This window comes from Myxocyprinus asiaticus, chromosome 48 (genome assembly GCF_019703515.2).
Source record: "Myxocyprinus asiaticus isolate MX2 ecotype Aquarium Trade chromosome 48, UBuf_Myxa_2, whole genome shotgun sequence".
Classification (NCBI taxonomy): Eukaryota; Metazoa; Chordata; class Actinopteri; order Cypriniformes; family Catostomidae; genus Myxocyprinus; species Myxocyprinus asiaticus.
Genome location: NC_059391.1, coordinates 8,808,309 through 8,952,487, shown reverse-complemented (window position 1 = coordinate 8,952,487; position 144,179 = coordinate 8,808,309). Strand labels below are relative to the sequence as shown.

Here is a 144,179-nt window from a genome sequence, read left to right as displayed (position 1 = left end):
GGCTATGAGCCCATTCTACCCGTGGGGTAGCGGCTTCTTGGGCCCTGGCCAGAGGTGCCTCTCTAACAGACATTTGCAGAGCAGAGGGCTGGGCAACACCCAACACCTTTGCAAGGTTCTACAACCTCCGGGTGGAACCAGTTTCGTCCCAGGTAGTGACACGCAACACAAGCGGATAAGCCCGGGATAGCCGGCCGGGTGTATCGCTTGCACATAGCGCCTTCCACCTCCTTTTGAGCTGAAGACGTGTGCCGTTAATTCCCAGTAGTGTTCAAAAAATATGTTCCCTGGTTGACTTCCTCCGAGCCCTGTGGCAGTCGAGTTTTCGGAGAGACTCACTGCCGGCCCAGTACACGCGCTAACTAAGAGCCCTGTTCTGGGGTAGGTGCTCCGCATGTGGTGGTTCCCTGTAAGGCTAAACCCCATGCGATCTATATCTTCTGCTAGTTCGTTTCCCTGCTGGCAAACTGCGTCTTCCTTGGGCAGAGCCCCTCTGCCCCAGTCTCCATGTTTGTAGTAACTCCTCCCCCATTGGGCAGGATCTACCTTGAAGGCTCTCCACATGGTTGGAAAGACCATGTGACGTATTTTTCCACTTAAAAATACCCCCCCCTCTCTTGGGTCGAGGTGTGGTCTCCGCGGTGTCCTCCCCTTGGGAGGGACACCCCCCGACTAGACCTGGCGGCCCAGTCGGATAATCCCACGAGAGGCCACGACTGGTTTAAGCCTGTCTCTATCTTTGGGTAGTCGACTTGTCCCCAAAAAGGGCCGTTCGACACTCATAACTGTGTTGGGGGAGGTTACGTGTCGACCTAGTGTGCTGGCTATGAGGCACACAGCAAGTCTGCCCACCACACACCGCCAGTTCACGTAACACCGTTCAGCCTTGTGGCGTTTTGTATAGGGACCCCTAGTGTCACTACATCGACACCAACGTCGAGTGAGTGACAGATAGGGAATGTCATGGTTACTGGTGTAACCTCCATTCCCTGATGGATGGAACGAGACGTTGGTCCCTCCTGCCACAACGCTGAACTACCCGCTGAAATGGCCGGACCTTATATCGGCTCCTCAGCGTAAAACCTGAATGAGTGGTTGCATACCAGCTCCTTTTATACCCGTATGTCCGGGGGAGTGGCATGCAAATACCACTCGCCAATTTTCATTGGCCTTTTATCAAAGACCAGAGGTGTCTCGGGCTCCCAAGAGTGACCCCTAGTGTCACTACATCGACACCAACGTCTCGTTCTCTCCATCAGGGAACGGAGGTTACACCAGTAACCATGACGTTTTAAGGAAGTATACAAAAACATGTGTACTTGTGCTCTGAGAGATATACTCATTTCAGCTTACAAGGAACAAAATGTATTGAAAATCATAATTTCCTTCACTTTGGGAAGTAATAGCACACCTCTCCTTAACCAGCTGCAAGATCTGAGGTATCATGTCCGTTGCATAAATGGGAACAAGTTACACAACAAAGTTTAATACTTAGGGTTAGGAGTTTGTTCAAATCCCTAATCCTAAGTATGAGCAATATTAATAATACAACAGCATTTAAGTGCCAAGTAAAAAGTAAATAAATAAATAAAATTTCCTATCAAGAAGATATCAAGAATGAAGTCATAGCATTATGTGAATAACGTTGTAACGTTTTAGGAATAATCTAATAATATTTCTAGTAAGAGAATAAAGTCATAAAGCTTCAAGAATAAAGTTGTAGCACTATGAGAATTAAGTTGTAATATTTTGAGAATAAAGTCATAGCTTTATGAGATTATATTAAGAAAGTCTCAGCATTATGGAATTAAAGTTGTGACATTATGAGAATAAAATAGTAAAGAAAGTAACATTAAAATGATGTCGTGGACAACAACTAATTTAACTAAATCCTCTACATCCATTTTTTCCATTAATGAAGTTCTGCCTAGGTGGTTTATTACTATTATAATTACACCTTTTCTCATAATATTGTGATTTTAAATGCAACGACTTAAATCTCATAATGCTACGACTTTATTTTCAAAACATAACTACTTTAATCTCGTTATGCTTCAACTTTATTCTTGTAATTTTGACTTTATTCTCAAAATATTATAACTTTATTCCAGAAATCTATGGGGTTTTTTTTATTTTTTTATTATTATTATTATTATTTTACTTTAGCACTAAAATGCTGTTGTATAATAGTGTTGCTTGCCCAAGTTATGTTAAAATTATTCAGACATTCACACATCCAATGATTTACACTGGGGTGGCACTGTCATTGATCGGACACTGGATATGGGACCCAAATCTGATTTGAGTTGATTGTTCACACTGCTCAGTAAAACAAATCAGGGCTGCGCTTCCCAGAAGTACTGCAAGCTTAAGTTAATTGTAGAGACCATTGGCACCAATGGTTTCTACAATCTACTTAGCTTACGATGCTTTTGGGAAATGCAGCCCAGATCTGTATCAAATATAGAGCAGTGATTCCCAACTGGGGTACCGGTACCCCAGGGGGTACGTAAGCATGTTCCAGGAGGTACATGAAAATAATTGGATTTTGCTATCTTGAACTAATAAAACAAAATCCATCCGTCCATCCATCTTCTGTAGCCGCTTGTGCTAGGCAGGGTTGCGGTATAAAGCAAAATGTCTTAAAATATAGATTTTCTAATTAATTGCAACTCAATCTTCATTTGAACAATCTCTATATTCATTCTTAAAATCCCAAGATCGATCTTTTAATATGCCAATTTAAGAGAGATCCTTCCACTGCACGCTGAATTATGTTTGACTCGTTTCGTTATGTGTCCAAAGACAAGATCCATTTGTTATCCACAATGTGTCTTTTAATATCTTGTCTGTTCTTAACAGTTAGTTGTTGATAAAAAACAATAAAAGAAACACTTAATTATAATAAAGAACCCGTGCCACTCCAATCTCGGTAATATTTGCTCAATCAAAACAAAACACGGAACCGCCACTAATATAGATCTATATCTCTGGGAGCTCTCGGTTTTATTGAAGCATTTGTTTTAGCATTTGTTCTATTAGTGTACATTCTTGTAAAAAATACAGATTGTGCACATAAGCAATAAACATGTAGGCCTAATCAGTGGCAGTTCAAGCTTGTATGGCGCCCTATGCGAAACCCGCTTCAACACGCCCCCAAAGTTGTTGATGGGGAGGGGGTTGATTGTATGATGCCTTGGGCAAAACCCACTTCTAACACAATGTTAGTGTGAGCGGCAGGGTAACTTAAACTCCAGTTTCATTTCTTTTAACATGCTTCAAAAAGGGGCGACTATTAGCTTATTAACTTAGCTACACAATTTGTTAGCTTTTGGCCTGGGGCGTATCAATTGATAATTTTTTCCTAGGGTTCAAAGCTTCTGCAACTGTAGGTTGTACCTGTTTACTGCCTTTCGCTGCACATCCCTGCCATTCGCCATGAAAAACCAAAGTAATCGGGGTAAAGGCCTGAACCATTTAGAAATGAGCATGACAAAGAGTATAAACTGTACAAGTTCAGAAATAGCATGTTTATATTATCTTGCCATATAAAAAGTCTTACTCTCTCACCTCTGCAATTGTGTGTATGTACGCATATTGAGCTTAAGAGTAAATTTGGGCTAAGTTTGATGGTCACTTAACTGCATCTGTCATTACAACCTCAAATGCATTAGACGACACACAACACCAATAACAACAACCCCCCCCCCCCCCCGCCCCCCCCCCCCCCCCCACACCACCACCACCACCACCACAGCAATCACATGGTCTTTCTTGTTCTTACAATGGGAATGGGAGCAATGCTGCCCCATTTGTACAGGCCAATGAATCAATCACAGACATCTGCAAAGCACAGAGGGATTATTGATGTCTGATTCTTAAATGCCAAATGCTTCCTCATGCCATTGAACACCACTGATATCACTCTATTAGAGAGAGATAACAGGAGAGAGATTGAGCTTTCTCACCATACTCATCTCTCTGCTGTCTCACTCTCACTTTCTCTCCCTCTTAGTGCTGTTGGTGGAAATGCTTAGCTGAGTGCTTGGAAGAAGAAATCCAGGAAGATGGTATCTACCTACTTGAGCCATTCAAGTACAAGCGGGATTTGAAAGCAATGAGCGTTAAGTAAGAGACTGTGCATAACACTGATTTTACCACAGTTATGGGGTGTTGCTAGGGGTGCATTCAAATCCCTATACCAAAGTATGAGTAAGAGAAATTGTGAGGCTTACTCCTCAGACTCCTTCTCATCTTGTTCCGCTGGTGAAACCCTACATTGTTACAGGAAGTCCAATAAACTATATCACAATTGTATGCACAGCACACCAGCTGGTCTCATCTCAACAATGAACTGCCTGACCCTTGTTTCTCCACTCACTCATGGGTGGGTTGTCAAAATGCCAGTGACCACTGGGTAAATCCTGCAGTAAAGAGAGGTTATAGGTCATGCCATGACCAATAAACAGCGAGCAGAGAGTGGCATTGCTTAGAAGTAACAGAGCTAAATGGAGACTGACCTCAGACCTTGTTGCACGAGGACACAACAGAATGTCTGCACACAGACTGGACAAATCAATTTACAAGATAATGAGAGGAACGGGAGAAGATAAAAAAACAGTTGTTCTTTGGCAATCCTTTGCTTAGTTTACGCCCAACTAAAGTGATCAAAATTATAAATGCATCAGTATGGAAGAATAAGTCTACATTATAAATACGATTCACAATTTACACAGTAAACACACTATACTTTACAATAAAGACAAAATTAGAAGAATAAACATTATTGATAAGAAACAGTACAATACGCACAGTGTGCACTACTATTGCACATACAATCAATTATTATATTGAACATGCATTTTGCACTATATAGCACTGTATTAATAGTCCATAAATGGTGTATTTGTATAGACAGCTTGTAAGGTTTTGAGAAATGTGTGAAACTTGATTTTGATGTATTGGATCTTGTTCAAAGCCTATAATGATTTTACCAGGGATATAAAAGTAAAATCTGACTTAGATATATCTAGAACACCTTGTTAATGAGATACCGCTGACTCACAGCCAAAGCAAAAAATGGCACAGATCATTTATGCTTGAGCATTATTTTTAATATCAGTGATACCTCTGGGACAAAGAGGGAGAGAAACAAAGAAAGAAAGAGAATTTCCTCGCTATGCATGAAAAATTGCTTCCCTCCTAATCCGCTTTGTTAAGCTTTTTGGGGGGAAACTCCGGCCTCAAAATACACCATTGTGACTCTGTAGGAGGCACTTTCCATTAAACTGGGGTCCCGTTACTTTTTTAAAGCAATTAGACTAGAGGCATAAATCACATGTTATTTTGAAGTGGGAACTGTTAGATATTCAAACTATTGTATAACATGATTAGCATATCTTGATAAGAAGGTAGTTAAACATCAAATGTCTGTCCCCCCTCATGATGGCCCATGTTCTTAAACCCAGATGCAAAAGTTTCTACCTCAAAACAGACATTCCAAAACATCCCATAATACCCTCACATAAAATATATTATATTAAAAGAAACTTTGCTAGGCTTTTGATGTAACACCACCATCAGAACTAAAGCCACGCTTTGAAGCTATGGTGGTGAGGTTTTGCAAGATGATGTCTGTTTACCTGAAGCACCTAGGAAAGGTAACTCAATGTCACTCATTCAAAATTCAATGTCTTTGGGTGGTAGAGCCTGCTTGACTCTGTGTGGGGATCAAACTCACCTCTTCATGGACTCCTCTAGTTCTTTAACAAACACATGATGCTACTAGCAGTGTTACTTAATTGATGGTTTATACACAGGATTTCAGAGTAGACCCCAACAGTTCTTTAACTGAAATGACAGAGAAAATGAAAGAGAGTACAAGGAGGAGAGACAATGGGATGGAGGAAAAATGAGGAAAAAATTACTAGAGAGAAATAAAAAGGTGAAAGAGAGTGAGGGATGGAGAGAGAGTCAATTAGAAAAAGTCAATTGGGGATGGCTTAGAAATGTTAATATGTTTGAAACCACAGAAATTACTGTAGTATCAGATAAACCATATGATGCTCTATTTACACAGAAATTGCTCCATGCTTTAAAAATGAATACATGAAGATCCATACGTAAAAAAACAACAACATATTTTTGGCATATACTGTACTTGGCATATTTTTGGCATCTACGTACAGAAGGAAAAGTATACATGTACTTTATTTTTTTACAAAATAATGTTAAACTACAGCGTATATACAGAGTATATTTTTTAAAACTTGAAATTAATTTCTGTAAGCAAGATAAGCGAGATAAGGTTGAGTGCAAAGAAAATGTAATTAAATAGTATAAAAAAAATAAAAAAAAAAAACAGTGACTTATCTTGAGAAAATTGACACCTTCAAGAACTTAACTGGACTAAGAGAAAGAACAGAGCAAAACAAAGCAAAAAACAAAACAAAACACAGAACAAAACAAAACAAAGAAAAACAATGTGAAAAGAAACAAATCTCAGAAAAACATAGCAATGCAAAACAAAACAAAAAAACAACAACAAAATGACGCAAAATAAAACAGAAAAACAAAACAACAAAATGACGCTGTGGAGATGGGGGCGTGGACGAGCGACGTTCTGTGGAGAGCGAGGCCGGGAGAGGAAAGTGGTAAGGATTGACACCTAAGGGAAATTATCTCTATCAGCTGTTTTGTGTTGCAGTAAGAGCTGGAGATAGATATAAGGGCAGTCCAGAACGCTGGCAAGGAGAGAGAGCTGAGCTTGAAGCTGTGTGTGTGTGTGTGTGTGTTTGTGTGTGTTTTTGCTGAAAAGCAAACCGTGTGTGTTAAAGCAAGTGAATAAAAACTTGGATCGTTTATCCGGCTCCCGCTTCCTCCTTCCTACCTGAGCAAGTGACTTGCTACAGATGCAAAATAAAACAGAATAACAAAACAAAATACCAAAAAACAACAAAGCAAAACAAAATAAAACAAAATGACGCAAAATAAAACACAGAAAAACAAAACTAAACAAAAAACTAAACAGAAATCTACAGTACATCTCAACAAAATAAGACTGGGTTTAAACTTTAAAGGCATGACAAAAGACAAGCCAAACATAATGATGGGCAGTAGCTTTGCTACAAATAGTGAAGCTATTAGCTTAACAACATTTCTGAGTAGCGAGGTGGTAGCTTCGCTAGTTTTTAAATCAAGTAGCTTTTCAGTTGCAAAGCTATATTTTTTATTAGGTAGCGGCATAGCTTTGACAAAAGCTACACCACTACATCATGCGTGCACCTGCTGTTTACTATCGCCAGTTTTGAATTAGAACTAAAGATGTAAGTTTTTTACAATGAATTGGTCAAATTTAATAGCAAAGTGGTCTGAATCAGTTCGCGATTCAGTCTGAATGACTCAAAGCTCGCGCTGCTGAATCATTTGGTGCACACTCTCATTTGGCAACATGCTCACGGAATATTTAAAAATATGGATGTAAAGGGGTTATAGGGAAAGGAGGAGGTGAGAACTGGCTTGACAACATAAATAATAGTTTAATAATAAACTTAAACAAAAACACACAAACATAAACACATGCAGGGTAGCTGCCCATAGTTCTCTCTCTCTCTCGAATGGCCGTCCCCGGTCGCCTTTATCCCTCACTCGCCTCATCAGGCTGATTGGGGTCCGGGCGTGCGTCATTCCGGCCCGGCCCGCCCTCCTCCAGGCCACAGTGGAAAATAAAGATAACGCTGGTTGCAATGGATTTAAAATCAAAGGATACCAAACATGCAAATGCATCCTGTCGTTTGCCAGTGATGAAGAAGGTCTTTATTAAGTTCAACACGTGTGCAGCTTGTGAGCGACAACAGCAGGTAAAGACATTTTACCACAAATAGACTATCAAAACATTCAGTAGCCTACACGAAAACACATCAAAAAAGGTCCATGGTATTACCATGTTTTTTGGACATCCAGCATTACCTGGGGGCACCATGTTAAAGCAATGGTATATGAATAAGTTAATCATATAGTAACTTACCATAGCAGTACCATGGTATTCTTTGAAGTACTTTGAAGCACCATGTTAATACAGAATGATACATTAATATGATAATTGTATCTCAAAGTACCATTGTATTACAATCTGATACCATCATATATCACATCGTTATTGCCCAGATGTGCTCACACACACAAGAAATTTGGCCTCTGATCATAAGCTTCTAGTAAAGAAATACAACAGCTAGAAACAGAATTACAGGATAAGATGAATAGTTTGTGTACAATAGTTTGTGTGGCTTAGATAAGCATCATGTGAAGTCTTTTAAATGCTTTGTCTGTGACAGTATGCATCTGGTTGGGGGGGGGGGGGGGGGGTAGCTTAAATGTAGCAAGCTACTTTTGGTGTGTAGCTTGTATTATAACTTGCTACTTTCTCTTAAGTGTAGCTGTTAGCTTAGCTTAACAAATTTTTTTGTTGAGTAGTTAGTAGCTTAGCTTGCTACATTTTTTGAGTAGCTTGCCCAACACTGACCAAACATGAGGGCCAAAATACACTAACATTGATTAACAAACAGAAAAACACAATAAGGAAGCTCATTAACATATAGATGTCTTCAAGGTACTGAACAAAAATTTAATTCCAAGGCACAGAGAGAGGGTGGAAATATTCATGTAAAACTAAATTATGACTGTTTTTGGTGCAAGAAACCTTGACTAACATCATAAGTGGACTTTGGGGAGACAATAAAATGCTACAAAAGTGTATAATAAGACCCCATTAAGTGCGCTGCTGCAGAATGCTCGTAGTGAGAATTCACCAGCAGAGCACCGTCATTAGTCTATCTGCTAGAACATGCCACCAGGGCAATATCTGTCTGCTCACAACCCAATTAAAGCTCTCTGTATGTTTCTCACTCCCAGAGGCCTGCTTGGCAGATGGCACAACCCATCAATGGGCACAGCTGCTGCCCAGACCCTAACAAGCCTGGCATTAGTGCGCATATTACTGAGATCAGGGTGCTCGAGACCCTCATCTCTACCTCATTCGGTCCTGTCAACCATAATTATTACTGGCCGGCTAGTCTCCAAATACACATTGGCTCATTTAGAAATTTAACTAGGTCTATTTTTGTGTATATCTAATCAGATGAGTTTTGCACATACAGTTATAGAAAAGAGTATGACAGCAGAATCAGGCCTTGGCAACCTTGGTAACCAGGGAATTAGAAACTCCATCCAGAGTGCTCCCCACAAAGCACACTGAACAATCCTGATCCAGACACATTCATACACACGTTCTGGATTGCTCACGATGTCAATTGTGAAGCAACTGTGCCGCCATATTGCTATGCCCAATCGTTCCAATGTCCCTATTGACTTAATAGAAAATCATCTCATTTCAGCAAGTAAACATTAATCATCCAATCACCGATTTAATATCTAAATCTGCATGTACTGTACATCCCTACAACGCAAATGTCCTACACTGGGATTTTTCCTGTTTCTTGAAAGCCTGAGCAAGTTAAGTGTATCTATATCAAACAGTATCCACCTCTATCAAACTTCATCGGCGAACAGATCAGCTGAATTTAAGTTCACTGAAACTGAGGTAAGATACAAACAGACATTTTCAGACTTATTTATTGTGAGCATCGAAGTGTTTGTTCAGAGATACTTGTTTTAAGTTTTCATCAAAAAGTGCCTTTTTCTCGCGGTCACTTGAATAAGCCGGTGTTCTGACAATCTGTGCTACCTGCTCAGGATGTGCTACCATCAGTAAAAACAGTTATATTTAAAGATAAAACATGGGTAGCACATGTCGGGAGGCATGGGAGAACCTGTCGGTATGTACTACAACAGCATGAAATGTGTTAAAAACCTAGATAGCACACCTTGTCAGGCAGATAATACCTACAAGGATGCGCTACCAGCATAACTATCAGATAGTGTGATATGGTGTGACGCTGTACTAATGCTGCATTCCATTTAACTTGGAAAGTCCAATTTTCTAAATTCCAAGTAGGAAAAGTGCAGTGGAACGCCACTTGAAGTCAGAATTCCAACTGGGAAACTCGTGTGGAAATGTTCAACTCCGACTTCTCCGAGATGCAGGTGTGTGACGTCACACAATCCAGGAAGGCACCCAGCAAGATATACAAAATAAGCGATAAACATTCACTTTTATTAAATAATATCGATAAATGAATCAAAGTTCCTACATTACATGATATTAAAGCTTGTTTAACAAACGTTAGCAGAGTAGCAGGTGTTCAAAACATGGTAAATGATACTATCGTTTGATAATTGTACACCTGTAGCACAAATGCTAGTGTTGCAGGTTGTTTATGAATTGGGTTGATAGGAAACATCTCTGGTGACTGTCAAACACCTGCTAAACTAACGAAGCATTACAGATTTGTTTCCTTAAACGTCATCTTCCGAGCATCTGGCAATGGAATGCATTTATGGTTGGAGATCGGAGATATCAAGTAGGAATATCCCACATCTGACTTGAATGGAACCCAGCACAAGCTCTAAACCTACCCCTAACCCCAACCCTAAAACTGTGCAAATATAGCGTTGGTAGCACATCCTGATAGGTAGCATATATTTTCAGGACACTGGCATGCAGAGAGTGAGAGAGACACGCAAAGCAAAGGTGGTTAAAATTAGGCGGATGCTCTGATATTGCGTTCCGCATATATCTTCTCCCACGTAGCAAATAATATCCAGAATGAGCAAATTAAACATTGAATAGGGCCTGGGTAGCTCAGCGAGTATTGACGCTGACTACCACCCCTGGAGTCGCGAGATCGAATCCAGGTTGTGCTGAGTGACTCCAGCCAGGTCTCTTAAGCAACCAAATTGGCCCAGTTGCTAGGGAGGGTAGAGTCACATGGGGTAACCTCCTCGTGGTCGCGATTAGGGGTTCTCGTCTCTCAATGGGGCACATGGTGAGTTGTGCATGGATCGTAGAGTGTAGCATGAGCCTCCACATGCTGTCAGTCTCTGCAGTGTCATGCACAACGAGCCACGTGAAAAGATGCATGGATTGATGATCTCAGAAGCAGAGGCAACTGAGACTTGTCCTCCGCCACCAGGACTGAGGTGAGTAACCGCGCCACCATGAGGACCTACTAAGTTGTGGGAATTGCGCATCCCAAATTGGGAGAAATGGGGATAAAATAAAAACAAATTATATAAAAAAAAAAAAATTAAAAAAAAAAAAAATATATATATATATATATATATATATATATATATATATATATATATATTAAACATTAAACATTAAAATCTGATTGTCACTAGAGGGTGAAATGTGACTGTTGTATCAGGAAATCAGAGACGGTGAAATGTGACTTTTTCACCAGTCAGTCATTGATGCTCTATTAGAGTTTGGGCATACAAACATGGCCACTCGAACACTTCAGGTGGCTTCACCTCCTGCTGGCAGTTTACTGTTGTGACAGCAATCCAGTTCTATATATATATCATTGGTACACACACACTCTTCCTGTCAGCCCAGTTTTGAGCGTCTCTATACTTTGTTGTTTAAAGGGATAGTTCATCCATCAATTAAAATTCTGTCATCATTTAGTGCTGTTCAAACACATTTGACTTTGTTTATAGTAGTAGTAGTAGTAGTAGTAGTAGTAGTAGTAGTAAAAAATGGACTGGTGGACTGGTTCAGGAACTGCTACAAGAAGAGAGGCTTTAGCAACAATATCCAAAGCCTATTCCCTCAAGCCATCTGTGCCTGCATCTGAGCCCGGACTGACGGCCTTCACACTTACTGAGTGTGAAATTAGCATGTGTGTGTACTGTTTGTCTGTGTGTATGTGCAAAACACTGGGGGTGGGGGGAGTTTAATTAAATCTGTGTGTCATCTGTGTGTTCTCAGTTGTGTTACGAGTGTGTGTTGCGTCACTGTGGAAGGCACAGGTGTTAGGGTCGACCCTCAATGATCTGGGAAGCGAACAGCCTGCAGTCGATGGGACTCCAATCTGTGGTGGCCCTCCTCTCTGTGTTAATTAACCTTCACCCCTGGAACATCATTCTCTGGTTTCATGGTGAGTTTTTCACATCAACAAATGTTTTTAATTGACTATTGAACTTCACTCAGCTGCCTGCTCTGTCTGACCATTTAGATCTGACCTCTGGCTTTGTGACCTCTCTGACATCTGTCTTTGGTGGGGAATTAATCATGGGATATGTTCAGAATGGAACACTAGAAATCCAGATACAGTACACTATTTTTATTCATTCCCTTCAGCAGTGCCATATCCCTGAGTGCAGAATGATAACATGTCACTTTAATCTCATTTTACTCCCATTGTGATGCTGCACGTTATGAGACCGTGAAGCACATCATGTCTAAAATCCTTTCTGTTTTCCTGACTAAAGCCTTTCTCTTCTTTATCCTGCCCTTTCCCATTTTATCCTGGATTTAAGGAGGGAAACCATGATACAAACAATTATCAAATATGTCTAATTTATAATAAAAAAAAAAAAAAAAAAATAGATTCAGAGTACATAGAAATGGATTATAGTGAATGTAAGACACTTTGAAGGGCATCCCTAACTGGAGCATGTTGAATACTTTCATCCTTCAAACAAGGAAAAAAATAAAAATAAATGAATATTGAAACCTGTCATTTATGCAATGGGGAATAACTGTACATAAGGGCCTGATGGGAAAAGTGTGCTGAAGAGGCCATTATTAGCAATAGAAGAGAAAATAATAAAGGTGATGAAATGTTGTTCAGGGCAGCTGGTTTGGAGGGAGTTTGGCAAAGGTTCCAAAGGGCATCACTTTTGTTACAGGGTGCAGAATTGCATTCATACTTCTCATTTATGATTTTAAAAACATTATAAAGTTTGATTTGTTTTAGATTTGTGGTTAAGGCCAAGAAAAATGAGTTCAACATTCTTCGTGCATATCGCCACCTACTTGGCAGGGAGGAGAATTTATAGTATAAAAGGACTTCAATATTGATCTGTTTCTCACCCACACTTCTCATTTCGCTTCTGAAGACATGGATTTAACCACTGGAGTCGTATGTATGACTTTTCTGCTGCCTTTATGTCCTTTTTGGAACTTTAATATTCTGGTCACCATTCACTTGCATTGTATGGACCTACAGAGCTGAAATATTCTTCTAAAAATCTTCATTTGTGTTCAGAAAAAAAGAAATTCATACACATCTGGGGTGGCATGAGGGTGAGTATATGATGAGAGAATTTTCATTTTTGGGTCAGCTTTTCCTTTGACTTGTACTGAACCCAGAATATTCCTTTAAAGACAATCTTATTGCTCTGCAGACATTTCTCTGTAGTCAAAAGTTGAAGACATTTAAAAACCAGATATTTATAAACAAATTACTGCTTTCAACTGCTCTTTTGGACACCAATTTGAATCTTTCAACCAACCAGCAAATTGCACATACAAGATTTTGGGATATTAAAGGTAGCGAAGGCTAAACCTATCCCAGATAGCACATGTACCTCTCAGAGATGTCTGTTTTTGATCTTTTCATCTAGAAATCATCACAATTTAATTAACATCTACTAAACATCTTAAAAAGGTCAGATTTACAAACATTCTAAATCATAAATGTCTTAAAGGCATCTGCTGTAAGCTTAATTCACAACTGAGACATACTTACAGTACGTCTTATAGACATATTGCAGATGAGCAAATGTAAAAAATAAATAAATAAATAAAGTCTTCCAGATGTAAACACACATCAAAATATCAGGGATGCTGCCTTCAAAAACTGACCAGATGAAGGCATCTTAGTTTACAGCATGTGATGCAAACATCAGCTTTGGACATACAATGATGCATTCCTGCCTCTGTATACAGCTTGCAAAGGCAGCATTTTTCAGCTTTCAGATGCAGGCCAAGAGAAGACTAAGACTCCGGAGAGCCCCAGCTCTGCCATCAGCTCATCTGTCAGTATCTCCAGCAGATTTCTATTAGGAGTTACCATTAGCCCCCTGAGTTCAGCCTTTCACTACAGGAGTAAGTGAGTGCCAGTGAGAAGTCATGTCAAAACAACATAGAAGTCTCCAGAAAGACTGTGTTGTTAACTTGTATTAGCAGCACATTCTAGAAGAACAGAGTGGGATGTGAGCGTGCAGGGTAATATGCTAAAATTGTATCAACATTTTCAGGCTAAATTAATTCAGAATTGTTGTTTTTTCTCTCTCTCTCTCTCTCTCTCTCTCTCTCTCTCTTTCAGATCAACTGCTGTCATGGTAGAGCAACAGTTTAAATAGAATCATGCCGAGCAAATTAAACCATCAATATGTTCATAGCTAGTTACTTGAATATCTTCAAAACATCCGGGTTAATGGCAGACATTTGAACTCTATCGCCCCCTTGAGTACTGAAGTTTATTACCGCCACAGTAACCCAGGAACGCATGTTAAGGTACTGCTGTTTTAAAATTAACCGTGCTGAAAAAAAGACCCACTTTATATTAGGTGTCTTTAATGACTATGTACTTAAGTTTTTGATACAATGTACTTATTATGTACATACATGTTGTACCTGCATGTAATTACATCTGTAGTTACACTGTTTTTTTTTTTCTACCCAATTTGGAATGCCCAATTCCCAATGAACTCTAAGTCCTCGTGATGGCATAGTGAGACCATCAACCCGCGCATCTTATCACATGGCTTGTTGAGCACGTTACCGCGGAGACATAGCGCGTGTGGAGGCTTCATGCCATCCACCGTGGCATCCATGCACAACTCACCACATGCCCCACCGAGAGTGAAACACATTATAGCGACCACGAGGTTACCCCATGTGACTCTACCCACCCTAGCAACCGGGCCAATTTGGTTATTTAGGAGACCTGGCTGGAGTCACTCAACACACCCTGGGATTCAAACTCACGACTCCAGGGGTGGTAGTCAGCGTCTTTACTCACTGAGCTACCCAGGCCCCCCTGTAGTTACACTGTTAACTGTACCGCTAAACCTAACCCTAGTACCACCCCTTACCCTAAACCCTAATTCTCTTCTTAAACCTACCTGAACCAAGTGTGAATCATGTGAGAATTTTGCACAACATCATGTAGTTACACAAGAAATACATTGTATTGTATGTATTTTAATGTTAGTACTATAGTAGTTAAAGAAACCTAATATAAAGTGGGACAAACAATAAAAATTTGAATGGTTTCCACTTCAAATACCATTACGAACCATCAGTTGAACAATTACAACCATTACCAAATGTTTTTTGCAGTGTGTTTTTGGCCATATTCTATTAGGTTCGTATTGGTTTCCATTACAGATATGTATTGGTCCCTACTGGGGAACACTAGACATAACATACCACCAATAGAAGCCATTACCAGTAGCGGCCAAAAGGGACCATTAGAGTTTCGATTAAAACAACACAATTCCAACTGCAACCATTAAAACCATCAGAATGTCAGTGAGGGATTTTTTTTTTTTTTTTTCAGCAGGAACATTTAAAAAAAAAAATATTATGTTGTTTAACATTCCAACATATCACCCAGTACAGTTTCACTGGCAAAAAAAGTTTTATAGTCAAGTGATACTGTATGTGAAGACTGGAAATCAGTTCAACTGAATTGTTAAAAAGAATCAGTTCAAAAGAAGGATTTGTACACAAGTCAATAATCAGAACCCAATGAAACACTCAAAAGTATTTAATTACCAAATTATTCTACAACTCATGAGACACACTTTAGCATAGAACCACACACACACACACAGACACACAAACAGTAGTTGTCCCCTGATAAATGTTGAAGTAGCAGCAGGGGACTTTTGAAAGTGCCTAGAGTTGTGGTTCCCTTTCTTTCTTTCTCCCTGTCGCACAGCTGGAAATCCATTAAATACAAACACGAAAGGCTTGGAGGATATGATAGTGAAAAAGGACCACAAATAAAGCTCCCTAAAATTGTCAGCGTGACTCACATCCTGCAGTTTTTGGCTATGTAAAGAGTCATTGCCACTTTCAGTACTGTTTTTGGTTTTGCACTGCTTCACAGTTCATGAACCCACTCTGAATTTTTTGCTTAGCATCTGGGAAGACAAGGTGAATGTAGCTTTATGTATGCTGTGGCTAAAGTACTGTGGCTAAATAAAATAAAATAAAAAATAGTTGCTTTTTTAAAAAAGACCAAAAAGCAACTACTTGGTCACGTAAAATAAAATAAAATAAAATCTCCCAATAACCTTTTAAAAAAACAGATTTTTTTATTTTGTGAGAACTGTAACTTATGGACAATATATTTTTGATAAGGTGTCAGCAGAGGCACAACATTATGCTGAAACCATATACTAACCAAAACTACCGAACAATAACTAGGAATAACCATGTTTATTGGACATTTACCATAGTAATACCCTGGTATTTTTTAAATAACAGGTATTCTTTGTATTTGTAATGGTATTCTTTGTTTTTGGTCATGCTTAAGGTATTGGGCAAAAAAAATTTTGGGATATGTCACCATGGTAACACCATGGTTATATTGACATGTATCACAGCAGTACCAAAGCCCTTCTGATATGTAAGTGTGGTGGTGGGGGCGTGGTTGAGCACCGGCTTGTGAATGGAGAGCGAAATCTGGAGATGAGAACAGTAAGGATCTTCACCTGGCAATGATTGTCTCTAACAGCTGTTTTTCATTGCAGTGAGAGTGGAGACGGGTTTTAAGAGCGAGCCAGACTCCAGTGAAGAGAGAGAGAGCTGAGCTTCCAGCGTGTGGATGAACCAGAAACGTTCTGCTGAAAAGCAAACATTGAGTGTGTGTTAAATACTGAAAAGTATAAAATAAAATTACCTTTTGAGTTGGATTTCACAGTCTCCCTGCACCCCATCACGAACTTTGTTACAGTAAGCCTACAAGATTAGTATAGATTAGTGTAATGCTGCTGTTCCATAGACATTCTATGGCGGTACATGGACAAAGAGACATGTCTTCAACATGTTTTACACTAAACAGTTCATTTGGAGTGAACGAAGTGTGGAGTTTACTATGGTAAAATTGCTGTTTCAAGAGAAGTCTCAGACGATTTTACGACTGGAAGGTTTCAGTTTCCGGCTCTCTCCATTCATTTGTATAGCATCAGCAAATTGTCGTAACATGCTAGTTGACCGTAACAGCCATTACGCTCTCTCCAGTGATAGAACCGCGAAGGTTGTTATCTCAGTACTATAAGATCTCTGGCAGTATTTTTTGTTTTTGTTTTTTTGGATGCATACCACGCTAGAACCATGGTCTTCTTTGGAGTGCTTTGGAGTACAATGTAAAAAGTACATGACTACAATATCATTCAGTACCATGGTTTTTCTTACCAAACTTACCATGCAACCTTTTTTTGTGAGGTTAGAAAATAATCTTTACCCTTGTTTATTTCAGTTATTTTCCTATAAGTAACAGCTGGGTTTTATGGCAAATAGCTTTAAAAACCTTTAAGTGGCTAACATGGAAGTTGTGCTCTAAATTCTTTCTTCCATGTCTTGTTTCACACATATGTTTGCCTCCAAATAAATATGTCCAATGTCCAGTCTTCCATCTGTGTTGCTCTGTTCTAATTGGCTCTTGTGGCCTCAGGTTTCTCCTCTTGCCCAGGTGTTATAGTGTACATGGGTGAAGATGAGCTGAATTTGAAGCTAATTGGTGTTAATGCACAATCTTCTATACAATGCAGCAGACAGACACAGCCAAAGGGCTCTCTGGGCTGAGGGAACATAAACATCATGGGTCAAGGGTACAAGGCCAAACAAAATTTATAGATGTATATGGTATATCGTGTAAAAACTGTGGCTCTGTTCTACCAAAACATTGTAAAACATTTGATTTGATTTGATTTGATTTGATTTTAGCTATAGACGTACATGTGACATTTGAAAACTCTCTTTACCCTGTGTATGCATCCCCATAGCAACATACACAGGCCTCTCTTCATGTAGGAACAGCTGGGGAGTAGTCCTGCTTTTCTCTAGGGGGTATGGGGGAGGTAAGGCTGACAGTTTGCCTATAGTAATGAGCCAATCAGTTCAGAGGGCAAGAGGTGGGGCAGCGTGGGTGTGTGAATGGACTCTTGATTGTGACTGACAATATTACTAGAGGATATACATATGGCTAGTAGACATTTAAGCATGTAACATTTAAAGACCTGCCTCATGGGGTCTACTGTGTTGAGCATCTCAATGCCCAGTTATTACTTTTGCTTGTAGAATAATTGAATTATGATGTTTTATCCATACTGACAGGCGTCAGTGTAATATAAACAAAAAATGACTGAGTACACCTTTAAATGTAAGACAGAATGTAGAATACAATGATACAGCAGTTCAAGATGACACAGTATTCACAGGACATTACTACAGTAAATACAGTGCACATCCTGACAGTATACACAAGTGCAATATGACAATAAATACAGCATGCACCGGACATATTTTTGATATTGGTTACAGTTTTTTTTATTTATCTTTACATTTTATATAATCAGCCAGGTCAGTTATGAACATATTCATATTTTCCAGGTCAGTAGAGGTCCATATGGGGTCAGTGACTACATCTTGTAAACAAGCCTTGCTTGTAAAGTGACTGTTAGTTGGATGAGGTGCAAGTAAATATGACAGCTGCTAGACAGACCGTGAGAATATAAACATGACAAATGTTAGACAGTTCGTGAGTATGGAAAAGAGCAGTCTGGGCAGGTTAATGTACAGTAGGTGTAATAAAGTGGCTAGAGTGATGGACACTTAATCACTGGTTATTATAAAGGTACAGGTCAAAGGTGAGCAGCGGGCAACAGGGTACAGAAAGAAGCCGGCAGATCTAGATTGGGCAAAGAGTCTATAGCTTTCTGAAAATGATGATCTACATACTGTGCACTTACACTATATATTATACACCCAGCCAAACAGTGTATGAATTTTGAGGGATAGTAACATCTAAATCAGAATGCAAACATTTTTGCATTTGCCATTTTTCAGCTGAAGGAAGTGACGTTTCAAACGCATGTGATGTGTTGCCAGAGACATTATAGAATGAGACATGTCTCTCTTATGAATGGGAGAAATCATAACACAAAATATGGCGACTGTAAGAATGAAAGTCCTGCCTTACAGCTAAAAGACCCAATCACCTCTTTGACTGAGACATCGTCTGTCTGTTAACTTGAGAATTTGCATACGCATTAGCTAGGGCAGCCTGGGTGATTTGAGCTAAAGAAGCACAGTTTATGATGCCATTGTTGACAGATTTTATTGCTGATTTTAAATGCAATTCAAATGTGATTTGAATGGAATCTTGACCAGGTATTTTGAAGATTTCGGTCATTCCAACCCGGTTTCATGACAAGTAACAGTAACAGATGGCAAAATTGTACAGGTTGGCTTGTACAAAAACCCTACAGTAAATTGTACGAGTTGGCTTGTACAGTACTAACCCTAACCATGATTTTAATAGGAAAATAACTTTTATGCACCATGGAAGAACGAAAACATTGGAATTTCAGAATGAGACAAGGGAAACATATGACAGGTTATTGACATACTGTATATCAGTTATATTTATTGTGTAAAAAATATTGAATGAGTAGCCTAATTTGTTCACTGACTTTCTTTTCTTAAAAGGAGAGTTCACCCAAAAAATTCTCTCATCATTTACTCACCCTCATGCCATCCCAGATGTGTATGACTTTCTTTCTTCTGCAAAACACAAATTATGATTTTTAGAAGAATATCTCAGCTCTGTAGGTCCTTACAATGCAAATGAATGTTTGCCAGAATTTTGATGCTGCAAAAATCATACAAATGCATCATAATAGTAATCCATACTACTCCTGCATTTTAATCCATATCTTCAGAAGGGATATGATACATATGGGTGAGAAACAGATTAATATTTAAGTATTAAATATTTAATGATTATATTTAAATATTTAATGATTTTCCCTGCCCAGTAGGGGGCGATATTCATGCAGAATGCAAATCACCAAAAACACAAGAAGAATATGGAAGTGAACAATGGAGATTGACTGAAGATCAATCAATCGCTTCTAAAGACATTGATTTAAACACTGGAGCCTTATGGATTACTTTTATGTTGATTTATGTGATTTTTTTGAGCTTCAGAATTTTGTCACCCATTCACTTACATTGTATGGACCAAAAGAGCTGAGAAATTCTTCTAAAAATCATAATTTGTGCTCTGCAGAAGAAAGAAAGTCATACACATCTGATAGCATAACGGTGAGTAAATGATGAGAGAATTAAAATTTTTGGGTGAACTATCACTTTAAATTAAAGTGTTGGACAAGAGGCTAGCAAAAATTTGACACCTTTATTCTATCAATTTGAAATTCTGTTGATTGGTTAGTCTCTTATATACAGGTGCATCTCAATAAATTTGAATGTCGTGGAAAAGTTCATTTATTTCAGTAATTCAACTCAAATTGTGAAACTCGTGTATTAAATAAATTCAATGCACAAAGACTGAAGTAGTTTAAGTCTTTGGTTCTTTTAATTGTGATGATTTTGGCTCACATTTAACAAAAACCCACCAATTCACTATCTCAAAAAATTAGAATACATCATAAGACCAATAAAAAAACATTTTTAGTGAATTGTTGGCCTTCTGGAAAGTATGTTCATTTACTGTATATGTACTCAATACTTGGTAGGGGCTCCTTTTGCTTTAATTACTGCCTCAATTCGGCATGACATGGAGGTGATCAGTTTGTGGCACTGCTGAGGTGGTATGGAAGCCCAGGTTTCTTTGACAGTGGCCTTCAGCTCATCTGAATTTTTTGGTCTCATGTTTCTCATTTTCCTCTTGACAATATCCCATAGATTCTCTATGGGGTTCAGGTCTGGTGAGTTTGCTGGCCAGTCAAGCACACCAACACCATGGTCATTTAACCAACTTTTGGTGCTTTTGGCAGTGTGGGCAGGTGCCAAATCCTGCTGGAAAATGAAATCAGCATCTTTAAAAAGCTGGTCAGCAGAAGGAAGCATGAAGTGCTCCAAAATTTCTTGGTAAACGGGTGCAGTGACTTTGGTTTTCAAAAAACACAATGGACCAACACCATCAGATGACATTGCACCCCAAATCATCACAGACTGTGGAAACTTAACACTGGACTTCAAGCAACTTGGGCTATGAGCTTCTCCACCCTTCCTCCAGACTCTAGGACCTTGGTTTCCAAATGAAATACAAAACTTGCTCTCATCTGAAAAGAGGACTTTGGACCACTGGGCAACAGTCCAGTTTCTCCTTCTCCTTAGCCCAGGTAAGATGCCTCTGATGTTGTCTGTGGTTCAGGAGTGGCTTAACAAGAGGAATACGACAACTGTAGTCAAATTCCTTGACATGTCTGTGTGTGGTTGATGCCTTGACCCCAGCCTCAGTCCATTCCTTGTGAAGTTCACCCAAATTCTTGAATCGATTTTGCTTGACAATCCTCATAAGGCTGCGGTTCTCTCGGTTGGTTGTGCATCTTTTTCTTCCACACTTTTTCCTTCCACTCAACTTTCTGTTTACATGCTTGGATACAGCACTCTGTGAACAGCCAGCTTCTTTGGCAATGAATGTTTGTGGCTTACCCTCCTTGTGAAGGGTGTCAATGATTGTCTTCTGGACAACTGTCAGGTCAGCAGTCTTCCCCATGATTGTGTAGCCTAGTGAACCAAACTGAGAGACCATTTTGAAGGCTCAGGAAACCTTTGCAGGTGTTTTGAGTTGATTAGCTGATTGGCATGTCACCATATTCTAATTTTTTGAGATAGTGAATTGGTGGGTTTTTGTAAAATGTGAGCCAAAATCATCACAATTAAAAGAACCAAAGACTTAAACTACTTCAGTCTGTGTGCATTGAATTTATTTAATACACGAGTTTCACAATTTGAGTTGAATTACTGAAATAAATGAACTTTTCCACGACATTCTAATTTATTGAGATGCACCTGTAAATAAAAGTGATTCCTTTTCATATGAGCCAAGTTGTACAGTATCTTGTGACTTCTCCATCTCGTACTAATTATCATGAGTTATCATGAGATTATGTTGATCTTTCCCCATTCAAGTAGATAGAAGCTTTGCTTGTATCAATAGAAAATGGATGCCTGGAGGTGCTACAAATATGGCTGCCGAGTGAACTGACCTGCCTTAAGGTATTTTGGTGTTGCCGCTAGTTTTAACATGTTAGCCAACCTCAGTTCAACACTTATATCTTAAATAAAGTACATATTTACACAGTGTGGGGTGATGGTAAAGCATTGAACTCACATTTGCAATGTGCTGTCTTCACAGAAGTTTCGCTAGTTCCAATATGTGGTTTCTGGAAGTAAAAGTCCCATTTATTTTCTCCATAAGGGTGAACATTTTTAACGATCACTTATAAACGATCACTTATAAACCTTAAAAGACAGACCTACCATGAGCTCCGAGGTTGTTGATTGATGGTATTCTGTTGAAGCCATCAGTCCACATCAATTCATGTTTATTTAAAAAAAAAAAAAAAATACTGGAATTTCTGGTGAAGAACTACACTACCCATTATCCTGATGGGAAGTAATCCACCAATCAAAGAATCGTGGTTGACAAAGTGCGGCAAACAAGCCCTGCAGCGACCGCCCATTTCCAGTGAATGATGCAATCGAGTCAGTCTCACTACACTCTCCAACTACTTATATATATATACTTGTAAATATAAAATCCAACTAAATTGTTTCTTTACTTATAATCAACAACATAAAATCAATAGTTTTATATTTCCCCTTAGTTTTTAATTAGATTACATAATTTACAGTGCTTAATGGGATTGTAATTCATTCCGTCATGATGTTAAGTACACAGTCTTTTACGTTTGTCTTTTTGTCAGATTTTCAAATACTATTTTGCTACAAAACAAAGTTTGTAATGGTGTGATTCACCTTGGATGTGGTTGGTTTAGTTTATACTTCCTGAAACAATACGGCTAAAAAAGTGGATGGGCACAGTTGCCCTCTTTTTGCTTCGTCAGGCCAGAATCATGGCCCGGTAACCGCGCCCCTTCCGTTACATAACAACTGCACTTTCACCACAATTCAAAATGCAGTATTAAAGCAAAATGCTACTGCAACACTCTTACCAGAACATATTTTGCAAATGTTATAGGGATTTGAAATGGTAAAGATTACAGAATTGGCTCCATGTTAAAACCAAACACACCCATAAGTTTGAAAATGTGAGAGGCATCTTAAAGTAACATAATATGATGACAACTTTGCCCTTCCCAGATCACATAATAAATTCCTCTGACTGAACAAAGTGTTTAATCCTGTAAGAGCTCATTTAGATAAGGACGGCTAGAGTGTCCTGTGAGTTGTAGCCTATCACCTGTTCTCGTAACAGCTGTCAGATTAGCAGCAGGTAAACATTTACACCACTAAAGCACTAAACTCATCACACAGAGCTGCTTTAGCATCCTACACCAGTCAAGGGTAATGGGTAACATCTTGTTGCTGTCATTGTTAGACTGACTGTTTTATATTACTTTAAATAGCAATTCAATCATATCCAGATGTTTACATTTTCAGCTATGCTCACTAAGACATTTTAACACACACTGACACACAATAACTTGCATAAACACCATCAATACTTGAGGTATGTTCACTTCTTTATGATTTTTAGCTAAAGTAATTTCTGCACCACTTGCATCATCAAATGTAAATGCTAAAATAATGACTGTTTTCAAGCAGGTTTCCTGAACAATCCCCGTTTTCAATTGGTTGTTTAAACAGATCCCACCCCAAACTTAGGCCATTGGTTGAGTCAATGTTGAGGTGTTGGGTAACCAAATCATTAATTCTCTGTTTAATTATTTTGCACTGACACTCTGTCATGGGCTCTGCTCAGGAGCTGGTCTTAGAACATGAGATCTTGTACCCACCTGCTGGCTTCTTGCCCCATGCTGAGAGTGCCAATTGGCAGTGCTGGGCATGTGAAACAGACAGCAGATGGAAGCCGAACAGAGGTCAGTCCAGCAGCGAGACACTCCAACGAGGTTCATTCAGGCAGGTGATTTCTAGACCCCTTCTCATTATCATTTTAGGGTTATAGAGTTTACATTTCAGCTAACACACTCCAGGTATCTGAATGGGTAAGGACATCAGAGGTTATACTTACTGGATAGACACACACATTTCAAAGCTTACAGGAATGTTCCTATATTCCTTCAAAACAAGTTAAACTCAATTATCAGCATTTGGATCATATTGTTGATTTCCACAAGAAAATAATTTTGACTTGTCTCTCCTTCCCTTGTAAGTGCCTGAACTGAAGCCACGACTGCCATAAAAAAAGAAAAAGAAAAAACTTTTTTTTTTTTTTTTTTTTTTGTGGTAATCAACATTGAGCCACACAAATTCTGTTAATTAAGCTTAACTTCAGAAGTTAAAGTCAGAAGTTTACATACACCTTAGCCAAATACACTCAAACTCAGTTTTTCACAATTCCTGACATTTAATCACAGAAAACATTCCCTGTCTTAGGTCAGTTAGGATCACTACTTTATTTTAAGAATGTGAAATGTCAGAATAATAGTAGAGAGAATGATTTATTTCAGCCTTTATTTCTTTCATCACATTCCCAGTGGGTCAGAAGTTTACATACACTTTGTTACTATTTGGTAGCATTGCCTTTAAATTGTTTAACTTGGGTCAAACGTTTTGGGTAGCCACGAGCATCTCACAATAAGTTGCTGGAATTTTGGCCCATTCCTCCAGACAGAACTGGTGTAACTGAGTCAGGTTTGTTGGCCTCCTTGCTCACACATGCTTTTTCAGTTCTGCCCACAAATTAAGATTGAGGTCAGGGCTTTGTGATGGCCACTCCAATACCTTGACTTTGTTGTCCTTAAGCCATTTTGCCACAACTTTGGCGGTATGCTTGGGGTCATTTTCCATTTGGAAGACCCATTTGCGACCGAGCTTTAACTTCATGGCTGATGTCTTGAGATGTTGCTTCAATGTATGCACATCATTTTCTTCCTCATGATGTCATCTATTTTGTGAATTGCACCAGTACCTTCTGCAGCAAAGCACCCCCGCAACATGATGCTGCCAATCCCTATGCATCACAGTTGGGATGGTGCTCTTTGGCTTGCAGGCCTCACCCTTTTTCCTCCAAACATAACAATGGTCATTATGGCCAAAAAGTTACATTTTTGTTTCATCGGACCAGAGGAAATTTCTCCAAAAAGTAAGATCTTTGTCCCCATGTGCACTTGCAAACTGTAGTCTGGCTTTTTTATGGCTGTTTTGGAGCACTGGCTTCTTCCTTGCCGAGTAACCTTTCAGGTTATGTCGATATAGGACTTGTTTTACTGTGGATATAGATACTTGTCTACCTGTTTCCTCCAGCATCTTCACAAGGTCTTTTGCTGTGTTTCAGGGATTGATTTGCACTTTTCACACCAAACTACATTCACCTTTAGGAGACAGAATGTGTCTCCTTCCTGAGCGGTATGATGGCTGCGTGGTCCCATGGTGTATATACTTGCGTACTATTGTTTGTACAGATGAACATGGTACCTTCAGGAGTTTGGAAATTGCTCCCAAGGATGAACCAGACTTGTGGAGGTCTGATTTATTTTGATTTTCCCATGATGTCAAGCAAAGAGGCACTGAGTTTGAAGGTAGGCCTTAAAATACATCCACAGGTACACCTACAATTGACTCCAATTAGCCTATCACAAGCTAATTGGCTAATTGCCTAAAGGCTTGACATCATTTTCTGGAATTTTCCAAGCTGCTTAAAGGCACAGTTAACTTAGTGAATGCAAACTTCTGACCCACTTGAACTGTGATATAGTCAATTCAAGTGAAACAATCTGTCTGTAAACAATTGTTGGAAAAAGTACTTGTGTCATGCACAAAGTAGATGTATTAAACAACTTGCCAAAACTATAGTTTGCTAATATTAAATCTGTGGAGTGGTTAAAAAAGTTTTAATGACTTCAACCTAAGTGTATGTAAACTTCTGACTTCTACTGTATATTGAGCCCATAATATTCTTTAAAAGCTGAAGTGTGCAATTTCTTTAATACAAGCATCATCAAACGGAATTCTCTGAAAGAAATAATCACTCAGTGTGCAATCTCTTGAATGCACACTCAGTTTTCAATCAGATTCCAGAAAATTGACTTATAGTTGACTGAGCATATTAATCTGGGATACGAGAAAGAATCTTAACAGCAAAAAGATTTTAAAGCTTTAATGTGCTTCCTCTAAATATGGTGCAAAATGGGGCCTGAAACTCTTAAAAATTAAATCAAAATTCATTCTTTTTCAACAAAGTATCATTGAAAGGAAAACTCCTAACTCTAAACTAAACTAAATTGTATACATTATGTGCTGTTTTATTTTCTATTTGTTCTATATGAGGCTCAAATATTTTCGGAACCTGTTAACAAAAATGTCTGACTTACAATTTCGAAAGTACTTTTACAATTTCTTACAATAACTTTGGAAACAAAGTTGCATGGTTGAGTTAAATGAATGTAGTCAGTATTACTATTTGTATAAAAATTAAGAAAATTAAGTGACTATTTACTTGTCTTCCAGGGATGTAATAGAAGGGTCCAAGAAAGGTTACTTCCTGGGTGTCACAATTTTATGGAATGTTACATTTTTAAATAGGGTGTTATACAGTAACAGGCAAAATGTGGGACACAACTAAATATCGTGTTTTTGGTCATTTTATTCAGTTACAATCAGAACAATATTTAAAAAAAAAAAAAAAAAAAGTTTCAACAGTGAATATCAAATCAACAGACTGTAAAAATTATAACACTGTTGTATGATTTTAATTGTTGGATACAATAATTTTGCTAGATTTACTGGGGGTACTGATGTTTTGGAGATATTGATTGCTTATCGATAACCAAGCATCCTCATAATCTTATCAAAGAGCCCTGTGGTACATTAGTGAATGTTAGTAATTTTGACTCGTGTTTAACATTAAACTCATTTTGATAGAGTTGCTTGTCAATTTACAAAATGAATGTGACTTAGAGACCAGAAATATTCTGTTCACATCCAGTTATTATCAGTACCGTAATAAGAGGATGAAAATCAAATTACACATGACCATTGATAAAAAGGTAATGGTAAATAATGAAAATAAGGCTACCAGTCAACAGCTTACAGTTACAGAATGGTGCATTGATCCTGCTACAAAATAGAAAAATAAAAAAGGTAATTCTGTCTCAGTACATCTCAAAATTCTGACTTTATTTCTCACAATTGTGACATATCTCACAACTGTGGCTTCATATCATGCAATTGCGAGTTAAGTCAAATTTGCGAGATATAAAACCAACATTGTGAGATACACTAGCAATTGTGAGAACTAAACTCAGAATTGTTATTTTGTCTCGCAAATGTGACTCTATTCTCTCAATTCTGAGTTATAATGTATGGTGCATTGATCCTGCTACAGAAAGAACAGAACAATAATAAAAGGAAATTCTGTCTACCTCTCACAACTGTGACTTTATATCTTGAAAATTGCAGCTTTATATCATGCAACTGTGAGTTAAGTCAAATTTGTGGCCTATAAATTTGAAATAGTGAGATATACATAGACGCAATTGCGAGAAATAACATTGCAATTGCAAGAAATAAAATAAAAATTGCTAAATATAAGGCAAAATTGTGAGATATAATCATTTTGTGACTATTCGCGACTTTATTTCTCACAAGTGCGACTTTATAACCCAGAATGGCAAGATATAAAGTCGTACTTGTGAAAAATGAAGTTGCAATAGAGAGTTATAAAGTTGCATTTTAAAGATATAAAGTCTCAATTGCAGGAAATAAAATAAAAATTGCACGATATAGTTGCAATTGCAAGAAATAAACTCAGAATTGGTAGTTTGTTTAGCAACTGTGACTATTTGCAACTTATTTCTCACAAGTGCGACTTTATAACCTAGAATTGCAAGATATAAAGTCGCACTTTTGAGAAATGAAGTTGCAATTGTGATATATAAAGTTGCATTTGCGAGATATAAAGATGAAAATGTGAGATATAAAGTCAAAATTGCAAGATATAAAATAAAAATTGCGAGATATGGTCACAATTATGAGATATAACGTTGAAATTGCAAGAAATAAAGTTGCAATTGTGAGATGTAAACTTATATCACAAAGTCGCAATAGCAAATTTATTTCCAAATTGTGAGAAATAAAGTCACAATTCAGGATATAAAGTCAAAATTTTCTCTTTTATTTTTTTTAATACCATGGCAGGATCTGACTTCCATAATAAAACGATGACGTTAGGAAACTGAAAATGGAGTAGTGTGGATGTGGCCTGATATTAATTAGAGCATAAAGTTTCAGGTCACATTATGCCTTTCAAAACACAACACTATACCCGCAGGCAAATACACTTGGGCTACTCCAACACAAAAGAAATGTGAACCCAAAAGTTCCAGCTGACATCCATCTCATCTCATCTATCCAGTGTAATTTTATTAAATGTGCAGTGTTTGTTTCCTAAGGAACAAATGCATTTAAATGATATGCATCCACAAACACATCCCATTACCTTTTGAACTAGAAGTGTATAGTAAACCAGACTGCTGCTGTTACAACTGATTAAACCAGCAATATTTCAGAGAAGCAAAGAAGCAGCAATAAAGTGGATCCCTCTAGTGGATATTGTATCTATTAAACTTGAATTTACTGCGTGAGGGGAACGAAAACAACCATTCATTTAGCCATATCATAAAATTGTTATGAAGCCAGAGAAACTCAATTTACATTTAGAAGACCTTTAACAAACATGGATTCACTTATTTATTGACAATATTACATGTAATCAATGACACCGCACAATCAAACGTTATAATTTCATAAATAACTTGAGGATAACAGATAGGTTGCAGTCTTGGATTATCTCAAGTGGTGAACACCATACGAAACATCATACATGTTTATGAACATCATGTTAATACAAATTCACACATTTAAGAAAATTATTTACTATGCCGATGTGAAACCCCCGACAAAAACAGTGTGCAAACCTCCTGATGTCGTTTAACAGTGACCATGTTATTCACTGGGGTTCTGGATCACAATCAACAGGTATTCTTTATCTGGAAGAATGGGGAAAAGGTGAAAGTGTTTGACAGCAAGCTCGATAAGAGGGGTCTGATAATATGGTGACCTACCTGGCGCCACCATGATCTCGTGTTTCTTGGATCTGATGCGCAGGAATGTCAGGTCATTCTGGGGGTCAATGTCTCTCACTGTACTTCTGGCTTTTATAGTCAGTTGATGCAGCAGTCCGGCATACAGCACAGTGGTGGAGTTGTCTAGTGTAGTTCTGATGGGAATACCTAACAATAAAAGAGCAAACAAACCAGATCATGGTCGAATACACTGATATACACTGGCGGCCAAAAGTTGGGAATAATGTACAGATTTAGCTGTTTTGGAAGGAAATTGGTACTTTAATTCACCAAAGTGGCATTCAACTGATCATGAAGTATAGTCAGGACATTACTGATGTAAAAAACAGCACCATCACTATTTGATAAAAGTAATTTTTGATCAAATCTAGACAGGCCCCATTTCCAGCAGCCATCACTCCAACACCTTATCCTTGAGTAATCATGCTAAATTGCTAATTTGGTACTAGAAAATCACTTGCCATTATATAAAACACAGTTGAAAGCTATTTGGGTCGTTAAATGAAGCTTAACATTGTCTTTGTGTTTGTTTTTGAGTTGCCATAGTATGCAATAGACTGGCATGTCTTAAGGTCAATATTTGGTCAAAAATTGCACAAAAAAAAACAAAAAACAGCTTTCTCTAGAAACTCATCAGTGAATCATTGTTTTGAGGAATGAAGGCTATACAACGTTTGAAATTGCAGATTTCATACAAAGGTGTACACTACAATCTTCAAAGACAAATGACAACTGGCTCTAACAAGGACAGAAAGAGATGTGGAAGGCCAGATGTACAACTAAACAAGAAGATAAGTACATCAGAGTCTCTAGTTTGAGAAATAGATGCCTCACATGTCCTCAGCTGACAGCTTCATTGAATTCTACCTGCTCAACATCAGTTTCATGTACAACAGTAAAGAGAAGACTCAGGGGTGCAGGCCTTATGGGAAGAATTGCAAAGAAAAAGCCACTTTTGAACAGAAAAGCAAAAAGAAAAGGTTAGAGTGGGCAAAGAAACACAGACATTGGACAACAGATAATTGGAAAAGAGTGTTATGGATCTGAACCCCATTGAGCTTTTGTGTGATCAGCTAGACTGTAAGATGTGTGAGAAGTGTCCGACAAGACAGCCACATCTATGGCAAGTGCTACAGGAAGTGTGGGGTGAAATGTCACCTGAGTATCTGGACAAACTGACAACTAGAATGCCAAGGATCTGCAAAGCTGTCATTGCTGCAACTCTTTGAAGTAATTTAAGTAGTTTTTCAAATTGTAATAGTACAATTTCACATTATTAATGTCCTGACTATACACTGCGATCAGCTGAATGCCACTTTGGTGAATAAAATTACCCATTTCTTTCCATAAGAGCAAAAATCTGTACAAATCTGTGCCACCAGTGTAGAACTGATTGACCTTTAGTCATATGAATATATGGTATGGTAAAAATCATTCAATCAAATACAATACAATACAATACAATCACCACATTTTGCATTAACCATCGTTTGTGGTGTTTATATTAAGATGATATTACAGGTAAAATCATGGATGACTCCTCATTACCATAACTATGGTTTCTATAAAACAAACTATTGTGTTTCTAATGAAAACACATTTAGATACTACATCCTGTCTTTTCTTAAAAATTATTTACAATGAATCTACATCCAAAAAAAACTCCAGTTACAGTTACTATAGTAAAAACATAGTACTGTAACGGTTACTTGCCTTCTCCATTAACGACGATTGTGCCAATAACACCCTTATGGCTCTGAATTCTCTTTAAAGTGTCTTCGACTTCAGCCTGGACAAAGTAAAACTGTCATAATTATAACATCGATCGATATTTTTCAACGTAAACTTCAAGAAAAACAACATGAAGTTACCATGTCTTCTACTTCTTTCGTTTGTTCTTCTCGTTGCTATGGAAACTGGAGTATATATATATATATATATATATATATATATATATATATATATATATATATATATATATATATATATATATATTAACAATGGCAAGTTTTACAAAAGTTGTTTTGTTATTATATTGTTTCTACGAATGTTTGTGAATTGTGATGATCACCTCAGCAAGCGGCAAATTGTAGAAAGACTTGCCTGTTTTGTCTTGTGGTAGGTGTTACTTTTCTCAGCGCTGACGAGGATAGACCAATTACTGTCGATAGTGGTTGCAGGGTACGTCAATCATTTTACTAGATTAAGGTAGTGCCCTAAAGCACAAGGCGTTTGAAAAGAGTTGAAAAATTATTAAAAAATAAATAAATAAAATAAAAATAAAAAAAACCCGGCCAAGATTATTATTATTTTTGAAGAAACTGATGTAATGTTGAAGTGTATTACAATTGATAATGATAAAAATTATTTATTTGTGATTTAATTATTTTTATGGCTCGTTATAAACATAAAGTTAAATGGGCTGAAAAAATATCTGTATTTTAACCATTTAAAATGTAAATTCAAACATATTTGGAAACGATATCTAAAAGTGAAAACATGAAAGCAATACGAACTGTGCAACTGTTTACTGTGTACAACATTTTTCTATAGCGTTATTTTTGTTGCTTCACTTTCATATATTTTTCCCCTATATCCCTGACATGTTTTTAAATATATATATATATAATAATGTTTTTAAAATTGTAATTTGTAGCCTACTTTTGTTTGTTCAATTTGAATTGTTCTAAATAAAAATAAATAAATAAAATAAAAATAAAAAAAGTCATTTTACAGCTGGTCGATTTTTTTTTTAATATACAAAACAACATCAACAAATGTAGACGCAAATGAACACATTTTAATAGACAATGTTGTCCAGTGAGACTAGAGGGAAAAAATCCTGCAATTTCATTGAGTTTGGTTTTCAAGCCAGCGAGTTTCAGAATGTATTAGACTGTAATTTATTTAGTGACAAATTATCACACAATGATATTTAAATTAACAAAACCTTTGCATTGCTCTGGTGTTGTATTCTTTCTCGGATCAGATGATGGATCAATCACAATGGTCTGACCGTCTATTGAATCAGAATTTAATATATTATACTGATTAAAATATTTAAGAGATCCAATTCATTTGGGAAAAAATGAAGGCGTAAGGAGACCACATTTATCATTTATTTGGACTTTCTTCTCGTTGCAGTTACACATATTTGACCAGCAGATGTCTTTATTATGCACTGTTGCGAGAGTTTCCAAAGACTCTCCGAAAATATTCTGATTTATTATCATTTTTTAATTACAAAGTGATGTTTTTGTAGCCGCTGGTTTTACATCAAAACAATTTAGCACTGATGCGGACCTGCAAGACTTCCGCAAGTAATTACGTATTTTTTATTATTATTCATTCGATGCCATTAGAACAAGAGGTATTTGTAGTCACACAATTACTGTTGCCAGACAAAATACTTTCACATACATTGCATTTTCAGCAAAGCACAGCCCTGCACCCCCTAGATTCGGCCCTGACATAAAATGTTTTGGCTGTTCCAATTAAAATACCCGTGAGGGGAGAAATTATGTTTAAAATTGATTTAAGACCATGCAAGTAAACTTGTTTATGTAATTTAGGTATGTAAGTAGTTTTAGCAATATTATAGTTATAAATAGATAAAAGGGGCACCTAATTTGGTATATCAATATTACAAGAAACGTAGAATAAAAAAAAAAAAAAAAGAAACAAAGAGACAACAACAAAGCAGGGTACAACCAGGGGATACATTAAATAAAGACATCAAATTGATGACACATTTCACAGCTTTCTTATTTTACAAGTTCAATATTATGGCAAGCCGATTTATCTTTAAATATTCCCAGCGTTATTCCACATAATTGCATTTTTACTAGTAAGAATTTAATTAGAGAGCTATGCAGTTCAATTCTCACTAGTAATTAATCATTAACAGAGCTCTCTAACTGAATTTTTACAAGTAAAAATGTTAATTAAAGAGCTCTACAATTGCATTCTTACTAGTAAAAACTTTTATTCATGAGATGCAAAGCAGAGGCAGTTACATCCATTTCCCTTTTCAAATCCCACCTGAGGTAGGCTAAATTTCAAAATAAAGGCCATGCGTGGTGTGGTTAATATATTATTAGATTATTTAAAATTTTTTAAGCTTATTTAGCAAACATTTTAATTGCATCCAACAAGAATAAACACAGATGAACAAGGGTATGTGTTTATTCATTATTTAGTATCTTGAAACTTTCCTTCCAAGCTGGGAAGATCTGAACGCAGAGGAGTGACCATGAGCGCATAGCGCCCTCATGTGGCCTTATAGCAATCTAATTGAAAATATTGCATGTTACCAAATGTTTGAAACATCCAGGAAATTATAATTTTCACTGTGTGCAGTCTTCTGAGTTAATAATATTGTCTCCTCAGTAAATGAGTGAAAAATGAAATCAATTGCCATTAAGCTGAGTTAATGACAAAATAAAAATAATCTTTATGATTACATCTGCCTAATCATAACAATATGTTAACAGAATCATTTTAATCAATCAATGACTTTCTAAAAGCTTTAGAGCATGAAACAAAAGATTTTTGGAATGGGGGAAAGTGCAAACTGGTGTCTCCTACTTGATTTCTTTCTTGCTCACTCGCTCCCTCTCCACACATGCTCTCTTCAGCTTGTCAGTCCTCCTGTGATGGATCATGGGCAATATACCATCGGCGAGTGTACACTGGATGTCCACATGAAATCACAGTGCATTGAGGGTAAGAATCAGTTAACATACCGTACAGTATGTAGTAAATGAATTAGGACACCACTACAAAATCGCCAACACAAATAAAAATGCACATATAAGTGGATAGGGGCAATTTCGAAAACAGCACCAGTTTACATAATAGAATTGGTAATGATTTTAATCTAATAATTTTAATACATTTACTGTATAATAATATACTCATACATTTTCTCTCTCTCCCTTCAAACCCCCTACCCCACCCGAAGACCCCTCAAAAGTGTAATTCACATCCTGGTTTTCACAACAGAAATTATATTGTTAGTAATAATATACATTTCCTGCCTGACAATTTATACAAGGCAGATGAATATGAATATGCATGAAGCTTGATTACCATAATGAGATAGCACTAAACAGAAAGCTCTACAATTCAATTCTTACTAGTAACAGCCGCTATTGTAGAGCTCTGCAATTACTCTCTTACTTGTAAGAATGCAATAAAAGAGCTCTACAATATCATTCTTACTAGTAAAAATTCAATTATAGAGCTCTGTAATTGCATTCTTACCAGTAAACATTCAGATAGAGAGCTCTCTAATTAGTATTCTTACTACTAAAAACTCAGTTAGAGAGCTCTGTAACTGAAAATCTCACTAGTAAAAATTCAATTATAGAGCTCTGTAATTGAAAATATCACTAGTAAAAACTCAATTAGAGGGCTCTGTAATTGAAAATCTCACTAGTAAAAACTCAATTATAGAGCTCTGTAATTGAAAATATCACTAGTAAAAATTCAATTAGAGGGCTCTGTAACTGAAAATCTCACTAGTAAAAACTCAATTATAGAGCTCTGTAATTGAAAATCTCACTAGTAAAAATTCAATTAGAGGGCTCTGTAATTGAAAATCTCACTAGTAAAAATTCAATTAGAGGGCTCTGTAATTGAAAATCTCACTAGTAAAAATTCAATTAGAGGGCTCTGTAATTGAAAATCTCACTAGTAAAAATTCAATTAGAGGGCTCTGTAATTGAAAATCTCACTAGTAAAAACTAAATTAGAGAGCTCTGTAATTGAAAATCTCACTAGTAAAAACTAAATTAGAGAGCTCTGTAATTGAAAATCTCACTAGTAAAAACTCAGTTAGAGAGCTCTGTAATTGGAATTCTTACTAGTAAAAATGCAATTATGACGAGTAACGCTGGGAACATTAAAAGATAATTTGGCTTTCCATACAATATTGTTTTACAGTATTGTCGGACTTCTGTTTTAAAGATTAAAAACAGCGGTTTGTTCTTCTCGTTCTCGTACTTAGATATTAAAAAACGAATTACTACAGCTGTGAGGGGGTTTCTATTACAGCTGCTGAGAGTGTGACAGTAAATTTGACATCTCCCATCTGACTGTCTTAATCCACCCCTCTTTATTTTTTCCTCTTCTGGAAAGTCATTCAAATGTAATAGTGGATTTTTTTTCTTTTGGTCTTGGAGCAAATGGGTAAGTGAAAATAATATTTGCTGTGATCTCACATTCACTCCCATTCACCGCTGTCAAAGTTTACAATGCAATCGTTCACTTCTGCATTCCAAAACCCGGAGTGTGAAAAAGGTCTATTACGTCAAAGCGTGCAGCGCGATGGTGTCACGTGATTTCGTCACGCAAATACGCCTGATCACGTAGGGAGCTCAGCGCACTATCTAGAAGAGCACCTCAGGTATGACAGCTGTTGTGCGGTGATAATGTAATGTTGCTGCGGATGGCGGTGTGTGCCAGGCTCTGTGGAGTGGGTCAGTCGCTGCGGTGCAGGCGGCGGCAGAGGCACAGCCAGGCGGATCAGGAGAGCGACCCTGAGATGGACATGGACGTGGAAGAGGAGGAGCGGGTCGTGGGCAAAATGAAAGACGACCCCGATGGCAGCAGCTGTCACAAGACCTGCGGTGCGGGGCCTAGCGGAGCCGGTGGTGGTAGTGGGGTCACTGGGTACGGTTGTGAGGACTCGGGCTCGGCATGCGCGGGGCCACCGCGTCCGCAGTCACTGCTGGATTTGCCCCCGGAGCTCTTAGTTGAGATCTTCGCTTCTTTACCCGGCACGGCGCTGCCCAATCTGGCGCTGGTGTGCAAAAAATTCAGGCAGATCCTGAACACAGAAACAATCTGGAGAAGGAGATGTACGGAGGGTAATGTGTTTCATTATCGGATCATATACCGTATATAACATACATTTGCACGTACGGACATGTTAGATTTGTATTTAGAAGGTAAGCGGCCTTGAACAGCTTGAACAAGTCTTAATAAAGCGCCGTAATACGTCATACGCGTGATCAGAGGTGATTCTAGTGACTCTGGGGGCCCTAGGCAAAAAAAACAAAAAAACAAAACAAAAGCGGGCCCTTCTGAATATATAACAAACACCTTTTTTGTAATGAACACCATTTATTTTCCAAAAATAACTGGAACATATAAAACAGAACATTTGAAGTAAGCTATATTCAAAGTGCACTCAGGACTCCTTTTTCACTATTTCACAGCACACATAATTACTTGACACTTAGCCATAGTACAGGTCATCTGCTATTATTAAAGAGATCTGACTGCCATCTGTTGTTGTGGTGATGCCACTAGGGAGTGGTGTGGCATCTTTCTCTTTATGAGGTGTTGATGTGATGGAAGTACCTGCTGTTGTGGTACTGCTGATGGCACTGCTGGTTGGGTGAAGATCTTCTTCATCATGAGCAGAGAAGGAGGCTGCACTGGAAGTCCATGGAACTGCTAAATAATTAATGTAAATAATTGTATAAATTCAGATATCAGTAAATAATTCTATACATTCAGATATCAGATAAATTTAGCTTGAATATGCTCATTATAACACACAGAACTAGGTAAAATAATGTTTGAGAGAAGGCCATATTGATATCAGTAATACCACATTGTGATACATTGAATTCACATTCAATATGTGCTTATCTGGGGTGTTGTAAAGACTTCGGTAATGCTCTTAGAGAGAGAAAAATGCTCTTAGAGAGAGAAAAAGCATGGAGCATTTAAGGTACTATCTTTCACTTTTACTGAAGCCTCGCAATGACAAAAAGACAAGCGCTTACTCGCTTTAATGGATATGTGTGTCTTTATTACATGTTTATGTCCGTAACTCTCATTTTGATTTTACATGTCAGATGTGTACTCCTTATATAACTTAAGGAATTACTCTTACTGTAAAATGTATATCATAAAACTGTGGTGAAATATCAAATCTGGAGATTACACCTTTTTTCTTTTTCTTTTTTCTTTTTACAGAAAATTGTGTTTATTTTTTAGAAAAATGAAAATGATAAATTCTCACGAGAATTAAGCTCTTAAAGTTTAAATAATAAGAGTTTCTAACTTTCTCTATAAGATCACAAACAAACAAACCTTCAAAAATAGTTGGCTACAGTCAGGCTGATCCATCGCAGGACAAGCAATAAAAGTGAATGCAACATGTTTTCCCGATTAACATTTTTTATTGATTCTAACACATGAAACAGAAAAGCAAAAAAAAAAAAAAATGCACAGAATCAACTTTTAACCCCCATTATTCCCCCTCCACCTCCCAATCCCCAACCCCACCATAACCCCCAACAAACATCCCTGGGGTCAAAGCCAAATCACACACACACAAAAAAAAAACAAATATATATAAATAAAATAATAATAATAATCACACACATTCAAACTATAAATCCCTCTCCACTGCCCCTCCCCGAGAGCCCTCCAAAAATGTCAGATAGCTGCCCCACTTCATATCAAACACCCTCAGGTTGCCCAGCCTTCTATCTGACATCTCTTCAAATGCTGCCACCCTGACCATCTCCGTGCACCACTCCCGAAATGAGGGCGCACCAGCCAACTTTCATCCCCTCAGAACGATCTGTCTACCGATCATGACACTGGTCAGGACCCAACTTTCCATGTGTTTATTCCCTATATTGATGATTGCCCCATCGCCCAAAATACAGAGCCTGGGGCAAAATGAAATTTTAGTGCCCAATACGTCACACACAAAACTCCGAACCTTCAACCAAAATTCTTGGATCTTAACACGCCACCAAAAAAATTTGGGTTTGTGTCTCCATCTTCTGATTGGCATCGCCAGCAGGTGGGTGTGTCTTTAAGACCAAGCCTATACAATCTAGAGGAGGTCAAATAGAATCAATGTAAAATCTTGAATTGCATAAGGTGCACCCTTGTGTCTCTAGATGCAGACTTGATGTTTTTAGAATCCTAGCCCACACTCCCTCCTCCAATACCAAGTTTAAATCTTTCTCACATAATCTCTTGATATAAGCTCCATCCCCCAGACTCTGAATTAGCAGGGAGTAATACACTGATGCCTCATGACCTTTTCCAAAAGCAATAATCACCTCTCCCAGAGTATCTGCCACTTTAGGTGGGTGTATGCTACTCCCAAAAATAGTACAGAGCAGGTGGTGCAGCTGTAAATACCTAAAGAACTGAGATCTGAGAATCCCAAAATGTTGAACCATATTTTCAAAGGATCTCAACACTCCACTCTCATATAGGTCACCGAGCGTATTAACCTCCTTCACAATGCACTCTGACCAGCAGAAAGGGGACTTATTAATACATAATTTTGGGTTCAGCCATATGCTTGAGGCAACATTTAAATAAATGTACGAATTAAACACTCTGGACACTTTTGTCCATACCGAGTGCAAATGTGAGATAACGGGGTGTAGTTTAACTTCACCGGTGAGTTTAATAGAAAGGCTTTGCAATGGCGAAATAGGGGGAAGAACTTTCTGTTCATTACAAAACCAGGGAGGGGCTCTCTCAGGTGGAAGTGACCAATGAGCCAAATGTCTGAGACCGAATGCATAATAATAAAACAAAATCTTGAGTAGGCCTAGCCCACCTTTGTCATTCGGCCAATGCAACTTATTGAAATGAAATCTGGGATGTTTACCATTTCAAATGAAGGACTTCGCTATGCTATCAAATTGCTTGAAATAAGAGAACATCTACAGGGAGAGACTGTAGCAGGTAGTTGAATTTTGGAATACAATTCATTTTAATAACATTAACCTTCCCAATCATAGATAAATGTAATGAAGCCCACCTGCCCACATCGCTCGAAAACCTTTTTATTAAAGGGTCAAAATTAACTAACTAAATCACACAAATTTGCTGGGAATAAAATACCCAAATACTTAATGCCCTGTTTGGGCCACTGGAAGGCGCCCGGCTGAAAAGCCGTTACTGGGCAGTATGCTGTCAGAGACAAAGCTTCGGATTTAGACCAATTAACTCTGTATCCCGAGAACTTCGAAAAGTAATTAATAAGGAGGCAAGGCATAAATCTAGTAGGGTCGGAAACAAGTGATAAAATATCATCTGCGTAAAGCAAAAGCTTATGAGCCTCACCTCCCACCACCACCCCTGGAAACTCATCCTCCTTTCTTATCGTGGCTGCTAACAGTTCCATGGCAAGACAGAACAATAATGGGGAAAGAGGGCAACCCTGCCGGGTGCCCCTATCCAGAGTAAAATAATCGGAAATTAATCCATTAGTTTGTACCTCTGCTACCGGGTGTCTATAAAGTAACTTAATCCAACCAATAAAAGTATTCCCGAACCCGAACATTTCCAAAATCTTAAAAAGATAATCCCATTCTACCATATCAAATGCCTTTTCTGCGTCAAGTGAGATGGCAGCGACCGGAGTCTGATCATTTGCCATCTATATGTATAAAAGATGTCATAACTTTACTTAAACGATTAGCCAAAAGTTTTGACTATTTTAACATCTAGCTGGATCAGGGAAATTGGACGGTAACACTTCGCTTGGATCTTTGTCCTTTTAAGCTACAGACTGATCCAGGCTTGTGTCATGGTTGGCGGAAGCTTTCCATTCTTTAATGATTCCATATAAACTTCTAGCAAAAGTGGAGCCAATTCTGTAGCATAAGATCTAAAAAACTCAGCGGCAAAGCCATCTGGCCCCGGAGCCTTGCCTGTACGCAATGCCTTAATTACCTCGCCAAGCTCTTCCAAGTTTATTTCAGAATCAAGAGAATTTTTTTGCTCAGCCGTCAGTTTAGGAAGTTCTAATGGTTCCACAAAGTTTCTAATATCCTCATCAGTAGACGAAGATGTGGAACTATAGATAATGCTCTTTAAAAGCATTATTAATATCAATGGCTGAGGTAAATATTTCACCACCAGCAGATTTCACTGAGGGAATGGTAGAAAAACACTCTCTCTGTTTTATATATCTAGCCAGCAGTTTTCCTGCCTTGTCCCCCAACTAAATTGTCTTGCCCTGAATAGCCAAAACTCCACCTTCTGCAACAAAATAGTATTATATCTGTATTTCAATCGGGTCAATTCTCTGAGGCCATCAGACGACATTCGGCGCTTCAGCTCTGCCTCGGCACTTTTAATATTCCCTTCCAACTCCACGAGTTTTCATGCTTTGGATTTTTTGGGTGAATGAGGCATACTGTATGATCTGGCCCCTAAGAACCGCCTTAAGTGCCTCCCAAGCCATGACCACAGAGGATACTGAGGACCAGTGGGTCTCCATATAAACACTGATTTCAGCCTTTAACATTTGTTGGAACTCAGGATTTTGCAAAAGGGATACATTAAAGCGGCAACTATATGATTTCCTTTTCTCCATATGTGGCAACACCTCAAAACTTACCAGGGTGTGATCTGAGACTAAAATGTTTCCAATTGAGCAATCAACAACAGATGAAATGAGGGACTTATATATAAATCTATTCTAGAATAAATGTTATGGACTGATGAATAAAATTGAAATTCCAGCTAGTAAGAATGTAATTGTAGAGCTCTTTAATTTAATTACAGAACTCTGCAATTACATTCTTACTAGTAAGAATTGCAATTAAAGAGCTCTGCAATTACATTCTTACTAGTAAAAAATCAATTGTAGGTCTCTTTAATTTTATATTTTATTTTATATTAATTTAATTTGTAGAGCTCTGCATTTGCATTATTACTAGTAGAAATGCAAATAGAGAGCTCTGAAATTGCATTCTTACTAGTAACAATGTCATTACAGAGCTCTTTAATTGGAATTCTTACTAGTAGAAAATATATTGTAGAGCTCTCTAATTGAAATATTACTAGTACAAATACAATTACGAGTAACGCTGGATGCATTACAAGCAAAATTGCTTTGCTATAAGATTTAACTAGTAGGTCGTAAGCTCTCCATAAAGTAATGCGTATTCGCATAAAATGACGTTTACCTGTATTTATCCAATAAACAGCCTTCAAATTTGTACACAGAAGTGTTAAAAAGCTGGGAATTTCAGTTTGATATTGTTATGGTTGATGTTCAAACCTTGTTTGCTCATGTAACTGTCAGCTAGAATAAATTATATCCCCATTAAAATACGATATGTAATAGAAGTAGATTTGATAAATAGTATATTTGCCCTGTGTAAATAACAGTATATAAAAACTGTATCTAAAATTAATAATGGGCAATAAATATATACTAATACACAGGCTGGAAAAATTGCACCATGTGCACCAAATCAAAATAAAAAAATCAAATCACTTTTATTGTCACACAACCATATACACAAGTGCAATAGTTTGTGAAATTCTTGGGTGCAGTTCCGAGCAACATAGTAGTCGTGACAGTGATGAGATGTATACCAATTTACAATAAACGTCAGATTTACAACACAATTTAAAATCTAATATACACATAATTACACATAACACAATATACAAATAATAACATGCAATGTACAGTATACAATACACACAATATAGAATACACATTATACATTAAAAAAGTATATATAGTATATATAAAATGTACAGTAGGTTGGATTGTTCTGTATTGACATTCAGGCTGTCGGTTGATAGTAAGTTGCCAGTGTGTTGTTAAGAGAGAATATTATATAATAATAATATAATTTATGACAGTCAATCATAAACTGAGATGTGAGTTATAAGAGTAATAAAGTGCAGTGCTGATGTATTTTGATCTTGGGAGATCAAGAGTTCAAAAGTCTGATTGCTTGGGGGAAGAAGCTGTCATTAAGTCGGCTGGTGCGGGTCCTGATGCTGCGATACCGCCTGATGGTAGCAGTGAGAACAGCCCATGGACCGGGTGGCTGCAGTCTCTGATGATCCTCCGAGCTTTTTTCACACACCGCCTGGTATATATGTCCTGGAGGGAGGGAAGCTCACCTCCGATAATGTGTCTGGCAGTTCGCACCACCCTTTGCAGTGCTTTGCGGTTGTGGGCGGTGATATTGCCGTACCAGGCGGAGATGCAGCCAGTCAGAATGCTCTCTACAGTGCAGGTGTAGAACCGTGTGAGGATGTGGCGGTTCATTCCAAACTTCCTCAGCCGTCTCAGGAAGAAGAGGCGCTGATGAGCCTTCTTCACAACGGCTTCAGTGTGGATGGAACAAGTGAGTTCCTCAGTGATGTGGACACCCAGGAACTTGAAGCTGCTGACTCTCTCCACTGGTGCTCCATTGATGGTGATGGGACTGTGTTCTCTATCTCTTCTCCTGAAGTCCACCACAAGCTCCTTTGTCTTACTGATGTTGAGGGAGAGGTTGTGCTCCTGGCACCAGTGTGTCAGAGTGTGCATCTCCTCTCTGTAGGCTGTTTCATCATTGTCAGTGATCAGACCTACCACCGTCGTATCATCAGCAAACTTAATGATGGCATTGGAGCTGTGTGTTGCCACACAGTCATGTGTGTACAGGGAATACAGGAGTGCGCTGAGAACACAGCCCTGCGGGGCTCCTGTGTTGAGGGTCAGTGATGAGGAGATGTTGCTGCCCATTCTAACCACATGGCGTCTGCTTGACAGGAAGTCCAGGATCCAGCTGCACAGCGAGCTGTTTAAGCCCAGAGCCCGGAGTTTCTCATCAAGCTTGGAGGGCACTATGGTGTTGAATGCTGAGCTGTAGTCTACAAACAACATTCTCACATAAGTGTTCTTTTTTTCCAGGTGGGAGAGAGCAGTGTGTATTGTAGATGCAATGGCATCATCAGTGGAGCGGTTGTTGCGGTAAGCAAACTGCAATGGGTCTGGTGATGGAGGCAGCACAGAGCAGATGTAATCTCTGATTAGTCTCTCAAAGCATTTGCTGATGATGGGGGTCAGAGCAACAGGACACCAGTCATTTAAACAAGTGATTTTGGATTGTTTTGGAACAGGCACAATGGTGGACGTTTTAAAGCATGTGGGGACTACAGACAAAGAGAGGGAAAGGTTGAAAATGTCCGTAAAAACACCAGACATTTGGTTCGCACATGCTCTGTTGACGCGGCCCAGAATGCCGTCTGGACCCGCGGCTTTGCGGATATTCACCCGTCGGAAGGATCGGGTTACATCCACTACAGAGACGGAGAGTGAACTAACCTCTGTAGCTTCGGCCGCGAGAGCTCTCTCCGCGAGGGCGGTGTTATTTCCCTCGAAATGAGCATAAAAAGTATTTAGCTCATCCAGGAGAGAGGCAGTGGTGTTCACGGCAGAGTTTTTATTCCCTTTAAAGTCCGTGATGATATTAATTCCCTGCCACATGCTTCTAGAGTTGGTGGTGTTGAACTGTTCTTCAATCATGTTCCTGTACTGACGTTTTGCTGTTCTGATAGCAAACAGAACAGGGCATAACTGGCTTGTTTATGCTCCTCCGCATTCCCGGAATTAAAAGCGCAGGTCCACGCATCAAGTGCTGCGCGAACATCGCTATTAATCCAAGGTTTCTGGTTCGGGTAGATCCGTATTGTTCTGGTCGGAACAACGTCCTCTATGCACTTTCTGATGAAACACGTTACGCTATCAGCATAAAGCTCGATGTCATCATCAGAGGCAGACCGGAACATCTCCCAGTCCGCTTGATCAAAACAATCTTGTAGCGTAGGGTCTGATTGGTCCGACCAGCACTGGATCGTTCTGAGGGTGGGTGCTTCTTGTTTCAGTTTCTGCCTGTAAGCGGGCAGAAGCAGAATGGAAGAGTGGTCCGATTTGCCAAATGGTGGGCGGGGGAGGGATTTGTAGCCGTCCCGGAAGGGAGAGTAGCAATGGTCCAAAACCCGGTCCCCTTGTGTGTTAAAACTAATGTGTTGGTGGTATTTTGGTGCGACTGATTTGAAACTGGCTTTATTAAAGTCCCCGGTCACAATGAACGCGGCCTCAGGGTGCACGGTTTCCTGCTTGCTTATAATCCCATACAGTTTCCTGAGTGCTCAGTCTGTGTCAGCTTGTGGCGGGATGTACACAGCAGTGATAATGACCGCTGTGAATTCCCTCGGTAGCCAGAATGGTCGACACAGAAGCATGAGAAATTCCAGATCAGGAGAGCAGAAAGACTTGATAAAATGTACGTTCCTCTGATCACACCAAAATTTGTTGATCGTAAAACATACACCACCACCTCTGCTTTTACCTGAGAGGTCTTTCGCTCTGTCTGCTCGGTGCACGGTGAACCCCGCGGGTTCAATGGCTGAATCTGGAATCTCAGCAGACATCCAAGTTTCCGTAAGGCAGATAATGCAGCAGTCCCTCGTCTCTCGTTGGAAAGAGATCCGAGCTCTCAGCTCGCAGAGCTTGTTGTCCAGAGACTGAACATTTGCCAGTAGAATACTGGGTAGCGGGGGTCGATTTGCACGATGTTTTACTCTGATGAGAACGCCGGCTCTGTTTCCCCTTTTCCTTTTGCGTTTACGCAGCCGGGCTGCCCAGACAAAGGGTTCCGCTGGTGTGTTTGTAAACAGCGGGTCGGCATTGAGGAATTTGAAGTCCGGTTTACGGTGTGTAATTGCAGAACCAATGTCCAAAAGTGTTTGTCTGTCGTAGACAATAAGGCAGACAACATCCAAGACAAAAAACATAAGAACTGTAAACAAAACAAACAAAACACTACAATGTTGTGTCGGAGCTCGCAACGCAGCAGCCATACTCGGCGCCATCTTGAAGAGCCTCTATGAAGTACGTTTTTTTATATAATGTTCTCTCTTGTAAATGTAAATAAGTGTAAATGTCAACATCATCATATATGTCTAAAGGATTGAAGCCTGTCACGCAAAACATGAGCACACTGATGTCATTTAATATCACTCTGCTTTTTTATTCCAACCATTACTCATGGTTGGAGGCTGCCATAAATATATAGTTACGTTCTACCTAAGTTTAATGGTGCAACTCTCAAGTATTTAGTCGTGAGTAAATTGTGACTTAGTGCTCATTTACGCCACAACTAAGCTAAGTTGTAACTTACGTATAGCTGGTGCAACCGGCCACTGGTCTATAGGGTTAGCAATACACATAGGCTAGAGCACATCAATACTAGTGTCTTTCAATACAAGATTGAGGTAAGTTCTGAATTTACCGACCACATGTGCTGTCGCGTGCATTTGTTTACCACAGCTGTTAGCACTGAGCTGTGTAACCTATTACTTTTAACTTTTTACAGTATAAATGTTAATTAACAAAGGAAAATATGTGGGATGCTGTACCTGGCTGCTGGTGAAGATGTTGAGTTAGAGGAAAAGTTTACCCAAAAATGAAAATTCTCATCATTTACTCACCCTCATGCAATCCCAGATGTGTATGACTTTCCTTTTTCTGCAGAACACAAATTAAGATTTTTAGAAGAATATTTCAGCTCTGTACATCCATACAATGCAAGTGAATGGGTGCCAAAATGTTGAATCTCCAAAAATCACATAAAGGCAGTTAAAAGTGACTCTAGTGGTTAAATCCATATTTTATGAAGCAATATGAAAGGTGTGGGTGAGAAACAGATCAATATTTAAGTAAATTTGTGATAGAAATTCTTCCTGCCCAGTATGCATAAAGAATGTGAATCACCAAAAACACAAGAAGAACAATGTGATAGTTAAAGTGGAGGCTGACTGAGCAGGGAGGAGAATTTATAGTAAAATTGGACTTAAATATTGATCTGTTTCTCACCCACACCTATCAGATCGCTTCTGGAGACATTGATTTAACCACTGGAGTCATATAGATTACTTTTATGCTGACTTGTGTTATTTTTGGAGCATCAAAATTTGGCACCCATTCACTTGCATCGTATGGACCAAAAGAGCGGAGAAATTCTTCTAAAAATCTTCATTTGTGTTCTGCAGAAGAAAGAAAGTCACACACACTTGGGATGGCATCAGGGTGATTAAGCGATGAGAGATTTTTCATTTTTGGATGAACTATCCCTTTAACATATTGGAAGTGTGTCTTTTTTGTGAGGAAAGTACTCAACACAAAGTTTTGGCTGTTGTTTGAACAAAGAGATATCGCTTTTCAATGGTTGTGCATAATTACTTATTTCCGACTATATAATTAAGCTATATTATTAAGTGTGACTGCGCCAAACTGAGTGATCAAACCGTCTTCACCTGTGCAAAGCAACATTCAGGCTCATCCTCCTCCCCTTCCACTAAATGTTGATGTTTAAAAATGAGCAGAGCTCATTCTGTCACTACATGAATTAATTCTACAAGACTGGATTAGAATACACCAGCATCATGTAAATGCAATTTCATGACGATCACATTTGTAACACAATAGCTCACTCCTGATAACCATTTTATAACTTTATTTTCTGTGTAGAGAGCAGCACTTTCTGCAGCTGAAACACTGCTGGTGTAAAAGCACACGCTGTTTGCAGTGAAATTGTCGTGACACACTGCTTCGATTCGGCTCACGTACTGCTTCGGCGTGCAGTGTAAAACAGGTGTCAAAACCTAGTGTGCCACCTACATAGGCAACAATTTTTGGCGTGATAGACTAGCGCATATTACAAAGGATGTCTAGGTAGGCAGCTCGTTAGAGTTTGGGACACAGCCGTTATGTTTTGGTGAAGGTTTCTGGTGAAGAAATTGTAGCCTACTTGTCATATTTAACCACAAATCAATACTAAAATATTAAACTATATTTTACATAAGGAAAATGAAGCGTACATTTAGGATCATTAAGATTTTTTTGCATTGTTGTGTGACATTATTTTCTGATCACTTGAGCTAATTTTACCCCCAATTTACATTACTGTAACAGTCATTTTGTACTGCATTGATTTTTCCTTTTTAAATGCAGTAATTTAAAAAATGTTTCACATTGAGGTAATGAGAATATCATAATTACTATCTTCGTATTGTGGTAGTGAGTCATTTTTAGTGACCCTTTGAGGTCACTGTAATTTTTTTCTTATCTCAGTTCTTGTGCTGAAAACCCTAATAAGTTGACTCTACTCAATTGATTGAGTCAACTTGATCCCTCAATTAAACTGAGTAATGGCGTCTACAAAACCTTTTTAATTAAGATTACTCGACCCTCTACGGACATGAATCGCCATTGGCTAGTAAATTTTAGTTTTTACTCGCCAGACTTTTAACAACATGTAAGCGTAATGCAACTGAAAACCGAGAAGGGGGCAACATATATAATCTACAGTATGTAGTCAAATATTATACACACACACTGGCGGCCAAAAGTTTGGAATAATGTACAGATTTTGCTGTTTCGGAAGGAAATTGGTATTTTAATTCACCAAAGTGGCATTCAACTGATCTGTCACAGATTGGATGGCCCTCTTCTTCGCAGCACCCATTATGCCCAACAGGTAAAGGGCTCTGCAGAGTGAGCATCCTGCAAAGCCCCTACAGCCTACTTCAGTTGGCTCACAGTGTGTCCTCCAGCCTCCGGCCCGGCACGTCTCCTCCAGTTCCTGGTATTTTGCGCGCTTCCTCTCGTTGGCCTCTTCAATGCACTCTTCACAGGTGTTTCAGCATGACCATTTGCTTGTTGGACTCAGAGATGATGATCATGTCTGTCCGGAGTGATGTTGATACGATGTGCTCAGGAAACTTTAGCTGCTTACCCAGATCGACTTTGAACTGCCAGTCAGAGGCTGTGTGGAGGAGACCTGACCTTGACTTTGTTTGTAGATGGGGTTTCTTACCAGCTTTGATGAAGGTGATGGACTTCTTTGGGGCATGATTGTGTTTGCCGGTGGCCAATGGAAGCGGCAATGCTCTCTGCAACTGCCTTGAGCACCTGGTCGTGGCACCAATGATAGCGACCTTCCCCAAGGGCTTTTGGGCAGCTGCTGAGGAGATGCTCCAGAGAACCCCTTCCAGGACAATGAGGGCAGGAGGGTGTCTCACTTTTTACCCAGATGTGAAGGTTGGGTGTCATAAACCGTCTGAACAAGGAACCGGACACGATGGAAGTCTGCCAGCATGATGTTAGCCCAGGTAATCCTGTGTTGCAGTATGCTTTCCCACCTTGTTCATGCCCCCTGCTGCCGGAGCCCCACCATCCTGCTTGCATCTTCCATCACGCCTGCTCGGAATTCTTCCTGGATTAAAAATTGTTGCTCTTTGCCTTTGGTCTTTCTGACCTGCCTCTTTGGAAAGTATCCCAAACCCATTCTGCCTGTTGCCACTGTCCCCACCAGAGCCCTTTGCCTCAGACGTGACTCTGCCACCTCCTCTTCTTCCTCCACTCTCCATTTTCTGCCAGTTCTCACCTCAATACCAGCCGATGACACTTTGTGGTCACTGGAGTCCCTCTACTGCAGAGCTTCTCTTGTTCGTGACACCATACTTATACAATTACAATAATTATATTAGAAAAATAATAATTTAAGTGTTACATATCAAAACTACTATTAAGATGAAGGCACAAGCATATTTGTTAAATTATTTAATATTTACAGTGTTTTCTGAAGTTAAAATATTTTACAATGTATGATTGTGCGTTTTAAATATTTATGTATTTACACATTTATTACACTTACTACATTACTACATTTTGTAACATGTTTGTTTATATGCACTTTTGCGATTTACATTGAGTTTACATTGATAATGTATAGCAAGCACCAAATTGGTACTGTCTCTTTAAGAGAAGTGTTTACGGTTGAATAAGCGCAGTGCACATTAACGAGAGAGAAGTTGCACGGTTGTTTTTCCCTCATCCGTGCAATGTATGATTAGAAATACTTTTTATCTTTTTGATCACCAACTGACTGTAAATAACAAAGGATATTAAAACATGAAATATGACATGAAATGTGCCTGGATCTCGTCTTTGGAATCAAAATACATGGAATGAAGCAAAGGAAACTTTTACTTGTATAATGTGTATGACTACATTAAGCTGTAGACAAACAGTGCAGGGAAAAGTTTAACCAAAATCAGAGATGACGTCGTTAAATGCAATGTCAGTGGCATTTTACGGCTGAACTAAAGTGATGGAGACAGCACGATTACGACAGATCTGGACCCACTGCAGCAAAATAAGTTTAATTTCCTTCAGAGTGCGCACTCACAAGACACAACACGCTGTTAAAGACGAGGCTGAATCCGGTTGGTTAATCGCTGGCTTCTCTTATTCGGTAAAAGGATCGCAGCGCTCAAGTTCCTCTTCAGCTCTACACAACTCAATCTCTGCCGAGTAAAATCTGAATATTTACTCGCCAGTTGCTAATAAAATACATATTTAATCACGTAGCACAAAATTTGGTTGCACATGCGAGTGATTTACTCGCAGTTACTGTATTTGTTGAAGGACCCACTTCTCAGCCGGTAAAACAGTACATAATTTTAGGTATGCATGCGAGTAGTATGAATAGAATTCAGACATACTTCAACCAAATATATGACCGTAACACATTCAAAGAATGAGGAAGTGGGAGACGGTGAATCCAACTCAAAGGTAAATATATTAATAACAAAAACACGTTCACTTGAATACGCAACGGCGTAGCTTCAGAAAAGCCACTCAACATGTTCTCTCATTGAAATGGCAGCAGCCAACACACACATCTTATCAACTGTGTTCTCTCTCTCACTCTTGAGGTCTGGCCCCTTTTTATTTCCCCCGTCACTGCGAACATAGAAACCGCAATTAACAGCAATTCATCTCAGGTGAAAACCCTTACCGCTTCCTCTCTCCTCAGACAAACGCTCGACCACGCCCTCGCCTCCACAATGACGTAAGAACAACAACAGCGGAAATAATCAGCTCTGGTTTTGTAAAACAAGCACCATTTAAACACGATGAACAGCTTTCTTTGTATATATTTCGCTTACAGAGGCATCCGATTCGCGATTCTTTTAAATCCAGCGTCGTAAACGTGACGTCGTGTCATCTCCAGAGGGATAATGGGTTTGTAAAGTGTCCAGTCGATCCACACTCACCATATAGAGTAGGACATCCGGGCATTTCTCGCTTACTGCATCATGAATACTGAGGATTCTAACATACTATTCCATTGGCATACTGTTTTTGGCATACTATATAGTAGGGAATTATGTATGGATATTCGGACGCAGTGAGTGTTAACAGGCTCCAACTTGACCAAAGAGAACACAGATCACCCTAATGGTGACATCACACAAAACAACTATTTGCAGGGGCCTGGGTAGCTCAATGGTAAAATACGCTGGCTACCACCTCCTGGAGTTCGCTAGTTCGAATCCCAGGGTGTGCTGAGTGACTCCAGCCAGGTCTCCTAAGCAACCAAATTGGCCCAGTTGCTAGGGAGGGTAGAGTCAAATGGGGTAACCTCCTCGTGGTCGCTATAATGTGGTTCGCTCTCGGTGGGGCGCGTGGTGAGTTGAGCGCGGATGCCGCGGTGGATGGCGTGAAGCGTCCACACGCGCTATGTCTCCGTGGCAACGTGCTCAACAAGCCACGTGATAAGATGCGCGGGTTGACGATCTCAGACGCAGAGGCAACTGAGATTCGTCCTCCGCCGCCCGGACTGAGGCGAATCACTACGCGACCACGAGGACTTAAAAAGCACACTGGAAATTGGGCATTCCAAATTGGGTGAAAAAGGGAAAAAAAATTATAATATTTGCCACAAAACAACATATATAATATCACAAAAGGGCTAAAATCTCTGAATTCTTAAATACAGCTATTTAAATATTTTAATCTAGCCAAAATCATTTTTAATTAATTGGCTAATTTAATAAAAAAAAAAAATAGTGGCTCGAGAAGTAATTTAAACTTCTGGTTGAATAGAATAGAATAGAAATAATAGAAATATAATCTTTGAAATAGCAAGATTATAATTATAAAATGGATAGATACTATTGTCTGTGTGCACTAGTTTATATTGTTGATGTGGCTGTATTCATAATGTTAATCAGCTTTAAACACAAAAGAACATATTGCATTCTATCAGTGCTGAAGTGAAACTTACTAAATAGCCCAGTAAGCTAGATTTTTTTAAACTGTGTTGTATAGTTGCATTTTGTCATTAGTTGTTGTCTTCTTGCAGAATTCGGTATGAAGGATGACCTACGGAAGATGGAGATTGTGGGTATGTCAAGCCGAGAGCTATATGTCAAACGTAAGTAATTCCACTGTAACCTCAACAGTTACTTTCCTTGTCAGTCACTCTGACTTTTTAATGTATAAACATATACACGTTAAAGCATTTAATTATATTCATTCCAAGCCTTAGTCTTCATGCAGAATGTTTTTAAAAAGTACTCTCTTCATCTTTGCCAACAAATCAATACATAACCATCTAGACATTGGTCTCTGTTTAAATGCCGTTTAGACTTTGCAACCCAACAAACAGATCTGTTTGGTAGTTCAATGTCATCACTTCACCACCATTAAAGATCATTCACATCATTTGTCACATGCTCATGATGCTTTCTACATTCATATGAACTCTCCATGACACTTTATGGTCAATTACACCCACCTTGTTTAGTTTGTCTTGTATGTAAAGGAAATTAGGTGTTCACATTGCTGGTTTAAACCTTGGTATCTCAACAGGTTAAAACAGGGGTCGGCAAACTTTTTAACATGAAGCGCCATTTTTAATTTTCCAGTCCACCATAAATCATGTATGCTAGTTTGAAAAACATTGATAGCAGTAATTTCTCATTTATATAAAAAAATTACAATTATATCAGAGCAAACAGAATTGTGGGTTATCATCCGCTTAACCACAGACCAGTTTAACTGCACGACCCACTGAGAGTATTATGCTGTCTAAATTGATCAAAAGGGTTTGTCTTCCCATTCAGCTCATAACTAAATATAAAAAGCTATTTGACTTTTAGAGCTGGGTATTGATACAGATTTCCAGATTCGATTCCTATCCACAAGCTCTCGATTCGATTCCGAATTCGATTCAGTATTGATTCATATGGGTATATTTCTGTTACAATGTCGATTCTGCTTACATTTGAAAGAGTCTCTCCCAGCTAATGCTGTTAATTATACAGGGGACCTTCTAACTAGCTACATTATGAAAAAAATTGATTTGACTAATTATATTTTATTAGTTTTTCATTATTTTGGTCACATTGTAGCTTTTTAAAAATGAACAAATCCATGTATTCAATCAATAAATATTAGATTTTATTGAATATATTATATTTTGTTACATGTTTATTGTTTACATGCATAATTAGTACTTTTTACAAGTGTTTATTTACATATGTTGAACACGTGTGAAATATCGGTACTGTCTCTTTAAGAAAACCAGCATTTCTTTAAAGATCATCTGTAAATGAGCACATATTAATGAGAGAGACTTGAATGGCTTCTTTTCCTCATCCGTGCTATGCATGATTAGAACTAAATGTTTATTTGTGTTGATTGCGTGGATCTCTTCTTTGAACACATACTGAAAGAGTCAAACTTTGGACACTCACTAAGTAAAGAGTCAAACCAAACTTTTACTTAACACACAATAAAAGTTTCAAAATATTCAACCACTGATGAGTAAAATCCGAACATTTACCAGCCAGTGGCAAATCATAGACATTTTTAGTCGCATAGTGTGAAAATTGGTTGCAAATGTGAGTGATTTGCTCTCATTTTAATGGAAGGTTGCGCATCGAGTAAAAGATTGATCTTGGGATTTATGAATCGATATCATTTAAATGAAGTTTCCTATGCAACAGAAAATCAATATTCCTCTCTCCCACTATTGCTTTCAAGGTTCCTGTCCCCCCTGGGTTAAATCATCCCACCTCAGGGAACAACTTTGGCTAACATTATGAAAAGGTTATAAACACATGTTGTTTAAATAATGTTAATGGAATATCCATACAGGTATATGACATTATTAAGATTCAATAATTCAACATTATTAGTTCTCAGAATGTTAGGAGAAAAGTTGTTAGGACAATATTGTTTGTACTCCCATAAAATATATTTTGTTCCTTTTTTTCCCTAAGAGTGAAAATTGATAATTAAGCAAATTATGTTTTCTGGAGGTTTTCACGTTCTAAGAAATGTTGTGCTAACGTTTAAATGACGTTCAACTCTCAACTCGCATTAAGAAAACAGAACATTTTAATGTTCCTGCAACTACAAATGTATTGTTTGGAAAACATTTTAAGAACATACATTTTAGCTGGGATGCACGATTGATGTTAGTTTCTTCTGAAGTGTCCTGGTATGTAGTTAAACACAGTCAAATCTAATTTCCACACTATGTTTCTCCAAATGAGCACAAGGAATAGGGGTGGGTAAAAATATTGTTTTTCCGATGCATCGCAATCTTCATTTGAACGGTCTCGATATCGATTCTTAAATCCTAAGATCGATCTTTTAATCTATGCGCAACACTCCACTAAAATGAGAGGAAATCACTCGCATTTGCAACCAAATTTCACGCTATGTGACTAAAGTGAATATATTTGACAACTGGCTGGTAAATGTTTACATTTCACTCACCAGTAATTGTGTAGTTTAGTCGTGAAGTGTTCATCAGAGAGATCCTTTCACTGCGTGTTGAGAGTAAAAGTTGTTCCGTGTAATGTGTGTCAAAGACGAGATCCACGCAACCCATTTGTCATTGAATACAGTCTCTTTTAATACCCTTTCTGTTCTTTACAGAAAACAACTACAAAAAATCATGCATCGCACAGATGAGGTAAAGCCATTCGAGTCCTCTCTAGTTAACGTGCACTCATTTAAAGGCGCTGTTTACAGAAATGCCGGGGGGTTTTTTTGTTAAAGAGACAGTACTGGTTTTAGCAAGTGTTCGACAAATCAGTGTAAATACTTGTAAATAGTACAAATTATGCAATTTAACAATAAATATGTAATGAAAACAATATATGAAATATAATATCTTATTTTTTATTGAATACATTTATTTGTTCATTTTTAAAAAGCCAAAATGTGACCAAAATGATAAAATATAATTAGTAAAATTTATATTTTCCTAATGTACCGAGTTCAAATGTCCCTTGTATAATTAACATCATTAGCTGGGAGATAATTTATTTTATATGTAAGCAAAAGGGACATTATATCTGAAATAAACCCATATGAATTGATTGAATTGAATCGAAATCAAGAGCTTGTGAACTGGAATCAAACTGAATCAGGGAATCTGTATCAATACCCAGCCCTAACGCGGAATGATATTTAATAGTTTTCATTTTATGAAAATCATTATTTTCATTATTATATGCACTAATATACCAATTCATGATAATAAATGGTAAGATTGACCTACATACTGTATATTTTTACTAAAACATTTTACTATATAAAAAAAGCCTCATTGAGATCTTGGTGAACATTTTTGAGAGATTAAGTAAAAGAATCGTTGAATAAGAGTTTTCAGTCGATTCATTGAAACACACAGCTAAAACCGATTTACACAAATGAATCAAACTTAACAACTCTTTTGCCATTTTTGTTACTGTTTTTTTTTTTTTTTCATTTGACGCAACTCCTGTTCCCGAATCGCAAGACAAGGAAGGATCCTTAATCTATTAGTCTAATGACAGTCTCTTTGGAACATTTAATGGCCCAATAAAAAGCGTCTTAAAATCATTGTGATACTCACGATCTTGCTTAATTTTACATTGCAGCCAAAATCATCACAAATATGTCAGGAATTTGATGTATCGCCCAGCCCTTGCTAACACACACAGTGTCCACCTCATATGTGTTCAGCTATTCTACTCTTTTGCCTCTCTTCTCTTCCTGTGGCATACTCACCCACGTACCTCTCCAGGTGTGAACCCGCAGGTGAAGTCGGGACGCTTTATGAAGCTCCTCCCTGATTATGAGCATATGGACTATCGGGACGTGTACACACACTGTATGTACTGGCCGTGTTTGAAGGCTTTGTAGTGGTGGAAACACATCACTGCCTGCGAAAGGTGTTGGTTGAAGGTGGTCTTTGCTGCTGATCTGAGAGTGTTTCACTTAAAAGAGGTCATATCGTGAGGAATAAAAGTTTCCTTCATCTTGTGAGATAAGAGTCCATTATACTATGAAAACACTGTAACGTTCGGAACTCAAAACTTCCTCTCCAGTCCAAAAAGAGCACTTTGATAAGCAAGATGTCAGCAAGATATTAACACACAGCCGTCCATGTTTACATGTCAACAAAACCTTTTTGGTTTCCTGCAAATTGGTAATGAAAAACAAAATTATGACATTACTAACGTTATAAGTGGACCTCAAGGAAACAAATTAAATAATAAAGAAATGTATGATATGAGCATTTTAATATAATGGATAAAGGCAGAATGAAGAATAGTACTACATCTACTATGCACTAAAAGTGCATACTGTACTTCGCTGGTGATGGAAAAGTACAGTACATACTTTTGAATATAAATTAAGACATTTTTGCAATTTGACTTCCCCATTATAAAAAAAATTGCGTCTTGATACTACAGACCCCTTTAGCTAAATTACATTATTCATTCACATATCTAGCTAACTTAACTACCTTAATGGAATGTTCCATGTTCAATACTCTATTAAGCTCTATTTACAGCATTTGTGACATGCTGTAAATTACCACAGAAAAAAATGATGACTTTTCCCTCAAGTTGTAAAAACAAGCAAAAATCGTGTTTACAGTAATGCACTTAGCCTACCACATAAGTCTATATGTGGTAAGACATTGCACTATAATAAACATCAAAGTACTTTGTTTCAATGCCACTAGCTTACTGATCTTGTCTGTGCAAAGTTATATCCAGCTGTTCAACTCCTGTCATGACCATGCAAAGTCAGTAAACCCGTATCACTAACTTTTGAATAGCATGCACAGGGACTTTTAACATAGAGCCTAGAACAATAGTCTCATCACTTAAAGGATGATTTAGACAATTTTATATCTTTGCACATTTTTGCTTTTAAACGCTCCGGAATGCCTTGCCCCGTAGACGTCCAAGTACTTTACTGTAAAAACATTTTTGGTTTGTATTAACAAATTGAGGGACAAGTCAAAATTATTTTCTATGGTTATTTTGAACCCAAAACATTCCTTTAAGTGTCAATCCCATGTTGCATAGTTCTACTATGCACTAAAAGTACTTCGCTGCAGCTTCGCTGCTGATGGGAAAGTACATACTTTTGAATATGTAGTAAGACAGTTCGCCACTATGAGACTTGCTACCAAAAATTGTGTCAAACAAAACATCATACCTTCGTTACATGATTCATTCATTCAGCTTAATTCAATACCTTTAAATTCATTATTACTTGACTTTTTGTTTTATACATTTGAAAACTGCAGTGACATATATCAGTTTTGGCCTCACATTTCTTGCCTGGAAAAAGTTGAAAGAGGACATCTTCTGTTGCCTGTGGGGTTGTGGGCAATATGATCCTAAAAAGAACTCCAAGTCTCATAGAGTGACCAATAATATAACTACATTTTTGCTAACTGTTTTTACACTAATGAATCAAAACATTATGACCACTCACAGGTGAAGCGAATAACATTGATCATCTAACAAGGGCACATGTCAAGGTATGGGTAGATTAGATGGTAAACGAACAATCAGTTCTCGTAGTCAACATGTTGAATGCAGGAGTAAAGACCTGAGTGAATTTGACAGGGGCCAAATTGTCATGGCCAGACGACTGGGTCAGAGCATCTCTGAATCGCCAAGGCTTGTGGGGTGTTCCCAGTCAGCAGAGGTGAGTACTTACTGACTTGGTCCGAGGAGGGACAAACCACAATCCTACATCAGGGTGTTGGGCAGCCAAAGCTCATCGATGCGCGAGGGCAATGAAGGCTATCCCATCTGGTCCAAACCGACAGAAGGTCTACTGTGGCACAAGTCACTTTTTAATCCACACAAATTTTAATGATGCTTACGGAAGGAATGTGTCACAACACACAGTGCATCGCACCCTGCTACGTATGGGGCTGTGTAGCTGCAGACCAGTCAGAGTGCCCATGATGACCCCTGTCCACTTTCGAAAGCGTCAACAATGGGCACGCGAGCGTCAGAACTGGACCTTGGAGCAGTGGAAGAAGGTCGCCTGGTCCTATGAGTCTGGTTTATTTTTACATCACATGGACGGCTGTGTACGTGTGCACTGTTTACCTGGGGAAGTGATGGCACCAGGATGCACTGTGGAAAGATGACAAGGCGGTGGAGGGATTATAATGCTCTGGGCAGTGTTCTGCTGGAAAATCCTAGGTCCGTCCATTCATGTGGACATCAATTTGACATGTGCCAGATACCTAAACATCGTTGCAGACCAGGTACACCCGTTTATGGCAATGATATTCCCTGATGGCAGTGGTCTCTTTAAGCAGGATAATGCACCCTGCCACACTGCATACATTGTTGAAGAATGGTTTGAGGAACATTATAAAGAGTTCAAGGTGTTGCTCTGGCCTCCAAATTCCCCAGATCTCAATCCGATTGGGCATCTGTGGGATGTGCTAGACCAACAAGTCCGATCCATGGCGGTTCCACCTCTCAACTTAATGGACTTGAAGAATCTGCTGCTAATGTCTTGGTGCCAGATACCACAGGACACCTTCAAGGGTCTTGTAGAGTCCATGCTTCGGCGGGTCGGCGCTGTCTTGGCAGCACGTGGGGGACCAAAAACATATTAGGCAGGTGGTCATAATGCTTTGGCTCATCAGTGTATGTGCCATATTCTAAGTTTTGCCACAGTTTCCTGGTGAAATGAACATTAGAGGAGCTACAACAGCTGTGCGTTTTATTCACTTTCACACAAATCTCGACTACAACAGCTGATTATGGCTTTATAACATATATATACACACACACACTTAATTTTGGCTCTATTACTCACACACTATGTTATGATATCAAAACACTTTTACTCTAATTCATCATTTGAAAAATGACACATTTTAATGCTTGTATTACAGACCCACCTACATTTACAGACTTATTTCAATGTGATTAGCTTGCGCTGTAGCTCACCTGATAGATTGTTGGACTTTAAGGCCGTGGTTCAAGCCCAGCCAAGCACACAACCTGACACGTGAGACGAAAGTGTCATATAAGTGACGAGAAATTACGTGGTTGCTTCAGAAAATTTGCTTTTCATGTCCCATTTGCTTTTAGGATACTAGTCATTAGGTTTAGGTTAAAGTTTTAGGTTAGAGAGGTATAGTTTACTCATGAACACCTCCATCTAACATTCACCTAATAAAACCTTATCTGATTACGACACTATTTCACTCACTTTTGGCGCCCCCCGCTGGACATTTTACTGAGAAACGTGTAATAAAGCACATAATTTCATTTTGGGTTGCAGTTGTGATTTGAATTTGGCAGGATAGAGAGAAACTGATCTGAAAGCAGCACAAGGCCAACTTCTGTCAAGCTCTGTGCACGCCTGGGTGTGCTGCATGCGTGTGTGATAGACACAGGATGGCAAGGGGTGCAAAAGATTGCAGCTACTCTACGCTAACATAAACTGACTGTGTGAGATCATTTATGTTTAATTATAACAGCTCCTATTGGCAGATGAATTACAGGGGACACAGCTATATTTACAAATCAAGCAAGAGTACATATGATCCTCCTAACTCCCAGAATTATTATTTTGTTCATAATATAAGTTGTTGCATGGCAAATAAGTAGCATATACTCACACACTCAACATGCATTCATGTATTCATGCACCATGCAGCCAAATGTCCTTGTGTTCTCATTCCATCTAACATTTCTTCTGGGCTGATGTTATGCATGCTATCTGCTGCTTTGTGACATTAAATCTGTATGTTTTAAACTTGTTGTCCAGTGCTACATCCATATAGACACATCCTTGGTCTCTGGCAGCCTGACATAGGGCCCTATGGAGGACTACTGAATGTGGTGGTAAGATCCTGCATTATCAACAAAAAACTTAACTGTAACTATGGGTAAATCCCAATTTTTGGCAAGTAAAATTGTTAATATTTGACTTTAATATTATAATATTTTGGTTGTTTCACCATTTTTTCTGCTTTGCTCTAATCATTTCAGGCTGATGGGCTATTCATTATAGGCTGGATGTATTTACCTCCCCATGATCCCCGTGTTGAGGACCCCATGCGCAGACGGCCTCTTTTCCGCATTCATATGTGGGAGAAAAATAAAGCTACAGTAGAATGTATGTATGGCCATAAGGGCCCTCATAAAGGAGACATTCAGGTAAATGCACTGAACATATTATTAAAAACCTCCGGTCATATTATAGTGTACATAACTACCATAACCACTCTCTATCTGATGTGAAAGTTTGAATGCACAAAGCATCTGTTTTAAAGCTGCACTGCGGAAGATTTTTGCTGAATAATTAACAAAATTCCATTATTGAGCGAGTACATACAAAATCCTTGTTCAAAACCCTGTCCTTGCCTAATTTACTACGGTAAGCCGACAATAAAGAATTAAGTGTTGACGGGGTCAGATTTGGTGTGATATAAGCGTATGTCATTCATCCTTGCATGTTTCTTCACTTTCTGCAGTGACAGTACAACAGTCTGGAATGGATGTTTTACTGTTAACTGTTTGACTAAGTTGTTTACTTGCTATGATGCATGGATATGTTTTCTGGTAGGGTTGTTGAAGCTTATATCTTGTTGTCATGCGTTACTGAATTGAACGGCACTCGGGGGATATTGTGATTACAGATCGCAAAGTGTTAAATAGGCTAAGTTTCATTTTATTACATTGCTGCAGTTTAGGGGTTCCTAAACTAAGGGTGTGTGCCACTGTTTTGTCATTTCCTTTACTCCAGTCACAGAAATGCACAAGCTGTTGTCACTTTACATTGCCCTTTTAGCAGATAGCCTCGGGTAAAAGACTGCTATTATAGGTAAAAGTTACTACAAGATAGTCCCACTGGAATGTATACTCATCTCAAGTTGTTAATAATGCACGATTACATAGCCCAGTAATGTAAATTTTTTGATTTTTTTGTGATTTAAATGTTTTATTGATTTATACATTAAACAAAGAAAAGCAAAAATTATATACACAGAATCAATATTTAACCCCCACTATTACCCCTCCACCTCCCAATACCCAACCCCTCCCTGACCCTCAACAAACATTCCTGTGGTCACATATGAGTATATACAAAAAATATATATATATCTATATATTAATCACACACATTAACAACTACACCTCTCTCTCCACTGCCCCTACCCGAGAGCCCTCCAAAAACGGCAAATATTTGCCCCATTTCCCCACAAACGAAACGAAAAATTCCCTGGTCATCTAGATGACCCTTCTTCAAAAGTTCAAATGAAGTTAAAGCTCCTTCCCCCAGACGCTGAATTAGTCTGCCACTTTAGGGGGGGTGTATGCTACTCCCAAAAATAGTACAGAGCAGGTGGCGCAGCTGTAAATACTTAAAGAACTGAGATCTGGGAATCCCAAAATGTTGAACCGAATTTACAAAGGATCTCAACACTCCACTCTTATATAGGTCACCGAGTGTAGTAACCCCCCCTCACAATCCTCTGACCAGCAGAAAGGGGACTTATTAATACATAATTTTGGGTTCAGCCATATGCTCGAGGCAACATTTATGTAAATGTCTGAATTAACACTCTGGACACTTTTGTCCATACTGAGTGCCAATGTGAGATAACAGGGTGTAACTTCTCTGGTTAGTTTGATAGAAAGGCTATGCAATGGCGAAATAGGGTCAAGAACTTCCTGTTCAATACAAAACCACGGAGGGGCTCTCTCAGGTGGAAGCAACCAATGAGCCAAATGTCTGAGACCGAATGCATAATAATAAAACAAAATCTTGGGTAGGCCTATCCCACCTTTGTCAATCGGCCTATGCAGCTTACTGAAATGTAATCTGAGACATTTACCATTCCAAATGAAGGACTTCACTATGCTATCAAATTGCTTTAAATAAGAGAGGGGGACATGTATAGGGAGAGTTGGTTGAATTTTGGAATACAATTCATTTTAATAACACTAACTTTCCCAATCATAGATAAATTTAATGAAGCCCACCTGCCCACATCGCTCAAACCTTTTTATTAAAGGGTCAAAATTAACTCTAACTAAATCACACAAATTTGCTGGGAATAAAATACCCAAATATTTAATACCCTGTTTGGGCCCTGGAAGGCGCCAGGCTGAAAAGCCATTATCGGGCAGTACGCTGTCAGAAACAAAGCTTCAGATTTAGACAAATTAACTCTGTATCCCGAGAACTTAGAAAAGGAATTAATAATTCTGTGGAGGCAAGGCATAGATCTAGTAGGTTTGGAGACGAATAATAAAATATCATCTGTGTAAAGCTAAAGCTTATGCGCCACACCTCCCGCAACTACCCCTGGAAAATCATCCTCCTTATCGCAGCTGCTATAACAGTAATGGGGAAAGAGGGCAACCCTGCCGGGTGCCCCTATCCAGAGTAAAATAATCTGAAATTAATCCATTCATTTGTACCGCCGCTACCGGATGTCTATAAAGTAACTTAATCCAACCAATAAAAGTATTTCCAAAATCTTAATATGATAATCCCATTCTACCATATCAAACACCTTTTCGCCGTAAAGTGAGATTGCAGCGACTGGAGTCTAATCATTCGCCACCGTCCACATGATATAGATGAAATGCCTAATGTTATCAGAAGAGCTACGGCCCCGAATAAACACCACCTGATCTATATGTATAAGAGATGTCATAACTTAATCGGTTAGCCAAAATTTTGGACAATATTTTAACGTCTAGCTGGATCAGGGAAATTGGACGGTAATTCTTACACTCACTTGGATCTTTGTCCTTTTTAAGAATCAGACTGATCCGGGCTTGCGTCACAGTTGGTGGAAGTTTTCCATTCTTTAATGATTCCGTATAAACTTCTAGCAAAAGTGGAGCCAGTTCTGTAGCATAAGATCTAAAAACGCAGCGGCAAAGCCATCTGGCCCAGGAGCCTTGCTTGTAGGCAAGGCCTTAATTACCTCACCAAACTCCTCCAAGATTATCTCAGAATCAAGAGAATTTTTTGCTCAGCCATTAGTTTAGGAAGTTCTAATGGTTCCACAAAGTTTCTAATATCCTCATCAGTAGACGAAGACATGGAACTATAGAGATCAAGATAGAATTCTTTAAAAGCATTATTAATATCAATGGCTGAGGTAACAGCACATTTCACTGAGGGAATGGTAGAAAAAGACTCTTTCTGTTTTATATATCTAGCCAGAAATTTTCCTGCCTTGTCCCCCGACTCAAAATATGACTGTCTTGCCCTGAATAGCCAAAACTCCACCTTCTGCGACAAAATAGTATTATATCTGTATTTCTATTGGGTCTGTTCTCTGAGGCCATCAGATGACATTCGGCGCTTCAGCTCTGCCTTGGCACTTTTAATATTCCCTTCCAACTCCACGAGTTCTCGTGCTTTGGATTTTTTGGTGAATGAGGTATACTGTATGATCCGGCCCCTAAGAACCGCTTTAAGTGCCTCCCAAGCCACGCCCACAGAGGACACTGAGGACCAGTTGTTCTCCATATAAACATTGATTTCAGCCTTTAACATTTGTTGGAATTCAGGATTTTGCAAAAGGCGCCAACGAGATGATTTACTTTTCTCCATATGTGGCAACACCTCTAAACTCACCAGGGCGTGATCTGAGACTAAAATGTTTCCAACTGAGCAATCAAGTACAGATGAAATGAGGGACTTAGATATAAAAAAAAAATCTGTTCTAGAATAATATAGACAAATTTATAGTCCCTACCAGATGGGTTCAGTTGTCTCCAAATATCTGTAAGACCAAGATTTTTACACATCCTGTGAAGCGTCAATGTTGCTCTAGAGGGCTTACACACTTTTGCTTCACTATGATCAAGAACTGAGTCCATCAAAAGTCTCCTTCCAATATTATACCATGAGGAGTGCCAGCGGCTTGCAACATCCCTTCAAGATCTATAAAAAAGCCCTGATTATCAACGTTAGGTGCGTAAATATTAGCCAAAATAAGACTTTGCCCCTGAATTTCTGCTAAAATAATAATGACTCTTCCTAATTTATCTTTAATCTGTTTGAAATATTTGAATTGTAGATGCTTGCTTATCAGTGTAATGACTCCCTTGCTCTTACTTGAGCCAGCACTAAAGAAAACATGTCCACTTCCCAAATTGTTCAGCGTCCTGCGGGGAAAGATGTGTTTCTTGAAGAAACACTATATCATATTTCTTACGCTTAAGGAGAGAGACAATACACTCATTTTAACATCTGACATTTTGACATATTAGAAAAAATAGATTGTGTCAAAAACAAAATTATAAAGACCACATTCCAACATTAGTGCAACAATTAAACCCCAAACGTCCCCCCAAACTAAACAAACAGAAAAAAGAAAAACATGCGCATTAACCCGTGCACGACAGTGCCAACTGGCGTCCATCCCTCTAAACTCAAACAGTCCACGTACTTCTACGAGAGCCCCCGCAACAACTTTGCCATCGGATTGCTCATGTTGGCAAATCTTGCTCAAGTGTTTCTGTACAAATTTTGTGAGACAGACTTACATGGCAAAAGATAATCTATAAAACAAACTCCAGTCAATAGGCAGAATAAACACAAAGAGCATGCAGATTCATCCATAAAACTGTCCTGAAGGTGTGTTACTCTACAAAATAAACTCCAGCCGCTAGGCGGAACCAGCGCAAAAAAGTGTGCAGATTCATCAAACAGTCAAACAAATGTTCAGTGAGCCGGTCCACTCGGCTGCAACATGAGTGCAAACAAGATGACTTACTCCATTGACTTTATGAAGGACATCGCTTGCTGTGGGCTTGTGAATGTTTTATGGCCATCCTTAGCATCTATTCTCAATTTGGCTGGGAATATCAGTGCAAAAGCGACCTTCCATTGATGTAAATGTTTCTTGCATTCCTTGAATCGATCACGTTTCTCTCTTGCCGAATTCGCAAAGACTGGGAACAAGAAAATGCTGTTGTTCTTCCAAGAAAGCCTTCCTTTACTCCTCGCGTAACACAAGATCTTTATCGCATGATCTCAGAAATTTGGCCAGAATTGTTCGGGGCCTGTCGGGCCTGCTTTGTCTTGCATTATGCCTGCATTCATATTCCAACTGTTGATCATGGTCCTTTTCTAGCTGATGACCAAGGTGTACTAGTTCCTCTACAGTTGAAACACATCCAGGTAGTTGACTTGTAAGATAAGGTCTGATGTTCTTAAGGATCATCTTTGCTATGTCAGCCTCTGTTAGGGTCGGCTTCCACCTGATGCAAAGTGTTCTGTAGGAAAAAGCTAAATCCCTGATTGATTCTTTCTCTCCTTGTTGTCGTGTTCAATCCCGCTCCACCAATTCATCCTCATAGTCTTCAGAAAGAAATGCAGATGGAAAGGATTATTAAAATTCATTCCATGAACTTACATGCAACCTGGCTACCTCCCACCAGTCACGAGCTGTACCATGTAGCACTGTTTGGAAAGTTGCAAGTATTTCCACATTAGACAAAGGATGCAGAGCGAGAAAATATAAGCCAAAGGGTCTGGGTCATCATTAGATCTTCCATAGGTAGTTAACATCCATTTGATGTGGTCAGTCTTTATTGTGGCAGTAGGACAAGGCTTGGGTAAAGCTGTTGAAGATGTAGAGGTTTGAATATTAATAGTTGGTGTTGGATGTGATTAGGGATTTTCAGATGATTTAGGTGTGCTGACCCCCATATACATTTGTGGAGCACTGATTTCTATACCTTGATTTTCCTGTTTTTCCAGGTCTGTTTTCAATTGGCATACTGTTGAATGATGTTTCTCCAAGACTTCAAAACACTGGGTTAAACGTGTATAGAATTGGGTTTCAATCTTTTTTTTTTTTTAGCTTTGTTGAATAGATTTTATGTCTTGTTGCATCTCTGCTTGAAGTTGCTCGACCATGAACCGGATTTCAGACAGTAAATTCAATTAATTGGCTTTTAGTTCCTCTGAAACGATAGTTTTTATTGCTTTCATCATATGATCCACTCCCATTTCATCACTTTACTTTTTTGTTTCGAGAACAGAGTGAATATACAGATGATTTTCCTCAATTTCTTCCATACACTCTTTATGTTGCTTTTTTGAGGTGACTTGATTCTGTTTCACTTGTTCCGTAAGTTCAGTAAGAACCTTCTCATGAGTTTCCAGCAATTTATAGATTTTGGACCAATTATCTTGAGTGCTGAGAGCAAGTTGTCCTAAATCCCTTCCAGGGGTAGGGAGTTCAAATGGTAGGGGACAAGGAGACAGTGACATAGATGAAGTCGAGACATGCACAGGTTCAATTTCCACTATACTGACATATCTTGGTAGAGACTGAAACTGCACATTTTATCTGTGTTTATATTTAAACCACAGTTTATCCATCCCTGGATTTGGACTGGAGTATGCATTTGGGGAGAGCTTGTGTTGCAAAAGAGGTTGGAACATTGTCTCCATATCCTCTTCTTTGAAATTGTAATGGAGTATGAAAAAATTGTCGGAACTCCCACGTGCTGTTGTACACCAGCATCATGAGACCAAACAGGAGTTTGAATATCTGGAGCCTCTGGCTCTTGAACATTTGGGGAAGAGTTTCCATGAATGGACGTGACTCCAATCGAAGTCATGTCCATTCATGGAAACTCTTCCCCAAAGAGTGGGACAGTGAGTGTGTTACTGTTGTGGGTACATGTTAAAAGAGGAAGGAAGAGAAAATCACAGCGCAGTTTATAAAACAATATACATCAATTGTAGGTGCACATTACATGTATAGGTGCACAACATCTGAGGAGCACCAAAAACTGTGTTTACATAAAACCCAGCAGAAATGCAAGATATACGATTATTTCACCAGCATAGCAGGTATGCAACCAAAATCACACAATTAAATGCAACCTCTAACAGGTTAAGATGAATTTTCAATGAAAATTCATTCAGGATATCCCTTTAATAAATAAACAACCATCATATGCTAAATAAACAGAAATAGGGAGACAGAAGAAGAAAATCACAGTCATTTTAGCGCGGGAGTGAAAAAAAAAGTGTGGCCACTCACAGACGCGGAAAACTCGGGAAAACATGGGGTAAATAATATAATAATCCGTAATAACAGCAGGGATACTGAGATCAAAGCAAAAATAAGGGAGGTAATTCCAGACCAGCTCGTTGACCTCAAAGTCCTTTGATCGTCCCACAGATCCACGTAAGCAAGGAGAAATGAATTCACAGGCAGGATCCCTTTGGTAGATGAACACACCGCTTTCCCAGGGCGTTTTTTTTTTTGTTTGTTTGTTTTCTTAACTTTTTCTTATTCACAACATTTGTATTCCCCTTCAAAAGTTCCGCATTCACGCCAACCACTTCCTTTTTTTCTCTCTTTGCCTTCCCATATCCTACTTCCTCTTTTCTTTCTCTCTCTCTCTTGCGGATGCCCTCTTAAAGAGTCAGTGCAAGACAGCGCATTCTGCTACGAAGACTCACTACACTTTACAGTTTTATTGTGAGCTGTGCGTAGCATTACAGTTTACTTGCATTGTTCACTGAGGCTGTAGATAGTAATATAAAAATAACGAAGTGTCGTATCAGCCAGATCATGAGTTTCATCACTTAAAGTTGGGATATATGTAGTACAATACATTAATGTGTGGTGGATAAAATACTTGAATAATAATATTAAAATATGTAAATCCTCAAAGCAAGTAATATCTTGGTTAATCGAACAACATAATATCGAAGTGAAAATATGACTCCAGCCCTGCTGGTGAATATCTCCGTGTGATCACAGGCAAAGTCTAGGTAAACTCAAGCCATGAGATGCCGAAACACAACTGATGCAAAATGTTCCTCTGCAAGTTATTTGCAATTTTAGGTTTCAAAAACATGTGTCGCTAGAGAGCCTAAAGGTCTGTAGTGCAGCTTTAAAGATCAATATTGTTTTGACATTAGTGAGGCATTTCTTTTTTCCAGAATTACACTTGAACCTGTATTGCATTGAATGGGTGTTATATACAGTTAGAAATACAATTACAGTGTATAGTAATTGATCATTTATTGATTTTCTTGAACTATGGTAAAGGTTGCAACAATTTCACATAAGACTGAAAATGTTTTTTACTAGACTGTGAAGCTGGATGAATTTTCCACCAAATGCAACCAGACAGATCACCATCGTATGCCTGGAGGAAGGCAAGAGGTAGGAAACTGGCCTTGATTAAAAAGCTTTAGTGGTATAGGACATGGGTTTCAGTTCCTCATAGATGGCAATGTTGCGTTTCAGCAATGCTTGGGTGTAGATTGAGCCCCAGATGTTTGTGTGTGTGTTTACATCGGTAGGAGTTCAGAACATGGTTGGAGGAGGAATGGGGAAGAACATTAGAGGACATTTTCCATGAGCACATGCAGGAATTGATCCTCATGAAGTTTATTTACACCAGCCAGTATGAGTAAGTCTTCTACATGATCGTTATCCCTTCGATCAATTAAGCTTGCATGACCTTTGAATGGTAAAGAAAATGGCCTATCCAAGCCATGTATTCCTAATTAGTGTTACTGTAACTAATATAAACTGTATATTATTTTCTTGATGCCAACCAAGCCAGTTCTCACTCAAAATTTTCTGTTGAGCAAAGATGAGAATATGGTTTCATTCTGCTAATTATTTTTCCAATTACACAAGTAACAGAACTGTTTCATGTGTTTTAATTCTATTTTCTTGGTTTCAGTAATTGCCTCACATACCGGCGGATATATCTGCCCCCGTGCCTCCCTTCAGACCTCATACAGCCTGGCCTCTTTAAAGGGACGTATGGCAGTCATGGCCTGGAGATTATAATGCTGAGCTTCCATGGCTCCAAGGCCAAAGCTACCAAACTTACTGTAAATTACCAGTTTTGATGCTTAGTAGAGTTCAGCTGTAATCATTTGACAAATTTAAATGTTTTTTTCTACAACTCTAAAAGACAGATTTGTAATTCAGGGCTTGACATTAAGCAGTCATTAATTGACCTTCGGACAAGTAAATTGGTCATTCACTTTTCAGAATAAAAAAGTTTCTTGTCCAGAGAGAAAAATTACTAAAATTACAAGAGATGTCCAACGTAATAGTATACTTGTCCAAGCAACTCGATTATAACCCCAGATTATTTACTCGGGGGTCAAAAATGTTAAAGTATGTAGCCTACATTATGGCCTTCACTTGTTACCCAGCAAACGTGATACAGTTATGTCATACTGTGTATAAACATTTTTGTTAAATAGGCTATATAATGACAATGAAATTCCTGTCAACATTACTTGCCCTAAAGTCTCTGTATTTCTCTCTTCTGTGGAATACAAAAGGAGATGTTAGGCAGAATGTGTCTCAATCACCATTCACGATCATTTAATCTTTTTTTATTTCTCCATACAATGAAATTGTATGATGACTGAAACTAACATTCTACCTAATATCTCCTATTGAGTTCCACGGAAGTAAGAAAGTCATAGGCATACAAGTTTGCTACAACACAAAGGTGATTAAGTGATGACAGAATTTTCACTTTTGAGTGAACTATTGCTCAATAGTCAGTCAATACTCAGTAGTTACATTAAAAAGTTCCGTTTCATGTTGACAAAATGCATTAAAAATATTAACAGATGAAACTGTAATATTTATATTGAAGACCGATAATATATTTTCATATTATATGTATTATTAATATAACAGTGTTTATATCTGGCTTACAGAGACATGGCACAATGCCATTCTCTTGTCGAAATAACAGGTTTATCGATCTATAACATCTTAAAGGAATAGTTCACCCAAAAGTGAAAATTCTCTCATCATTTACTCACCCTCATGCCATCCCAGATGTGTATGACTTTCTTTCTTCTGCAGAACACAAATGAAGATTTTTAGATGTATATCTCAGCTCTGTAGGTCCATACAAGGCAACCGGATGGTGATCAAAACTTTAATACGCTGTCTACACCGGACGCGAGTGACATGTTGCGACACATCAAAAGCAATAGAACCCCATTATAATCAGTGATGCTGTCTACACTGGAAGCATCCATTGCGCCATCAATAAATGTGTGTCGTGTTCCATTTTGTGCTACTACACAAATTAAACGGTTAAGAATGTTCGTGTCGACACATCCGGTGTAGACAGCCTCAAGCCGTTGCGTCGCACCCCGTCAACTGACGCACCTGGTGTAGTCAGAGTGTTAAGCTCCAAAAAGCACAGATAATCGTAGCAAAAGTAATCCATTCGTCTCCAGTGGTTAAATATAAGTCTTCTAAAGCAAAATGATCTCTTTGGGTGAGAAACAGATCAATATTTACAGTAAGTCCTTTTCATTATAACTGTTTACATCCGGTTGCTCTCCAATGCACGTCCATGAGGGGAATCAGTTCACACTGCCTCTCATGTGACGTAAGCGTGCTGGCATGTTCACGCGAGAACTGATGAGATACAACTAGAGGTGCAGCTTGATTGGTTTACAAGAGAACGCTGCTCACAAGCTTCATTGATTTTGCTTTCATTTGAACATGCCAGCGCGTTTATGTCACACGAGAGGCAGCGTGAACTGATTCCCCTCACAGACGTGCATTGGAGAGCAACCGGAAGTAAACAATTATAATGAAAAGGACTTAAATATTAATCTGTTTCTCATCCAAAGTAATCGTTTTGCTTTAAAAGACATTAATTAAACCACTGGTGTCAAATTGATTACTTTTACTAAGACTTAAAGCTTTTTGGAGCTTTAAAGTTTTGAACACCATTCACCTGCATTGGACGGACCTACAGAGCTGAAATATTCTTCTAAAAATCTTCATTTGTTGTCAGCAGAAGAAAGGAAGGCATGAGAATTTTCAATTTTGGATGAACTACCCCTTTATCTTTAGAAAATCTGCGACAAAACACGCTTCCTCACTGCGCGCGCTCATGTTAAAGTGCCCTTCAAGTGGAGTCGGAAATATCGTAATTACGAGTTCCGAGCACATGAACGATAAAGCGAAGTTGTACCTACAAGTGGGAAGCAGTCCTAGATGATACACAAGTTGCCGAGATGGGACGTTGGAAGGGGCGTGTCAACAGGAAAGATGATGGAAGCGAATGATTTTGCAAAAACATTTAAACTTCTGTACTTTATTTTAATTATATTCATTTGTTATATATGACAGTTAAATAATAACTAATGGTAGAGAGATAGAGGGACACGAAAGAGCTGATTTAGGGTACTTACATACTAGGGAAAGCTCAGACAGAGCGTTTGCCGCATGGGAGTGCGAAAGGTCGGTTTGGAAGGCGTGTACCACAAAGGGTAGAGGCGGTCACGGATAAAGATGGCTTTGTAAAATATTTTTTTTGACGATGTACCGGTAAACACCGAAACCCTTCTACAGGCTCTCTCCCCACAATTACTATCTTTTTAGTCTGACAGAGAAAGATAATAGAGGACAAGGAGTGAAAACACTGCATGTTTGAGTTTGTCTGCCATGTTTTTTAGGTTTCACAGCGCAACTATTCCCACCTCTCCGAGATTCCCATTGGTCAACGGATGCATACTCCAGAGTGCGTTGCAGCAAAAGTTAAAATGTTTTCAACTTCGGTCCCATGACGGAGCTTCGCTATCGGAAACCCTTGCTTTTTCCCTCTCTGTCCTTCCGACGCACCATCCCCTTTTAAATCAGTGCGCAGCGTTTACTCTAATGTGTACCCTTATTCACGCAGATTCTGGAATTACAGTTTGATACAAAAATAATAATATTGATTTGATTTGATTAAATGTTTAAGTGAAAACAATTTAGTGGAAATTTCCCGCATTATGAATGTGGAACATGCGAATTTCGGGCCTTTTATTTTGTAACTTTTTTAATCAGTGATACAGGCCTAGGCTACATCACAAATATAGCCTGTTATTTTTTCATAATTGACGTTTTAATAAGTCTACTTGTCCAAGCAGGAAAGTTCTCTTTCACTTGCCCCTTCAAAAATCCACTTGTCCAGGACAAGCATTAATGTCGATCCCTGTAACTAAAGTAAAAGAAAAGTGACAGTGTATTCCATTAAAATTATACATCTTCTATACAAACACTACAAATGTGATGGGGCCATCTGTCCCTGACCACCTCCAAATGTGGTTTGAGTGATCGGATCACATTGCCTATTTACATCTGAACTTTTGACTGTTCATCTCACTTTTGTGTTCCGTTTTGGCTGATCATTTCCTCACTTCTGTGTTTGGTTTTTGGCTGATCATTTCCTCATTTCTGTCTTTGGTTGATCATTTTCTAATTTCTGTGTTTGGTTTTGATCATTTCCAAACACAGAAGTGAGGAAATGATCAGTTAAAACCAAACACAGAAGTGAGGAAATTATCAGCCAAAAGCCAAACACAGAAGTGATGAAATTATCAGCCAAAACCAAACACGGAAGTGAGGAAAAGATCAGCCAAAACCAAACACAGAAATGAGGAAATTATCAGCCAAAACCAAACACGGAAGTGAGGAAAAGATCAGCCAAAAGCCAAACACAGAAGTGATGAAATTATCAGCCAAAACCAAACACGGAAGTGAGGAAAAGATCAGCCAAAACCAAACACAGAAGTGAGGAAATTATCAGCCAAAAGCCAAACACAGAAGTGAGGAAATTATCAGCCAAAAGCCAAACACAGAAGTGAGGAAATGATCAGCCAAAAGCCAAACACAGAAGTGATGAAATTATCAGCCAAAGCCAAACACAGAAGTGAGAAAATGATCAGCCAAAAGCCAAACACATAAAAGAGGCAATGATCAGCCAAAAGCCTTTCTGTGTTTGGTTTTGGCTGATCATTTCCTCATTTCTGTGTTTGGTTTTGGCTGATCATTTCCTCATTTCTGTGTTTGGTTTTGGCTGATCATTTCCTCATTTCTGTGTTTGGTTTTGGCTGATATTTTCCTAATTTCTGTGTTTGGGTTTAACTGATAATTTCCTCACGTCTCTGTTTGGTTTTGGCTGATCATTTCCTCACTTCTGTGTTTGGTTTTGACTGATCATTTCCTCACTTCTGTGTTTGGTTTTAACTGATCATTTCCTCACTTCTGTGCTTGGTTTTGGCTGATCTTTTCCTCACTTCTGTGTTTGGCTTTTGGCTGATAATTTCCTCACTTCTGTGTTTGGTTTTAACTGATCATTTCCTCACTTCTGTGTTTGGTTTTGGCTGATCTTTTCCTCACTTCTGTGTATGGTTTTGGCTGATATTTTCCTTATTTCTGTGTTTGGATTTGACTGATCATTTCCTCACTTCTGTGTTTGGTTGTAACTGATAATTTCCTGTTTTCTATGTTTGGTTTTGGTTGATCATTTCCTCAATTCTGTGTTTAGTTGTAACTGATAATTTCCTCACTTCTGCGTTTTGGTTTTGTCTGATCATTTCCTCACTTCTGTTTATTTTTTGGCTGTTCACATCCCTTTTGGGTTTGGTTTTGGCTGTTCATCTCCTTCAGTGTTCTGTTTTGCCTGTTCATCATCTGTCTTCTGTTCTTTTTTGGCTATTCACCCGTTCCTTACATCTTTCTCTTTTAGGGTGATCCCAATGTCCCAGCAGGCCAGTTGACAGTAGAAATAGACCTGAACCGTCCTGTGCATCTGCCTGACCTGGAGCAGCAGAGGAACATGGAAGAACTGTCTCGCCTGGTGCTGGGGGAGCATGAGGAGGCCCATAGGGGCTCGCAGGCCCGGGATGCCCCATCAGAAGGTTCAGAAGCAGGCCCTTCTCAGGGGGCAGAGGGCTCAGATGTAGCTCCCCCTACTGGAGCAGAGGGTGTTGAGCCTGGAGCTGGTGCCTGCAGTGCACCATCTGAAGTGCAACCTTTTGTGCTGCCTCTGGGAGTCATGGCCCGCAATGAAGTGTACCCTCGCACCTGTAAGATGTGGTAAGTGTCCTATTGCTATAATTTTGTAATAAAGCAATTTACACCGATCAGACACAACATTAAAACCACCTGCCTAATATTGTGTAGGTCCCCCTCGTGCCACCAAAACTGCGCCAACCTGCATCACAGAATAGCATTCTGAGATATTTTTCTTCTCACCACAATTGTACAAAGCGGTTATCTGAGTTACTGTAGACTTTGTCAGTTCGAACCAGTCTGGCCATTCTCTGTTGACCTCTCTCATCAACAAGGCATTTCCATCCGCAGAACTGCAGCTCACTGGATGTTGTTTGCTTTTGGCACCATTCGGAGTAAATTCAAGAGACTGTTGTGTGTGAAAATCCCAGGAGATCAGCAGTTACAGAAATACTCAAACCAGCCCGTCTGGCACCAACAATCATCCATGCGATTATCTAATCAGCCAATTGTATGGCAGCAGGGCAGTGCATAAAATCATGCATATACAGGTCAGGAGCTTCAGTTAATGTTCACATTAACCATCAGAATGAGGGAAAAAATGTGTTCTCAGTGATTTGGACCGTGGCATGATTGTTGGTGCCAGATGGGCTGGTTTGTGTATTTCTGTAACTGCTGATCTCCTGGGATTTTCATGCACAACAGTCTCTAGAATTTACTCCGAATGGTGCCAAAACAAAAAACATCCAGCGAGGGACAGTTCTGTGGACAAAATGCCTTGTTGATGAGAGAGGTCAACAGAGAATGGCCAGACTGGTTCAAACTGACAATGTCTACGGTAACTCAGATAACCGCTCTGTACAATTGTGGTGAGAAGAATAGCATCTCAGAATGCTATTCTGAGATGTGGGTTGGTGCTGTTTTGGCAGCATGAGGGGGACATACACAATATTAGGCAGGTGGTTTTAATGTTGTGGCTGATCGGTGAATCTTAATACCTTCACAAATAAAATTCATATTTGTGTCTAAGGAAAAGGATATATCTTAGATCCTGTAACTGGTCACCATTTCCATTTATCAGCATTTTGAATTACCTTTTTGCCTTCGCTGGTTAATTTTAATTGGTCATGTGGAGTTACAAATTAATTTGTAAATATTTAAACATTCTTTGTAGACTCACAATTAAAAATGATAAAAGAGTGATGAAAAAGACAGTTTAAAATAGTTTTAGGTGGATTATATAGCACATCACACTACAGGACAGGATGTCAGCTACCCATATACGTTAGAGATCTATTACAAATTGTGTTTTGTTTTTTTTAATGATAATGCAAAAGTTTTACTGGAGAATTATATACCATAGGTGCTGTATATGTATGCTTAGATAAATTACATTTTAAATAAAAAATTAAGTAAATGTAATTTAACTTATATATATAAATTAATCTGGATTTTCTTTATACATTACAGTTTTTATGGGACAGGCTTGATCGCCGGCCATGGTTTTACGAGTCCAGAGCGCACGCCGGGTCTGTTCGTTCTGTTTGATGATGACCGTTTCGGCTTCATCTGGCTGGAGCTTAAGTCATTCAGTCTGTATAGCCGACTGACAGACCAGCTATCCCACGCACAGGCCCCCAGCATGGAGCGCTTCGAGTCCATGCTCTGCAACATGCAGTCCTGGACATCCTGATAGCAACCTCACTCTATTGTACTCCACTGTTCTCATCAGGCGCACACTCTGGGATTCAGATTACTGTTGATGCACACATACACACATTAGGGATGGGCATTTTAGTCACTTTGTGTACTTGAGTCCTCAGAAAATAGATTAAGTGGCATCTCTCTGCTCTTCATGCAGATTACCTAATTATCTAAACTTTAAAGTTAAAATTTCAATTGAAGGAAAAGTTACTGAGCCAAGTTAATGAAACCATTAGCATTGATTGCCATTAGGATTGATTTTTTTGTAATACATAACCAATTATGAAATCAAAAAATGAGACTGTTTTTGACACGTTTGCGTAGAATTAAAAATTCAGTAAAAAGTCTTCTTACGCATGATCTTGATCGATAATTTTTTAATGAGTATTTGAGTACTTGTGCCCATCCCTAACACACTTTCACACACACTCCTGCTTGCATCAGCACAGGTATATTTACAGTGGCATGCCCATACAGGTTGTATTATATTAAGCCTTTCTTATCAGCTTTTTAATTAATTTATTTTTGTAACCTCAAAATGGTGAAGACAATGACATGAAAATTCACCCATGTACTCTGGAGAAAGTTGAGCGTGCCTCCGAGTCATTAGCGAGATATTTGATCCGAGACTTCTATACAAAATTTGGTGGTTTTGTACTTTAGACATAATTTAGATCCAAGTTTGCAGCGTTTGTCCTCAACATGGCTTGCAGTTACTGGAAAAACGGTCTGCATTCAGGATCGAACTGAGATTGCGTTTTAGATTCCAATTCAATTCCTAATTTTGAATTAAATTTGAGTTTAGGCAGCAAACAGGATCATATTAATAGCCAATTTCTGAGATGCCACCAAAATAAATTTGTGTTTATAAATACAGCATTTCATTATATTTTATAAATTAACTTTCATTTTATGGACTATGGTGTAAGAGCAATTAATTTATCTTCAAAATACAGCCAAACAACAGGTTTACAAGATGGAAACCTTAGCAGAACACCTAGAAAATTATCTGTTCTTGCCCATTTTGTTGTTCTGTTGGACTAATGAAATTCCTGCTGCATGATTGTTAAATTTCCTTGAATTGCGATTCAAATTCCAATTCATCATAATGGGGCCATGGCAATTCAAATTAAAAATCATGAATTGAAATTGAGCCAGTTCTTAAATTCTGAATTTTGCCCAAACCTGGTCTGCAGTAGCTTGTAATCAATGTTATCTAATTTATTTATAATTTTTCTTCTTCTGAACATTATTTGTAAAATACAGAATTTATTCGGCCAACATTATGGCATTAAAGTGCTCTTCCATTTTTTTTTGTATTGTCGTCACTCTTCATCTTCGTCGCATTTGACATGCATAGCCCTGTACTTCAAAATGTTAACATTGTTGAAATATACATGAACATTTAGAGCATATTTTTGTCGCTGGATAAAGGGGTGTTCGCACTGATAAATATTAAATTGGACGCCAAATCGATGTACTGTTTGTTGCTCTTCATGAGAGCTTCAATGTTTTCAATCTCTTTGGTAGTCACTACCCATTTGCATAAAGTTGAACTCCGCTCAACTTTGTTGCATTGCTATCGGTCATGCTAATATGCAGAATGATTTGGATTTACCGATTGTTGCAACTGTTCACAATAAAACATGAAATGGTTTCATTTTCATTTTTTAGCTACTACGACCATAACGTGACAATTTTCACAAAATTTACGTGATTCTGGCCATCTAGCTGTGCAGCTCTCTTCCAAGTGCTCTTCCCTATGCAGTGTTGACGTTCATCAGAGGCAAAATTTCTCTGATTATACTTTTGTATTTGACTGCAGCATTACTAGCATTTAAAAAAAGAAAAAAATCAACCAGTGTAATGTAAAGTGAATATATATGTAAATGCATTGAAGAATATAGAAACATTTATCAGTATATTTGGGCTTTGTTTTAGCGATGATTGTATATCTGATGGATGAACTAATTTGAGTATATCGCCTGTGTTTACAACCTCTTAGTTGAGTGCTAATTGTTTTAAGTGGAGTATTCTAATAGCATCGTCTGTTTATGTGGACTACAATTGTACAACTATTGATTCTATTCTAAATAAGACAATATGTAATTTTAATTCGTCACATTACGGAAGTAAATTGGGTTGCAAAAGTCATTTCATGTTGACTTGGAAGTTTGATTTGCTCTCCAATTTTCTTCAGTTCCCTTATTTTGACATTTTCAATCAAATGGTAAGCTAAGTGTATGTGGTGCAAAACAGCTTAACTCAATCATAGAGTAAAGTGTATGGTAAAGGTGTTTATATGTTTTCAATTACAAGGCTATTAAAATATGAATACTTATTAGATAGTGCTTATTCTACATTTGACATTAATCAAGTAAAGGCAATTGGAAAATGGTATTTGCTTGGAAATGTTTTATTAAGAAAATTGTCAATAGTTGGATTGCTGATGTCCACGTAAATTTGTCGGTTCCATTTTCTTTAAGTGCAAATTCATGACTAGTATGCACCACGTTGCATTCAAATTCAGGGAGGTTTGCAGCTTTAGCCTTCGTTTGTTCTCAATAAAATGGAGGAAAAACTGAATGTTGTCCGACTCAGCATTTTATTTTTAAGTGTGACACAGATTAGTAAACAAACTGTTATTTGGTCAGTTGTTCCAAGTACATTTATCAATGTGTCAGATGACTTCTCATGCACAAGTTGGACAATTCTCAAGAACTTTCTTAACTTCAAAGATGGTCCCTTTTCAGTGCAATTTTAACTATATGCAAATCCTTATGATATAATCACAGTTATCTTTCCCTTTTTTCAGTTTTACCCTCTGAATTACTTTAAAAAATGATTCTGAAATAGTTTCAAGTGCTTGGTGTCCATTTTTGAGGGGATAAAGCAACAAATATTTCTTCTACAGTTCTGAGTGCCTCTTTCGGCCTTGGCGTTCAAGCTCTGGAAGCGTCTTAGTAAGGAATGTATAGTGTTTTCCCTTCAGGTTCTTCCCAGGTTTCTGTTCCAGTCCAATGCCGAGATGCTCGTGCTCAGATCCATATTCAGGCCATAGTATGAGACCGGGACCATTTGGAGACCTGCCCTCACATCCACAAATGGGTATATTAGAGTACAGAAATAATACACCATACTCTATTCTGCATGCACGTTTAGAGACAGAGGATAGATGTTTTACCCAGTGCGAGCAAAGTTCCCCCAGTAGGCCATCACAGTTCTGCATAGTTCATCTTCTTCCTTTGTAAACGGAGCTTAAAGGATTGAACCATAAAACACAACTGATCACTTTTCACTGTTAAAACTAGGGCTGTCGATTAAAAAAATTGCGCAGGCCAATTAATTAATCAAATGAATCGCGAAAATCAGAAATGGCAAAAATATGGTTTGCATTTAGATGGTACTTCAAGTTTGAATTGCTCAGATGGAAGACAAATTCCCTATTGCGTATAAGACGGCATGAGTAATTGCAAATGTTTTTAATTGTTTAAACGTGTTCAATTGACAGCCCTACTTACAACCCTTTCAGAATATTTCAGCGTTTTAGAGTGCAGTCTAAATAATAAGGAATGTTTTCCATTTCTACAAGTATCATGTCAGATATTTGCTTACCAGTTATAGTGATATGGGCTTTCGTGAAGCAGCTGCCCTGAACAAAAAACAGTTCATCTGCATGGTCGACACCAACAAAGCTGGGCCTATTCTTCTTGATCATACTGGGAGGATGTTGGAACTCGTACAGGTAAACTGGTGCTCCTGAGGCTAAATGATGTATTTTTATACATGGGTAAATAAATAAATAGGCAGTTACTTCTGGAGTATTTGACTGCATGTGGTGTTGGAGCTTGGAAATAATGTCACATGTGAATGTTCAATAAAATGTAAGCAGGGAGAATACATACTGAATTGGACATAAACAAAAACTAGACTGTGAAGGATAAACAGTCAATATGTTGTACGGCCTCAAAGGTGAAGTGTGTAATTTTTGCGCAACTAGCACCACCAAATAGAATTGCATAAATAAAAGTTATGAAATCTGTAGTTCCTTGCAAATTCAGTACAATTTCCTCATTTTTAAACTCCTAGACATAAGCATCAATACAGTGCAATATGAACAAATCAATAAATCATCGCTTCTCACCACTGTGGTATTTTGCCAGTTTTAGGGCAGGAATATTAAACAGCACATCCCCCATCATCTCTCTATAAATGTCTCGGATTTGAATGCGGTCATTAGTGTTGCCCAGGTACTCGTTTGCCACCAGGTCAATGATCCATCGATCCTTTGGCTTGAGGCAATTACATTCATTGTACACATGAATAAAATAAAAAATAATGATACGCAAGTAGGAGAATTAGTTCCAGTGTACATTTCATGATAGGTAAACAGAATTGATATCACACTGAAAGTCAAAATTACATGAAGTATTTGTGCATTGTAATTATCTGCATAATCTTACATCAGGAAAAGCTAAAATCAACTTTTGGACGGCTTGTTCTTTATCCATTCCCTCAGTCCATCCTGGAATATCAAAGTACTATGGGAAAATAACATTCATATACATACGTCAAAATATTGTACCAAATATATTAATTATAAAATATGGCCAAATATATAAATATGCTAATATTAATTACTGGTGTACACTCACCAGCCACTTAATTACAGTTGAAGACAGAAGTTTACATACACTTAGGTTGAAGTCATTAAAACTCATTTTTTAACCACTCCACAGATTTCATATTCGCAAACTATAGTTTGGGCAAGTCATTTAGGACATCTACTTTGTGCATGACAAAAGTAATTTTTCCAACAATTGATTACAAACAGATTGTTTTACTTTTAATTGACTATATCACAATTCCAGTGGGTCCGAAATTTACATACACTAAGTTAAAGGAATAGTTCACCCAACAATGAACATTTGCTGATAATTTACTCACCCTCAGGCCAACCAAGATGTATCTGAGTTTCTTTCTTCATCAAAACAGAATTTAAGATTTTTAGGATTTCATTTCAGGCCTACTCCTTCAAACAATGCAAGTGAATGTACTCACTTTTTTGACGGTCCAAAATGCATATTTAGGGTGCATCAATAAATTTCTTCTGAATCCAAATGATTGATTATTTTTAGAAACAAAACAATACTTATATACTTTTTAACTACAAATGTTTGCTTCCGTCCATCTCTGTGCCTTTAAGTAGCTTGAAAAATTCCAGAAAATGATGTCAAGTCTTTAGGCAATTAGCTTCTGCCAAGACCTCAGAAATTTTTTTTTGGACCTCCTCAAGTCTGGTTCATCCTTGGGAGCAATTTCCAAATGCCTGAAGGTACCACATTCATCTGTACAAACAATAGAACGCAAGTATAAACACAATGGGACCACGCAGCCATCATACCGCTCAGGAAGGTGATGCATTCTGTCTCCTAGAGATGAACATAGTTTGGTGCAAAAAGTCCAAATCAATCCCAGAACAACAACAAAGGACCTTATGAAGATGCTGGAGGAAACAGGTAGACAAGTATCTATATCCACAGTAAAACAAGTCCTATATCGACATCACCTGAAAGGCTGCTCAGCAAGGAAGAAGCCAATGCTCCAAAACAGCCATAAAAAACCCGGACTAGAATTTGCAAGTCACAGGGTGACAAAGATCTTACTTTTTGGAGAACAGTCCTCTGGTCTGATGAAACAAAAATTGAACTGTTTGGCGATAATTACCATCATTATTTTAGGTTGAGGCCTGCAAACTGAATAACACCATCCCAACTATGAATTATGGGGGTGGCAGCATCATGTTGTGGGGGTGCTTTGCTGCAGGAGGCATTGGTGCACTTCAGAAAATAGATGGCATCATGAGGAAGGAAAATTAAGTGGATATCTTGAAGCAACATCTCAAAACATCAGCCAGGAAGTTAAAGCTCGGTCGCAAATGGGTCCTCCAAATGGACAATGACCCCAAGCATACCTCCAAAGTTGTGGCAAAATGGCTTAAGGACAACAAAGTCAAGGTACTGGAGTGGCCATCACAAAGCCCTGACCTCAATCTGATAGAAAATTTGTGGGCAGAAATGAAAAAGCATGTGTGAGCAAGGAGGCCTACAAACCAGACTCAGTTACACCAGTTCTGTCTGGAGGGATGGGCCAAAATTCCAGCAACTTCTTGTGAGAAGCTTGTGGAAGGCTACCCAAAATGTTTGACCCAAGTTAATCAATTTAAAGGCAATGCTACCAAATACTAACAAAGTGTATGTAAACTTCTGACCCACTGGGATTGTGATGAAAGAAATAAAAGCTGAAATAAATAATTCTCTCTACTATTATTCTGACATTTCACATTCTTAAAATAAACTAGCGGTCCTAACTGACCTAAGACAGTGAATGTGAAAAACTGAGTTTAAATGTATTTGGCTAAGGTGTATGTAAACTTCTGACTTCAGCTGTAGATACACCTGTACATCTATTTATTTATGCGATTATCTAATCAGCCAATCGTGTGGCAGCAGTGTAATGTATAAAATCATGCAGATATGGGTCAAGAGCTTCAGTTAATTTTCACATCAACCATCAGAATAGGGAAAAAATGTGATCTCAGTGATTTGGACCGTGACATGATTGTTGGTGCCAGACAGGCTGGTTTGAGTATTTCTGTTACTGCTGATCTCCTGAGATTTTCATGCATAACAGTCTCTAGACCAGACTGGTCCAAGCAGAACCCAAATAGACACCCGTTACAACAGTGCTATACAGAAAAGCATTTCTGAACATACAACACATCGAACATTAAGGCGGATGGGCTACAGCAGCAGAAGACCCCTACGGGTACCACTACTGTCAGCTAAGAACAGGAAACTAAGGTTGCAGTGGGCACAGGCTTACCAAAACTGGACAGTAGACTATTGGAAAAACATTGCCTGGTCTGACAAATCTGGATATCTGCTGAAGTACACAAATGGTTGGCCCACTGCAACCTCAGTTTTCTGTTCTTGGTTGACAGAAGTGGAACCCACCATTATCTTCTGCTGTTGTAGCCCATCTGCCTCAAGGTTCGACGTGTTGTGCATTCTGAGATGCTATTCTGCTCACTACAATTGTACAGAGGAGTTATCTAAGTTACTGAAGCCCTTCCGTCAGCTCGAACAAGTATGGCCATTCTCCGTTGACCTCGGAGATCAACAAGGCGTTTGTTGTCATCAACAAGGCGTTTTCGTCCACAGAACTGCCGCTCGCTGGATGTTTTTTGTTTTTCGCACCATTCTCTATACACTCTAGAGACTGTTGCACGTGAAAATCCCAGGAGATTAGCAGTTACAGAAATACTCAAACCAGCCCGTCTGGCACCAGCAATCATGCCATAGTCTAAATCACTGAGATCTGCATGATTTTATACATTACACTGCTGCCACATGATTGGCTGATTAGATAATCGCATGAATAAATAGATGTACAGGTGTACCTAATAAAGTGTCTGTGAGTGTATATACTGTGGGCCAATGACAAAGATGTCTGACATTTTAAATAAGATTAAAAATTGCATTTAAAATACATGTGCCAAGTTCTCTGAAATGTAATTTTTTTTATTTAGATTGATTAGATTTTTTGAAAAACCACTGTCAAGTTTTCGATTCATTGACACTAAAATGTCAGTTGGTACAACCATCTCGTGCAAAGTTATTACATATTTTACTTACACTCAAACACCTGTGCATGTATACTTTTTACTTTAAATTTTTATAAATAAGTATTTTTGAATCACATCTTGATGTTTCTTTAGGTTATTCCATATATTGAATCCAGTCAGGATGCTCTCCACAGTGCAGGTGTAGAACCGTGTGAGGATGTGGCGGTTCATTCCAAACTTCCTCAGCCGTCTCAGGAAGAAAAGGCGCTGATGAGCCTTCTTCACAACGACTTCAGTGTGGACGGACCATGTGAGTTCCTCAGTGATGTGGACACCCAGGAACTTGAAGCTGCTGACTCTCTCCACTGGTGCTCCATTGATGGTGATTGGACTGTGTTCTCTGTCTTTTCTCCTGAAGTCCACCACAAGCTCCTTTGTCTTACTGACATTGAGGGAGAGGTTGTGCTCCTGACACCAGTGTGTCAGAGTGTGCACCTCCTCTCTGTAGGCTGTTTCATCATTGTCAGTGATCAGACCTACCACCGTCGTGTCATCAGCAAACTTAATGATGGCATTGGAGTTATGTGTTGCCACACAGTCATGTGTGTACAGGGAATACAGTAGTGGGCTGAGAACACAGCCCTGAGGGGCTCCAGTGTTGAGGGTCAGTGATGAGGAGATGTTGCTGCCTATTCTAACCACCTGGCGTCTGCTTGACAGGAAGTCCAGGATCCAGCTGCACAGCGAGCTGTTTAAGCCCAGAGCCCGGAGTTTCTCATCTAGCTTGGAGGGCACTATGGTGTTGAATGCTGAGCTGTAGTCTACAAACAGCATTCTCACATAAGTGTTCTTTTTTTCCAGGTGGGAGAGAGCAGTGTGTATTGTAGATGCAATGGCATCATCAGTGGAGCGGTTGTTACGGTAAGCAAACTGCAGCGGGTCAAGATTGAGTGGTAATACAGAGCAGATGTAATCTCTGATTAGTCTCTCAAAACATTTGCTGATGATGGGGGTCAGAGCAACAGGACGCCAGTCATTTAAACAAGTTATTTTCGATTGTTTTGGAACAGGCACAATGGTGGATGTTTTAAAGCATGTGGGGACTACAGACAAAGAGAGGGAAAGGTTGAAAATGTCCGTAAAAACACCAGCCAGCTGGTTCGCGCACGCTCTGATGACGCGGCCCGGAATGCCGTCTGGACCCGCGGCTTTGCGGATATTCACCCGTCGGAATGATCGGGTTACATCCGCTACAGAGACGGAGAGTGAACTAACCTCTGTAGCTTCGGCCGTGAGAGCTCTCTCCGCGAGGGCGGTGTTATTTCCCTCGAAACGAGCATAAAAAGTATTTAGCTCATCCGGTAGAGAGGCAGCGGTGTTCATGGCGGAGTTTTTATTCCCTTTAAAGTCCGTGATGATGTTAATTCCCTGCCACATGCTTCTAGAGTTGGTGGTGTTAAACTGTCCTTCAATCTTACTCCTGTACTGGCGTTTTGCTGTTTTGATAGTTTTTCGGAGGGCATAACTGGCTTGTTTATACTCCTCCGCGTTCCCGGAATTAAAAGCGGAGGTCCGCACATTAAGTGCTGCGCGAACATCGCTGTTGATCCACGGCTTCTGATTCGGATAGATTCGCACAGTTCTGGTCGGAATCACTTCCTCTACACACGTTCTGATGAAGCACATTACGCTATCAGCGTAAAGCTCGATGTCGTCATCAGAGGCGGACCGGAACATCTCCCAGTCCGTGCGATCAAAACAGTCTTGTAGCGTAGAGTCTGATTGGTCCGACCAGCACTGGATCGTTCTGAGGGTGGGTGCTTCCTGTTTCAGTTTCTGCCTGTAAGCGGGCAGAAGCAGAATGGAAGAGTGGTCCGATTTTCCAAATGGTGGGCGGGGGAGGGATTTGTAGCCATCCCGGAACGGAGAGTAGCAATGGTCCAAAACCCGGTCCCCTCGTGTGTTGAAATTAATGTGCTGGTGATATTTTGGTGCGACTGATTTTAAACTGGCTTTATTAAAGTCCCCGGTCACAATGAACGCGGCCTCAGGGTGCGCGGTTTCCTGCTCACTTATACTCCCATACAGTTCCTTGAGTGCCCGGTCTGTGTCGGCTTGTGGGGGGATGTACACAGCAGTGATAATGACCGCTGTGAATTCCCTCGGTAGCCAGAATGGTCGACACAGAAGCATAAGAAATTCCAGATCAGGAGAACAGAAAGACTTGATAGAATGTATGTTCCTCTGATCACACCAGGATTTGTTGATCATAAAACATACACCACCTCCTCTAGTTTTACCTGAGAGGTCTTTCGCTCTGTCCGCTCGGAGCATGGAGAACCCCGCGGGTTCAATGGCTGAGTCTGGAATCTCCGCAGACATCCAAGTTTCCGTAAGGCAGATAACGCAGCAGTCCCTCGTCTCTCGTTGGAAAGAGATCCGCGCTTTCAGCTCGCAGAGCTTGTTATCCAGAGACTGAACATTTGCCAGTAGAATAGTGGGTAGCGGGGGTCGATTTGCGCGGCGTCTTACTCTGATGAGAACGCCGGCTCTGTTTCCCCTTTTCCTCCTGCGTTTCCGCGGCCGTGCTGCCCAGACAAAGGGCTCCGCTTGCGTGTTTGTAAACAGCGGGTCGGCATTGAGGAATGTGAAGTCCGGTTTACGGTGTGAGATCGCTGAGCCAATGTCCAAAAGTGTTTGTCTGTCGTAGACAATAAGGCAGGCAACATCCAAGACAAGAAACATAAGAATTGTAAACAAAACAAACAAACAAACCATTGCTAAGTTGTGTCGGAGCTCGCAACGCAGCAGCCATACTCGGCACACTCTAACCTTTCCTATTTGTTTTTCTGTTTCAAAAGTGGCTTTTCTGTGCAATTAGTTCCTAGAATATCAAAAATCCACAAAAGGAGGTAGATCCTTTTTATATTTGGCTCCTAAACTATGGAATAGTCTCCCTAACACTGTTCGAGATGCAGACACACTCGCTCAGTTTAAGTCTAGACTAAAGACTCATCTATTTAGCCAGGCATACACCTAATTTATACTTCAACTCACAATTAGGCTGCTTTAGTTAGGTCTGCTGGAACCAGAAACATTGATCGTGATCTATCACTCTGCAATAAACTGAATGGCATCTGTGCTAATATTATTATATTTGTTTCCCTGTCTCAACCTCGGGATTCCTATCCTGAGGTCACCAGAACCGGCTGGATCCAGCTCCATTCCTGCTTCGTGTTGGACTCCACTGCTACGTGTTGCTGAGTGATGATGACTAATAGCAGCCGGTGTCAGCAAAACATCACTTCAGTCTATTACAATGGACTTCAGAGGATGAACTGATGCCAACTCCAACTGTAAGACATCAGATACTTCATATGCCACTGCCTGAACCTTGGACTTAGGATAGACCTCACCGAAATTACCGGCCAGGTTGAACTGCGATGTACCTAACTGATCTCTGCCTACATCACCTCGGTCTAATGATGGACTACACTCTTGAAATGAAATACATAGACTATCAATTAATTGCCAACAAAACCCTTCATCAGCATCTATGTGAACTTCTGCAGTTAATCCAGGATGGACTTCAAAGACATTAGTCATTAATCTTACAGTTCATACAAAATCTTTGTTTAAACACTGACCCTTACTTAGTTTAATAATTTTAAACCATGACTTACACTATACATAAGTAATATTGGCATTATATTCATGATGTTAACCAGAGGGGAACTGGCCCCCACAGTGAGCCTGGTTTCTCCCAAGGTTATTTTTATCCATTAACCAACATCTTATGGAGCTTTGTGTTCCTTGCCACAGTCGCCTTCGGCTTGCTCACTGGGGTTCTAAATACAAAAATTATTTAATTACTTATTTTTTTTAACACAATTCACAATCGTATTTTATCAAACTACACAATGATGACTCTAAGACATTATTGATATTACAGTTCAATTTTCTGTTAATGCATGATCTACTGTAAAGCTGCTTTGAAACGATGTGTTGTGAAAGGCGCTATACAAATAAAAACGACTTGAATTCACTTGAAAATTCTTCCCATAAGGCCTGCACCCCTGAGTCTTCTCTTTATTGTTGTACATGAAACTGGTGTTGAGCAGGTAGAATTCAATGAAGCTGTCAGCTGAGGACATGTGAGGCGTCTATTTCTCAAACTAGAGACTCTGATGTACTTATCCTCTTGTTTAGTTGTACATCTGGCCTTCCACACCTCTTTCTGTCCTTGTTTAGAGCCAGTTGTCCTTTGTCTTTGAAGACTGTTGTGTACACCTTTGTATTCCTCAAAACAATGTTTGACTGATGAGTTTCTAGAGAAAGCTGTTTCTTTTTTTGCCATTTTTGATCTAATATTGACCTTAAGACATGCCAGTCTATTGCATATTGTGGCAACTCAAAAACAAACACAAAGACAATGTTAAGCTTCATTTAATGAACCAAATAGCTTTCAGCTGTGTTTGGTATAATGACAAGTGATTTTCTAGTACCAAATTAGCAATTTAGCATGATTACTCAAGGATAAGGTGTTGGAGTGATGGCTGCTGGAAATGGGGCCTGTCTAGATTTGATCAAAAATGACTTTTTTCAAATAGTGATGGTGCTGTTTTTTTACATCAGTAATGTCCTGACTATACTTCGTGATCAGTTAAATGCCACTTTGGTGAATTAAAGTACCAATTTCCTCCTGAAACAGCAAAATCTGTACATTATTCCAAACTTTTGCCGCCAGTGTCTATAATAAGACGCAGATGGTGGAATAACCAGAGAAGAACCTCAGAATTTAATTGCACTCGACCCAGCCCATAAGCGCTTTGCGTGCGAAATTTCACCAAACCTACATGTGCCTAGACTAAGCGCATGCTTGAACAGAAATACCAACTTCATGGCCATGCCCACTGACTTTGCGCATATGACCTATGGCATAGCGCTGCTCTTAGCGCTAATGCTCTTAAAATAGGGCCCTACATTAGAACTTTTTCCTTAATGACAATCTCAGGACAGTTGTTCCACGCTGACATTTTAGTGTAGTATCAATTATGATACTACTGTTCAAGATTTATGTTCACATAAAAACAGCTGTTTGGAGTGTCATTGTGTTGGCTTGACAAAGCCAACATAGTTTCTCTACAGACATGGTTTAGGGTTTTTCCAAAATTTCTGACTGCAAGTCCTCCTAGAGCTATCAAGCTACATCCACCAAACTTGGCACACACCTTCATCCTGTTCTGACTCAGGTTGCAATGACTTTTCTAACTGACCGGATTAACGGTTTTCACACAGCATCCCTCAAAATCCCATAGATTTACACTGACGTAATGTTCAAATGGGAAAAGCCTATTCAAACTCAAACTGAAAAAGAATTCTTGACAATATATTAATGTAATATATATTGACAATTCTTGATAAATATTTACTCACACTGGGCAACAAAAAGCCAAACTCATCATCAGTAATTCCAGTTATGAGAGGAACTTTACTGAATTCTTGGTTCTGAATGATCTCATTTATGGACTTGGGAAGGAAATATGAATCCACTGCAACTCTGAAGTACATCATCCTGTACTATAATGAGGATATAAACATCACACAGTTAAAAGCTATTGGCAATATGAATCAAAGCAAATATAATCCACTGATTCTTGAGATAAGGGACAAAATGTTTTTTAAATCTTAGTTTTTGTTTTTTAATACTAAATTAATTTGAAATGGATATATTTGTAGACAAAGGTCTCAGCTAACAAACCATGTAAGGGAACAGGTTTTTATAAAAACACTTTTTCTGAAAATTGACATTTATTCACTTCATAACCTGCATCTTACTGTAATTTGTCAGCTCTGTCCGACACACTAAAAAGCATGTTATTTTTATCCATCCAATAAAGTGTAAAGTCTTTAATTATCTAATAATGCCGTTCAATAAAGAATTTTAGTTTTTTAAATGTTAAAATACATTCTATAATTTTTTTTCTATTTTCACACTATTCTGAAAATTCTGACGGAGTTATAATATTTTTCCATCTTAAACATGTGTTATACTCTGCTGTCATTTAGTTGTTTTCCTCAGTTGAAGCTGCCTTGATAACCTAAACTAAAATGCCAAAATTATTCCACAATTATTAAAATAAATGATCATAATAGGAATGACGGAGTTGACATGATGAAGCTGTGACTACAGAGATTTAAACATTGATTGTTTAAAATATAAAAATTATAAAACTTACCAGACCACGTGTTCTACTGGAAGTGGGAAAGGGGTACTCAGAGTTACAGTATAGCTGATCATGACATTGTCTGATTTATTCAGGATTCTAAAAAAATCTGACAGCGTTGACACAATAGGCAGTTGTTTATGGAAAATATCATTTAAAGTTTACTTTATGTATTGTTTGATATCTTACAGGTCCCTATTTTTATGAATTTGTTGCATTTTTAAACACTTTGTTTGGCAGTTTAACATTGTGACCTCTTTCTGAGGAAAGGTTAAGTTACACATGCTTCCAAGTATAGAGAATGCATTTTTTAAAAATTATAATGAAATTATTTAAAAAGATAAGTAATAAATGCTCTGAGTATACACATTTCCTTTAGATTTAACTTTTTCAGTATTATTATTATGAATTTCTTGATTTTTAACAAAGATGACTTTTGTATGTAAGATGTTTTGTCCCTTATCTCAAGAATCAGTGACCCCATAGACACTGAATGAGCAGATTTCTTACTTTATAAATATAAATACAGCACTGCACAAACGTTTTAGGCAGTTGTGAAGAATGTTGTAAAGTGAGGGTGTTTTCAAAAATAATGGCATGAATAATTTTCATTTATCTATTAACATCATACAAAGTGCAGTAAACATAAAAACCAAATCAAACCACATTGTTGTTTTATGAATGTGACTTTTTCTTGCTATGAAAAGATTTCACCTGTTTGGAATATTTCACAGCTTCCTCTTCAGACCAGCTCGTAATGCAGTCAACAATCTTTGAGGAACTACTAAAGTCACAGTTTGATGATTTGGCTACATGCTGAAATTAAGATGTGTGAGGACTTAGTTTAATCAATTGAAATATCAAAGGAAAATATGAGGAAAAATATGGAAAGATATGATACCTGAGCTAATGGTAAAGGATTGGCCATCTCAAGACCATCCCAAACAGCAGTACCACTTTCTGCTATAGCTCGATGGAACAGACCAGAAGCCAGTGGGGAGAGAACCTTGAAGACAAAATTAAAAAAGGAAGTGACTCAATTACACACTCAGCAAAATAAAGCAGAAGTATTTCATTTCTGCACTGCTATCATCATCAAACGGAACTGCAAAAATAATTGTGGACTGTTTCTGAACACTCCCTTCTGCAACCGGATGAGCTGGTTATCCCATCACTTTGGACTTATTCAGAAATATACTTTATTTCTATGAAAATGTAAATGAAGATGCCTACCAGCAAGGAAACACTTATTCCTCCCGCAGATTCTCCAAAGATAGTCACTGATCCAGGATCTCCACCGAAGCTGTGGATGTTCTCATGGACCCACTGGAGTGCTGCTACCTGATCCAGAAGACCATAGTTTCCTGGTGCATGTTCATCTCCTGTACTGAAATAAGAAAATGAAATGTTCACAAATCTAAATTTGTAATTAAAAACAGAAACACAATATTTGCTCCAGGTTGGACTGAATATGTGGGATAAAGCAACAGAAAATTAAGGCCACTGCGCAATTACAGTGTAATTCATAACCTATACAGTTGCAATCAAAATTATTCAACCCCCCCAAGACAGGAAGGATTTACAAAGGTAAGCTTTTCTGATGACCCAGAATTTTTAAACTTTACATCTATATCATTTGAGTGACACATTCAAAGTCATAGTGTGAATATATAACATAATGTTTCTAAATAGCAGGATTTTTTAAAAATACAGCCATGTCATAATTATTCAACCCCTATTGCATGTATCTGTTTCTTAAATATGTAAGGCTACACAAGTAATTATTTCAAAACAAAATTAAGTCATCAATCTGCAATGGTACTTATTTAAGTTTTAAAATTTAAGTTTAGCATTGTAAGCAAAAATGTATTTCTATGCAAAAATGCAATTAAAAATAAGCTGTCTCAAAAGCTAATAGAGGAGATTATTTCATTACACAAGAAAGGCCATGGCTAAAAGTACATTTCCAAGGCACTTCAATTTCCAATAGACAAAGTTGGCAGCACCATTCATACATTTTTTAAAGAGCACCTTTTATGGTTTTTCAAATATTACCTTTCATGTAGTGTGTTATATAGCCGTTTGTGAATGTAAAAAAGTCTGCAAAGTTTCAAAAATCAAAGTACACAAAATATGGAGTTATTGACAACCAAAAGAAAGAACCGATTCTGAACACCTGAAACGAGTCGTTAGTAATTCCAGACTTTCTTCCTGTATTAACCTACGTAATTTGGTACCAAAAAATCTGCCTCTGGTCTGTTTACATGTACAGCCAGTGCACGCTGTTAGCCTGTTAGCCTCCGCTAACCGGCTGACTCACGTTATTGTCAATCTACATATAAACTTACCACTGATAAACGTCCTGTTCTTGTCGTGCTTGCGATGGTGGTTCGGGTTGATCTTCCGATGTACAGTTGTGCTCAAAAGTTTGCATACCCTTGGAGAATTGTTAATATATGTACCATTTTTAAAGAAAACATGAGTGAGCAGGCAAAACACATTTCTTTTATTTCTTATGGGATTCATATTCAACTGTAGGTTATAACAGAATGGCACAATAATAAACCAAACATGGCAAAAAATAAAAAAATGAAATGACCCCTATTCAAAAGTCTGCATACCCTTAGTTCTTAATACTGTGTATTGCCCACTTTAGCATCAATGACAGCGTGCAGTCTTTTGTAATAGTTGTCTATGAGGCCCCAAATTCTTGCAGGTGGTATAGCTGCCCATTCGTCTTGGCAAAATGCCTCCAGGTCATGCAAAGTCTTTGGTCGTCTTGCATGAACCGCACTTTTGAGATCTCCCCAGAGTGGCTCGATGATATTAAGGTCAGGAGACTGTGATGACCAATCCAGAACCTTCACCTTTTTCTGCTGTAACCACTGGAGGGTCAAATTGGCCTTGTGCGTAGGGTCATTGTCATGCTGGAAAGTCCAAGAGCGTCCCATGTGCAGCTTTCGTGCAGAAGAATGCAAATTGTCTGCCAGTATTTTCTGATGACATGCTGCATTCATCTTGCCATCAATTTTCACAAGATTCCCCGTGCCTTTAAAGCTCACACATCCCCAAAACATCAGTGAACTACCACCATGCTTCACAGTGGGGATGATTATCTTTTCACTATAGGCCTTGTTGACCCCAAACAAGCTCTTTTTGGTCTCATCACTCCAAATTACAGTGTGCCAGAAGCTGTGAGGCGTGTCAAGGTGTTGTCGGGCATATTGTAACCAGGCTTTTTTGTGGCATTGGCGCAGTAAAGCCTTCTTTCTGGCAACTCGACCATGCAGCTCATTTTTGTTCAAGTATCGTCGTATTGTGCTTCTTGAAACAACCACACCATCTTTTTCCAGAGCAGCCTGTATTTCTCCTGAGGTTACCTGTGGATTTTTCTTTGTATCCCGAACAATTCTTCTGGCAGTTGTGGCTGAAATCTTTCTTGGTCTACCTGACCGTGGCTTGGTATCAAGAGATCCCCGAATTTACTACTTCTTAATAAGTGATTGAACAGTACTGACTGTCATTTTCAAGGCTTTGGATATCTTTTTAAATCCTTTTCCATCTTTATAAAGTTCCATTACCTTGTTACGCAGGTCTTTTGACAGTTCTTTTCTGCTCCCCATGGCTCAGTATCTAGCCTGCTCAGTGCATCCACGTGAGAGCTAACAAACTCATTGACTATTTATACACAGGCACTAATTGCAATTTAAAAAGCCACAGGTGTGGGAATTAACCTTTAATTGCCATTTAAACCTGTGTGTGTCACCTTGTGTGTCTGTAACAAGGCCAAACATTCAAGGGTATGTAAACTTTTGATCAGGGGCATTTGGGTGATTTCTGTTATCATTATGATTTAAAAAGGAGCCAAACATCTATGTGATGATAAATGGCTTCATATGATCACTATCCTTAAATTGATTTTGCATGATCAGTCTTATTTTCAGAATAAATGCCAAAATTTCACAATTTCTGCCAGGGTATGCAAACTTTTGAGCACAACTGTATCACTATCGGACTCGGGCTCAAATTGGTAAGGTAAAACAGACATTTTTTCAGACGGAGCTGAAACACGGATATGGTAGTGGCCGTTTCCTTTCTGACATGCGCTGTAAGTGGTAGACCTATCACAACAGACTGGGACATCTGACCAATCAGAGCAGAGTAGGCTCTCTGAAAGGAGGAGTTTAGAATGAATCCTTTAGAACGGATCATTGAAGGAGTCGTTTTTGACACTGGGAAAAAAGGCAATGCTGCAATTTAAATTATGAGCAAATTAAAGTGTTTTTTGACCTTGGATGCATGTAAATCTATTGTATGAGACCTTTAAAACAAAATTTGGAAAGTTTAAAAATCATAATAGGTGCACTTTAAATATGGTACAACAGCAACCTTCTTGGGGTGTGGAAGAAAGCAAAACCTCACCAAGGAAAATGTTGACTTGAATATTCAAGAAGTAATTAGGAAAGAACTGTGGAGTCCTGGAAGAAGGTTTTACAGACATATGACACTAAACTGAAAATGAGTTTTAGACCCATGGGTCAGCAGTATGTCTGGAGTAAGATGACAAGGTGATGACAAGAACAACACCATCCCCACAGTCAAGCATTGAGGTGGGTCAGTCCTGTTTTGGGGTGTTTTGCGGCTGCAAGAAACGGCTATCCTGACTATGTGACTGACACCATGGATTCTTTCAGGTATTAGGCCATTTTGACATGAAAAATGTGATGTCTTCAGTGTGTAAATTGAAGCTCGGTGATCACTGGGCTTTCCAGCAAGATAATAACACCAAGGATACATCCAAGTTGTCCAAAATCTGGTTCAGGGATTGGTCGTGGAATGTCCTTAAATGGCCCTTTCAGTCCATCATTAAAATCCCATTGCAAACCTTTGTTGGGATTTCAAGGAAGCAGTGGCAGCACAGAAACCAAAGAATGTCAATGAGCTGGAAGCTTTTGCTCATGAGAAATGTGTAAGAACTCTAATAGAGAGGTGTCCGAAGCCTGAGAACACTTACCTGAATCATTTTTTGCTGTTATTAAGGATAAAGGATGCTCCACAAATGATTGACTTTGGGGGTTGTATATTTTTACATAATATTATCATACAGTACATACCACCATGCCACACATTATGTAGCATATGCTGTATATATGGGAAAGTGTATAACATATAGGTGCTGTAACATGGTCAGTTGGTCACCATAAGTTTTTTCTCATGTTAAAACTATGAGTGTCTTATCTCACATTGATACTTTTTGAACAACACAAATAAAATCAAATATGGCATAATTCAGAACCAATGTCCATTGTAATAGACACCAGAAACAATTATTAAAACATTACCATAAACTGATTTTTTAATTGATTATCATTTATGGCTATATTTAGAGTAGAAATAAAGCATGGTCATATTTTTGTGTCCTTTGACACACACACACACAAAGTATGTTGAGTCTCTCAAGTAATACTTTAAGGACATAAAACTGCATGTATAATAATTCTAGAATAAAAAGAATAAAATGTGTTAAATGGTTTTAAATTAGTTAAAACATGTCACATGCTTTTTGGTCATTAACATAGGATCATGTTTTGCACAAAATGGTAATATGGCAGTTGGTTTCATTACTGTATTGGTGAAATTAATCATTAAACTTCCATTAAAGATGTTTGTTTGAGACTTACCTGAGGAATCCTAGCAGACCCAATCTGTACTGAATTATCACCACGACCACATTCTGATACGCTGACAGGACTGATCCGTCATAAATTGAGGCTGAACCATAACTTAGTCCTCCACCATGGATCCAAACCATAACCTGAAAAATACATGGAAAGCTTCTCGGACACTTGCTATTTGGAAACTTCCAGGCATTGTTGGCCTTAGTTATTCTCAGTGTTTTTAACTTACTGGTAACTTGGCATCTTCACCAGGTTTGGATGGAGTGTAGATGTTGAGATACAAGCAATCCTCTGACACTTTTGGCACCTCCAAGTTCATAGAGAGAAACTCCAGTTCATTCACAGTCACCTGCCTGTCCTGAATACACCTAAACAAAAAAAAATGTACCATTTGAAAGTGGGAATGTCTACAACTTAAGGTGGTGTCTCATTAGCCAACTCAAAACAACTCGATTTTAGCCGATTTTAGTCAGTTTCCCAACCTACCAACTATTTTGCTTAAAATTTGCTCTCTTCATTTTGAGGTCTGTCACCCACCCTGACTGTGTCACTGACAACTGCCTCTGAATTTCTTTCTTCAATTCACTGTCACGTTAAGCTTATCGAATTAAGAACAGAAGCACCATGCGAACATGAACAATTACAAAAGAATAAATTAGGATGTGACTGAAATGTGATTTGTGGAGTAATTTTCCATTTTAATGTACTGTATATTATGTTTCTATGGAGCTTGCCTTAAAAATGCACATCCATGCACAGCTTCTGTGGGAGAAAGAATACAAAAACAGAATGTTCTGTCTCTGCTTTCTTATTTATTTTTATTTTTTAGTCAGTTTAAATGATCCTGGTTAAAGAATCACTATGGCGAACAATCATTGTTTCCAATTTTTTCAAACACAGCGGAAGTTGAGTTACCATTACTAGTTACTATGATGCGATTTTTGGGAGGGCATTTTGGCCTTTAAGGTGGGCAATAGGTTCTCTTTTCGTCTGACTGAGGGGTCCCCAACTGGGGGGCACAAGTGCCCCCTTTAGACCCAGCCATGTTTGACTTTCTCTGACTGGCCAGCTTATAAATGAGGCTTATGACTGAAAATCGGAAGAAAAATCAGCTAGTGAGACACTGACTTTATAAAGCAGTTTGTCTTGAGCTCTTAAAATCTCATATTTGACCACTGAATAAAACAAAAAAGTTAAATATACTCTTTCTCTATATTATATATAACCTGACAACTTCAATGAGGTGTTTAAGAGTGAGAGTAAGAGTGTTTAAAACATCCTACGAATTATTACATGGGTGGCTGTTTTGTGGCATCTCTCACTCCGTGCCATTTCTCAGCAGGTTGGGGTGGAGCCAGTCTCAGGGGCCCCACAGGTGGCTTTGCGAATGGTACAGATAGGTAACTACTGACAAGTGTTTCCTTGCCCTTCACTGTGAGGAAGGCACCTCTTAGACTTCCTAATTTGGTTTGCACTACAGGTCCTGTCAGAAAGATTGAATGGATAACATAAGGTCTGTTAAAGTGAGAGCGTAAACATGACTCAGTTTTGAAAATGTACTTAATGTATCAATTATGGTTTTATGGTAAACTGAATTGTTTTAAAAAAGTCTCAGTAGCCAAATCTTCACTAATAACTTGCCTTCCTTTCGCTCCTTTATGATCCGTTTAAGGGTTTGGGTCATGAAAGTAAAGTGTTTTCCCTTCAGGTTTTTACCAGGTTTTTGTTTCAGTCCAATACCGAGATACTCAGCCTCAGCACCATATTCAGGCCATGTTGTGAGGCCCTGACCATTTGGAGACCTGCCGTCAGTTACAAAAAACCCAAACATAGGTTATGATGAAGAGGATATACACTAACCATTGGGGATTGGTTTATCACTGGTGTGGTAAGAATCACTGACCCAGTGCGAGCAAAGTTCCCCCAATGATCCATGACAGTTCTACAAAGTTCATTTTCTTTCTCTGTCAATTCACCTGAATTACCAAACAGAAAAAACAAAAACACTGATTGTCACTTTATAAAGAATGTCTAATTACTCTGACAAAGTTTGAGATCTTAAACTGGGCACTTCCTTAATATATCAATATTAAAAACCTTGTATGTTTCCTAATCTCATTTGGAATGTACCTTCCAGCTTAATATGCCCATTTGCAAAGCAGTAACCAAAAACAAATACAATTTCATCTCCATGATCACTTCCAACAAAACTTGGTCTTTGCTTTTGAAGTATACTGGGAGGATGCTGGAATTCATACATGTATACTGGTGCACCAGCATCTAACAAGGGGGAAAAAATCATAAATTAACTGTCACAATTATCTTTATGATGCAACAGAAAGCAAACAGCATTATCCAACAAAATGAACAAACAGACGAAAACTTTCACCTCTGTGGTAATTTGCTATTATGCGAGCTGGTATGTTGAAAAAAAAGTCCCCCAACATCTCTCTAAAACCATTTCGGATTTTGATCCTGTCACTGGATGAGCCAAGATACTCATTTAACACAACTTCAACAGTTGACTGATCCTGAAGCTAAAAGGAAGGAAAGAAGAAAAAAGAAAAATACATATACATTCTTTTAACCAAAAGCATTACACTGAATAATTAAGTAATGAAAATGTGCTGTTTGCAGCATACCCTATCAACAATTTGTAATAAAAATGTATTAATCTGATAATAAACATTACTTTACACTGATGAGTAAAGATTATGGCTATGATGCTTCTTTTCTCGTTTGTTTGTCAAAAATCCAATTGGCTCTTCAGGCAAAGCAGGCATGTGGCAAAAACTTCTGACACTCCTAAAACTCTGTAAGTGGCTTTCATTCATTAAAAAAGGCAATTAACCAGCCTAAGAAACCATTCGGCTCATTTGGTTCAGCTACCTCTTATTACTAATAAATAAAATGAACACAAAAAATGTATATGGACCCTGATAGATATGCATTGAAAAATGTATTCTCTTACATCAGGAAAAAACATCTGCAAAAACGGCATGATCTGCTCTCGGTCCATCCCATCAGTCCATCCTGGAGGTGCCATGAACTATAGAAAAGCAGACGTTTAATATGAACATAATGTAAAATTCAGACCGTATTACAGTAGTTGCTAAGTTTATAAATAATTTGTGTTTTACAACACTCAGGGGCTATTTACACGTTAAAAAACGCAAAACAGCTTATTTATAGTTCAGTTATGACAACTCTATGATTACATTTAAAGGAATATTCCAGGTTCAGCTTACAACTTAAGCTCAATCAACAGCATTTGTGGCACAATGTTGTGGCCTAAGATAACCGGATGGCGCCGAGTATGGCTGCTGCGTTGCGAGCTCCGACACAACATAGTAGTGTTTTGTTTGTTTTGTTCACAATTCTTATGTTTTTTGTCTTGGATGTTGTCTGCCTTATTGTCTGCGACAGACAAACACTTTTGGACATTGGTTCAGCAATTTCTCACCGTAAACTGGACTTCAAATTTCTCAATGCCGACCTGCTGTTTACAAACATGCAAGCGGAGCCCTTTATCTGGGCTGCACGGCCGCGGAAACGCAAAATGAAAAGGGGAAACAGAGCCAGCGTTCTCATCAGAGTAAGACGCCGCGCAAATCGACCCCCGCTACCCACTATTCTACTGGCAAATGTTCAGTGTCTGGATAACAAGCTCTGCGAGCTGAAAGCGCGGATCTCTTTCCAATGAGATACAAGGGACTGCTGCATTATCTGCCTTACGGAAACTTGGATGTCTGCGGAGATTCCAGACTCAGCCATTGAACCCGCGGGGTTCTCTGTGCACCGAGCGGACAGAGTGAAAGACCTCTCAGGTAAAACTAGAGGAGGTGGTGTATGTTTTATGATCAACAAATCCTGGTGTGATCAGAGGAATGTACATTCTATCAAGTCTTTCTGCTCTCCTGATCTGGAATTTCTTATGCTTCTGTGTCGACCATTCTGGCTACTGAGGGAATTCACAGCGGTCATTATCACAGCTGTGTACATTCCCCCACAAGCCGACACAGACCGGGTACTCAAGGAACTATATGGGAGTATAAGTGAGCAGGAAACCGCGCACCCTGAGGCCCGCTCATTGTGACCGGGGACTTTAATAAAGCCAGTTTAAAATCAGTCGCACCAAAATACCACCAGCACATTAGTTTCAACACACGAGGGGACCGGGTTTTGGACCATTGCTACTCTCCCTTCCGGGATGGCTACAAATCCCTCCCCCGCCCACCATTTGGCAAATCGGACCACTCTTCCATTCTGCTTCTGCCCGCTTAAAGGCAGAAACTGAAACAGGAAGCACCCACCCTCAGAACGATCCAGTGTTGGTCGGACCAATCAGATTCCATGCTACAAGACTGTTTTGATCACACAGACTGGGAGATGTTCCAGTCCGCCTCTGATGACGACATCGAGCTTTACGCTGATAGCGTAATGCGTTTCATCAAAAAGTGCATGGAGGACGTCGTTCTGACCAGAACAATACGGATCTATCCGAATCAGAAACCATGGATAAATAACGATGTTCGCACGGCACTTAATGTGCGGACCTCTGCTTTTAACTCCGGGAATGCGGAGGAGCATAAACAAGCCAGTTATGCCCTCCGAAAAACTATCAGAACCGCAAAACGCCAGTACAGGTGCAAGATTGAAGGACAGTTTAACACCACCAACTCTAGAAGCATGTGGCAGGGAATTAACATCATCACAGACTTTAAAGGGAATAAAAACTCCACCATGAACACCACTGCCTCTCTCCCGGATGAGCTAAATACATTTTATGCTCATTTTGATGGAAATAACACCACCCTCGCGGAGAGAGCTCTCGCGGCTGAAGCTACAGAGGTTAGTTCACTCTCCGTCTCTGTAGCGGATGTAACCCGATCCTTCCGACGGGTGAATATCCGCAAAGCCACGGGCCCAGACGGCATTCCGGGCCGCGTCATCAGAGCGTGCGCGAACCAGCTGGCTGGTGTTTTTACGGACATTTTCAACCTTTCCCTCTCTTTGTCTGTAGTCCCCACATGCTTTAAAACATCCACCATTGTGCCTGTCCCAAAGCAATCCAAAATAACTTGCTTAAATGACTGGCATCCTGTTGCTCTGACCCCCATCATCAGCAAATGCTTTGAGAGACTAATCAGAGATTACATCTGCTCTGTGCTGCCTCTCTCTTTTGACCCTTTGCAGTTTGCTTACCGCAACAACCGCTCCACTGATGATGCCATTGCATCTACAATACACACTGCTCTCTCCCACCTGGAAAAAAAGAACACTTATGTGAGAATGTTGTTTGTAGACTACAGCTCAGCATTCAACACCATAGTGCCCTCCAAGCTTGATGAGAAACTCAGGGCTCTGGGCCTAAACAGCTTGCTGTGCAGCTGGATCCTGGACTTCCTGTCAAGCAGACGCCAGGTGGTTAGAATATGCAGCAACATCTCCTCATCACTGACCCTCAACACTGGAGCCCCACAGGGCTGTGTTCTCAGCCCACTACTGTATTCCTTGTACACACATGACTGTGTGGCAACACATAGCTCCAATGCCATCATTAAGTTTGCTGATGACACGACGGTGGTAGGTCTGATCACTGACAATGATGAAACAGCCTACAGAGAGGAGGTGCACACTCTGACACACTGGTGTCAGGAGCACAACCTCTCCCTCAACGTCAGTAAGACAAAGGAGCTTGTGGTGGACTTCAGAAGAAAAGACAGAGAACACAGTCCCATCACCATCAATGGAGCACCGGTGGAGAGAGTCAGCAGCTTCAAGTTCCTGGGTGTCCACATCACTGAGGAACTCACATGGTCCATCCACACTGAAGTCGTTGTGAAGAAGGCTCATCAGCGCCTCTTCTTCCTGAGACGGCTGAGGAAGTTTGGAATGAACCGCCACATCCTCACACGGTTCTACACCTGCACTGTAGAGAGCATCTTGACTGGCTGCATCTCCACCTGGTATGGCAATAGCACCGCCCACATCCGCAAAGCACTGCAAAGGATGGTGTGAACTGCCAGACACATCATCGGAGGTCAGCTTCCCTCCCTCCAGGACATATATACCAGGCGGTGTGTGAAAAAAGCTCGGAGGATCATCAGAGACTCCAGCCACCCGAGCCATGGGCTGTTCTCACTGCTACCATCAGGTAGGCGGTATCGCAGCATCAGGACCCGCACCAGCCGACTCCATGACAGCTTCTTCCCCAAGCAATCAGACTTCTGAACTCTTGATCTCCCACGATCAAAATACATCAGAACTGCACTTTATTACCCTTACTCTTATATCTCACACCGAACTGTCATAAATTATATTGTTATTATATTATATTCTCTCTTAACAACTGACTATCAACCGACAGCCTGAATGTCAATACAGTACAATATTGTACATTCCATATATACTTTTTTATATATTTTTTATTTTTATTGATTAATGTGTATCTATATAGTGCGTATTGTATACTGTACAGTGTATGTTATTATTTGTATATTGTTGAGTGTAATTATGTGTATATCAGATGTTTAAATTGTGCTGTGTTAATTTGATGTTATTGTAAATTGGTATATGTCTCATCACTGTCACGACTGCTATGTTGATCGGAACTGCACCCAAGAATTTCACACACCATTGCACTTGTGTATATGGCTGTGTGACAATAAAGTGATTTGATTTGATTTTGATTTGATTTGGCATAACCACAAAACATATTTCCATTCATTCTTTAAAAAATGCACAGTGAGGCACTTTCAATAGAAGTGAATCTGGCTGATTTGTGGAGGGTTTAAAGGCAGAAATGTGAAGCTTATCATTTTATAAAAGCACTTACATTAATTATCCTGTTAAAACTTGTGTATTATTTGAGCTGTAAAGTTTTTTAAATCATCAGTTTTACAGTACGGTCCTTTTCAGGATTTAAGGTGCTGCAAAATTTTATATAATTTTAACAGAAAAGGTTAGTAAGCAGTTTTATCACACTTACAGTAAATCATGTTAACGTATAATGTTTACGTCTTGTGGCTATACTTTTAAAACAGTATTTTAACATTTACATATTGACCCCATTCACTTCCATTGTAAGTGCCTCACTGTAACCTCAATGTTTGTTTTTTAAGAAGGGACGAGTCAAAATAAATTTTTGTGGTAATCAACATTTTGCCACAAATGCTGTCGATTGAGCTTAACTTGTATTGAACCTGGAATATTGCTTTAAGTTGCTATAATGGATATGACAAGTTGGTAGGTTTGATCTTGGTTAACTAAATCTGATCATTCTACTGCTGCTGCGGTACAATTGGACACACATAAGACATACTGCATCAAGCATTTAGTACATGGCGCTGCTGCACAATTAGGCATAGGCGCAATCTAGACTGGTGGTGCTTTGGAGGAGGAGGGTTTCAGAGAGAAAACGCTTGTAGCGCACTGCAGTGAGACAAGCTTACATGCAAACTACTGAGGTAATTATATATTAAATGCTAGACAAAGACTGAGTATGCAAGCTGATTGTCAATCAGATTTCAATACTGAATCATTTGTCTCCGCACATTAAGCTGGGATAGGAGAAAGTATTTTTAACATTGAAAAATCTACACACTTCAGCTTTAAAAACAGCATGCTCATGACGCGAGACACTGAAAAGCAGCAAGATGTGTTTCTTTCAACAGTTAACAAAGTCCGTCTAGCGGCGAGCTCTGCACACTTTGCTAATTTTATTACTATTTGTGTCATAAACTGGTGAGATTTGATACATCCTGATTCTTAACTGTTCTAGGAAGACAATATGTCAAAAAATTCTAAATCCTCGGGCTCTGGAGACATTAAAAGACACTTACATGCTCAAGCTGATTCCCCGCAGCTGCAGGCCAGAAGCCCCGGACTCAATTCGGAGAGTGAACTGAAAGAAATCCAGCATGAATTAATGAACGTGTCGGCAATGCTGGTGAAGGTCATTGCAGACTTGGAGGATCTTGCTGTGATACGTCGATCGATCACTTACATGGAGATGAAATTCTCTGGATTGGTTACAAGATTGTCGGACGTTGAGAAACGGATCGATTATCTGGAGTCATTGGAGAGGGAATTAGCTGCTAATCTGCTAGCGACCAAGGGAGATTTGGAATGCGTTTGGGAAAAACTGGAGGATTTGGAGAATCGTAATTGACGAAACAACGTCCAAAGTGTTGGAATTCCTGAGCGTGAGGAAGACAGAGATATGGTGAAATTCCTAGACGAGCTCTTCCCAAGTCTGCTCAACATAACAGGTTATAAGCTGGAAATTGAGCAAGCTCACAGGGTTCTGGCTAGGAGATCCGCTGAGGGAGAGAGGCCCCGATCAATTCTGGCCAAATTTCTGAGATCATCCAATAAAGATCTTGTGTTACATGAGGCAAGGAGTAAAGGAAAGCTTTCTTGGAAGAACCACAACATTTTCTTGTTCCCAGACTTTGCGAATTTGACAAGAGAGAAACGTGAACAATTCAGGGAATGCAAGAAACTCTTACATCAACGGAAGGTCGCTTTTGCTCTGATGTTTCCGGCCAAACTGAGAATAGATACTTAGGATGGCCGTAGAGAATTTACATGTCCACAGCAAGCACTGTCCTACATTAAGACAATAAAGTGAGTAAGCCATTTGGTGATTTTCATGTTGCCGCCTAGTGGACCTGACTCACTCAACATTCAATTGACTGTTTGAGGAAGCTGGGCGCCTTTTTCGTTTCTTTTTGTGCTGGTTCCTCCTAACGGCTGGAGTTTGTTTTGTGTAGAATAATTTCTTCGGGACAGCTTGTGGATGAATCTGCTCGTTTTGGGTGCTTATGCCTCCTGTTGGCTGGAGTTGGTTTTGATGAATATTTCTTGCAGGACATTGGAGTGAGTTTGACTGCCCGAAGAACTGAACGGGCCGTTTTTTTTTTTTTTGTGCTGTTCCGCTAGTGGCTGGAGCTTGTTTTGTGGAGGAGCACACCTTCGAGACAGTTAAGTGGATGAATATACATGTTTGTTTCTTTTTCCTGTATATTCCGCTTATTGGCTGGAGTTTGTTTTATAGACTATTTTTTGCTGTGTAATTCTGTCTCACAAAATTTGTATAGAAACACCGGAAATGGCAAAGTTGTTGTGGGGGCTCTCGTAGACGTACATGGACTGTTTGAGTTTAGAAGGATGGACGCCGGTTGGCGCTTTCGTGCGTGGGGTTAATGTGCACGTTTTTCTTTTTTCTGTTTTTTTTTTTTTTGTTCTGGGGAAATTTTGGGGGTTGATTGTTGCACCAATGTGGAATGTGGTCTTTATCATTTTATTTTTGTTATACAATCTATTTTTTCCTAATATGTCAAAATGTCAAATGTTAATATGAGTGGATTGTCTCTCTCCACGTGGAATGTGAATGGTTGGGGCACCCCATAAAAAGAAGGAAGGTTATTTCTCTTCTTAAGCATAAGAAATATGATATTGTGTTTCATCAAGAAACACATCTTTCCCTGCATGAAGCTGAAAAATTTGGGAAGATCTGGGGTGGACATGTTTTCTTTAGTGCTGGCTCAAGTAAGATCGGGGAGTCATTACATTGATAGGTAAACATCTATTATTATTATTTTTATTTATATATATATATATATATATATATATATATATATATACACACACACACACACACACACACACACACACACACACGACCGGTCAAAAGTTTTGAAACACTCATTCTTTGTTATAATTTTTTTTTTTCACATTTTAGAATAATAGTAAAGTCATTAAAACTATGGAATAACATAAATGGAACTATGGGAATTATGTTGTGACATACATAAACTGTGTTATATTTTAGCAACTTCAGACTAGTCACCCTTTGCCTAGAATTTTCAGAAATGTACTCTTGACATTTTCTCAACCAACTTCTTGAGGTATCACCCTGGGATAATTTTTAAATTTATTGAAGGAGTTCCCATCTATATGCTGGGCACTTATTGGCAGCTTTTCTTTATTATTTGGTCCAAGTCATCAATTTCAACAAAAAAAAAAATGTATTATAACATTTTAGATTTATAATTAAATAAATTAATATGGTGGCACAATTATATTTTTGTCTACAAAACTAATTTCAAACATTTAAGCATACGCCTTCAGATCAAAAGATTTTTAAGATCATGAGAAACATTTCGGTCAAGTGTTTCAAAACTTTTGACCGGTAGTGTGTGTGTATATATATATATATATATATATATATATATATATATATATATATATAAAAATTATTATTATTATTATTTTATCTGCAAGGGTTTTGGCCACAGGGATGTTTGTTGGGGGTCGGGGTGGGGTTGTGGATTGGAAATAATGAGGTTTAAGGGGGATAATTGTTGACTCGGCATATGAATGTTATGCTATGTTATGTGTCATGTTTGAGGAGCAACCAATAAAAATGTTAAGCTGGAAAAACAATGACTGTCTAGCACATTTACAAAAAAAACACCAAATGATTCAAAAGACTTGTCCTCTGTGAACAGCCCCATAGACTTGTATTTTTACAGTAAAAGAATTTAAAAGTGAAAAAGTCATTCTTTACATTAGGCAGCATATATCCACACTCATCATCAGTAAGTCCAGTCATGAGAGGCACTTTGTTAAACTTGTGGGATTTAAGAAGATCTTCTACAGTTTTAGGAAGGAAATGGCCATCTGTTGTCACTCCAAACTGAAGCAGTGGGTTCTCCTGTTTTATGAACCAAAAGAAAAGCAAACACAGCACATAGCATGAAATCAAGAATCGCTAAAGACTAAGCAACAAATGCATCCAAACAACAATAGATAATGTAGTAGTTTCTACATAGAAAACCTGAGCAATCTTCAAGATGTCCTCTTCTGACAACTGCATTACACATTCCACAATCTTCTTTGTGCTAGAAATATCACAGCCAGATACATTGCCTGCAACCTAGAAATAATTATGTTTACATTCAATTTAAATTTTCTACAGATAATCGAACAGAATAATGCTATTAATTCACACTTATGGCCTTCACATTCTACAACTCATGGCAAGTAGCCTGTTGACTTTCAACTTGTATTGTGTAAAAGTATGCATCAAAAATAATAATTCAGTCATAACAATAATAACACTCCTTCTTGAGGAAAAATCTGACAAAATTTACCTGAGCTAATGGCAGAGGATTGGGTCTCATGATAGCATCCATTGCTGCAGTACCACTCTCTGCGATAGCATGATGGAAGAGGTTTGAAGACAATGGTGAAAGAACCTACAGAAAGTGGTTCAGAAAGTCCAAGTTCAGAAAAGAAACCATTTTTGGAATTACATGCAACCAAATGGACTCAAGGTGATTTTAGTGGATGTATGAAGTCACTTAGCAAGATTTCCTGTCAAGAGTAGCTACAGATGGAGTTCATCACATTAACTCTAGACATGTTCCACTAATGTTTGACAACCAGAAAGTGTTCAAATAATTTTGTCTTAATTTTGAACAATAGATTCATTGTTTTATAATTGGCAAACGTATTTTTGTGAAATGTTTTGCTTAAAATATGTACTTAAAATCTTGCTTCGAAAAATGCCACTTGGTCTGATACTTTGTCATATTACGCAAAGAAATTAAGGCACTTATAAGAATGGCTTATGTGCCCAACTATTTTCTTTTCTTTTCTTTTCTTTTTTTGTATAGGCTAAATAAGAATTTTGAATTCCTACATGTAAAGACACACTGACACCTCCTGCAGATTCTCCAAAGATAGTCACTAATCCAGGATCTCCGCCAAAGCTGTGAATGTTCTCCTGGACCCAGTGGAGTGCTGCCACCTGATCTAGAAGACCATAGTTTCCTGGTGCATGTTCATCTCCAGTGCTGGAGGACAGAAGTTCATCATACAACTCCATTAGAATTTTTGCAATTCCATTTTGTGACGCTAGTGGTGCAGAAAATACACCCTTCACCTTTAAGTAATTGAATGGCTCTGCTCATACTACAACTTAGAATTCTACACTACTCTACTGTACCAATCGAATGTGTTATTTCTCAAAGATCAGGATACAGTAATCTCTTGCACACCAAGTCCAGTCGTATATAAATGGGAGTACTGAGACATTCGACACCACTTGCCAACTACTTACAATGCTGTTCTAACCTAAAAACTGCTACAGGTTAAATGAGAGTTCAGTTTTTTAGTATTTTGGTATGAAATAGCTAATGTGTCCCATCAGACACAAAAACTACAGAAAAAAGTTGGTGGCAAGTGGAACAGAAAAAAAAAATCAGAAAACAACAACAAAAAAAGACTTTAAAAATAGCACTGAAGAATAGGTAAGGGTAATAACCTGAATTACTAACTAAAAGTACAGCACAATTAAAAAACTTTGATAAAAGCAATGTTTCCTATATTTCTTTTATAAACAGGAACTTACGGTGGAACATTTCTAAGGGCTTGTTTTTTTTTAAACAGCCAATTGCCTTTTCATCACTTGACTTGCTATTGCTAGTCAGTGGTAGTTGGTATAAAGGGCAGGGACCATTCTCATTCTAAAGAGCATTTTAATAGACAACAATTGTGTACACCTCTGCAAACAAGATTACTTATCTATATTTTGGCCCATTTCCCCAGTCCAAATTTCAATAAGGACAGTCTGATACTAAAAACTCAGGAACACCCCCAAAACTGGACTCAAATTGACATAAGACCTATTAACTGGTCACAACAAAAATTGCAAGTCATGAGCGAGTAGGACTTTATGGGCTGGCCATTCAGGTTTATTGTATGCAAGTTTAAAGTCTAAAGACACGTCACATGGTGAATTTTGACAAACTTGAACCTTAATATAGATTGTTTTGTAATACTTTATTACGTCTCCACCTGGACAGGTTTTTCTAGGTTCACCTAGAAAAAAGAATGACTTAAAAGCAAGACTGAATATTTATGTTTTAGGTTACTTTTTTGTAAAATGACCAAGGAAAACCAAGCCATTGCACAAGATCAGTTAGACCCAAAAAAATGCAAACACTGTTCTTTCACATTGTGAAAACAACCACCCAATTAAAAAGTTTTCTTTTTTGAAGGATGGTTAAGTGTTCCAGCAGGGACCTAATGTTTATGCTACATTTGCTAAATGCTGTATAGATTACATAATTAGAGAATGTAATCAATCCAGCTTGACTGTATATTCTAATGTTAAAATATTTAGGCACACCAGTACGTTTTCATTTGAAAACACATGAATTTCGTTACGTTTACAGCCCTAATCCACAATGGAATGGCACTAAAAACAAAGACTTTTGAAAATGCTCTCTTTAACCGTATATACTTTGGAAAATATTAGGAAACTGAAAACAGTTTTCAAATTTAAATGGATTAGTGTGGACGTGGCCACAGTCATCACAATCAGGAATTTTGATTGATGGACTTAGGTGACGATGAAATTTCCCTATGCAAATTTCAACATGGTCACACGTGAAGTCGGCATGTTGTTTCCGAGAGTTCCAGTACCATAGAATCAGCCCCACATGCAGACTCACCGACAAGCGGCATCTCCTATCAGAAATTTGTTAAGTGTGTGTTAAATCAGCAGTATGGGAGACCCAGGTTCAGATCCCACATTGAAACCAGGAAGTAAACATGTTTGCATAATAAGTGATGAGCACAATTCGGGGGATAGATTTTTCCCTCTAACATTAAATGTATACTCCACCTATGGTTAGGTTTAGGTTTGGGGTTTGGGGTGCTTTTGGCAACTCGCCTTTGGCGCCCCTCTGTGGACATTTCACCTGGAAAATGAAGCTCACATGTGCACATCCACCCAACAGCAAATCCACCCAATAACACTTACCGCTATGGCCTCTGGGGGCAGTGTTTCACATTTCTGTAAGCACAGACCAATTTTAGCTAAAAAAAAAGGCAACCTACTGTTTCCGATTTCACTGTGAGATCAGTCCGCAAATTTTGCATGGGGTACAAGTTTGTTGGACTTTGAATTTAAATTTGCAACACTGACCAACAGCAAGCAGCTTGGTTTGGAAGTGGGGCAGTCTTCCTACACAGCACATACAGGTTTCACACTCACTTATCATCCAGCCTTCTTCACTTGAGAAATTTACCCATGGAATGGTGAATGTTACCAAGCCTTTATGCTTAACATTTAGTTGTAGCTGGCCTAAGCCATCTATGGTGTGGTGTGGTGCACATTTACAATCATACTATAGCATGAGTGCTTTCTAAAGATTATATGTTTAATTTTTATTTGATATAAATTCACTCTATTGGATTTTGTTTCTTAGATCTTAATATTAGTCAAAATGTTTGTAACAACTAGTTTGATTTTTACCTGAAAAATCCAAGTAGTCCAAGCCTGTATTGAATCAAGACCACAACTACATTCTGATAGGCTGCCAAAACATGTCCGTCAAACATGGAAGCAGAGCCCATTGACAAACCTCCACCGTGAATCCAAACCATGACCTTTGGGCACACCAAACATACAAAATAAAAATAAATATTTTTTAACCCTTTAAAACAACAGTATTAAAATACATCAAAATATTTGCAACAAGAGCTTAATCAAAAGACTTACGGGTAACTTTGCATTGTCTCCAGGTTTGGAAGGAGTGTAAACATTGAGGTAAAGACAGTCCTCGGATGAGTCTGGAATCTCCAGTTTCATAGACACATTAGCTAACAAGTCCACAATTACCTGCTTCTCCTGCAGACACCTGCGATAGACACCCAGAGTAAATCAAGTGTTGTTGTGGTGCGTAAAAGTTGCTTTCGCAGCAATGATGGTGTCTGTTTTCCCCCCAAGTTTCCATTATTAACAGGGTGATTATTGATTTATTCTTACATGAGTGGCTGCTGTGTGGCATCTCTCACTCCGCCCCATCTCTCTGCAGGTTGAGGTGGAGCCAGTCTCAGAGGGCCCACAGGTGGCTTGGCAAAAGGTATGCCCAGGTATGTATAGATCACTGTTTCCTTCCCTTGTGCAGTGATGTGTGCACCTTTCAGAGCTCCTGATTTAGTTTGCAGCACCAGTCCTGTATATAATCCATTTAAAAATGAAAGAGAGTATTGTGATACCCCAAATTACTAAAACAAATGCAAATAAAGCACCTATAATGTAAATGATCTTTAACTATAATGGTAGTTGATATACATTTCTGGTCTTATGAATTCAACATTCTTATCTATCAAAGTATCTTCTCAAACTTTAGAGAATTTTCTCTCTTAAAGAGCTTTTTTCTGAACATTACACGCAGTTGCAAACCGAGGTTCGTTTGTCTGCAAGTGCAACTACTAAAACAGACATTATAGTGTCACTTACCATCGTTTGCATTTGCTGTGCTTGGATAAGTCACTGCAGTCAGGATGCACGGTAAAAGCAAGGCCGATATCCTCATTGCCATGCCGTGTGTGTACAGTGCGAGTTCACTGCTTTCAACTGTATTTGTTCGTAAATGTTTGCAGGCTCAGTGAGTTATGTAATCTAGGTTTCAAAGAACCTTGAACTTCCCCTCTGTTTCTGGGGTTGCCAGATACTTTGTGATCATGCTTTGCCAAACGTAGCGCAAATGGGGATACTAATGAAAAGGACAATATTTGCACATGTGAAGAAGAAAAAAAAAAAAAAAAACTTTTAAAGAAACTTCTGGGCTTGCTTTCCAAACACAAAAACACAGAAAATACCAGTGACGTTTTCTCTGTTTTTTGTTTGTTCGCATTGAATGCAAATTTCCTGTATGCAGCATACATTATTTGTGGGTAATTTTGCTTACAGCCGTTCCTTGAAGCGTTTATAACCTGTAGAAACGTGTCAAATAATAATGAGTACTGTATATTGATGTTGAAATCCAGGTTCAGCTGAATTGTGCTCAGAGATGTTCATTACTACAGACTTTGCTGCCCCCTACTGATCTTCAGTGTAACTGCAGTTTACTCTTTTTTTTTTTTTTTTGGAGGGGGCTTTTTGTGTTGTTGCTAAATTGTATATAATAATAATAATACATGTATTATTATTTTTGAAACATTGTTTACAATATGCTTTACAGAGATAAAATTACACAGGTTTTAGAATTAAAATGATATATTTGCACACACAGTTGGGTTCACAAAGTCACCCTAACCCCCGGGGCTCTGTCAGAGAGCGCATCGTCCAGCTCGATCCAGGGGCAGAGCTGGGGTGGCCAGGTGGCCGTTACCAGCATGGACCGAAGCTTGGCCCCATTGGCCACCCCACTCGCAATTGCCATTTTGGTCTTTTTTTGTCTTGGGCACAATTTAGTTAGTCTTTCTACACCAACAACCACATCCCCCCCCTCCGACGATGTGCCACCACAGACTGATCGCTGGACACTGCCCGGCCCCCCCTGTGAAAAACTCCTGGCTCCGCCCCTGGCTCGATTGCTTTATTCCCTCCATCAAGGGGAGGCAGACGTAAGGGACTTAGTCTGCGACTTTCTGATCGTGGCAGATGGGCTGGACTTCAACAATGCTGCTCTCAAGGACATTTTCAACACCTGCCTCGAGGAGCCCCTCAGCACATGGGAGATGGGAAGGCTGGGGATTCTTACCTTCTGGGAATTCGTGGACTATGTGTTCCACCGTGAGTAACCCCCCTCCATGGGCAAACACCTCATGTTGACTGTCCCACCCTCCCACCCTTAACTAACCAAATTCCCAGTCATCCGATGACCCGTAAGCGCAGCCCAGCCTCAGTCTGCGGTGCAGCTCCCCTGGAGGCATTCTAATGCCCTGCAGCTTTCTTAGAGCCCTCTGCTTCATTTTGACATTGTAGGAGAAGGAAGAGGGGTAGGAGAGTTCTCACCTCGTACTTACCACGGAGGCCCTTCCCGTTGTGGGCCCACCTGGCCCTCTTCCCTCTGAGGTGCTTTCCGACCTCGTTCTTGACCTTGTAACCGCTCTAGTGCTGCCCTACTTCTTGCTCAACCTGTCCGCTGCAGCTCCCATGGAGAGACCTGCCCTGTCTCTGCTAAACGCCAGGAGGCCTTCCCTTCCCCAACAGCCATCACCATTCCTGACCTCTCGCCAGTGCCCGCCACCATTCCTGACCTCTCCCCAGCAGCTGACCACAAAACCTGTCCTCTCCCCAATGGCCACCACCAAGTTAGTCCCTTCCCCTGCGGTCACCGAATCAGTCCCTTTTCTTGTGGCTACCTGACCTCCGTTCCCTTCCTGGATCCATCTCCCCGACCGCTGGACCCCGCACCCTTCCTGGAGTCACCTCACTGGCAGCCCAATCCCGACCCCTTCCTGGAGTCACCCCATGGCCGCCCGACCCCGTCCCTTTCCTGGATCTTTCTTGGATGTATTTTTTTTGTTTGTTTGTTTTTTGTGGCTGGATCCTGACACCCTGTTTTGTTGTGTGTGAGCACATGGCTTTGTTTTTTTTGTTTTTTTTTGTGCTCTGTGTCAGCACTGTCTTGAGTGATAATCCCACCCCCTCTTTTGCCTTGTTACCAGTTCATCAGTTACACCTGCCTTCCCTCGTTACCCTCCTTGTTTGCTTCCTTATGTAATCTCTTTGTGTGTTTTTACCCTTCGGGGATCCTTTTTTTTTTTTTTTTTTTTAAGCCTTACAAATGAATGTAATTTTGTTGATCTCTTTCTCTAACCTGTCACTGAGACCACATTGAAAACTTAAAAGGATTTTGAAGAATTTAAAACTAAGAAGCATTACGGTGTCAAATGAATAAGAAATATTTACGATTCTTTTAACATTTAACATATTTCATTTGAAAACTTGATTGCGACATCTGACACTGCAGGTCCTGTGATTTTGTAAGTTATATATGGCTCATCATAACAGCAGCAACAAGCACTCACCCTGACATTCAAAATATCACATTATTGCGCCGGATCGCAATTTCGCTAGCTAAATAATATTACTTTGGTGACATTAAAATCTGAAGAATTCACAAAAAACAATGCTAAATACATCACAGAAATCTAAATGTTTAAATTGGCAAGGCATTACAGCACATAATTCAGTGACAGTAGGGCCACAGTTCTGCTGCAGAAATCAGTCTGTTTACCGAAATTCAAATCACTGCCCCTAGTGGCCGAAGCTGGAAGTGCTGTTGAACTATGTACTCATGAGAGCTCTAATTTCCGGGCGGAATATCCACAGGTTGTATTTTTAGTTGTAAATGATGTAGCGCATTCACTTTTACATTTTATTAACCGCAAGACTTAACGCAAACCCCAACTCGAAACCTAACCTGTGTGAGGGTGACCATTTTCATAGTCAGCTCTGACCAGTGAGAAGTCGTGGTTCAAGGTGGAGTTGAGGAAAAGGTGATATTACAACGAGCAATAACAAGGTGGAGAAAGTGAAGTTGTACCAGTACCATATCAGTACACCCTTAAAATGGGTTTGTAATGTACATAGAATGACTTGCACACATTTTCTTATATTTCTTGTATTGTTTTCTCTCGCCTTATTATTTATTTTTATTTTTAAAAAGTCATTTAGCATTTTAAAACACATTATATAAGGAAAGTAAGTGTGAAATTGGATCAATATCCCTCATTGACCCTTTGAGAAAATACAGAGGCCTATATTAAGGTTGTTTTGTTTTATTTAACCGGTTTCATTCATGTTTAAGTTTATGTGTCATTGAGAACTGGAGGCAACGTCAAGGTAGCATTGATCAAATACCTAGTGACCTGTACCACCTGGTATTATTTTCTTAGTTTAATGCTTGCTTCAGGAGCTTTTTAAGGAAAGTTAAACAGCCTCACAGATCATTAATGTCAATAAAGGGTTTGTTCACATGACTTAACCATTATTGTCACAAGAAAACGTGTGTATTATTTTCCATAATCGCAGCCAAGACAATCATCTACTTTTCTGGTTTGTACTGCAATCTGTCAGGTGAGTGGGAACTGAAAGTTTTGTAGGAACCTGAGGCATGACTGAGGTAATGGTAAGTTGAAAACATTTTCTAAACTGCATTTACATGACGTGAAGCAGTTTAGAAATAAGTCTAAAAGGTTATTGGTCTGTTAAAGAACTAACCGAACAAGGTGAAAACAAGACTTTGTAATTATTGTTGGAGGAACGAGACACAAATTTTATGGCACATGTTCGTGCTGCCCATTTTAAATGGCAATATTCTCTATGGCCACTGGGCGGCTTTATCTTTTGGAGCACTTGACATTCATATTCCGCAAACGTCAGGCGCAGCACAAGACGTCTCATCAGAATGCAGTTCACTTGCAGCTAACCTGAGCAAGTCTTCTCAAATGCACCTCTTGTCTTTAAAGCAGTGTTTCCACACAGGAAATCCAAATCTTTATGTTGCACACACAAGTCGTACCTCAAAACAGAGGACCGAACGTTCTGTCCTAGTTTGAGTGTCCACCAGTGGCTTACCTTTCCTTTGAAATCTTTTGATATGAGAAAACAGACTCAGAAAACTCTAGGCTTTTTAGCCTTACATAACAAAGATTTAGTTTACATATAACAAATTGCTTAAAGGATAGAACTTGACTAGCTATCTCTATAACTAATTCCTCAAGGTGGGTTTTCACAATAGTAAAAGTGTATGTAATTCAGTACAACCCATATGGCATCTGACTGACTGATTTGTCTGGTTACTTTCACCCTTGAATGTTGGTTGAAAAGTGATCTGCCTGGCTTTCCATTACCGACCCCATGATCCGTGTCTCTGCCTTATCTCTGAAGTCACTCATTTAACTAACAGTTAAAGTTCAGCCAAAAATGAAAATTCTTCATGTGGTTTCAAACCTTTGTTATTTTCATTCTTTTGTGGAACACAAAAGAAGGTATTTGGCAGAATGTCTAAGCTGCTCTTTTCCATACAATGATAACGGGTGGGGACTGGGTTTGCCAAGCTCCAAAAAGCACCATAAAAGTTTTGTGTTCCACAGAAGAAAGAAATCCATATGAATTTCAAACTGAAACTAGAAACCACTGAGAAAACTCAACTAAAGCTAATAGTCATGAGTGAAAACAAACAAAAACAAAACTAATTTGAAAGAACAAATTGAAAATGTTATAAAAATTTGGAATGACATGAGGGTGGGTAGAAGAAGAATGACAGAATTTTTTATTATTTGCAAAATGTCCGTTTAAGGATACATTACCCTCAGGTTCAACAGTTTAATGTCACTTTCAATAATAATGAGACAAACGTGATAAAAGTAAAAAAGAAAAAGGTTTTCAATTGCATTGCAGTTGCATTTATTTCTCACTTGGATTGGATCACATTCATAGCAGTATCACTACAATAAATGAGCACTACCATCCATTAACAACAATAACAAAGAATTAAACAACAGGACATTTATAACAATAAGGCAAAAAATTTAATCGACCTCATAACTACTAACAGCATTCATTCACAACATAATAATAACTTCACAATGTTAAAGGGTCAACTGTATACTATACTGTAAATATAGCATGAGAAAGGGAGAGAGTGGTACTCTAAAATAAGAGCTTCCCCTATTTAGTAATAATGTTCACAGACCATAAAACCACCTTAAGAGCTTTTTTTTTTTTTTTTTTTTTTTTTAGATTGTAATCACAACTGCACAGCTTTCACTAACAAAGTGTTGTCACTGCCTAATATAACAAATGTTATAGATATATATTTGTTTTCCTAGATATCTATAGCAAAGATGTCAGTATTGGTCCACCTTAGATGCTTTGTTCTTACTATAGTGTGTTATAAATTGCATTATAACAATTATACATTAATATAACTGCAATATATGATATTAGTATTGGAAGGTATTACAGTCATTTTTAGTAAATATTGTGTTAATACATCTGTATTTTATAAGACATTCGTATAAGTTGGAACCAATTTAGATTATAGGCTTATTATCATATTCAATGTTAGTTAGAAACAGCAGCTACCCTTCGATTTTCTCTTAAAGGCAGAGGTGATACAGAATAATATGTACCAAGCTTGGTAAATTTGTGATTGCACACAATGTTCGCAGCAGAGATCATTTAAGAAGGTGTATTTAAAAAACATCAACAACAACAAAAAGAACAAAATAGAAAGGAAATGAATGATTTGTGAAAAGCATCACTAATATTCAACCAAGTGTGTCTTTTATGCAGTATTTCAAAATCTCATGTCTGAACACTTAAATCTTCCACTCTCTAGGTGATGTTCCATAGCTCCATTCCAAAACCTGATGAGGATCTGCATCTTGTGATGCAAGAGGACAGAAGTACAACTCAAATTCTTCATCTTTGAGAACTTCATTCACAGGGTGCTAAAATGTATTGCACACCACTGTAAGGCCGGAAACATACTCTACGCAGATATGCAGATGCTAATGCTTGGCCAATACGAGCAGTCTTTTTGTATACTTAACATGAGATCTTGCTTTGCTCTAGTGGTAAAAAACCGCTACAAGGAGGCGATAGTTACCTTCAAATGTCTGTGCCAATAAACAGAAGTGTTATTATTCAGGTAAATAAACTTGCTTTAAATGTATTCACAGTCTAACTAACTTTAACTTACTTGTTTTTGTTAAAGTTAGCGAAAACTGTAGAAGACGACAAATGCCCACTATAGCACCTTTAGCGGCAATGCCGAGAATGCAATGCATACTTGCACTGTGTAATGACTTTCAGCCATGTTAGAACGGAACAATGCATAAAATCAAGCTTTCTGCAAATTCACGTCCTTACATGGAGTAGGTTTTGAGCCAAAGCTCAAAGAGACAGTATAAGAAAAGGAACATAGAGATAAAATGGAAAAGTGCACATACCTACATCCCTCAACAGTGTGCTTTAAACCAAGTGGATTATTCCTGGGACAGCTATACCTAAACATGGTCATCAATACAGACCCCACAGAACTCCCAGCATTCTGTTTCATATCACATGACACAACACAAAAGCATCAACTGCCTGAAACAATTACACACATTGCCATCTGAATAAGGTCACCAGCTCAAGCAAAGCCAGATGGAAACTTCTCAAAAGACAGTATTTGAATGAATGAATGAATGAATGTTACATTTATATAGGGCTTTTCTAACACTACACTCAAAGTGCTTTACACAGTGAACAGAGTACTCTTCTCAACCACCACCAGTGTGCAGCATCACCTGGATGATGTGTCGGCATGACCGCCAGTACGCTCACCACACATCAGCTATTGGTGGAGAGGAGGAGTTATAGGTATAGAGTTATAGAGCCAATTAGTGGATGGGGATTATTAGGAGGCCATGATTGAGAAGGGCCAATGGGGGGAATTTAGCCAGGACACCGGGGTTACACGCCTACTCTTTACAAGAAGTGCTCTAGGATTTTTAATGACCACAGAGTGTCAGGACCTATTTCTGTGATGGACACAGAAGGCACCGGTTCTCCTCTTTGGCGTTTGCGTTTACACAAAAAAGGAGGAAACATAGGGAGGTTGTGTATAATTGTGTCGAATTCCAACCATCTGGAAGGTGACAGCAGGTTGTGAACAAAGAAGAAAATAAATGTTAAGCACAGAATAGGAGGAACAACATTGTGACGGTTGTACTATATGCTGAATCTCACAAAACCTGTCAATTACATGCATGTCCAGGTTATGCTTTACCCCCCAAAAAACAAAAATAAGAAATTGTATTTTGCTTAAAGAAAATTAAGCCTATTTTAGGTCCATTGATATTTTTTTGCACTGTGACATTTTTAATGACAACTAAGCACATTTTTAACCCTAATTCTCATTACTTTAAATAAATGTTCCGGGTTCGATGCAAGTTAAGCTCAATTGACAGCATTTGTAGCATAATGTTGATTACCACAAACATTTATTTTAACTTGTCCCACCACTGAGAATTAAAAAAAAAAATAAAAAATAAAAAAAAAACTCACTGCAAAAAACATTGATGATCCTAAAAGTAGGCTGTATTTCCTTGAAAAAATTAAATAAATAAAAAATTCTATTGATTTTGGAATGAAATGCAACCTGGATATGTTTTCGTGAGATTCATCTGCCCAATCATAACTTCTGAAGCAATAAAAAAAAAAATAAGACAATGCAAGAAGCAACTATGACTTCCCTTATATTTTGCTAAAAACGCTTTGTCATCCCCCCAGACCTTCACAACACTTTACCGATTTGTAGCACAATGGTCGCTTAATAGTTCATGTGTGAACACGACCCGTTCGAAGATACTGGTAAATTTAGCACTGGCTATTTCCCTGAATGAGAAGTTGTAACATTACCTGAAAAGTTCAGTTTTGATGCCATGTGTGAACAGAGTCGTAAGATAAAAAGTTTGAGCACGTACACGGTCAGGACGCGCTGACGTAAAACGGAGATGATTTCGTTACACTTGAGTCAAAAACTTCCATCAAATTGGACAGATGGTGAAATTGTTCCATCAAGTTGGAGGATATATATATATATATATATTAAAAAAAAGAGGAAATCTTGTATTGTATGATGTTCCGCAACTCAAATATGAAGCCATACGGTGAGCAGCCAATGGAAATCGACCATGTGCAGCCATGACCCTGGACCACAAAGAAATGGAGATTTCAAGTGTTCAAAGTGGAGAAAACCTTTTAAAGCCACCCTCCTCCAACTCACAAGTGGATGAAGAAATTTTTCGACTGATAAAATAACTAACTACATCTCAGAGTTTAATGGCATTTTGTTGCGGATGTGTGAATGGGCACAAAACAGAAAAAAAGACAGAAATTGTTGCATGCGTGAATAGCAGATGTGGTGCCTTTACCAGTAAAGGTAATCAAACAGTTTTACAGCAATTTACCAGGTTGCATGTGTGAAAGGGGCTAATGACTTTGAAAAGACATACTGTTGTGATGACCTTGCAAATCACGAATGCTCTTTTGACAAAGCTGAAATGTTTTGCTGACAGTGTGACCCCTGAAAAGGGAACCTATGAAACTTGGCATTAAGCAAATGTACTAAAATAGCTGTGCTGTTTTTCGAGTGCTCAGTGCTTGAGCTAAGTGTGTGCGTGATGACAGCGACAGTGGCAATTATGTGCTCAACGGTACAGCGGACACAATAGACTTTAACCGTAACTTTATATACCTTTAAAGATATACCTTAACTTCATATCTTGCAATTGTGACTATTTCTCATATTTGAAAAGGAATTACACATTAATTGAATATTTTATCTTTGAATTGTGATAAGAGGGGATATCCAGAGAGGCCGGAGCCCCGGAACCTTGCAGGACCGTAATCTGTCCTTCAATTTTACATAAGAATGGTTTTACGAACATTTACATAGAAACTTCATTCTATGTCTCATAAGGCCCATTGAATGGATAGAACTTCTATCCCTCATTGCCTATTTTCATTCTCAGCAAATATGTTATCTATCCTTACTAATGTCCATTAAAATGACACACTTGTTCGATGTGTCGCCAACTCAGCCACGAACACTACTTTCCCGCATGCCACGGCCAGGTGGTGGGCAGCGTATCACTTCAACGAATGCCCACTCTCGAACGTCTGGCTGTGTTTGCATTTGAAACTCATTTCCACTCACACCTAAGGGCATAGCAGCTGAGTACATATCAGACCTGGCAGAACATTCCATTGTGGCAAATTTTTTCCCTCATTCAGTATCAGTCAAAGATCAGGTGATGATCCCTTATTGAGATTTATGGAAAATAATGGTGTAATTTCTTATGTTTATCTTTTGATTTTGGTGTGAAATATGACCTGGACATGCTTTCGTAAGTTTCACCAAAATACACAATCCGGCTTGTAAAACACATTACCAAATGAGAGAGAGGAATGCTGTACTGTAAAATATTTACAAGGTGAGAAATCTTCACAGAAAATGCTGTGAAATGTACACACGTTTTCAGATGAAGGAATAGATGTTAATGTGATGATAAAGGAATGTGAAACAAAAAAAAAAAACACAAAAAACTGCACTAGCTTTTCTCTCTAGTTAAAAAATAATACCAGCTAATCCAAAGATCAGGATTAACGCAGATGTTAATTCGCCCATCATGGGACTTTCCCTTGAGTAAGACATTTCTCACTGGCAACAGAAATGAAAGTAGTTGGAAGCTTACATTACACCCTCTTTAAAAACAATATCTGGCACTGTACATACAAAATAAACAGTACAACTAGTACTTCTTTGCTGTTTCCTTGTGGTAGATGTACTGAGCAGTGCTGTTGGCTGGGCAGAAACATAAGAAAAAGATAACAGACACTGTTGTTGAATTGCCTCCGAGATAGTGACCTCCCTCCCTTTCACAAGGGTTTTGACTTGTTTTCATATCAGTTTTGGTCATGTATCACATCTTAACAAAACATTTGGGCTTTAACTACTCTAGAGACAGCTCCACCACTGCATGCATTCAATTAGGCGTAATGGATATTTCAAGCAAGACAACGTCTCCAGCACATGAGAGTGTATGGAGGCATAGATGTTTGTGTATGAACTCAGCGTTATGAAACAAAATTAAATCAACACTATGAAATGTGTCAATGACACAGGATAAACATCAAGGTATACACACAATACTACAACAAAGTCCTGTCCATTGATTTTCAGTACAGCAGCACTAAGTACACTAAAATATCAGCTTTCGTATGAAATGGTTGTCATGCTGCTCTCTGAATACGTCTGGTAAATATAAAGTGAGATGGGGAAACCAGCCCCCTAAGAAAAATTTGAACCACCTTATATTGTTTGCTGGTCTATTCTGCAGGCCCGAAAGGTTCCTGACCTGCTTCTTTGGGAAGGGCTGGGGGTCATGTCTAGAAGGGAACCATCAGGCTGGTACAGTCGTGCAAGATTTGCATATGCTGTTACTAAGGTTAGGGTTAAGGTTAGGGGTAAGGGCAAGTCAAGGATTTCTGTGGTAGGATTTGTCCAAAAAACACAATAAACCCCAAGTATTAATGTTGCATGTGACTCTTGCGAGACTTTTACTTGCCCCAATGGTTCCCTTCTAGACAGGACCAGGGTTAGGGAAAATTTTCTCTCTAAACCAGAATTTCAATTATAAAGCATTGTAACAGTGTTACAACAAACACTTCTCTTTCTTTCCTTTCTCAATACCACAATGATAATGACACTATATCGCCAAAATTATGTGGACATGCTATTCTGATTAATGGGTTTGGCTATTTCAGCAACACCATTACTAACAGGTGCATAAAATCAAGCATACAGCCATGCAATCACCTGTGACAAACATTTTCAACAGAATGGGCCATACCAAAGAGCTGTCATAGGACCAGTAAAATGGTTTCGAGCAGTGGATCCTAAACCTCTACCTGGAGGCTCCCCAACACTACACATTTTGGATATCTCCCTAATCAATCACACCTTATTCAACTCATCAGCTCATTAGTGGAGACTCCAAGACCTGAACTGGGTGTGTCAGAAAATGGAGATATACAAAATGTGCAGTGTTGGGGGGCCTCCAGGAACAGGGTTGGGAACCACTGGTCTAGAGAGTCTGGTGCGGATGAACTTGACTGGTGTGCGCAAAGACCAGACCTGAACCCAATTAAATACCGCTGAAATTAATTGAAACGTTGATTGTATGCCAGATCCAATCGCCCAACATCAGTGCTTGACCTCCCTGATGCTCTTGTGTCTGAATGGGAGCAAATCCAAACAGCCATGTTCCAACATCAAGTAGAAACCCTTCCCAGAAGAGTGGAAGCTGTTACAGTTGCAAATAGAGGACCAACTCCCTATTAAAGCCAATGGTTTTGAAATTAAATGTTCATCTAGGACAAATGGGTGTGGTGTTCTGGTGTCCACATACTTTTGGCCATGTAGTATACTACAAGAGGAAACTTAGAAACAAAAGTGATATACTAACACTGAGGAATTATGGGATAAGGCCTGACTGAGCAAAGATGTTAATGACCAGGACTGTCCAACCTTGTGTGACCAATCAGAGTGATCTTACACCATCTTAAATGGGTGGATCCTCAACTATACCCAATATATCTCAGTCATGATCAGACAGGGGGAACTGCAGATGGACCAGGGGTTTCAGGAAGTGGGATCTGAACCTTTGCAGCTGCTGTCAACGGTACATCAATGGGGGAAGGTTGGTTAAGGTGCAATTGCTCAGGCTCTTTTCCAAGACACATCGGCATCTTGGCATTCCACAGCTGACAGCGCAATCAACATCTGTGCCGCGTAGTAGGTGGCCATTATGATGGCTCGGGAGTGGGGCACAGGGAAGCAGAACTTGTTGACGGCAATGGTGAGGTCAGACACCATGAAGAGGACAGCTCCAAGACAGGCAGACAGTTTCGTCCAGGTCCAGAGGTAATTGGCCACCTGGACACCAGCAATGGCCCTCCAACCCATGAACCCGATGAGAGCGATGTAAACGGCCACCAGGTAGGTGAAGGGACCAGAGAGGTAGGGGTAAAGAAGGGTGTAGCTGAGGCCTGAAGCGACAGCAATGACCAAACCTGCTCTCAAGTTGAGGGGCTTCATCCCAAAAGCCGAAGAGTAGAGAATGTGTGTGATGGCAAACATTAGCAGCCCTGATAACAGCAAATACACAATAATCATGAGAATTTGAAATTAAAAACATCAACAGACAATTAATCTCAAGTATTAATAGCCTTTGTACAGAATATACTAGGAAACATTTCTGTGTTGGTACCATAACAGTGATGTTTGTTCCAATAGGTTGTGGAAAACTTTTAACTTTTGAATATCTCCCTGGTTCCCATGGGGATCTTCAGGCAGAATATTTTGTTCCTACCCTCAACCCTGTCCTGAAAAGCCTCATTCAACCTCTACACTACTTTTTCAGAACAAGAGCTGTTCAATCAGGCATGGGAGCTCAGGGTTGAACCATAAACCATGTTGCATGGAGCAAGAGATATCAAATTTAAAGGAACAATTCACCCGAAAAGGAAAATTATGTCATAATTTACTCACTTTCATATTGTTTCAAACCCATATTCGTTTTGTTTTTTCATGGATCACAAACGGAAATATTTGGCAAAATGTCCAGGCCAATAATTTTTCATCCAACAAAAGCTTATAGTTACCATTGGTTGTGAAACTCCAAAAAGGACAACAACTTTACATTAATGTACCATAGTACTGGTACCAAAGTAGAGCATACGACTTGTGCGCTTCATTCGAAGTCTTCTGATGTCATATGATAGCTTTGTGCAAGAAATGGACCCAAATTTAAGTCAGTTTTCGCTGAAAATCTTCCCTTCCCCAATCTTGCATTAAAATCTGGTGCAATTGTTGCTTTCATTATAAGGAAAAGAGAGAGGGTGAATATTGGGTTAATTTTGTGTGAATTATTCCTTTAACTGAGAAATCACACATACAGCTTTCAAATAATTGGCATGAACTTCTGAAATCAGCTTTTGCAAGTGCAATTAAAGTCAAACGAAAGGATGTTAAAAGTATTATTTGAGTTCCATAGTTTGCCTTTCTTGACCTGCTTTACCTTCCAAATAATTTATTAATCAAGAAATTAAGTTCTTAATTCTATTCTAATCAAACCAGAGCAACACAAATGAATGAACTCACCATGACAAAAGTAGCCTTGCTCTTGCCAGATGAGAAATGCATCACCCAAAGCTGAAAAAATAAGTCCTGCCAGGATTTTCCTGGCACTGGAGTGGGCACCTAAAAAGCTGATGCCATGCGCTAGCAGAAAAACCCAGAGACAGAAGATGGGCAGGCATTTGATAAGGGCACTGAACCAGGACGGGCTCGAGGTGGGCAGCCACAAAACGAAGTAGACACAAGTGGCTTTGAAGAATGGCACAAGCTTTGGACCCTCGCTCTTGACCTGTTGATCAAAAGAGGGATTTTAGTTTTATTATCAGGAAAGCACACACCATAATTTCAGGAGGTGATAGAAATACTTATGAAACTCTTAAGTGTCAAAGTAGTTGAAATGTGATCCATGTTTCCAGCAAGGTGAGTGTGAGATACACTAAACTGTCAAAAGTATGAGGACACCTTCAGGCCATTACCTCATGTGTAATCATATAAGGAAGTTTTCAAAGAGGAGTCATATTTCTTCTAAATTCTTGTAAACAAATTTCTTTCTAACTGTTCTATGTAGAACTAGATTTTTTTTTTTTTAAGAAAATGGTCTGTGTAAATATTGCGACCATGACGATAGGATGTTGTGGGTTGTCTAGGGTGTTTTGGCTGATATCTAAGTTGCTGCTATGCAGTTGCTAGGGTGTTGCTGCCCAAGTCAAAAGAGCTCACCTGCAAGTCTCTATGATATTCTGGCCTACAGATATGGTTCTAAGTGTAAGGTGTTGTGAGTGTGGTGAGTGGTTCTCAGCTTGTTGCTGTGTGGTTGCTAGGGTGTTCTGGGTGGTTGCTAGGGTACTGCTATGAGGTTGCTAGAGTATTCTGGTGGTTTCTAGTGTATTACTACTGGGTCAAGTCAAAAGAGCCCACACCTGGGGGCCTGGGTAGCTCAGTGGTCAAATACGCTGGCTACCACCCCTGGAGTTCGCTAGCTCGCTAGTTCGAATCCCAGGGCGTGCTGAGTGACTCCAGCCAGGTCTCCTAAGCAACCAAATTGGCCTGGTTGCTAGGGAGGGTAGAGTCACATGGGGTAAACTCCTTGTGGTCACCATAATGTGGTTCATTCTCGGTGGGGCGCGTGGTGAGTTGGGTCACGTTTGCCAGAGTGAATGCTTGAAGCCTCCACACGCGCTATGTCTCTGTGGCAACGCGCTCAACAAGTCACATGATAAGATGTGCAGGTTGATGGTCTCAGACAGGGAGGCAACTGGGATTCTTCCTCCGCCACCCGGACTGAGGCGAATCACTACGCGACCACGAGGACTTGGAAGCACATTGGGAATTGGGCATTCCAAATTGGGAGAAAAAGGGGAAAAATCCAAAAAAACAAAACAAAAAAAAAACAAAAGAGCCCATGATCTCTATGATCTTCTACTCCCTAAATATGCCTGAGTGTTAAGGGTTCTAAGTGGTTTTCAAAGCATTGCTATGCGGTTGCTAGGGTGCTCTAAATGGTTGTTAGCACGTTGCTATGCAGTTGCTAGGGTGTTTTGAGTGTTGTTTCATGCGTTGCTATATGAGGCTGTTCAAAATGGATTTTAGCATGTTGCTATGCAGTTTCTAGGGTGTTGTGAGTGGTTGTTAGGATGTTGCTCTGTGGTTGCTAGGGTGTTAATGCTTACTGGACTAAGTCAAAAGAGCCCGACTTAAATAGTAATTTCTCTTGTTTAGGTCCTGATACTCTTCTTAGTCTATGCCAGTTGGTCTTGGATTATTCTTGGAATTTACAGTTTGATTCTTTGACTGTGGGGGAAGTGGAAAAATCTATTGTTAGCAAGTGTAAACTTTAATCAGATTCTGGTGTACCCCTGCAGTCTGAGAAAGGTCACGCTGAAATACAGAGACACTTTGAAACAAGTGCATATGACTCCTTCGGTTGATGCAAGGAGATGTAGTGAAAATGGGGGGTGAATGACAGTTTGTTGTTGTGAAAGGGTTATCTATTAACTATCACCATTGTGCTAGGGGAACTGTCCCTTCAATAATTGTACATTAAGTCGCTTTGGAAAGATGTGTCCAGTAAAAGACAAATTAACTTAAAATAGGGCCATAACGATGTTATGTCATGTTATCCAAACATAAAATTCCATAGATTTATTGAAAATTTGGTATAACAATTCAGAATATACAGATAATTGAATTAATAGGGGAAACTGGGGCTAATTATCACAATTTTTACTCTAGTCAATATGTCCTGGGCTACACACACACACAAAAAAAAGCTATTAAGCATTTTCAGTGTTATTTCCCCTACCACAAAATGGGGTAAGTTGTCACAATAGGAACCTTACCTAATTTATAATCTTTTTAATGTCTTTTCAGCACAATTTAAGCAGTAAAACAATTATAAATCATAAAACTACGAAGTAGCTTTCTTTCACAAAAAGTTTCACAATAGTTTGCATTCCCTCACAATTATTTTGGATTCACTCACAATATCTTTATCCATTCCTTGTGAAAATTAAAAACAGTAAATATGGTATTTGTAGTAAAACCTTAGTAACCACAAAATGTACCATGGTTTTAGTAATCACATTTTAACTATGTAATTCATAGTAGAACTGGGAGTTTGAAACCAACATCCAAACCTACAGCTAGAGAAAACAAGAATTTGCACCACTACTCTTGGTCTCCCTTATAACTGTCTTATATATTTATAATAAATTAAATATATTTAACAAGTTGGACATTATGTATTAAAAAGAAAAGAAAAAATCATAAGAATGCTACAATAACACTGTATGAAGTGCTGTATCTCCTCTCCATTGCTAATGTGTTACAATTCCCCATCATCAAAATTTGAGGACATTAGAAATGAAAAAGAGATGCAGAGAAACTGCATGAACAGGGATATTTGGCTCTCTCTCAATGCCATAATACGTGTGACTGAATGAAAGAGGAATAAAGGTTTGCCAAGAGTGTTTCCGCTCCATATAAGCCCTTTGAAAAGCAGTTGAAAGCACAGAAAATGGGGAAATAAATACTGAGAATACAGCCAACATTGCAGCCTATATTCTACACATGCACAGATCCGATATGAATTATCGATCAATAAACTGCACAATTCATGACCACAAAGCACATGGTTAGTAGAGGTAAACATGAACATGCTGTCCATGATCACGTGCTCATTGTTAGTCCCAAGATACCAGACTGAAGGATGCATGCTCAAAATGTATCAATATAACATATATCGTGAATTCAGTTGTGTACATTGTTGCTTTAAACAGCAAAACAGGGTAAAGACTATGTATAGGCAACATTTAACATCTGTTCATCACACATAAACTTAGAATATATGGTTAGTTGATCCATACGATGCATGAACGATAATCGAGATTATCACTTCATAAACGTAAGAAACCATACGCTATGCATATTACAATTTAGCTAATATTACATCTACAGTGTATAAAGTGATCATCTCTGTTGTATTTTTATGGATGTTTTGATGTAAACATTTAATTGAAAGGCCACCGACTTACCACAGTGACAGGGGAAACCATCTTGTCTTCTGTTTGTCTTTGTTAGAGGAAATACGACCAGATGAGCCGTCGATAGAACAGCACGCGGCAGTATTTACGTCCCTTTGTACGTGAGATTTGTTTTCGTCTTGTGGTTGAGACAGGCCATCATCAGGGGAGGAGAGAAATCTGCGGTGGTGTGGGCGGAGCCTATGCTTCAACATATTGTGACGTAACGACACGCCCCGTCCTATCAGAACGCGGGACAGTATTTATATTACAACGAGCCTCAGCAAATGTGGATTTACATGCAGCACATTTATCATATTTCGTGTTTATGATGCTCTATCCTTATATGTCGAGATGGAATTATGATACATAATGAGTTTAAATGAGGTAAAAATCCAGGATTTTAATGAAAACGAGATTTAGATGAATAAAGGAACAGATCGCCGAACTTTTGAATGGATCTGTATCGCCACCTTTTGGCGAGAAAAATATTGATTTTGAGAATATATATATATATATATATATATATATATATATATATATATATATTGCAAGTTATGTCTACAATAAATACTCATGATGTAAGGGGGGGGGGACATGTCGAGCAAGAGCCTTACTAGAAGAGGGTAATTGTTCTTTATATATGGAAATATTTTATTTTATTTTTTTTACTAAAAAAAATCTGTTTATTTATTATTATAAGTAAAACACATTATATATATTTTTCCCCCATGTAATATATTGTTAGTTAATTTAGTTTGTAATTTTAAAATCCCATTTGCTCTATAATATTTCTTGTCTCAAGTAAGTTTGACAAATAGAAAATATTAATTAAAAAACGTGTTTTCCGCAATGAATATCATGAAACTAGTTTGCCTTTATTTTGGAATTGCATTAATTCAGTTACATTGTGGCGTAATGTACAGATATGTATTAATGAAAACATTCAGTGTTCATCACCTTTTTTGATGTTGTGTGGAAATTTGCATTTTGGCTTCACTGATTATCCAAAAGAAGATGAAAAATATTTTTATATAATTAACGCTACTGTGATTCTAACCAAAGTTCATATGCATAAATGCTAATTTATTATTATTTTAAAAAGTGGATTTATTGAAGCAAGTCTGTATATTGACAATAAAATATACTTTTTAAAATTAAAAATCTATTCAGCCTTTACGTATTTGCAAGCTTTATAATGTATTTATTTTAATTAGATATGCACCCTTTTTACCTTTATTTGTTTTCTATATTATAACCTTCCCTTCTCGCTTTTATTTTTTATTTTATTATTTTTGTGTGTGTTATAAGAAGTGTATTATATATATCTTGAAGTATAATGTTTAATATATATATATATATATATATATATATATATATATATATATATATATATATATATATATATATATATATAAAAGAACGTTCCATAAATCCCCGGAATTGACGCGTGAATGTGAACCGGAAGACGAGTGTTTGGTTATTACTTCTAGAACGCATCATTTCACAGGAGAATTTCGACATTCGCCTTGTGTTTTTTTACACTTGTGCTTTTTCTGTTTAATATCTTTTAATGACACTTTGAGGTAACTCATCCGGTGTCACTGAGCAAAAACGGAACGGAATTATTTTATTTATCGGGCAAACCCTCAGTTAAGGGTTTAAATGTACAATGATTCAATATGACGAACAGAAGCTGAAGGCAGTTGAGCTAATCGAGGGTTTTTCTCAACAACTCTAATTTGCTCTAAACAACTATTTTATTCCAGTTTATTTTGCTGTATTTAATGGTATTAAGGCTGTTTGAGATTACTGGTTTCCGATTAGTAAGTGGTAGCTATTGCTGTTAGCTATAAAATTGAGCTTTGAACGGCGTGAGTGATTATGGATTTCGACAATGTGCTGTCCATCGCCTCCCAAAATCAAGGGCTCAGCAGCGTACCGGTGAGCAACAGAAGAAAACACGCTTGCAGAAATAACATAACCTCATGTTGTCGTTTATAGGTAGATAAGGCATTAGATTGAGTGATGCAAATGTTCTAGTGTTATTACATGTCAATCTGACATGTTTTAGTACTAAAATATAATTCTCGCAACTTTAAAATATGGTTAAGTCTGTCTTGTGTGTTATTAGTTAGGTTACTTGTGTGGGTTCAAAGCTTATTGAAGTGAACATGATATGCATGACTAACTTGCCTTCTTTTAACTTTTAGTAATTTGTTTTTACTTTTATAGAAACGGTATAGCTTGAAAACTGGTCCACCAAAGAAAGATGTCAAAGTGAAAGGGGTTAATTCAGCTGCAGTGCAAGCCTTCTTGAAGAAGCAAGCCATAGAGCAAAAGAAAAAAGGTAAATTAAACTCTTTTTGTTCAGGTTAAATGGAGTAACCATAAGAACACATCTTGATAGTCATTACTCACTATATATATATATATATATATATATATATATACACCGATCAGCCACAACATTAAAACCACCTGCCTAATATCGTGTATGTCCCCCTCGTGCCACCAAAACAGTGCCAACCCGCATCTCAGTATAGTATTCTGAGATATTTTTCTTCTCACCACAATTGTACAGAGTGGTTATCTGAGTTACCATAGACTTTGTCAGTTCAAACCAGTCTGGCCATTCTCTGTTGACCTCTCTCTTCAACAAGGCATTTTCGTCCACAAAACTGCCGCTCACTGGTTTTTTGTTTTTTGGCACCATACGGAGTAAATTCTAGAGACTGTTGTGCGTGAAAATCCCAGCAGATCAGCAGTTACAGAAATACTCAAACTAAACCATCTGGCACCAACTTTGGTTGCGTCGCATCTCTAGTTTTCAGCACCTCTAGTTCTAAGCATACGATGTGCCAAGTTAAGCGTGGTTTAAAACTTTTTATTTTTTTGTGTGTTTCGATTTACTTTTTTTTTTAATGCATGTTTTTCTCCTGATGAAGTCCTGTTCTACATTTTTGTTTCTGTTGTATTCTGTTTCACTTGTAAATATGTCACCTTATGGAAGTAAAATAGGTTTTGCATGCTGTTTAATTTTGGATTTAAGTGTGCTCATATGATGTAATTTTTTCATGTATTTCTTCTCTTTTGTCTTAGAACTACAGAATAAGAAGGTGAAAGAAGAGCTACTTGCCAAAAGAGTTGAACTAAAATCAGACAGGAAGGCGCGGGCAATGGCTTCACGAACCAAGGACAATTTCAAAGGTTACAATGGCATCCCTGTCATAGATCAGCCTAAAAAGAGGCAGTCGAAGGCAGACAGAGGTGAGGAGCAGCAGACAACTGATATGTATGATGAGGAGGAGGACAATTATGACTATGAGTGTTCAGATTCTGAATCTGATGAACAAAGCAGCCTGGTTAAGGCTCCGTCTAGAGATGATGCCCCAAACAAAGTCGACATCAAACAGAAAAAACCCAGTGCGCCAGCTAGACCTGCCCCGCCACCCATGAACTTTGCGGACCTCTTGAAACTTGCTCAAAAAAAGCAGTTCGAACCTGTTGAACTGAAACCAGTGAAGAAGACAACGGAGGAGAGGCTTAGAACAGCGGAAGAGATTCGAGAACTCGAAATGGAGCGCAAAGTTAAGAAACAGGATAGAGGGTGGGAGACCAAACCAGACAAGAATTCAGGACCGAAAGACAGCAGAACGCAATCCAGCTCAAATTCCCAAAAGAAAAATGTCGACAGAGATGGAAAGTTGCCCAAGACATCAATGGATAAGCATTCCTCTAGCAGTACCAACAAAAAGCCAAAGACCCAAACACCCAGTGAAAGAACTCATGGTTCTGCCAAACTACATGGAGACATAGCCAGCTCAGGCTCATCTGGTGCCTTAAATGGTAAATCTGCCATAAAGAACAGTACTTCATTACAGGCTAAACAAGCACCAGCCAGACCCTCACAGGGCCAGAGGCCTACAACCTCAAGTGACCTTACCTCAAAGAAGGGGAATACCTCAATACCTCAAGGGAAGTCAAGTATTTCTGGTAGTCATACTGGAGCTCCTGATGTGGCTAGATCATCGGGTCAAGGAACACACAGAAGCTCGTGGCAGGTTAGACCTGGCCAGAGTAACTCTGATAGGGGAGGCCATCCTCAGAAACCAGGAAAACCAGGAAATTTAGCTCGATCTGGAAGTGGTGCTCCACCTCGGCCTGGTAGCAATGGAATTTTACGCCCCTCTTCTGATGACCCTTTAAGGCAACCAAGACCAGGTGGTAGTTTGCAGGGTCAGCAACTTCCTGGAGGCTCTAGGGCCTCTATAAACGGACCAAGCAAGATGGGAGGTGGTGTTTCTGGGAGGCCAGTAAACAGCATGGGTTCAGGCCCTGGAAGACCTCAGTGCACTGTTGTTTCAGAGACCATTTTATCAAAGAATTTGGCACCAAGACCTGGGATGACTCCAAGGCCTCCAGGACCTCAAGGCCCCAGGACCGCAGTTGGCCCCACCGGCCATAGACTTTTGGTTAGGCCTTCTGGTAAGGCATTTCAAAAGAACTTTTGAGTGGCCAAGTGTCTATATAAATTCTACTTGCTAATATAAATTATTTTGAGCCGTTCGCCAAAAACGAAAACGAATCGCATTTAAACTAAAGCACTTACAATGGAGATCAGTGGGGCTTTGCACCGACAGCATAGGCACAAGATTTAAACATTCTACATGATAATATGATACTAAATTCAATCTTTCAACACCTCTCAGAACCATATTATGGCTTGCAAATCCTTCTTTTTTCCGTGCAGCATTCATCTTGTGTACAGTTGAGCATGCAGCCTTTTTTAAACTATACACTTTTGACCTGCTAGCCCAGTTGGGCTTGTTCGACACATGCACTACGACTGTTGTGTGATTATCTTCAGGGCCGTAGCTAGTGGGGTGAAAGGTGGTAATGATTCTAGGGGCCCAAAGGTCCAGGGGGGCCCACAACAAATTAAAAACTGTACTTTTTAATAGGCAAAGGGCCCAGAGCAATATACAGTCAGGGGGCCCAGAAATCTTTGGTACGGCCCTGATTATCTTTTAGCACAGTCATCGCCAGGAGCATGTGCCAACGATGTGTGAAGACGCGATGGTCCTGGGTGTCTAGAAAAACTATGCTGCGCACGTAATTTGCTGATGGTGAAATTTCCATCACACGCACTGTGCACGAGACACATGGAATACCGAAGTATACTTTGCCTATAAGCTAATACATTTCACACAATTCTTGCAAGGATACCAGAAAGGGATTGGGCATAACTATCCACTCCATGAACTGTTTACACAGAGAAATATTCACTGACTAGAATTGCGTTGGTGGCACATAACTAATAGTTTATCTACCTAGAACAGTAGTTCTACTGCTAAAAGGGTGCTTTTTACAGACAGACTTTACAGCTGTAGCACATTAATATATGCATTTTAACAAATATAGGCAACACATTTCTGCTTTAAACTGGGGATGTGCACAAGTAATAGATTAATCAAGTACTCGTTCAGCTTTAAATATTCGACTAGTTAAAAACCCTACTGGAATATTGCAATTAAATTTTTCTTTGTGCATTTGTCTGCCGTGGGCAACAATTAAACCGTTTCTCTCACCTAAATCTTGCTGTTACAACTCATGACTTAACATTCATGATGTTGTTAAAGAAATAGTTTGCCCCCCAAAAAACCTTCGGTCATTATTTAAATTGATTGTATCACTTCATTTTTGTAATTTTTTAGTCTAGGTGTTGTTGCTTATGCATAGTGCTCATTTTTTCATAAAAACAGTTTCAAAAGTTAAAGGTTAAACTTAAATTTCAAGTAATCGATTATTCGTTTTTTTTTTTTTTATGTGTTCGAGTACTCTACAACAAAAATTCATCAAAATGCCTTAATCTCTACTTTAAACCCGGAACGCCTCGCCCCATATTTTTCCATTTTAAGTGCTTTGAATGTGATGTTTGTTTTACAAGGGAAGCAATGAGACAAAATTATTGTGTGTTGTAATCGAAAGCATGTCACAGAACAGTCCTTTAGTAGTACTTAATTACAAGGTTCCTACAGTCATGGAAATCCTGGAAATATCAGGGAATTTAACAATTGTGATTTCAAGTCAAGGAAATTAGTAAAATCTTCAAAGTCATGGAATTTTTTCAGATATATCTTTATTTATTGTGCACTGTCCTAAAATATTTAATCGGGATGTTACGTTGCACTGGATTAAAAACACATGGTGAAGAGTTTAAAATATCATGTTATTTAGAATATCTGACCAATTAGGGTGCTTTCACACTAGCACTTTTGGTGCGCGCCCGGGTTTGAATGACGTCAAAGTTTGGTTCGTTTGGATAATGTAAGCGGGTGTGCACCCGCGAACCGCACCCGAGTCCACTTGAAAGGTGGTCTGGGGTATGGTTCATGTGAACTCCGGTGCAGTTTGCTGATGATATAAATGCAATCGTACCAAATCGCGGCTGTGAACCGCTTGTGATGACGTGTAATTTGCATCTTTGCAGGCTCCCAGTCGCAGTTATTATGGTATAATGAATTTCTTGTACCTGCTTGTATCCAAATAATTCCCCTTCACAGAGCAGCTCAAATTCTTCACATCTCTTGCAATGCATCTGCAGGCTCGCGGCAGACGAATGCTAATATTCATCACATTATTGTACACACAATGCAACCGCAGGAGACAAACACAAGTGTAATTTTGTGCATGTAAAGTTTTGGTGGTAAATCCAAAGAGATGAATACTTCAATAACAAATCGATGCTGATGTTTTCAGAAAGAATGGCTAAATGTTTGGGCATAGAAATTAGCTTTCAAGTCATGGAAAAGTCATGAAAATTCATTGGTTGAAAAGAGTGGGAACCCTGTTAATGAGTTGGTGAGAGTTGGGCATGCTCGTTGTAGCATGCTAAAGCTAGCTGAGTGGTTTTCCAACAGCTGATTTGGTGAATCATCTGCAAAACTGGCAATCCTGGTTCTCATTTATTGCTCGCCTTGAGTGACATTCATGACACATGAGCAGAACGAATGTGTCTGAATAGATCGCTCGCAAATCCATTCTTACGGTTGTCATATTGAATGCAACAATTTACGGAAAATGAATTTACAAATAATTTACTCAGTTCAGTGACTACTCAGTTTTTTTTTTTTTACTAATAGTTAAAAGTGAAATGAGGAAAATTAAGAATGTGATAAGTGTACATTTTCAGATTTTGCCTAATATAAGAGTCTGTATTATGTTGCATTCACTTATTGTTTGGCGACATGTATTGTTTAATGTTTTCTGATGTTACTGAAGACTCAACCCCTCTTTGCATGCCTTTTTTGAAGGACCAGCACTGCCCCCAATAACATCAAGCTATAAACGGAAGTATGAGGAAGAGGAAGAGTATGACTCGGAAATGGATGACTTCATCGACGATGAAGAACAAGATCAAGATGAAATTTCAAAACATATCAGGGAAATCTTTGGCTATGACAGGAACAAGTGAGTTCATGTCTGGTTTAAGGTTATATCAGTCCAGTTGGAATTTATTTCAAAGAAAGACAGCACAAGCACACCAAGTAAAATGTTTCACAAAAAGGTTTTAAATGATAAAACAACAGATATACTGTTCAAAATGAAGACTAAATGTATTTAGATTTTAAGTTAATGTGATGAACTACACAAAGGGTTGCATGGCGTTCCAGTACATTGCAGTAAAAGTTGTGCCCTCCACTCAACAGATATAAAGATGAAAGCGACTATGCACTGAAGTTTATGGAGAGCAGTTGGAAAGAACAGCAAAAAGAGGAAGCTAGGAGGTAAGCCAGCAGATACTGCTCTAAAAATAAAAGTGCTGACAAATGGATTTGGTTCATCATTCCTTACACCAAATCATCACACTGTCTGCCTTTTTTTTTTTTTTTTTTTTTTCTGTTTTGCCTTGCCCTTGATTGTCTGACTAGCCTGCGAATGGCAGTGTTTGAAGACCAGGAGGAGGAGAGACGAGAACTCGAGGAGATGCAGCGGAAGAATGCCAAGAAGAGAAAACTGACATGATTGTGTTTTGACCACTTTTCTCTCCCTTTGCGCAAAGGACCGGTGACCATTCCATTCCTTAATGACATCTTGTTGTTTTTGTTTCTCTGCCTCAGTTTACGCCTGGGAATCAAAGAGGATGAAGAAGACTTGCTTATGGAGGAGGAGGAGATGAAAAGAAAACTAGCAATGAAAGCAAAGTGGAAAAAGATTTAGTTGGATTTGATTTCATTGACTTTGATGTAGTCTCATTGAAGTGGATGGGGTTGGAGTGGAAAGGAAATTTCTTGCTTTCCTTGTGCCGTTGACATTTGTTACACTTATTTATTTGAATGCCCAAGCCATGGAGCAGGTTTGCACGGTCAAGAGCCCATCTGACGTACCTGAGATTCGGAGAAAATAATATATGAAACTAAAATCTGAGAATCATAACGCCAATTTTTATATCAGTAGAAATAATGACTGTCTATTAATGTGGATGCCTTGCATCTCAAGCACCAACAGGCTTTGAAATTTGTCCTAGAATTTTTATTATTTGTACCATTTAATTGGTAAGACAGAAACTGCTATTTCTTCCTATGTATTTAGTGACATTTCACAAATTGTTCTTGTAAGGTAAATGACATCACACAATTTCAAGTTTATCTTGCTTCATCTAGCTAGACAACTCTTAGTCCACTAACAAAAAAAGTACAATGGTAACCTAGTAATGCCATGTTTTTGGGCTTGTAATGTGGTAATGTCATGTTTTTTATGTATAATAGTATAATTGTGGCCTTTGAAGAAATTTGAAAAGCAGTTTAAATAACGTGGCATATGAAGTTACTGTATAGTCACTCATGGTACATAATATCACCTGATGCCATCACAATATAATTATAAACACTATTAGTCTGCATTTAAAATGCCTTGGTTTGATGTTCTCTGAGGCATACGGTTGATACAGAAGACTAGTTTCGATAAAAAAAAAAAAAAAAGTTTTTGGACAGTTGCATTACCAACGTATTTTTAAAAGAAATGTACAAAGTTGCCTTTCGAAGCGTATTCCGCCAAGACCCGCCTTTGACCTTATCACTGTTGCTATGATTGGTGCCGCTATATGAGTGACACCTCAACTGTCCATTCGCACTCCGCTGGTTAGTTGCTAATAGCCAGTCCTGCCGCAAGAGGCGGGGCTTCTTGAAGGATGGGTGGAAAATGTCTCCGGTTACTCATGTAACCTCTGTTCCCTTAGATGAAGGGAATGAGACATTGCAATGAACGCTATGGGGAAATTCCTTTTCCACAACCTAGTGGAAGACCTTGTGTCATAATGCCAATCTTAGGATTGGCAATGATGTTTGAGCCCTGCCTCTTTAGGTGCACATTTTTATGCCAATAAATACCTTTATGCCAATAGGGCATCTAATGCCCTGTGACTCATAAATGAGGGCAATCGCATCAACGATCCAGTGAGAGAGCCTATGTTTGGAGACGGGCCTTTTGTGCATCCTCCATAACAATCGAAGAGCTGACCTGACAGTCTAAACTGGCGACATGATATGGTCGACATAGACCTTAAGCATTGACGGAGTAAGACCTGTGTCCAACCGCACTTCAAGGAATGTAAGGATCTCCATTATGGAGCAATTCACTGGGTCTTTGCTGCGTGAAGAGCACCAATCCGCAAACACGCCATTTTAGTGCATAGAGACGTCTCTTAGACAGTGCTCTAGCCTGCAAAATGGTGTTCATTACAGACTGAGCCAGTTCGGGCTCGTTTGCTGTGCTCCGTTCAGGGGCCATACGTGTAGGTTCCACAGCTCCAGCTGGGGATGTCAAATTGTGCCCTGCGCTTGAGAGAGCAGATCCCTCCTCAGCGGTATTTCCCATGGAGGGCCGCCTAATATCTCCATTTCTGGAAACCATGGCTGGTTGGGCCATTTTGGTGCAACCAACAGAACCGTTTCCTTGTCCTCTCGGACTTTGCTGATGACAGAGTGGAGACATACCGGGGGAAATGCATATTTGCGTTTCGTCGGCCACTTGTGCGGCATCTTCGGAACGCAGCTATTTTTTTATGTAAACAAGCCATAAATGTACAGCTTCGATCCATTTTAATGGGGGAAAAACTGAAATCTCCAAAATGGTTGGTCAGGATTGCAATCAAAGAACATATTTAAAATCAGCAGTAAGGCAACAATGGTTTCATAAATTGTTCTTTAGCCCAGATCGCGCCAAAAAAATAAAATAAAATAAATAAAACACTATAGAACTTTTTCACACTCTGAATGGGATATCACAGCATGTTTTATTTTCACTTATCCATTTGCTCAAGAGAAATTTTTTTTTTTTATAAAAATCCACTAATACGTTTGAATGACTTTCCAGAAGAGGAAGAAAATAGAGAGCGGTGGACTAAGACAATTAAGATAGCAAGTCATACGGGAGAAGATGCCAAATTTACTGTCACTCTCTCAGCAGCTGTAAAAGAAACCTCCTTGCAGCTGTGGTAACTCATTTTTTAAAACTAATTCCATTGTAATATAAGACAAAGCATAATGTAATTTACTCTCAATATTAAAAAATTGATAATATAAAAAAGTTTGTTAGATTTAACCTGCTAAATAAGGTGGAAACGCATCATCACAGTCTGAGAAAAAGGTCTTTTTTTTAGGCATGCCAATTTATTCATCATTTTTGGTAATTGAATGGCTTACTAACAGGCAACCTAACTGCAACGTCACAGGCCCGTAATTTCATTACCATTATATGACCAATTGTCGTCTTACATCCTCCTAATGTTGCTAGCTTACCCAGAATGATCCAGTTACGTAATATATATGTAATATTTTTGGTAATTCCCTGACTTGCTGACAAAGTAACTGCAAAGTCATGGGCCCATCATTTCATTACATTAAATTAGTAATTCACCATGTCGTCTTTACGTCCTAATGTTGCAAGCTTACCCAGAATGGTCCAGTTGCATAATGTATTCGTAATATTTGGATAATTCTGTGACTTATTGGCAACGTAACACCAACGTCATAGGTCTGTAATTAATTACCACTTTAAATTCCAATTCCAATTTTTTACATTCTACAATGTGATCCAATATATATATAGGCTGAGTCCAGTCGCAACTCAGGAAAATTGGATTTCTATGACAGATTTGTGCTGTAGCAGTTTAATAATGCAATCACTCAAGTTTTGTACAATTTATTTGGATGATTAAGTGGACATGAAATCTTACAAAATGTGTCATAAAACAAAATGTTTACATCCAATTAGTATTTCATGTATCATTTGCTTTTATATCTGTTTGCTTTACAGTCTCAGATGAATAATTATTTGTACATTTAACATTCTGAATCCTCTGCACAATATAAGACCCTGCATGTCAAATTCAAATAAAAATAAAAAATACCAGTGATTAATTAGATCTGTTGGGAGACATCCACAAAATGTGCATAAATCAAGTGCCTACATATTTACACAATAACAAATTGAAACCACAATAACTTTGCAATGTGTTATGATGACCAGAATTAGTTATTTAAAATGTATAAAACGCCTCCAGTCGCAACATAGAAAAAGAAAATCTCTCTGAAGATTGAATGTGTTGCTTTTCACAAAGTTAAAACATATTAAAAATGATACGCATCAACAATGATATTTTAATATAGTGATGGATGGTAAATATACAATACATACTGTAATATAACAGCATGCGCCTCCACTGAACGGAACTGCGTCTATCAGGACAGTTTGATTTTCTGAGGTAAGACACTTTTTAAAAAATGTCCTAAGTTATGAAAATAACACTAGAATATATTTCTATATTTACACAAAGCCTGACAGAATCTCATCTGACAGCAGATTAACAGGACAATGCGCATTTCTGAGGCACTTTTTTACTTCTGCTGTGTCTGAGAGGAGAGCATGTTTTTCTGAGGTAAAACACTTATTACCTCACGACAAATAAATGACTTTTATTACAAAATGTACTGAATTATTGTGTGTGTAAATGTTCCTTGACCTTTAGAAAGACGCTAAATACATAAAACCTGTTTTTATATAGTACTGTTAGCAGTGGAGTGGACATGGCAACCGGACCAAACCCAAACTGGAGAAGACAGCAGCTGCACCACTGGGTCAAAGTTCAACAACACATCAGATTGGTTAAGTAAGAAATAATTGGCTCCGGCTCATTGAATTATGGAAAAATAATGCACACCCGAGGTGGTAATGCGGTCACGACACGCAGCGGAGTAACAGTTACACCTCGGGTGTGCATTATTTTTCAATAATTCAGCGGGCCGGAGTCAATTATTCTGCTTATACCACAGTTACCACACATTAAGACATTGTTCAGGGTTTTATCTCAAGACATTTTCTGGTTTTTGTCCATAAAATGCTCTTGTGAGTGAACTATTTTCTTCCACCACGTATTCAGCATCTTGCTTTGATACAGTCCGAGCCTCCATTGCTAGTTCTTGCATGTGGTATAGCTGCCCATTCATCTTGGCAAAATGCCTCCAGCTCATGCAAAGTCTTTGGTCGTCTTGCATGAACTGCGCATTTGAGATCTCCCCAGAGTGGCTCGATGATATTAAGGTCAGGAGACTGTGATGGCCACTCCAGAATCTTCACCTTTTTCTGCTGTAACCACTGGAGGGTCAACTTGGCCTTGTGCTTAGGGTCATTGTCATGCTGGAATGTCCGAGAGCGCCCCATGCGCAGCTTTCGTGCAGAAGAATGCAAATTGTCTGCCAGTATCTTCTGATAACATGCTGCATTCATCTTGCCATTAATTTTCACAAGATTCCCCGTGCCTTTAGAGCTCACACACCCCCAAAACATCAGTGAGCCACCACCATGCTTCACAATGGGGATGGTATTCTTTTCACTATAGGCCTTGTTGACCCCTCTCCAAACATATCGCTTATGGTTGTGACCATAAAGCTCTATTTTGGTCTCGTCACTCCAAATTACAGTGTGCCAGAAGGTGTGTCAAGGTGTTGTCGGACATATTGTAACCGGGCTTTTTTGTGGCATTGGCTTCTTTCTGGCAACTCGATCATGCAGCTCATTTTTGTTCAAGTATCGTCATATTGTGCTCCTTGAAACAACCACACCTTTGGGAGATGAGCAGGCGCGCTGGTCAAGCTCCGTCGGCGGGGCTTTCAAACAACGCTGCCGAGCATTCATCTTGCGAATCTCTGCTCTCTTCCTAACAAAATGGACGAACAACATCTCCTCACCCACACAAACAAGGACTTTTCAACCTCTGCTGCCTTGTGCTTCACAGAAACCTGGCTGAGTGAAGCCATTCAGGACAGCGTGTTACATCTGTCGGGCTTTCAGCCGTTCAGAGCGGATCGCATCGCGGAATTAATGGGGAAAAGTTTTCCTCGTTTATTCTGGTGAGTGTGTATATCATGCCAAACACGTGTTTGAATGCCGCGCTGCAACAGCTGGCTGATCAAATCACAGACACAGAACAACAATACCCAGACTCAGTTATTATTATTCTTGGGGATTTTAACAAAGCAAACCTCACACGTGAACTGCCCAAGTACAAACAGCACATTACATGCCCAACTAGAGACAGAAATATACTGGATTACTGCTACACAAAAATAAAGGATGCATATTGCTCTGTTCCTAGAGCAGCTTTGGGACTATCTGATCACTGTCTGGTTCATCTTCTTCCAACCTACAGGCAGAAATTAAAATCAGCTAAGCCTGTAGTATGGACTGTAAAGAGAATGACCAACGAATCAGAGCTGGAACTACAACCCTGCTTTGACTGCACTGATTGGAGTGTTTTTGAGGCTGCAGCCACAGACCTGGACGAGTTCACAGATACTGTTACATCATATATCAGTTTCTGTGAGGATATGTGCATTCCTACTAGGACTTATTTAACAATGACAAACCATGGTTTACAGCGGAACTCAGGCAGTTTCGTCAGGCCAAAGAGGATGCTTACAGAGTTGGGGATAAAGTCTTGTACAATCAGGCCAGGAACACACTGAATAAGGGAATCAGAGTGGCTAAAAGAAGATACTCTGAGAAGCTGAAAAACAAGTTTTCAGCTAACGACCCTGCATCAGTGTGGAGTGGCATGAAACAACTTATGAATTACAGGACTCCTACCCCCAACCCTGTGGTGGACCAACAACTGGCTGACGAACTGAATGTGTTCTACTGTAGATTTGAAAGGCCCAATCTCACACCCCACACCCACTCTGACCTTCACTTCACACAAACACCTCCTGCAACCCCCTCCTCCCCCTCCTGCTACTCAACCTGCACTTAAGATCTGTGAAGATGATGTGAGCCGCGTCTTTCGAAAACAAAGGATAAGGAAAGCACAGGGCCCAGATGGCGTTTCACCTGCATGTCTTAGATCCTGTGCTAACCAGCTGCCCCCATCTTCACACAGATCTTCAATAGATCACTGGAGCAGTGTGAAGTCCCATGCTGCTTCAAACATTCCACTATCATCCCCATCCCAAAGAAACCAAAAATCACAGGACTTAATGACTACAGACCTGTCGCCCTGACGTCTGTGGTCATGAAGTCATTTGAGAGACTGGTGATGGCCCACCTGAAGGACATCACTGGACCCTTTCTAGATCCCCTTCAATTTGCTTATCAAGCAAACAGGTCTGTGGATGATGCAGTCAACATGGGATTGCATCATATCCTGCAACATCTGGACAGACCAGGGACATATGCAAGGATCCTTTTTGTGGACTTCAGTTCAGCTTTCAACACCATCATCCCAGCTATTCTCCAGACTAAATTACACTAACTCTCTGTTCCCATGTCTTTCTGTCAGTGGATTACCAGCTTTCTGACAGACAGGCAGCAGCTTGTGAGATGGGAAATTCACTTCCAGTACCTGTACAATCAGCACTGGTGCCCCCCAGGGATGTGTGCTCTCCCTACTACTCTTCTCCCTCTACACAAATGACTGCATCACCAAGGACACCTCTGTCAAGCTCCTGAAGTTTGCAGATGACACCACTGTCATCAGCCTCATTCGAGATGACGATGAGTCTGCATACAAAAGGGAGGTTAAACAGCTGGCTGTCTGGTGCAGTCAAAACAACCTTGAACTGAACACGCTCAAAACGGTGGAAATGATTGTGGACTTTAGGAGGAACCCCCCAACACTGTCCCCTCTCACCATTCTAAACAGCGCTGTGGCAGCAGTGGAGTCATTCAAGTTCCTGGGCACTACCATCTCTCAGGATCTGAAGTGGGAGACACACATTGACTCCATTACGAAAAAGGCCCAGCAGAGGTTGTACTTCCTTCGCCAGTTGAGGAAGTTCAACCTGACACAGGTGCTGCTGATACAGTTCTACTCAGCGGTCATTGAGTCTGTCGTCTGGTTTGGTTCAGCTACGAATTCAGACATCAGAAGACTACAAAGTACAGTTCAGACTGCTGAGAGGATTATTGGTTGCCCCCTGCCGCCCCCCCCCCCCCTTCAAGAACTATACACTTCTAAAATCACTCTGGACCTCACTCACCCTGCCCACTACCTTTTTGAACTGTTGCCATCTGGCCGACGCTTCAGAGCTCTGAGCACCAGAACCGTCAGGCACAGGAACAGTTTTTTCCCCAGGCTATCCATCTCATGAACAGTTAAAACTGCCACTTTGAGCAATAATTAATGTGCAATACACAGCTTAGTCTTTTTATATTATCCAACACATCCTACCTCTTCTGCCATTACATTCCCTTGCACTGTACATAACCGATTTGTATTTAGATTTGCACTACGTATGTATATATATATTCATATATGTGTATATGTATGTATATGTATATGTACAGTTGTGCTCAAAAGTTTGCATACCCTGGCAGAAATTGTGAAATTTTGGCATTGATTTTGAAAATATGACTGATCATGCAAAAAAACTGTCTTTTATTTAAGGATAGTGATCATATGAAGCCATTTATTATCACAGTTGTTTAGCTCCTTTTTAAATCATAATGATAACAGAAAACACCCAAATGGCCCTGATCAAATGTTTACATACCCTTGAATGTTTGGCCTTGTTACAGACACACAAGGTGACACACACAGGTTTAAATGGCAAATAAAGGTTAATTTCCCACACCTGTGGCTTTTTAAATTGCAATTAGTGTCTGTGTATAAATAGTCAATGAGTTTGTTAGCTCTCACGTGGATGCACTGAGCAGGCTAGATACTGAGCCATGGGGAGCAGAAAAGAACTGTCAAAAGACCTGCGTAGCAAGGTAAAGGAACTTTATAAAGATGGAAAATTATATAACAAGATATCCAAAGCCTTGAAAATGCCAGTCAGTACTGTTCAATCACTTATTAAGAAGTGGAAAATTCAGGGATCTCTTGATACCAAGCCAAGGTCAGGTAGACCAAGAAAGATTTCAGCCACAACTGCCAGAAGAATTGTTTGGGATACAAAGAAAAACCCACAGGTAACCATGATCAGTCATATTTTCAAAATCAATGCCAAAATTTCACAATTTCTGCCAGGGAATGTAAACCTTTGAGTACAACTGTATATATATATATATATATATATGCTGAGTCCAGTCGTACAATTTATTTGGATGATTAAGTGGACATGAAATCTTACAAATTATGTCATTATAAAACAAAATGTTTACATACTAATTAGTATTTCATGTATCATTTTCTTTTATATCTGTTTGCTTTACAGTCTCAGATGAATAATTATTTGTACATTTAACATTCTGAATCCTCTGCACAATATAAGAGCCTGCATGTCAAATTCAAATAAAAATAAAAAATACCAGTGATTAATTAGATCTGTTGGGAGACATCCCAAAATGTGCATAAATCAAGTGCCTACATATTTACACAATAACAAATTGAAACCACAATAACTTTGCAATGTGTTATGATGACCAGAATTGGTTATTTAAAATGTATAAAACGCCTCCAGTCGCAACATAGAAAAAGAAAATCTCTCTGATTATACCAGAGTTACCACCTTAAGACATTGTTCAGGGTTTTATTTCAAGACATTTTCTGGTTTTCGTCAATAAAATGCTCTTGTGAGTGAACTACTTTCTTCTGCCACGTATTCAGCATCTTGCTTTGATACAGTCTGAGCCTCCGTTGCTAGTTTGAAAACATCACTTTAGGAGGATTGTGAGGCTTGCGCTGCTTTACTGGAGCACTTTCTGGAGTAATAACGTAGTGTGTTTGTGCGTGTGAGTTTGTTTTTGAGGGATCAAAAGAGAGAAGCTCAAAAACTGAGAGAGATCACCTGTGGGATTACCTTTATTTGTTGCAGCTCTTGTCATAAGTAACATCGCTTCAAATCACCAAGATGTAAGTTTAAGCATTTCTCAGCAGCAGCGAGTGTCGCCATATTTTCGTTGTAAACCTTTACAACTGTTTTCAACCTCACTGAGATGCAGGTGTGCGCTGACATGACAGCTCTGTTTTCCACTCATGAGTAAGTGTGTGGAAGTGTGTGTGAGAGCTTAAAGCCAAAAGTATACTTCGCCTGTCCGCATTCCACGACGGTCCGCACACAGTTCATGTGACAAACGCGCATGTGCAGGGTTGACTGAAGAGTCCACTAGGTTGCAATACGCACAGTTGGGCTGTTCTGTCAAGCAGCAATCGAAGAACATATCCTTCTCCATCGTTTTGTTGTTGTCGTTCTTGCTTCCTCTAATGGCGGATCCTCAGTTTTTCTTCATTTTTTTTGTAATTAAAATGTTTTATTGATTCAAAGAAAAAACACAACAGAGAAAAACACAACATGTATACACCGAATCAACATTTAACTTTTAACCCTCATTAACATCCCTCCCCAAACACCAACCCCACCCTACCCCAAA

General features: G+C 38.9%; 5 protein-coding genes across 12 annotated transcripts; 2 read left to right on the top strand and 3 right to left on the bottom strand.

Annotated features, from left to right (window-relative positions):
- Positions 1–28,274: 28,274 nt before the first annotated feature.
- Positions 28,275–31,142, bottom strand: LOC127437094 (dynein light chain roadblock-type 2). Its single transcript, XM_051691756.1, has 4 exons — positions 31,119–31,142; positions 30,961–31,036; positions 29,227–29,394; positions 28,275–29,151 (listed from the first exon to the last, which is right to left on the bottom strand). Exons 1-4 carry the CDS (start codon positions 31,119–31,121, stop codon positions 29,108–29,110), a joined length of 291 nt encoding a protein of 96 aa, XP_051547716.1. The 5' UTR covers positions 31,122–31,142; the 3' UTR covers positions 28,275–29,107.
- Positions 31,143–35,574: 4,432 nt separating this feature from the next.
- LOC127437092 (F-box only protein 31-like) lies at positions 35,575–76,047 on the top strand. Of its 7 annotated transcripts, none has more exons than XM_051691748.1 (10): positions 35,575–36,119; positions 51,261–51,332; positions 54,984–55,070; positions 59,009–59,085; positions 59,233–59,400; positions 67,338–67,412; positions 67,553–67,662; positions 67,942–68,095; positions 72,769–73,118; positions 74,505–76,047. In XM_051691748.1, exons 1-10 carry the CDS (start codon positions 35,687–35,689, stop codon positions 74,725–74,727), a joined length of 1,749 nt encoding a protein of 582 aa, XP_051547708.1. In that variant the 5' UTR covers positions 35,575–35,686; the 3' UTR covers positions 74,728–76,047. The 7 variants fall into 7 exon arrangements, with proteins under 7 accessions (XP_051547708.1, XP_051547709.1, XP_051547714.1 ...); XM_051691750.1 differs by lacking the exon at positions 35,575–36,119 and adding an exon at positions 36,138–36,724; XM_051691751.1 differs by lacking the exon at positions 35,575–36,119 and adding an exon at positions 46,130–48,555.
- Positions 76,048–77,324: 1,277 nt separating this feature from the next.
- LOC127437090 (fatty acyl-CoA hydrolase precursor, medium chain-like) lies at positions 77,325–109,759 on the bottom strand. Its single transcript, XM_051691744.1, has 25 exons — positions 109,596–109,759; positions 109,119–109,308; positions 108,852–108,990; positions 108,606–108,739; positions 105,984–106,137; positions 105,433–105,537; positions 105,117–105,215; positions 104,847–104,993; positions 97,242–97,319; positions 96,660–96,807; positions 96,401–96,550; positions 96,174–96,246; positions 95,912–96,072; positions 95,564–95,753; positions 94,500–94,638; positions 94,274–94,407; positions 89,826–89,979; positions 89,494–89,598; positions 89,307–89,408; positions 87,802–87,945; positions 79,202–79,279; positions 78,883–79,030; positions 78,354–78,503; positions 77,923–77,995; positions 77,325–77,824 (listed from the first exon to the last, which is right to left on the bottom strand). Exons 1-25 carry the CDS (start codon positions 109,675–109,677, stop codon positions 77,647–77,649), a joined length of 3,255 nt encoding a protein of 1,084 aa, XP_051547704.1. The 5' UTR covers positions 109,678–109,759; the 3' UTR covers positions 77,325–77,646.
- A 4,589-nt stretch (positions 109,760–114,348) lies between these two features.
- LOC127437093 (lysoplasmalogenase-like protein TMEM86A) lies at positions 114,349–126,465 on the bottom strand. Its single transcript, XM_051691755.1, has 3 exons — positions 126,321–126,465; positions 122,812–123,076; positions 114,349–121,796 (listed from the first exon to the last, which is right to left on the bottom strand). The coding sequence occupies exons 1-3, from the start codon at positions 126,339–126,341 to the stop codon at positions 121,369–121,371; spliced, it is 714 nt and encodes a 237-aa protein (XP_051547715.1). The 5' UTR covers positions 126,342–126,465; the 3' UTR covers positions 114,349–121,368.
- Positions 126,466–127,776: 1,311 nt separating this feature from the next.
- On the top strand, positions 127,777–136,550 carry LOC127437091 (protein SPT2 homolog). 2 transcript variants are annotated; one of them, XM_051691745.1, is made up of 6 exons: positions 127,777–128,252; positions 128,544–128,658; positions 129,411–130,796; positions 133,625–133,781; positions 134,021–134,098; positions 134,432–136,550. In XM_051691745.1, the coding sequence occupies exons 1-6, from the start codon at positions 128,193–128,195 to the stop codon at positions 134,529–134,531; spliced, it is 1,896 nt and encodes a 631-aa protein (XP_051547705.1). In that variant the 5' UTR covers positions 127,777–128,192; the 3' UTR covers positions 134,532–136,550. The 2 variants fall into 2 exon arrangements, with proteins under 2 accessions (XP_051547705.1, XP_051547706.1); XM_051691746.1 differs by having other exon boundaries at positions 134,243–136,550.
- Positions 136,551–144,179: the final 7,629 nt, after the last annotated feature.

Bases quoted from the DNA above. Each gene is read 5' to 3' on its own strand.
- LOC127437091 (XM_051691745.1), top strand. From the start codon at position 128,193: ATGGATTTCGACAATGTGCTGTCCATCGCCTCCCAAAATCAAGGGCTC. The intron at 128,253-128,543 runs GTGAGCAACAGA...TTACTTTTATAG, and splicing joins AAGGGCTCAGCAGCGTACCG to AAACGGTATAGCTTGAAAAC. The intron at 128,659-129,410 runs GTAAATTAAACT...CTTTTGTCTTAG, and splicing joins CATAGAGCAAAAGAAAAAAG to AACTACAGAATAAGAAGGTG.
- LOC127437094 (XM_051691756.1), bottom strand. The intron at 29,395-30,960 runs GCAAGTAACCGT...TTTTATTGTTAG, and splicing joins AATCGTCGTTAATGGAGAAG to GTATTCCCATCAGAACTACA. The intron at 29,152-29,226 runs GTAGGTCACCAT...CCATTCTTCCAG, and splicing joins CGAGATCATGGTGGCGCCAG to ATAAAGAATACCTGTTGATT.
- LOC127437093 (XM_051691755.1), bottom strand. From the start codon at position 126,341: ATGGTTTCCCCTGTCACTGTG. The intron at 123,077-126,320 runs GTAAGTCGGTGG...TTTGATCAACAG, and splicing joins TGGTTTCCCCTGTCACTGTG to GTCAAGAGCGAGGGTCCAAA. The intron at 121,797-122,811 runs GTGAGTTCATTC...TGCTGTTATCAG, and splicing joins GCAAGGCTACTTTTGTCATG to GGCTGCTAATGTTTGCCATC.
- LOC127437092 (XM_051691748.1), top strand. From the start codon at position 35,687: ATGTTGCTGCGGATGGCGGTGTGTGCCAGGCTCTGTGGAGTGGGTCAG. The intron at 51,333-54,983 runs GTAAGTAATTCC...GTACCTCTCCAG, and splicing joins CCGAGAGCTATATGTCAAAC to GTGTGAACCCGCAGGTGAAG. The intron at 67,663-67,941 runs GTAAGTCTTCTA...TCTTGGTTTCAG, and splicing joins ATTTACACCAGCCAGTATGA to TAATTGCCTCACATACCGGC.
- LOC127437090 (XM_051691744.1), bottom strand. From the start codon at position 109,677: ATGGCAATGAGGATATCGGCCTTGCTTTTACCGTGCATCCTGACTGCA. The intron at 87,946-89,306 runs GTGAAATCTTTT...TCCTCATTATAG, and splicing joins CTGTGAAATATTCCAAACAG to TACAGGATGATGTACTTCAG. The intron at 77,825-77,922 runs GTAAAACATCTA...ATGTGAGGGCAG, and splicing joins GGGAACTTTGCTCGCACTGG to GTCTCCAAATGGTCCCGGTC.